General features: G+C 44.4%; 2 protein-coding genes across 3 annotated transcripts in view; one reads left to right on the top strand and one right to left on the bottom strand.

Moving 5' to 3' along the window:
* PDK4 (pyruvate dehydrogenase kinase 4) overlaps positions 1-36,274 on the top strand; it is a 56,000-nt gene extending 19,726 nt beyond the window's left edge. For both annotated transcript variants that reach the window (XM_029588925.1, XM_029588926.1), the window contains 7 exons: positions 517-606; positions 1,931-2,008; positions 6,253-6,329; positions 12,342-12,440; positions 19,199-19,309; positions 27,596-27,709; positions 34,302-36,274. In XM_029588925.1, coding sequence (XP_029444785.1) covers positions 517-606; positions 1,931-2,008; positions 6,253-6,329; positions 12,342-12,440; positions 19,199-19,309; positions 27,596-27,709; positions 34,302-34,430 — 698 coding nt within the window. In that variant the 3' untranslated portion in view covers positions 34,431-36,274. The remainder of the gene's footprint in view (positions 1-516; positions 607-1,930; positions 2,009-6,252; positions 6,330-12,341; positions 12,441-19,198; positions 19,310-27,595; positions 27,710-34,301) is intronic.
* Positions 36,275-81,006: 44,732 nt separating this feature from the next.
* ASB4 (ankyrin repeat and SOCS box containing 4) lies at positions 81,007-128,676 on the bottom strand. The gene is made up of 5 exons (XM_029588924.1): positions 128,378-128,676; positions 108,021-108,320; positions 100,511-101,001; positions 93,368-93,481; positions 81,007-82,005 (listed from the first exon to the last, which is right to left on the bottom strand). Exons 1-5 carry the CDS (start codon positions 128,559-128,561, stop codon positions 81,817-81,819), a joined length of 1,278 nt encoding a protein of 425 aa, XP_029444784.1. The 5' UTR covers positions 128,562-128,676; the 3' UTR covers positions 81,007-81,816.
* Between the last annotated feature and the right edge of the window lie 15,503 nt (positions 128,677-144,179).

Genomic DNA, 144,179 nt, shown 5'->3' with positions numbered 1-144,179 from the left:
TGATTAAAAAAGAAATTTATAATATTGCGAACTCATTTCTGTAACTGTTCTAAAACTGGAATGCTAGTGGTATTTCAGCCTGAATCTTGTCTGCCAATGAGCCCTCTCCCTTCCATCATAGGATGGAATACCAGAGAGCAGAGGTAGGATACCACATTTTCTTTGTGGTATTCCTCCTTGACTACTACTATCTTTCTTGATTTTCTGCTCCAAATATATTTACCGTATAAGTTTACCACATACATATACGGCAAAGAGAAAGAGAGAGGACTTGTATCCTGTAGATCTAAATTAATCTCTGATCAGCATTCAGGGATGTATCTTGACTAAAGTTAAAGTGTACTATTGGCTTATGGTAAAAATATTGTTACTAAAAGTTTTCAGTGAATCTCCTTATTTCATGGCTACCCACTAGCTTAACTGACGTAGCTATGTAATCTACGAAAACTTTTTTGTTTTGTGCATATAAATATATAAATCTGATCTATAATCATATTTTCTGTTTTCTTAAAACAGCTCTTCTGTTTGATGGTAGTACAAATCCAGATCACCCAAAACACATAGGAAGCATTGATCCTTGCTGTGATGTGACAGAGGTGGTACATGGTATGAATTCTCTCCAGCTTTTTAATGTCTCTTTATTTATGGTTACTTCTGGATTCTCGACACGCAGTAACTTTTTTTTATTATGGTCACCACCAGTTTTCCCATTTTCAAAAGCAATTTACCCTTGGTAAAAGGCTGTCTGAAATGTGCCTGCCTGTATGCAGGTAGAAGTATACATGTGGATTGACAGTACAATTTATTTTACCTGCGGGAAAAGTAGGTGGGTTCCGAGGCAGAAGTAGGTCAGGGACGGCAACAAAAGTGCATAAGTTTTTTACATTTTCAGAACTAAGCACTGTATTTTTCAGGGAAAAATTATCTGCAGAAAAAGGAGGTGCAAACCTCTGCAAGTACTTTTTTTTCCTAGGCGATTTTCAAAGGGAAAGTAGCGCATACTTTCCTTTTGAGAACTGCTGCAAAGGCCACAGGTATAAGTACCCATGGTCTTTGCAACAATCCACATAGCTTGAAAAGCTAGGCAAAGATAATTTTTGTGGTTATAAATGAATGTCATGCAATTTACAAACAAAATTCAACAGCCACTGAAATTTGGTGATTCTTAATCCTAAAGAGACCGATATTCAAAAGACCCAGGAACCTAACTTCAAAGTTAGGCATCTAGAATTTGATATTCAAAAGCATTTATTTATATACCGACATTTGAAGAGATATCACACTGGTTTACATTCAGGTACTGTAGGTATTTCTCTATCCCCAGAGGGCTTACAATCTAAGTTTTTGTACCTGAGGCAATGGAGTGACTTGCCCAAGGTCACAAGGAGCGACAGCAGGACTCAAACCCTGGTCTTCTGGTTCATAGTACACTACTCTAACCACTAGGCTATTCCTCTTGGACAACTCAGAAGTTATCTAGCTAAATGAAGATTTGAGCACTTAGCCAGCTAATTTGTAAATTTAGGGCCTTAATAGAGGATGAAGACAGGATGGGGACTGAATTTTAGGAGCTTGGCACCTATGTTAAGTGCCTAAGGTTAGGTCATTCCTATACCTGGCCTAAATTTATGCACCTCAAGTTAAAGTTAAGTGCCTTTATTCAAAGAAATTCTTTTGGTGCATATAGTCTTCAAATATCTTGTGTGCCGATATTTGAATTCTCAACATTCTTTGAATATTGTACTCAAAATATTTGTTCTTGGAGACAATATTATAATTCCCTCAATAAATTATTTCTGTAATATGCTTTAGTATATGCATTATGCCATATGCTTCCCATACATTGTGTTGTGATTCATTTTGCAGCCCTAAAAGCTGTGGTCCTGCCTGTTGTATTATAAGAGAATGTACTTTGTACAATATATTGCAGATGCATTTGAGAGCTCAAAGATGTTGTGTGACCAGTACTACTTGACTTCCCCACACCTGTTAATCAAGCAGACAAATGGTAAGAAAGACAGAGCTGTAGCCAGTAACATCTAAGTTCATTTTCATCATTTTTCCTCCTATAATGCAGCAGTGTAGTAGAGGTAACCATAAAGTATTTTAAAATCTTTCTATATGATATAAAATCCTTTGCTTGGTAATAATGCTAAAAAAAAAGTGGCATGTGCCTTTTTGCAGCAGAGTTTTATAGTTGATATTGTCAGGTTTCTAATCCATGATATGTTGACTGTGCCCTATTGGGTCCTGTAATTAACCGTAATGTAGTCCATATTCAGTAAGCTGGCTAGTGGACAAGTTATCCTGCTAAAGTTAGCCAGATTGCTTGTGTTATATGTATTCAGCAGGATAAACGTCTTGCTGAATATAACCAGTCTAAAGTGATGTAGCCGGATAACAAAAACAAAAATCTAATTGGCTATTTTTGAATATAGCCGGTTAAGTTTTTGTTGTGTGGCCTTGAGTGGTCGGATAACACGCTACTTAACCGGATATATTTAAAAGATATCCAGCTAAGTAGCACTGTCATTACCCTACAAAATAAAGGTACAGACTAGAGGGGAACTAATTTCTCCCTCCCTCAAGCCTTGCCAGGCCATCTCCTACACCCACCCCTCTCTAAAAAAAAATTATTATTTTTTTTTAAAACATGAGTTAGTGCCTGGCATTTATGTGGTCACTGGTTCCTGGTCTCCAGTCCCAATTGTTAAATACGCGGTTCAGTTACCTCCCTGCCATCCCCACACCCAGGGCTGGCGTAAGCACTAGGCGAGCTAGGCCTGGGCCTAGGTCGCCGAAACATTAGGGGGCACGAGCCACGTGGAGCCACGAGCGGTGGCGGCAAAGAGGAAGGAGTCAGGGTCGTGACCGAGGGGCGAGGGAGTGTCGGCACGACTGGGGGGGGGCGCAACTGGGTGCGTGGGGTGTTAGCACGACCAAGGGGGGGGTGTGACTCGGGGGGGGGGGGGTGCAAGGCAGAAGGTGCCTAGAGCGCCTAATCCCCTTGCACTGGCCCTGCCAACACCCTCCATGAAGAATCATGGTTCCTGCCCCCCCCCCCCCCCCCCCGGCCAATATCTATTTTATCTGTGCTGGGAGCAAGGGACCCGCTGCCCTGCTCCCGGCACTTCCAGCAATGCTCTGACAGTGACAACGCTGGAAGCGTAAACTTTAACTTCATTTATCCATCTAAAGGGCTTTTGAATATGGACCTCCATTTGTTTTATTTTCCCCATCTGTTGAGACAGAAATCTCCAATTTAGCATTAACATAGATATCAAACAGATGCTGTTGGGACATAACATTGATAAATGAGTACAATCCTCAGTGATGAAATCAGGCACAAAATCTACAAATAAAGATGTGGGGATCCAGAGCCCCGGGACGCGCGTAAGTCCCGGGGCTTCATAAAAGGGGCGGGGAGGGGGCGTGTCAGGGGGCGGGGTGGGACCGGGGGCGTGGCACCAGCCGGGGGCGTGGTTGAGGCCTCCGGACCAGCCCCTGGGTCGGGTGATGGCGTGCCAGCAGCCCGCTGGCGCGCGCAGATTTACACCTGCTTTCGGCAGGCGTAAATCTGGCAACAAAGGTAGGGGGGGTTTAGATAGGGCCGGGGGGTGGGTTAGGGAGGGGAAGGTGCGGGGGAGAGGAAAGAAAGTTCCCTCCGAGGCCGCTCCGATTTCGGAGCGGCCTTGGAGGGAACAGGCAGCACACGCCGGGCTCGGCGCGCGCAAGTTGCACAAATGTGCACCCCCTTGTGCGCGCCGACCCCGGATTTTATAAGATACGCGCGGCTACGCACGTATCTTATAAAATCCAGCGTACTTTTGTTCGTGCCTGGTGCGCGAACAAAAGTACGCGCTCGCGCAAATTTATAAAATCTATCCCTATGTGAATAAGTCCACTTTGAAAATTATCTCACCAAATCTCCCTGCACACCTGATAAAATATGTGCAGAATGTTTTCTAGAAAATGTACACGCCTACTTTCTGGAAATCCTGATGTTTTCACATAAGTACAAACCCCACTGTCGGCAATGCCTCTGCTCAGTCTGGGCAAACTTACACAAAACATATGATATTGATGTGATATTATCACGAATGCCGGTATAGAAAAAATTAAAATAAATAAAATAAATAAATATGTGCATTACTTTATCCACACTCTGGTCGGTCAGTTTCGTTAAAAGGCCATATGTTGGACCCTGTCTAAAATATAACTGTGTAACCAAAACCCTAACTGAAGTCTTAGGTTTTAAATTACTGAGCCAAGCCTTTGATGCCCCTTCCTCATAGTGATGCCACATACTAAGAGGAAGGGGAGAATAACAATTACTTCAACACCTGTGATTGATAGCAATCAGCCTCGAATTCAGGATATTTTTGGTCGAACTACTTTAACGCCAGGTGCTGAAGTCGCTGGAATTGAAGTTCAGGAGCAGGAACTCAATTCCCTGACTAATGAAATATCTTTGAGCCCTGGAGCTCCCTCAACACCTGAACAGCCAACGGGAAGAGGAGGAGGTGTAATAACACTTGAGGATACCACCCAGAGTTTGGACTTTTTACCAGCGGGGGGTAAGGGGGAGGCAATGGGAACAGAGGTACCACTGCGGACTCGTGAGTCCCCGCTGTCTTTAAGTCCTAATCAGGGGGATAGTACCGTATTGGTTCCTAGGGTTAAAAAGATGGAAAGTGGACAAGGGGAATTGTCAGCTGGTCCCATAGTTTTTGAGCCCAAAAAATTTACAATGGAAGAAATTGGTAGTATGATTCTTGCAATTCAAAAATCCATAAATGATTTGACTAAAATAGTTCAATTAAGTTTAGATAACAATAAAGAACTCCAGGTTAGAACAGAGAAGGTAGAAAATTCAATGATAAATTTAGAACATAAAATTGAAGAGATTGAAAAAGTTCAGGTGAACTTAATAAAGTCAGAAAAATTTCAACTAAATAAAATTGAGCAGATGGAAAATCAAATGAGAAGGGCAAATCTGAGAATTCTCAACTTTCCTAGGACACATCTGTTGTCCCCTAGAGAATTATTTAAGAGTTATCTTCTAAAAATACTGAAGTATTCTGATAATACGCTTCCTGTAATTTCTAGAGTTTATTATATATCTCATATGGTAGGGGGCACAGAATGTCCAGAACAAGGAAATTTAAGTGAAGATACAAACTTGTCTGAACTGTTAGAAAAGTCATCAGATATGGAAATAAAAACTCGGGCTACTTTAATAATACAATGTGCTGATATTTCTCAGAGGGATCTAATATTGAGATTATATTTTAAAAATCAAAATTCTCAATTTCATGGATTTCCAATTAGGATTTTTCCAGATGTATCTTTAAGCACACAGTTGAGGAGAAAAGAATTTCTGACCATGAGAGAGAAAGTAATCCAAAAGGGAGCGAAATATGTTTTACGTTTTCCTTGTAAATGTGTTTTGATTTATCAAAACACGAGATATGTATTTAATCATCCGGATCAGCTGCGAACATACCTCGAGTCCTAAATTCATCAACCTTAGGAGTAGGAGAGAATTAGAAATATAGTAGTTCAAACACAGATTCTTCAAAATGTTAATTTTCAGCTGAAGCTGCTTCCTGTTTGTTTTCTTTTAGACAGGTTCCGTTATTTCTTTCAGTACCAGTCTTAGGATTCATAGATAAGTTTTATGTATAACTCATATTTTCTTTTTTGTATGAATATTGCTTTCTGTTTTGATTTGTGTGTACTTATCTGTGATTATCTTCTGGAAATAATATAAAGTGGAATAAAAATAAAATTAAAAAAAAAAAAAAAAAAAAAGGCCATATGTGAGTATAAAACACTGTTTTACTAGCAGAATTCCCTTTGAAAATTGCCCATTCTTTCTCCAGATAAGAGTACGTATGGGGATTATGCTTTTACCCAGGAAAAGAAGAGGCAGGATTTGGTCAGGGGAGGCAATGATGCACATTGATTTTCAGAGGAAAAGCACGTGCAGCTCTCTGTGGATACTTTTTGCCTGGGGCTTTTACCAGTAGTTTGAACCTACTGGTAAAAGTACTCCCAGACTTTATTGCCCCATATGTGTTTTTTTGCGATCCAGGACTTGGTTCATAGGACCAAGGGATCAGAGCTTCAAGGTCAAGCACACAGCAAAAGGGAGGACTCCTTGAAATAGGCAAAGAAGCGAGTTTGAGGGGTACTTTTTTAGACAATAAATGAAAGTTAACAATGATTTATTAATTTCTTTTCTTTCAGGAAAAGCACCAGGACAGTCCATTCATATCGTCTATGTTCCTTCTCATCTGTATCACATGCTGTTTGAACTTTTTAAGGTACATTTTGCAAACTTCATTTTCTTCTTCAGATTTTTCATATTACTCTTAAAGCTCATTTCTTTGTGACTTGCCCCATTGTTTGGGCTGTAGCTTTTTGTGCTGTGATGCAAGGGATCTGGTTTGGGCTTCTATTCTGCTGGGCCTTGGTGTACTTCAGAGGTAAGGTACTCAAGCTTGGGAAAGCCAAATGCCAATATTATGACACCCTCTGCCAGCCAACAAAAGGTGCTGAGGGTTCGCCCTCTGGGTCACAAGGGTCCGCTGGACAACTGCAGGAACAGGGAAGGGGGTGGCAACTACCGAGAGTGAAAAAAACAGGCCAAAAACTATATCTGTTCAGGTGAGATTTGTTTTGGCCAGAAGTAGTAAGCATTTTCCTGTGGGGGAAAAGGTAACACGCAAGGGGTTAAGGTAGACCTGTGGAAGTCCATGTGGGGATTTGAATTTGAAATCCCCACTTCCATCTCATCCTGCTACACCAGTCCGGTCAGGACAAGTGGGTTATTTCTCTGTCCCAGCAGATGGATAGGGTTGCCAACTTTCAACTATCAAATATCTGAACATTTGGAGATACTATTTAATATCTTTGCTGGTGGAGCTATGCACATGCGACATTGACAATCTTCACATTATAAATGTAGACAATAATTGCAGATAAGGTCCCATCTAGTATTCCCATTTTACTTGCTGCTACAGTGCCATAGACTGCAGTTGATCTTTGACTTTCTCCTCATTTCTTTGCAATTAATGATCCTCTTTCTTGTCCCATGCTTTCTTGAACTCTTAAAGATAGATTTTAAAAAACCTGTGTGCCAAAAGCAGGATATATGTGCAAAAGTTGGGCCGGTGCGTACTGAGCGGATCTTATGTCGCCCATGGATGCTCGAATCTCCTGCTGCGTGCAAAGTGAAAAGTTTCTAAAAAGGGGCTGAGCCGTAGGCAGGGTGAGGGCATGTCGTGACCTGGTCAAAAAATGTGCGTGTAAATACTTATGCTCACAGGTGCACACTGGGGTCCCCTGCCATGTAAATTTTCTTCTGCTATGGAGGACGTGTAAGTAGTAACAAAAAAGAATTTAGGTCAAGCAGCAGGGTTTTAAGGGTCAGGGCTTACGGGAGGAAGGGTGGCTATAAAATTAGGGGGCTTTGCTACTCCTATCCCTAAACTGGGAAACTGGGAACGAACTGGGAAAACTACCTATGGTATTGTTGCGCGCCCCTTGCAAAATTTCCCCAACTTACACAGTAGACGTGGAATTTGCACGCAGATGCACACGTCCATTGAAAATTGTGCGCAGATGTATTCATGTTCAGCCTATTTTATAACATATATACATATACATGTGTATGTTATAAAATGGCTGTGTCCTTTGGCGCAAGTCAGCATACATGCATACATGTGCGCCCACATGGCTGTTTAAAAGTTACTACCTTATTGTTTTTGCCTTTAATGGCTCCCCTGGGAGGTTGCTCCATGCGTCTACCATTCATTCTGTGAAGAAATATTTTACAATGTTACTGTTATGCTCAGGCTTGTGGACCCTTGGCCAACAAGAGGATGGTATACCTTTCGGAGGGTCCATTGGGTCTCTTGTCGGGTGGCGAGGCAGAACAGGAGGCGGGAGCAGCTGAGCCTTGGCACTGGAGGCTGAGACGAATACGGAGGCGGTGAAGAGACGAGATGAGGCGCTGAGTCTTCACCACTGGTGGTCTGCGGTCCCCCCAGGAGGAGCCCGTAGGGACCCGACCGCTGGGACTTAGGTGGACCTAGGGAGGTCAGAGCAATGGTGCAAAGGCCAACTGGAGCTTCGCCCTGGAAGCCCGCGGTCCCCCCAGGAGGAGCCCGTAGGGACCCGGGCCGCTGGGACTTAGGTGGGCCCTTGGAGACGGAGTCTTGAAGGAGTCCTAGGTCGAGTGCCAGAGAGTCGTCGCTCGCCAGTCCGAAGTCATGCACCAGAGAATCACCGTAAGCCAATCCGAAGTCAGGAACCAGAGAATCACCAAGACGTAACAGGAGCAAGCAGCAGAAACTCACCAAGTCAAGGAATGAGCAGAGGAAGCCTCCCTATATACTTCCTCTGCTCTGGATCATTGGACATAGGTGAGTCTGGTTAAAGGGACCAGGTCCCTTTAAATGCAAATGAGTTGACGGTGGCCATCTTGGATCACATGGCGGCGGCCATCTTGAATCTCCCCGGTGCAGGAGAGACGCCGCTGGGGGAAGCAGGACGGCTTCCCCTGCAACGGGCAGCACGGCCCCGAGTCGGAGCCCTCCCCCAGGGCTCTCATGGCGCTATGAGTCAGGTAGGGGGACGCGGTCGTGGGGCGCCACGGCCGCGAAACACAACAGTTACTCTTGAGGCTACCCCTTTGGAGCGTAATATTTTGACCACTAGTTCTTAACGCCAATAAAGATTTGCTTTTACTAATCCAGGAACCACACTACTGTTTACATTTTTTAGCCTTTGATTAAATCATGGACTGAAGTCTAAGCAAGGACACAAAATAAATGTATCCAACTCTGACACCGTGAGGAGTCTTTGGCTTGCCAGAGGAGAGATTTAGTCTGGACTCTGGCTGTTCTCTCAAATTTTAATTGATTACAGACAAAAAACAAGCAGAAACAAACCTGCTTACTTCAGCAGTTTCTAAGAAAAAGCCTCAAAGCAATTCATGGAATACAGTGTTAGTCTTTCCTTAGGCTTCCTTCTCTGCTCTGAGGCCTCCTATTCTGTCTGGGTCTATCTTAATATGGCCCCTTGTAGGGAAATGCTCTGAGAGCAGAGCGGGTTCCTGTGTGTGTGTGTGTGTGTGTGTGTGTGTGTGTGTGGCTTAAGGTGGAATAAGCTAAATGCTTGATACTGGGCTTTTAAGGATGGTCCACCTATATTCCTTTACACCAATGCATACTGAATATAGTGTAGCTACTAAAGCACACACTGCATTGTATAACCGTGGGGAGGCTCAAATGCTAATCTGGAACTAGAGGGCTAAAATCAGGACATTTTCGCCTTTCCTCTTTTTTCAGTACAGTACCTCAAAATTCTGTATAGTCCAGAAAAACTCAGGACAGTTGGCAACCCTACAGATAGAGGCAGGCAACACTGTTTTTCTGTGTGATATCACAGCCACTACTTAGGAGGTGGTGCTAGTAGCAGGAATCCAGTATTTTCTGCCTGCAGCAAATGGCAGGTGTTAGGCGCCCTGGCCCTCAGGGAGTCGGGCGATTCTCCTCACCTGCACGGGCAGGAAGCCCGCTCCAGCATCCTCCACTGCTGCCACGTCCCGGTGCATTTTGCCGCCATTGCAGCTTACTCGCAGTACCCCTGACGCTGCTACGATCCCCAGGCCCCCTAGGCGCATGCGCGCATGGACTCAATTTAAAGGGCCATCGGCGTGAAAGTTCCCCGCAGCCCGGGATGATGACGTCAGACAAGGCAGTATAAATACCCTGCCTTGCCATTTCCTCCTTGCCTCGGCAATAGGTTCAGCTCCTGGTGAGTGCGTGTTGTCTACATCCTGATCCCACGTTCCTGTGATTCTTCTGACTCCTGCTCCGGATCCTGCTGCTCCTCCTGCTCCTGCTCCAGCCCTCATCCTGTTCCAGCTCCTCCTCGTTCCTGCTCCTGTGGATTGATTTCTGGTTCCGACCCTGCTAGTCTCCTGGTTTCTGCTTGTCCGCTGCCTGCCCTGATCTTCAGCCTGGCCTCCATCTCATGTAGCCTGCTGCCTGCAACAACCCTTGGCACGTCCGACCCGTCTACCGCCTGCCGTCTGAGAGATCCACGCCTAAGTCCTGCCGACCCCTGCATCCAAGGGCTCAACCCGTGGGGAACGTGGGCTCATATAGGTGAAGGTCCTGTTGGGTTCTCTCCCTCGGAACCACCTCCCGACGACTAGGACCACCAGGGGCCTCCCCTTGGTGGTGGCGACAACCTCGTCTCGGCTCAAGGATCCACCTTCCATACAGTAGGTCTGGATTGGTGCAGATTCTAGGGTCAGGCCACTGGCTTAGGCCAGCAGTATGAGCCCATCTGTAGCTCCCAGACCCTTTCAGGCCCTGGTTGAACTTGGCGGGGCAACAGCATTGAGAAAAAAATCTCTCCCAGGGGCCCTGGGAAGATTTTTCCCCAAAATTCCCAGTCGAGTGAAGGCCTTTTGTGCCTTCACTCGACTGGGAGTGAAGGCACAAAAGGGCCCCATCGAAACCCCCAGAGGGCATTTGTCCAGTTTCTATCCCCCCAAAATCCTGTTAAGAGGGCATAGCTGGCAATTGAGGCACCTTGACCCTCTTGGGGGGATCCTGAGGATCTTATAGGCACAGAAGATCCTGGAGACACAGGGAGCTCATAGTCTCCAGAGGAGAGGGAGATTCCCCCTGGCTTGGAAGATGATGCGACCAACTGTCTCTCCTGTCGGGATGAAATTGGGCTTTTGATTGATCAGGTAGTTACTTGTCTTAGCCTGGAGTAGTTGAAGCCACAGAAGACTCCGGTGTGAGACTCCATTATTAAAGGTAAATATAAGACTGCTATCACCTTCCCACTGCATCCGGAAATGGAGGAGATGATGTTGGCAGAGTGGGAGTCCCCAGAATCAGACCTGCAGGAGGTCAGCCTCCTGCAGCAACTGTACCCCATTCCATAGACAGCGCTCCAGAAATGTTTTCATGTGCCAGTGGTGGGTGCCTTGGTTTCTGCTGTGATCAGGTGTATCGCTATTCCTGTGGAGTGGGAGGTATCCCTGAAGGAGTGTGGTCCTTAGGTTCGTTCCCTCAGACGCTTGGATGTCAGGAGACTTCTCTTGCATTACTTGGAGATTACTAATGCCTTTTGCAAGTCAGACAAGTTTGTCATTTTGGAGGTTTGTGTAAGGGGGAGGCAGCCTCCCCGCGGGATAAAGGAGATGGTGGCGTTGGCTTATGTGCTGAAGGGAAAGAATCCTCCAGAGTTAGTGCGTGCATTTCACCAGGGTTCAGTCTGCATCCTGGGCGGAGGTGTATGCGTTGGTGCCAGCCGATGTTTGCAGGACGGACACTTGGTCTTCACTACACACCTTTGTGAAGCATTATTGGCTGGACCTACTGGTGCAGGAAGTTACATCGTATGGGGCAAGCGTTCTCCAAGCAGCCCTCTCTTCCTTCTGCCCAGGTAGATGAAGCTTTGGTACTTCCCACTTGTCATGACTGGATTGGTGTAGCAGGACAAGATGGAAGAAGAAATGTCCTTACCTGTTAATTTTCTTTCCATTAGTCTTGCTACACTTGTCCAGGACCCCCGTGGGAAGCGAGACTGTATTATTTCAAAAGGTTTGTGTATTGTCTTAAGGTTGAGAGATTTCACTCTTTTCTTGTTCCTTCTTTCCGTCTGTTTCAGGTTGCATAGAAACATCTTCACAGTTTTTATATTGACATTTAATTGGGGTTTAATTGCTGGGGCTCTGGTCCGAAGCTTTGTCAGAAGGATACTGGATTCCCGCCGCCAGCATCACCTCCTAAGAAGTGGCTATGATGTCACACAGAAAAACTGTGTTATCTACCTCCATCTGCTGGTAGGAGGAAATAACCCACTTGTCGTGACTGGACTGGTGCAGCAGGACTAATGAAAAGGAAATTAACAGGTAAGGAAATTTCTCCACGTTGCTTAACCTGTGTACTTTGCTTCTTAAAAGTATGTGAAGAAAAAAAAATCTCTGTGGCACAAGCTACTGCCAGATTTTCAAAGGAAAACTCTGCAGAAAATTAGCTTGCAGGCCCATGGGGAGGTTGAAAATTGACCTCTAATAGTACTCAAAGTTGCCATCCCTGTTTGATAGATAGCAAGTTTTCCTTGCCATGTACAAATGTGTTCATTCATATACACCCTATTCAACTTGCATATTCAGGGAAACCTCTTATCTTTCAAAATCCACTTATTTTTTTAGCAAACATTTGCAAGCAGTAAAAGTATGAGATACAGATAATTGTTGTTAAATGTTTTTGACGATTCTTTTGTGGTATTTATTTCCTCAGAATTCAATGAGAGCAATAGTTGAAAGTCATGAGAATAGTCCTTCACTCCCTCCAGTTGAAGTAAATGTTGTCTTAGGAAAAGAAGATCTAACAATTAAGGTAATCATTTTTTGTCATTTTCAACAAGTGGAGAATGGAAGAAACTCTTGAAAATAGTGGTCTTTGTTTTCCTACATTAAGCATTGACTTGGGACTGGGCTAAAAACAAAAAAAAACCCCTCCATCTGTGATTGAACCACTCACAGCAAGTATTTGCCCATGGGTATGGCATACCATGTTGCAATCTCTAATCATGCTAAGGAACCCATGACATTGAGAACAATTGAGAAAATCAGCAATTAAGGTTGGATTTTGTCCTTTCTTCTCCAGTTCATTTGGGTTCTTACTGTGATTTGTATCGTCAGTCCAATAAACCTCACCCATGATTGAATGTCAGGATTATTGGGGCGATGGTGGGGGGAGGGTAGGGGGGCATGGAATTATGGTCAATTTTTTGATCCGTCTGTATTTTCAGCTAGTACTAATTGTGAATTGCTGCAGTCGATGGAGTGGCGGTTGATAAATGATTTTAAATAAATAAATAACATGAGCTGTGAAGCCAGGCGTTCCTGTTCATACCCCAGACCAGTCCAGACGCCTAGGTTTTGCCTCCCTGTCAGCAAATGGAGACAGAGAAAAGCTTCACTGACACTGCCATATAACTTAGTGTGCCACCTGTAGTCCTTCAGTATTTCTGTATCTCCAACAGATGGTAGTGGTGTAAAACCTGCAGTCTGGAGAATAAAAAGAAAAAGCAGAAAGAAGTAGATGGGTTTTTTTCCAGTTCCTCCCAGGGATCGTAGATCCTGGTGGGGCCATCCCTCCTGGTTTGAGGTGGACAAACAGGAGGTTTGTGACCCTTCTTTGTAGCTCGGATTCTGTGGGGGTGTAAATCTGGTGGTCCAGGACCCTCATCCTCCATGAGGCAGCATTGAGTCCCATTGACAGCTCTGCATTTGATCAGTCCGGCTGAGCAGAGAAGTATCTCCTTTTAATTTCTGTACCAGTGCTGGGAGAGCATTAAAGTTTTGTTAAAAAAAAAAACATAAAGAGTGTAAGTGTGGCTGCCTCGCTGTTGGTTACATTTGCAGCATTCAGTCACTGAAGATGACAATCGGTGGTGCAGAGCTGTTCACTAGCTACCTTTCTGAGGCTCAGTAAGGTGGTGTTTGAAGCAGCGTGTGGCTCCAGGCTACGTGGTAATGGCACACTACAAGACTTAACATTCTTGTGGAGAATCGCAGTCACGTCTTTCTCAAGCCATCTTGTGCACCATTTGCATTTCTGGAGGGGAAGGCACTTTGGGTGTGCCCAGCACTGCTTCCAAGCCTAAACGAGCCCTGTGGATGTTGGGGTCTAGCGCTGAGGCTTTTCCATCAGTGTGGAAACGGTAGCCATATTGAATTCTTTGGCAATGCCATCGGAGTGGGGATTCACCTACCTCCCCCGAATGCGGGGGAGGTAGTTGAATCCCCACCTCAGTTTTCTCCTGAAGTGCCCTGTACTGGGGAGGGGCAAGAAGGTTCTGGCTCCAAAGATCTCCCTCTGGACCAGAATTCTGATGAGTTGCAAGTGTTTTTTGTGGATTTTGTGCTGCTGATGCATAGGCATATTTAGCTAGGAAGGCAGCAGGGAATATGAACCCTTAGTCCCTATCTTGGTCCACTATTGATCCTCGACTGATAAAAAGACCCATGCAGGCAAAAAGAAAGTGGTCGTTGAGCATTTGACATATTTTGGGTCTCTCTTCTCATACAAGTGGTCCCGAGAGGGTTACTGAACACTCAGAGGACTTTGAAACTGTGACGGAATTTTCCCCAGGAGCAGACTCATTGCCAAATGGGGTGGACCCTGTCAAGGAACCAGAAGAGGTTCCAGTAGCCAAGGGGGATGACCCTAAGGTGGTGTAGAGAAGAGTTCTGGTCCTTGATTCTGCATGTCCTTAAGGAACTTGGAATTAAGATTTCACAAGAGGAGTCCAATCTGGAGAGGGCAGATCCCATGTTGGACAGATTGCAGGGTCCAGTGAAAGCCTTTCCCTTTCATAAGTTGGTGAGGAAGTTGGTAGATCAAGAGCGGGACACTCCTGAGTCCAGTTTAAAGGTTGGCAAAGCTATGGCAAAACTGTATCCGTTGCCGAAAGAAAGTTTGGAGCTTTTGGCACTTCCAAAAGTCCGAAGCTTTGATGTCGGTGGTAACCAAGACCACCATTCTGGTAGCGGGGTCTGCTGCATTAAGACATGTTCATTTGAAAGAAGATTTGTGAAGTCTTGGCATAAGGGCTGCGAACTGCAGTAATTTTATGCAGAGGGCATGCCTGTGCTATGTCCAGCAATTACAAGAGCAGGAGGCTTCGTTGGTGGCTGCAGCAAGTCAGGCTGAGTGATTAGAAGCGGCTTTGGTATATGGGGCAGATGACTTATATGATCTGATTACAACATCTCCCAGGATTATGATGTCTGCGGTGTCAGCCAGGAGGTTTCTGTGTTACGAAACTGGTTGGTGGATGTTTGGTCCAAATCTCAATAGGGTGCCCTCCCATTTAAGGGCAAGCTCTTGTTTGGAGAGAACTTGGAGCAGATAATGAAACAACTGGGAGAATCCAAAGAGCATAACCTACCAGAGGACAGACCAAAGGGCAGAAGTTATTTTCCCACTCGTGCACACTTTCAAAACAATAAGATTTCGCCAGAATATTCTTCGGGGTCCAGAAGCAGAGCTCAGGTAGAGCACAGTCCTGGGGACAGTCATTGTGAGGTGGACAGAAGCCATTCTGAGACAACCCTGGTCCAGGAACTGGAAGTACAAAGTCTTCACAATGAGGTGAGGACGATCCACTCTTTGGTTCCAGCCACTGGAAGGTGTTTAAGGCTTTTTTACAAAGATTGGGCCAAAATTACTACAGATCAGTAGGTCCTAAGTGTGATAAAAGTTGGCTACATTAGAATTTACTCGGCCAATACAAGAGGCTTACTTAGTTTCCCTTTGTGCTCTTCATGCCAAGTGGGTAGTTGTTCAGGACTACCTTGCGGAGTCTGGGGGATATAGAGCAGGTTCCTCTAGAGGAGCAAAGAACAGGAAGGTATTCCATTTATTTCATCGTACCAAAAAAGGAGGGCAAGTTTCAGCAATTTTGGATCCTTAACATCGACATAAGAGCTGGTGCCTTGGACGTTTGTGCATATGCTGCCTCTTCAGAGAGCTCTTCTCTCCCATAGGAATCCGTTATCGGAGGAGTTTCATCTATCCCTTCCGCTCCAGGGGGAAGGCAGAGACAGTCTTTCATGGTGGCTTATTTGTGCCAGTTTGGAGCATGGTGTGGAACTGGAGGTCCCAAATTGGGTGATAGTTACCACCGATGCCAGCCTTTCCGAATGGGGGCAGTATGTCAGGATCAGTCGGCACAGGGCCAGTGGTCAAAAAAAGAGGCTTCATCGTCTATCAATCAGTTAGAGACTAACGTGGTGCATGTCACATTGCTTGCTTTTCTGCCACAGTTACACGACCATCTGGTGCGGGTTCTATCGGACAATGCAACGACAGTGGCTTATTTCAACCGGCAGGAAGGAACCAAGAGTCAGGTGGTAGATCAGGAGGCCCAGGAGTAGGGTCTGTGGGCAGAGCAGCATTTGGAGCAGCTGGCAGCATCTCACATCACTGGGGTGCACTATATTCAGGCAGATTTTCTCAGTCGGCGGAAGCTAGACCCTAGAGAGTGGGAGCTGTCGGAGATGGCCATGCGACTTATTCACAACAAATGGTGACCAAACAGAATGCCAAAGTGTCTCGTTTTTACAGCCATCAGAGAGAACAAAGGGCAAAAGGAATTGATGCTCTGGGTCTACTGTGGCATCAAGGTATTCTTCTTTACGTCTTTCCTCCATGGCCACTGGTGGGCAAGGTGCTACGGCGGATAGAGAAACATAAGAGCAATGTGATTCTGGTGGCTCTGGAGTGGCTACATTGTCTGTGGTTCGCAGATCTGATCAACATGGCCATAGACGGGCCATTAAGGTTCGTCCATCTGTCAAATCTTTTCCAATATTTTCGGATCAGGCGGCTCACTTCTGTATTGTTGCCTGGCTTTTGAAAGGAGATGGCTAAGATGGGGGTGGGGGGAGTATTCAGAAGAAGTTATTACAACCTTATTGCAGGTGGTAATAACCTTATTACCATCCTTAGCGCATGTGAGGATTTGGAGAGTCTTTAGGTACGCGATAGAGCTCCAAGTGATTGAGGATGTTGTCTATCCACTAAGATAAATCTCGAACTATGAGACTTATGAAGTATGTGACCGATGCGTCCGAAGTTAGAAGTGATGACGTGATGGGGGATATGAGATATAATATCCCCTGAAAAATGTGGTCGTGATAGAGATCTTGGTGAATGGGAAATGACGCGGTGATGGTGATTCACACGATTAAGGAAACCCATGTGACCGATGACGTGGTGGAGTCATCAAGATAAGTCGATGTGAAGGAAGACTGTAGACGATTATGGCAAGTTATAGAAAGATAATTTTCCGACTATAAACAATTCCTGTGTGATATTAAAGGGTAGTGGTCTGGAAAATTATTCAAGTTGTTTGACTTGAAAGATGAAGACACTGCGTTACTGTGTTCTAAGAGATACAACCCGACATAAAAGGAGACTGTTGCTCCCGATGATGCAATTTCCGGGTTCGAGGTATAAAAGGATCACTCTGTGCGGTATGCCATTCCAAGAGTGGACGTGGCTCAGACGGGCCTGCGCATGATTAAGAAGAACATGAAAGCCAAGAACATAAGAATGTCAAGATTTGCAACATTCAACATTGGATGGTGTTCTTAGATGCGGATACTGAAGGAAACCCCCTGAGGCAGGACTCTGTCCGAAACACGATCGTGTCGGGAGACTAACCAAGATTGGATTGGATGAGTATCACTTTTCCTCCTGTATCTCTGAATATTGCGCTAGAAGCGAGAAGTAATAAGTGAATGCTCTATTGAGACTTTAAAGTAATAACAATTTTAACGTCTAAAAAAAAAAGATGTTGTAATTAAAGCAAGGTGACCCTATACCATATCAGAGTCTGTGTTAAAATACAGACCCTTGGAGTAAGGGGCCCACATACAGATTTGGCTAAAGAATTATAGTAGTTAAAATTGACCGGTTGCACCATTGATTGGGATTTGTGGATACACACTAAGGTAAACTGGAATACAGTGGGTTTTGGGTAAAGGGTTGTGATTAATCTGTGGTATTCCAGGAATGAAAATTAGCAGGGAAGAACCAATTTTCTATTTAGGCTGTAGTCTCATTACTGCCACTCGAAGACTGTAAGAAAGTTGTTGTAAACCTATATGCTAAGGGTAAGCTATCGGGGTCGCTGGACTGAGGCTGGTTCTTAAATGCTTTTCCTAAGCATTTTCTGATGTCTGGGTCTGCTTTTTCATATTGATAAGGGCAGGATTGCAATTGTCATAATTTTTAGCCATGAGATTTTAAAAACAAGAAGCAGCTTGATAGCTAAGATGATTTACAGTCAGTTGGCAGACAAGTCACTGTGGTTTCCTCTTACTTCACAGTTGATTTCATTTTTCACACCTTTCTGAATTGTTTTGGTTCTTAAAGAAGCACTGTCTCATTGTCATTCTTATATGCGCCTGTCCTTTTTGTCTCTGTTATTCTATATTTGTAAAATTCTTCATAAGTTGCATGTAGGGTTGCAGTTTCTCACGCTCCACTTTTGTTCTGTAAGATTTAGAGGAAGAAAATGCTGTTATGTTATACCCCAAGTAGAACTTTGTGTTCACAATCCATGGGTTTATTGAATGCACCGTCAATGAAAGAGGGTAGGTTATCTCAAACTAAATCATTAGCTTTTTCTTTTGTCACCCCAGCACAGTGGAATGATTTGCCAGTTGAGGTAGGAGGAATGAGGCTGTGAAAGACTTAAGGAAGGGGGGGTCAAAACACATCTTTTTCAAGAAGCATATGGTTTTAATGAGATGTGTAAATTTTATGTAATGTTGATGTAATATATGGATGTAGTTATATATTTGTTGATACTTATGTATTATATATGTACTTATGTGATGCCATGAACCAATATTAAATTTGGAAGTTGCAGGATATAAGTATTTTTAATTAAATAAATAAATAAATATGAAAATATTACAAATGTAATTATTTGTCCTATAAGCACAAAATGCCTTTGGACTACTCTAAATTAGTCTACTTTTATATATTGAAAAAGCTTCAGAGCACCGATATGAAACACCCACTTTTCCCTTTTGGTTGTACTTTCCCCTTTTCTATACAGGGACTCCTTCCGTAACTTCTGATGCCAGTAGTCAGGCTGGGAGAATGGACGCTGAATCAGCGTCCATTTTCCTAACCCCTGCATGTGTGCTGGTTAGGAAAACAGGACGCTGATAAATTTAGCGTCCGTTTTCTTAACCGGCGGACAGCCACCACAGCGGACCTCTTTCCAGCTTGCGCTGTCAATGAGGCGCTAGGAGCGCGCAATCGCCCCTAGCGCCTCCTCGACAACGCGAGCTCTAATTTAAATATTGCATCATGCCCCCAGGAGAGGTGCCTGGGGGCGCGTTATGAAAGCGGGCGCTGAATACACAGCGCCCGCTTTCAGCGTGAGTTTTTTTGCATCGGCCCCATAGTGTGGCATGTAGATCCCATTACAATGTTATGTGCATATCTTCTGTAAATGCCGAATGATTCTGCTCCTGGTAGACGTGTAGATAAGGAACATTTAAAAAATGACTATTTAAAATGTTTCCATGAATAAAATATTCATTTTTTGTCGTATTTTTAATCAGATATCGGACAAAGGAGGAGGTGTCCCATTGAGGAAAATAGAGCGTCTCTTCAGTTACATGTATTCTACAGCACCTACGCCAGTGATGGATAATTCTCGAAATGCCCCTTTGGTAAGCACAGAGAAATCATACCTGAATGACATATAACTGCTGCTCCATGCACGTTATTTCCATGCCTCTGTAAAGGGTAACAACTGCGGCTCTTTGCAGATTACCCCAGTTTACCCCTTTTCTTCATTTACATCCTTTAGTCATTAGGAATCCTCTTTGTTTATCTCACGCCCTTTTGAATTCCAAGACCAATCTTGCCTTCATTTTCTCTTCCGGGAGGGCATTCCATGCATTCACCACCCTTTCTGTGAAGAAATATTTCCTGACATTGTTCCTGAGTTTACCCCCTTGGAGTTTCATATCATGACCTCTGGTTCTACAGCTTTCTTTCCATCGGAAAAGGTTTGATTCTCGTGTATCATTAATTCCTTTTAGGTATTTAAAATTCTGTATCATCTCCTTTCTCTTTTCTATCATCCAGAGTATATATATTTAGCTCCTTCAGTCTAATCTCATAAGTCTTCCTGTACAGACCCCTCACCATTTTGGTTACATTTCTTTGGACTGCTTCCATCCTGTTTCTATCCTTTTATACTATAAGTTCCAACTCTTTTAAGCTCTCTTTTATTAAGTAATATCATAATTATAATATATTTATTATTATTTATTTATTGTATCTTTCCTCTTAAGAACATAAGAAAATGCCATACTGGGTCAGACCAAGGGTCCATCAAGCCCAGCATCCTGTTTCCAACAGTGGCTTTTATGATTACTTTATTGATTTTGAATACTTTGTAACCCGTTATGATGGAAAATTTCTTAATGACGGTATATAAAACCTGATAAATAAATAAATAAAATAAATCCTTTTTTGAGATATGTTTTCCAGAGCTATACTCCAGGCCTCACCAAGGAACTGTACAGGGCCATTACCCCTTCCTTTTTCCTGCAGGTTATCCCTCTATATGTAGCCCAGCATCCCTCTGGTTTTAGCCACCGCCTTGTCACATTGCTTCTCCGCCTTCAGATCATCAGACAATTATCACCCCGAGGTCTCTCTCTCGGTCTTTGCACATCAGTCTTTCGCCCCCTATCACATAACAGCGTCTTTGTATTTCTGCACTCCAAATGCATGAGTCTGCCCTTCTTGGCATTGAATTCCATCTATCAAACCTTTAACCACTGCTCAAGCTTTCTTAGATCATGTCTCATTCTCTCTACCTCTTCAGGTGTATCCATTCTGTTGCAGATCTTAGCATCATTCACAAAAAGACAAACTTTTCCTTCTAACATTTCTGCAATATCGCTTGCAAAAATATTGAACAGAACCAATCCCCTGAACCAGCAACAGTAGATCATAGGCTGATTCAAGGGGCTTCCAAGGTTACTGAAAGATCAGTGCCATAGAATGAAGGTTGACCAGATACCTAGAGCCATCCTCCTTACCTGTGCCACCCCATACATATCTCCTCCACCACAGCCATTCTGCAGCCTTGCCTGTTGGTCAAGGTTGCCAGTTAGTAACTTGTTGGTGGGGAGGGGGGGAGCGTGGGACAGCCACGAGATGCTTCCAACTGCAAAGGTAAGGGAGTGGGAGAGATGTCGTGCCTGTGGAGTACTCAAAGCACGGCAGTATGTGCAAAGTGTACGGCTCCTACCTCACCGGGAACAAAGGAAGTGGCTAATGCCCCAGTGGCATGGAAGAGGATAGAAAACTCGGAGCAAAGGGCAGTGTCATATTGGAAATGTATGGGTGATGATCCCAATGTGGAGAGATTCTCACTGGTGCTGTTGTAGCTGCGGCAGGAACAGCGACCATTTTGGAGCTGTGTGTTGCTTCAGGGACATGGGGGGCCTCCATTTTTGCCTCTGGGGATGTGCAGTTTCCTCCTTCAGTTCCCATAGCTAGCTCTTCTGAGGGGGCTCCAGTCTTCTTTCTCCTCCTGCACATCTGCTTCACAATTTTCACTAGAGTTTATGTTGCTTATGCACCAGGCCCTCTTCACTTCCTCCCCATTCTCTGGGGATTGGAGTCCAGGACCTACGTGGAATGGGACCAGGGAAGAAGTCCTCCCAGACTGACAGTTTGGTAGTTTTTCCCAGAGGGAGGATTTGGGGGACGGTGAGATTTTCATGAGGGAAGATCAAGAATCCTCAGTGATTCGTCTCTTTAGGAAGGAAGAGCTGCTGTTCCTGATTGTTCAAGCCCTGGAAGTCTTGGGCATGGAAGAGGCGAGCAAGGCAACAGGGAATCCTATAATGGTACGCATGAGGAAGCCTATGAGAGCCTTTCCCCTTACATCAGGTGATCAAGGAGTTGGGTCTCTCCAAAGTGAGATTCCCTGGACTCAACCTTAGAATCGGAAAAGCTATGGTGAAGCTTTATGCATTACAGGCAGAACAAAGAGAGAAGCTGAAAGTCCTGCAATTCGATACACTGGTATCCACGGTCACGAGGAAGAACACTATTTCTGCCAAAGGTGCACAGTGCTCAAGAATAATGAGGATCAAAATAGCGAGTCTTGGTTCAGCCCTGCAGGCAGCAACCTGCAGTGGCTATGCTGCCAGCTTATGCCTGCACTGGACTCAGCCACTTCAGGATGGACATCAGGGAGTCTGCAGATCATGAGAAAGTGGTGCATCTAGAAATGGCAACGAATCTTTGTGTCAGGTATGATACCGGTACGATAAGACCTCGTCTTGAGTATCGGTATAGTAAAAGAAGTTAAATAGTAAAAGAAGTTAAATAAATGTTAGCAAGGCAAAGAGACTCAAGAGACTACTATGGTTCACCCGAGAAATGGGAGACAAAAGTAAGAGCAAAAATTGCATTCAGAAAATAGAAAATAGAAAAAAGACACAGAAAGGTAGGAGGATGAGCAGTATTAAGAGGAGAAAAAAATGAAGTCAGGAAGGGGTTCTGAACATACCCAGATCAGTCCAGACAAGTGGGTTTATTCATCCCTACCAGCAGATGGAGGCAGAGGACAAAACTTTGGGCACTGCTACAAATCTGAGAGTGCCACCTGCAGTCCCTCAGTATTTCTCTGCCTCCAGCAGACGGTAGAGGTGTTTACCTGCAGTCTCGACTGATCTGGTGTTTGGAAGATTTCTGCTCCCCGAGGTGCCAGGTTCCCGTTTGAGGGCCATCCCTCCGGTTGAGCCAGGCAAATGGGGGGTTGGATACCCCTGGCAGTTTTTAGCCCGCTACCCCAGGACCACTGATAGCCAGGGGACTGGTTCCCTCAGTGGGTCCCGAAGTCCTCCTCCGCCTGCCCCTTTGGGGCTCTTTTTCTTTCCTGGGTTTTCTTGCTGCTGGGGTTCTTTAAAAAAAAAAAGGGAAAGGTAGGAGGCTCAGCAGCAGCAACAGCTCAGGCTGAGTGCCTAGGCTGTCTGTCAGGTGGCCTGTTTGGCAGGATCGTCGAGGGTCGGCCCTGGAGGATCCGGGCTATGCAGGATGCGGAGGATCGACCTCTGCTGCCTCAGGAGGGTGCCTCCAGCTGGGGGAAAATGCCCCTACTTTTGTGGTTTTTGCAGTAGTCACCCCGCGTGCGTTTCCTATGGCGTCAACGCTTCAGCTTCATGCTGTGGGAACTTTGCAGCGGCGCACCCTCTAGCTTCTGCTCCACGGCGGCTGCATGGTGCGCCCCTCCCCCCTCATGAATCCAGCGCACAGATGTTTTTTCAGGTAGGATGACGGATAGGCCGTTGGAGGTCTGCCGGGCCTGCGGAGTCTGGTCCGCCTATCTCAACCCTTCTCCCTTTGCACGGAGTGTGCAGGGGGTGGGGGAGGGTGCTTCAGCATCTGGGCCAGATCCTGATAGTCCGGAAGGGCCCTCGGGGGACCAGAGGGGCTTCTCGCCTGATTTTGTCCTTTTTCTCCATGAGGTTTTCCTGGCTAGGGAAACCGGGAAGAGGCGTGTTAAGGTCAGTCCTTCAGAACACTAAGAGACTGAGGGGTGACCCATCGAGGGCTGCGGGATTACGGGGGCAGCCTCGGGGTCCCTGTTCAGCACGCCTGGGTTCAGATACCAGGGATTCGGAGGATTTGGATAACCCTCAGGATGAGGGTGGCTTGTCTCCGGTGGGGGACCTGGATGCTGGCCCGGATTGGGGGCATCACCAGGATCTGGATGACCCTAAGGATGATCGGGGGGCCTTTGAGGGGCCCGAAGCTGAGGGCAACAACCTACGCATGGTCTGCCTGTTCAAGAGGGAGGAGTTGAGACCCCTTATCCCCCAGGTGCTGGCAGAATTGGGGGTTAAGCTCTCCTGGAGGAATCGGATAATGAGGGGGTTAATCCATTGTTGGACGGGCTGCGGAAACCCCCCAGCGCCTTCCCCATTTGTAAGTAGATCCAGGAGTGAGACTTCCCAGACTCCAGCTTGAAAGTGGGGAGAGCAATGGCTCTCCCTACAGGATCATTTGGATTCCCTCAAAATCCCGAAGGTGGATGCCGCTGTATCAGCAGTCACCAAGAAAACCACAATTCCGGTCACCGGGGCAGCTGCTCTGAAGGACCTGCAGGATCGGAAGCTGGAAGTACAGCTTAAACGGGCTCCAAGTGGCAGTCTGTGCCAGTCTGATGCAGCGCGCTGTTTTATGTTGGATCCAGAAGCCTCAGGAACAGTCTTCCGCAGGGATGCTGTCGCCACTCTAAGCAGCCTGCCTCGAGGCGGAGGTTGCATATGTGGCCGATGCCTTATATGACTTCATGCGGACTACAGCACGTAGCATGGTTTTGGTGGTGATGCTGAGACGACTGTTGTGGCTGCGCAGTTGGTCGGCGGATCTCTCATCCAAGTTGCAGCTGTGTAACCTTCCCTTTAAGGACAAGCTTTTGTTCGGGTAGGACCTTGATCAACTCATGAAGTCTCTGGGAGAGACCAGGGGCAACAGGCTGCTGGAGGATAAGAAGGTAGCGTGGAAGCCCTTTTCCTCTCAACCCTGTTTTCGAGAGGCAAGACGTTTTCGCCCTGGCAGATCTGCTGGATCTTCCACGTCACAACAGCCCTCAGGGAGACAGCAGTCCTTTCAAGGTCTAGGAAAGTCTTCTAGAGGCAGGTCCGTCCAGGGAGCGGGCGGACTCAAGTCTTCCCAATGAAGTCAGGCAAGTCCACTCCTTGGATTTGGCAATCGGGGACAGACTGTCCCGGTTTTATGAGGAGTGGACCAAGATCACCTCCGACCAGTGGGTGCTAGAGGTCGTCGGGGAAGGCTACGTCTGAGAGAGAGAGAGAACGAACATTGTACACATCTCATCCTCATGCCGAAGGATGTCAAATCTTCACAAGAGTGTACTGCTCTGTTCGTACGTCTCTCACTCTGCATGTCAAAGCGGCCCCCTAACTCCTACACTACTACCTAAACCTCCAGTTACTAGGTGGGCCTGCTATAGAGATATAAATAGCTAACTACTAGAAGGGCCTTATAGCTAGTCTTTCGCTCTCTCGCTTCTGCTCCCCCCAGTGGTTGCAGGTACAAACTGCAATATTTGTGGTATTAGCACTAAGTGCAAAAAAGTTATCGCAGTCTGTGGTAATACCTATGCGAAGCGCTAAGATAGCACACATTCAGGCCGATACAGTACAGTGCGCTCCGGCGGAGCACACTGTTAACCCGCGATTGAACGCGCGTTTTCGACTCGCTAGCTTTTCCCCTTATTCACTAAGGGGTAATAGCGCATCGAAAACGCGCGTCCAAACCCCCCCCCCCCGAACCTAATAGCACCCGCAACATGCAAATGCATGTTGATGGCCCTATTAGGCATTCCTGCGCGATTCAGAAAGCAAAAAAAAAAATTGAAATAGGCTTGCGGGTTGAAAACCGGACGCTCAATTTTGCTGGCATCCAGTTTCCGAACCTGTGGCTGTCAGCGGGCTCGAGAACTGCCGGCAAAATTGAGCGTCGGCTGTCAAACCCGCTGACAGCCGCCGCTCCTGTCCGAAAAGGGGCGCTAGGGACGCGCTAGTGTCCCTAGCGCCTCTTTTTACCACTGGCCCTAATTTAAATAAATTAATTTACTGTATCGTGCGCGAGTGTCCTGTGCGTGCACCGGGAGAGTGGGCGCTCTCCCGCAATTTTTACTGTATCGGCCCATTTGTGATAAATAGGCTATCATCATAAAACACGCCCCTCTTCCTTTCGCATGCGATAGTTTGATGAATCTAGCCCTAAGTTTGAAATTTGCACCGTAAATTTCTATCCACTATCCAGGTATCTGCCAGAAACGTGTCACGGATCAAAAAATCTTTCCTATTCATTGACTGAGCATTAAACAATTTAATCCTCAGGACAGTGGGAGCCGCAGTCAAATCTGTAATTTAAAAAGTCCTGGGATAGGAGACAAAGTCCTATTGTGGATTGATAACTGTTTGAAAGACACGAAACAAAGAGTAAATGGTCAGTTTTCTAAATACAAAAAAGGTCATTAGCGGATTGCCAAATGGCTTTGTTCTGGGATCTGTACTACTCATAAATGATCAAGAAAAGGGAACAGGTGTCCATATTTGCAGATGACACAAAATTATTTCAAAGTTGTTAAAACAGCAGTGGACTGTGAGAAAATGCAGAAGGACTTTGAGACTAGGAGACTGGTCAATGACAGATGAAATTTAGCGTGGACAAATGCAAAGTGATGCACATAGGGAAAAGTAATCCCTAATATAGCTGGATTCTGTATTCGGAGTCCTCCCCAAAAAAAGAGCTTGGAATCCTTGCATACAATCAGTAGAAATCCTCAGCACTGTATGCAGTGGCAATCAAAAAAGCATATAAGATATTAAGAATGATCCAAAAAGGATTGGAGAATAAAATGGAAAATATCATATTGCCTCTGTATCGAGCCATAGTTCAACTGTACCTTGAGTATTGTGTACAGATTCAGGGATGGATTTTGCCACCCCTAGGTACTTCTGATGCTTTCCCTCCACCTCCACCCCAACCCCCACCTCCTGCATTATTGTTTTGAACTATTTTCATGTAATCCGCTTAGCCTGATCCATTGTTATAAGAGGAATAAAAACATTTTAAATAAATAAATAATTTTAGATTGGTTGCTGTATCACCTGATTTCTTAGCAGAGACCTCCCTTTCTGCACATTGATTATTAGAAATTTCTGTATCTTCTGGAAGATACCTTACCACCATCAACTCCCACCCTTTGATTATTGGGGAGGTCTTCCCTACATGTTATGTTCACATTTATGTTCGTGTAATTTCCTCCCTATTTGTTCAGTTTCTGTCCCTTATATTTAGCCAGTTAATTGATTTGTTACTTCTTTCTCTCCACTCAAATTATTACTACAACATTAACCATACTTCCTCCTCAAAATTTCACTCTTTTCATCTATGCCTAATCAACGTAGACTGTAAAATAACGTCATTCTTTTATAATCAATTTGTTGTTCTATATAAGCACCTTGTTGTTCCATGTTCCTTGTAAAAGCATCACCTACTATTATGGTGATGCTCTCTAAGTTTCATGTAAACCAATACGGATATCGGTATATAAAAAAAATGCTAAATAAATAAATAAATGTTGCCTGTGTTACTGTTACCTTATCCTTCTAACTTGCCCTGTAATTGCCCCTCTCTCTGTACCCAAATGTATCTCATATCTTTTCTTGTAATCTGCCTTGTGCTTTCCGTAAAAAAAGGCAGAATATCAAATAGTAACACAGTACATGGCAACAGATAAAAATCCAAATGGTCCATCCAGCCTACACAGCAAGTTGTTTAATAAAATGAATAAATAAATAAAGATGCAGTATGGTTTTCTTATAAATTTGTGTTTAATGGACTGACTGATGTTTTGATTGCCACTGACTAACTTATGGTACAGAATATGGTACATGTTTATGTCTGAGTGCAGAGCACTGTGCTGTCAAAGCTCACTAAGCACTATGTTATATGATACCAACACTTTATTCAATAGCAAGTGAAATTAAATGTTTTTATTTTTTATTTTTGATAAAAACCTCTATGCTGGATTGTTTATAGCTGTGTGCAAGGGAGCTTTGCTTCACCTTATTCTTTCTATAAGTCTTATCTCTGTCATAAGAATAGCCACTAATTAGTAAAAGCTTGTTCTGTGTTTTCATGTTTGAATTTATGCAGCTTTTTTATGCTCTTTTTTTTTTTTTTTCCCACAATTAAGCAATAATAGATGAAGCTGCCTTGGGTCATACCCTCATCATAGAAGACACTCCTCTTTGAACTTTACTTGTAGCAAAAAGAAATCTGTTTTGAGCACTTCTTGCTACTACTCTTGCAAGATGCTTCTGGTATTCTGTTTTGTAGGTATGGAAATGCTTTAACCACTGATTGTATGCTTTTGCTTCTAGGCTGGGTTTGGTTATGGTTTGCCAATTTCACGCCTGTATGCTAAATATTTCCAAGGAGATCTGAAGCTGTATTCAACAGAAGGCTATGGAACAGATGCAGTTGTCTATTTAAAGGTAAAGTGTATTTTGTGATGAAATGTGAATTAAAAATAAGAGTTTAATATTAAAGTTTTAAGTATTAATTGCACTTTTTTTTTCTTAGAGTAGAAGGGAGCAGTGGAGTTATTTTGAAGGTACTAATCTAACTCAAGAAGAAAACTGCTAAACATGCATCTGAACTTTGCAGGATCATCTGCATGCATAAAACATCCATTATTCCTATAGACTGGCTGTTGAGAGGTTGATATTCAGTGCCACTTAGCTGGCTAAACGGGGCTGTCTGAATATTCAGACCCCTCAGCGACCACACCTTAGCCAGTTGTTTATTTGGCCAAACAGCTGGATAAGTGAGAGGCAGGATGAGGTCGCTCCAGGGCACAGCAACTTATCTAAGGGGGTCATTCATCAAATAGCGATGGGCTGTTACTATATACGTTAGGGTGTTATCGCACGTGATAACGCCCTAACGTTTGCAATAACTACCGCAAAGGAGAGGAGTTTGGGTGGGGTTTAGGTAAATTAGGGGCCTGTAGCACTGTGGGCAATAATGTATCTCATGTTATCGCCCTCAGTAGTGCCAGAAAGCTACAGTTATTTCATTGGCACTACAGGGCGATAGTGTGCAGTGTGGCCACAACCGCGGCAGGCGAAAACGCACTGTTGCAATGCGGCCACCTGCTCATTATCACCCCAATCCCTTTTTTTTTCGTGGCTCATCATTCTGTTATAATTATCGTGGAATGATGAATCTAGGGGTAAGTTAGTCAGATAAATACTGACATTCAGTTTTATCCAACTTAGGCCTGGATTCTCTAAGGTCGCAGACCTTAGAGAATCCGGCAGTAACGGGGGGCGAAGTGGGAGGCGGTCCTGCGATAGCCAGCAGCGATCGCACCTCCGCTGTGCGATCGCTGCCAGCTTTCTCGCCGAATAACTACACCATAAAAGGTGTAGTTATTCAGCGCAAAACTGGCAGTGATAAGGAATCTTACCTTTCGCCGCCAGCGATGTGTCCGCAGCGTTGGCCCCGGTGCCACCCCAACTCCTCCTCTTCCGGGGCCGACTCCGCCCCAGCTAGCTATCGCACGCGAAAAGGGACTTTTCGCGTGCGATAGCGTTAGAGAATGACCCCCTTAGTTGGCCAGATAAGTCTAGGACAGCTATTTGGCTTATCCGGCTTATCTAGCTATTTGGCTTATCCAGTTAACTATAAGATAGCCAAGTATATGAGGTGAAGTGACTGTGCCACCAAATATCTCACCCAAATTAGTTGGTTAAGTTTATCCGGTTAACTTGTTCAGTGTAGTAACGACTGAATATTAGCCTCTGAATGAATGCAGGTACTCCTGCAAAGTTCAGATGCATTTTTAGCAGTTTTCTTCCTTGATTAGACTAAAACTTCTCAAAACTTCGCTATGCACGGCTCTTCATGGAACATCACAGTCTTGCGGACTCTGAGCAACACCTGCTTTTTAACTTTGGTAGAAGTGCACACGCATGCAAAGGGAAGGAAGGAATACTGTTGCTGCATTGCCAAAGTTACAAAAACTATCAGAGTCACTTTAATATTATTTGATACAGTCAGCACAAAAGACCTTTGGAGTTTAATTATTTTGAAACATTAAACATTTAAAGTTTTGCTCAGTTTTCATGAAAATGAAACAGAAAGATATATAGTATGTGCATGTTTATTGTACACATGGATCTAAAAGGGGCTTGAATTAGCTTATGTGTGAGACTTGTAAGCAGCAACACCAATCACCAAGGCTTCAACCAAAGCTACAGTCCATTCATTTATCTTTCCTGTACTTTCATAATTTAGTTATCTTAGATGATTTTTTAAAATATTTTTTATCTAAAATGGAAGTACTTCTTTCATTCACTTATCTCAGGCTTGGGTGAGAAAAGACTGGGCATTCTGGCTGCATGCTCCTAAGGTGTTTCCTTAGAAAATATATATATTGATAGGTAAACAATCTGTAGGGGGTTGTGATTGTCCAGGGGCCAGGGAAAGCACATGCATACCTTTTTCCCTATCGATATTTAAATTTCCTGAAAACACTGTTTCCTCTTCATCCAGGCAGGCCAGTCCACACAGGTGGGTTATGCACTTCTACCAGCAGATGGAGTGTTGCTTGATGTGCTTTGCTTTTTCAACCCATTTTCATATCAATACATTAAAATTACAAAACTGGGCCAGATGTGCCAAAGAGCTTTTTTTTCCATTTTGTGTCCATGGGGGCAAAATGCTTAGTCCGTAGGCCGGCGGGGGAAGGTTTTGTGGGTACTGTGCTGCTCCCGTGGCCCTTAGGCCGCTGCCATTTTTTGTCCCACACGCCATCAGTGTGGATGTATGCTGCTGTCATTTTTCCCGCATGTCGTCAAGGCTGGTGAGGGTGTGCGTTTTCACGCGACTCGGCAGGGTTCACGTGGTGCGGCCTTGCTCACGGCAGTGTGCTAAGGCCAGGTGTCAACTGCATGGTGGATAAGCTGTGCATGGAATCTTGTAAAGCCTGTGGGCTTTAGTCAACCCACTTGAATGGCCAATCCCTCTGTACAGCATGTGCTAAGGGAGGGGAGGACTCTTCCAGTAAGCATTCAAAGGCCAGGAAGGCCTCTCGATCCGTGGGTGTCACAGCTGGCTCCAAGGGAGGGTTCTTCTTTGCTTCTTCTCTCATGGATCGCAGTCAGGGGGCCTTGGCCAGCTGGGATTTCTGTGACTCCCGTCCCCCTCTCCTGCAGTGCAGGAGGTTGAAGAGACGCACAAAGAAGGAGTGGATTCAGAGTCCAGTCTCTACTCAAGGGATTGGGGACCTGCAGGTTTCCCCCCCCCCCCCCCCCGAGTTTGTCCTGATGCATTAGGCTTTCCTGACTAGAGAAGGCTCAGGACAGAGGAGATCCAGAGAGAGAAGGTTGGGCCCGACCAAGAGACAGAGACTGGCTTTGGCAGGCGGTTCTGAGTGCGGATGCGGACATCTGGAGTTGCTGGGCGCTGGAGTGGAGGGTGACCCTAGGGATCTAGATGACTCCAATGAGATGCAGGAGAACGCTGCGTTTCCCCAAGGTGCGGATCCGGATGCAGACCCCTATGGGGGCCAGGAACTGGATCCAGACGTGGGCAAGGATGATCCGGACCTCCTAGAAGAACCCGCAACTGACGGGGATGACCTTCGAGTTGTCTGTCTAAGAAGGAGGAGCTTTGCCCTCTCATCCCTCAGGTGTTGGAAGAGTTGGGGGTGAAGCTAACTCAGGAAGAGTCAGATAATGAGGGTGTCAATCTGGTTCTGGATGGGCTGCAGGGTCCACCTAGTGCCTTTTCCATACTTAAGAAGCTTCAGAAGGTGGTTAGCTGGGAATGGGATTCCCCGGGCACAGGTTTAAATGTCGGTAGGCTAAGCTTTATCCCTTGCTGGAAGAGCACTTAGATCGTTTTAAAATCCCTAAGGTGGATGCGGCAGTCTCAGCCGTCACTAAGAAGACTACAATTCTGGTGGTGGGTTCCGCTGAGTATTATGGCACATAGAGACGCATCCAGGTACAGTAGTGTTGGTGGCACCAGAATGGCCGCGGCATCCATGGTTCATGGATCTGGGTGATCTGGCGGTGGATGAACCTCTTCGGCTGGCTCATCTGCCAGGATTATTGCAATAAGGACCCATGTTTTCAGATCAGGAGGATCGTTTTTGTCTCATGGCTTGGCTTTTGAGAGGTGGCGTTTGCACATGAAGGGATATTCAGAACCAGTAATTACTACCCTTTTACAGGCGAGAAGGCCTGCTAATTCCATGGCTTACATCAGAGTATGGAAGGTTTTTGAGACCTGATGTCTGCAACAACAGCTGGATCCTCTGTCAGCGTCCGTTCTGCATATTTTGTTCTTTCTACAGCAGGGCATGTCCAAGGGCTTGGCCTATAGTTCGCTCCATGTCCAAGTTTCTGCCTTGGGTTGTCTTAGGAGCAAGGTGCGAGGTAGGTCTTTGGCATCCCATCCTGATGTCATCCAATTCCTGAAAGGGGTGAAGCATGGAAGGCCTCCGCTTCGGAAGACACGCTCAGATTGGAAACTCAATTTAGTCTTGCGAGGCACCCTTTGAGCCTTTAGGAAGTACTTCTTTGAAGGATCTTACATTGAAGGCGTTTTTTCTGGTCGCGATTTGCTCATCCAGACAGATTTCAGAGCTTCAAGCTCTTTCTTGTCATGATTCCTTTTTGCGTATTACTAACAGTGTCCTTACATATGGTGCCTTCTTTTTTGCCGAAAGTGGTTTCTGTCTTCCATGTGAATTTATTTATTTATTTAAAAACTTTTCTATACTGTCGCTAAGTTATATACCATCGCAACGGTTTACAAATAGGCACATAAAATAAGGTATGTAAATGTCGGTTATCATACATTCTAACAGGTGCCAAATAAGTTTGGTTACAATTTTCACAAATAAAATCAGTATTTGAGTAATGTTGGTCTTGTCCGGGTGTACTATTAAGTTACTTTCCATTATTAGTTTTACTTTTTTTAGTTGTAAGATTGAATAGATTAATATCATGCATTTTATAGTAGTGGTTTTGTGTTCATTCTCTTCTGCGTTTCCCTGTACTTTCTCTATCCTCCAGTCTCTTTAGAAAAGGCTTGTTTAAAGAGCCATGTTTTTAAGTTTTTCTTAAAAGTTTTGAGATCACTCTGTAATCTGATTGCAGGGGGCATTGTGTTCCATAGTATGGGCCCTGCTAATGATAAGGCCCTTTCTCTCACTTGAGTTAGTTTTGCTGACTTTACTGAAGGAACTGTTAGTAGTGCTTTGTTTGCTGAGCGAAGGTTTCTTTGTGGGACGTGTACTCATAAAGCTTTGTTTAGCCAGTCTGCTTCTTTATCATATATTAGTTTATGTATGGTGCATAAGGCCTTGTACTTTATCCTGTATTCGATGGGTAACCAATGAAAGTCTGCTAGAGTTTGTTATATGGTCCCTCCTCTTTTTTCCCGTCAGTATTCTGGCTGCAGTATTTTGAAGTATTTGGAGCGGTCTTATCGATGTGTTTGGGAGTCCTAGTAAAAGTGCATTGCAGTAGTCTGTGCTAGAAAAAACAAGTGTTTGCAATACTGTTCTGAAGTGGGCAGGTGTGAGTAATGGTTTCAATCTTCTGAGGATCATAAGTTTTGCGTAGCTTTCCCTTACTTTTATAGATATGTGTTTCAGGTTGATTTCTGAGTCCATTATTACTCCTAGATTCCTTACTTTTTCAGCTAGCTCAATTGTCTGGTTATTTCTTAGTGTTATCGGGGTTTGAATGATTACAGTATGTTTTCTCTCTAGGTGTAGGAATTCAGTTTTGTCAATGTTAATAATCAGTTCCATTTGGTTTAGTAGTTGTTTTATTATGTCTAGGTACATGTTTGCTAGATTTAGTGTTTTTTCAATTGTGTCGTCTATTGGTAGAATTAATTGAATGTCTTCTGAGTAAATGTAGTGTATGATCCCTAGGCCTGCCAGCAGATGGCATAGGGGCAGCATATATATGTTCAAGAGGGCCAAAGCCTGTCTGCTACCAGACAGTTGATTTGCCAGATTTCCCGTAATGGTCTAGAGATTCGACGAAGGGTAGAGATTTCCATTTTTTGGATGTGCGTCGTACTCTGTTGTGCTATTTGAAGGTAATTAATTCCTTTTTGCACTCGGACTATCTTTTTGTGTTATTTGGTGGAGCTAAGAAGGGAGAGAAAGCTTCTAAAGCTACTTTGACTCGCTGGTTGAAAGGGGCTATTTGTTCGGCCTACATCTGTAAGGGCCGAGCCATTCCGATGGGTCTCAAAACAGCTCAGGCAGCCTTTTGGGCGGAGTGTCAGTTGGTGTCTCCCCAAGAGATCTGTAGAGCCGCTGTATGGTCCTCGCTTCATACTTTCACCAAACACTTGTGATTGGATGTTCAGTCACAAGAGGATACGACCTTCGGTGAAAGTGTGAGAGTGGGCCTTTTGGGTTCCTGTCTGGTGTAGGCTTGCTTTGGTACATCCCACTTGTCTGGACTGATCTGGGTAAGTTCAGGAAAGGCAAATTGGTTCTTACCTGCTAATTTTTGTTTTTGTAATACCACAGATCAGTCCAGAGACCCGCCCCGGAGTTGCAACCAAAAGATTGGTTTTCCTGGTATATTTCACTGTATAGTACATATTTTCTTATCAGTTATTCTTTCGATTTTTGTTGAATCAAATGATTGACTTGCTGTTTGGGTACTGGAGCTATGTTGGTCTCCAGTTCAGGGGTATCCAACCCTGGGGTTTTCAGGTTCACCCTGTTTTGGGGGAATGCTTTCTAATCTTGGCTTGGGTACAGGTCAATACTAAGGGACTGCAGGTGGCACTCTCATTTATGTATCAGTGCCTCAAAGTTTTTGTTCTCTGCCTCCATCTGCTGGTAGGGATGCATAAACCCACTTGTCTGGACTGATCTGTTGTATTACAGGAATGAAAATTAGCAGGTAAGAACCAATTTTCCTTTACCTAGATTAATGGCTGTTGAAAAATTGTCCTCTGTACAGTATGTTTCAAAATGATACGGTAAGATAAAATAAAGGTTATTAATTTTTATTTACTTGCTGATCTTTGCTTCAGGCGTTGTCAAGCGAGTCAGTGGAAAGGCTGCCTGTCTTTAACAAATCTGCCTGGAAGCATTATCAGATGAGTATGGAAGCTGATGACTGGTGTGTCCCAAGCAGTGAACCCAAGAACCTGGCAAGGTAACAGGCAGTGGCAGCACAGCGTGCGGTTCCAAGAAATGTGAAGGGAATCAAACTAAGGACCATTTCCAGAAAGTGTTACTCCGCCAAAAAGAAGATGGCAAACTGTACTGTCCCAGCGTTGGTCAGAAAAAGAAAGGTGGTGTCATGGGAACCATGAAGACCAGATAAATATAGGCTTCAGACAGTGACTGTTAAGCTTACCAAACCTAAGAAGAGAACAGCTATTTCAGTTTTTCAGCATTAAATATATATGCTATTATAAGGAATTACTTAGGGAAAAAACATGTGTGTTCTGCATTTTTGTGATAAATTATGAACAAAGTAATATTTTTACATTGAAAAAATTGTATTCCAATGTATATTTTAATCTGTTTTATACCTAAGAAAACTGTTCAGGAGAAAGAAATTCCACATTACAACAGTACTTAAGATATGCAATCTGGTTTTCTAGGAGTCATGATCCCTAGCACTTATCCAGCAAACACTGAAAGACCAATATTCAGCCAGGCTGAGAGCGGAAAATTAGCCAGATAAACTTATCCATCTAATTTATACTGGATATTCTGCAGCACAGGCATGCCACAGAGTATACCTGGCTATTGAGAAACGAGCTAGATAATTCTGGCTAGTATTGCTTTCCAGAACTCTTAGCTATCCAGCTAAATCAGCCAAATAATGACAAATAACTTAGGATGGGTAACTTAACCTGGAGGCATTGTGGGGATGGTGTTATCTGGCTAAAAACTAAGCCAGATAACCCGGAGATGTTCAATGTGTGGGAATTTGAAATTCCGCTGTTTGTCTAAGTCCTGAACATAACCAGACAAAGGTGCTGAATATTGACCTCTGAGTGTCTGGCTTTATATTAAACAAACAAAAAAAAAAGTTTGCTGGTAAACAAACTTTAAACTGTGGCCCAAGTTTTGCAAGCTGCAGTACTGCTGAAGAAAAAATGGATTCATCCAGTAGCTTTGGTACTGGAGTTAGAAACTGGTTTGCTGGCAGCTTTTCAAACTATCATCAAGCCAGGAAGTCAGCCTTCCTTGGATGGATTCTAAGGATAGTGGATATTTTAATTGGTATCCTATAGCAAACAAAAAAAATAGATCTATACTAGGTTTTGCGACACAAATCCTATTCTAAACAGCAATTAACAGCTCTTTGTTTCCACTGCAGGAAGTGATTTTGATTTAGCCAAATGGAATCTTGCATACTGAGCAAGTTGCAAACAGTAGGATTGGGCGGGTGATCACATGCTACACATTTTAGTGACCACTGTGCAGAATATACTGAGAGAGAGAGTGTATGTTGAGCGAAGGGATCATCAACTGCTGCTCAGACAACATAGTTTAAAAATGTTCCCTGTCTTGGGGGCTAAACTTCTATGAACAATGGCATTAATTAAAATATAGAGTCCATGAGTGAAGAGTGCAGATACTGAAACATTTTTATACTTTCGAGGAAGGGAAAATTATTAACCAAACTTCCCTTGCTTGTAAAAAATCATGCTCATTACTCAAGTTTTCTATGAACTGAATATCCAAAGACAAGTACTAGAAAGACGTTTACTCTCTTGTTTTTACTGTGTATTAAAAGGCCACTTACAGTATGTGGACATGATAAGGGCTGTAATCTGTGGATGTAAAAGGCAATGACAAAAAGAATCAGAAGCATACATGTGATTTGTGTAAGTACAGTATCTCCTATCGCAAAACAAAAGTAGCGACAAAAGATTAATTTGCTGTGTCGGATATGGGTTATCTTTCCGTCACTTAAGCTATTTGTGTAGGAGGGTTTCATATTGGTTTCTTTTTCTTGTAATAAAATAATGCCAGTGCAATGTTAGTTTACTTGGGTTCTGTTTACTAAGCTGTGCTAATTTTTTGCTGTAATCACAAGGTATCAGAAAATTAACATTGTATTTACTGAAATTAGTTACAAAGAGAGGGACATGTTTGGCTCATGTAAAGACGATACTGATTAACATGCATTATCATGAACACTCGCACGACCATTATTTTTAAATGTGATTCCATTGAGCATGCTCAGTGCAGTCTTTGCCTCCTTTCTGAAAACCTTATAAATCTAGCTTTTCTCCCAAACCCTTGTCAATGCTGTGAGAAGAGGGGACAGTGCAGATTTCAGGAGAGGAAAAAAGGTATTCCAGAGAAAAAAAGATTAGTAATGTTTTCTGAGTATTGCTTGGACTGTCTGTCTCTTTTTTTTTTTCCTTTCCATTTTTCTTTTTTTCCTTTCCTTTTTATTTTATGGATATTTGTGACTGAAAGGAGTGTGTAAGTGTTTATTGCTTCTGTCAGTAATAGAGAGGGTATAAGTGAAAAGGGACAGGTGAGGGAGGAATGTAACTGGAGAGAGCAGCAGCAAGAGAGGAGTGTAGAGAGCATGGAAGTGTCAGTGGGAGGAGATTGGTGGGGATAGTATTCAGACCATGGAAAGGGATAGAGAGGGATGACAAGCAGAAAAGACAGCGGGAGGGGCAGTGGACAGAGGTGGAAAAATGGGGTGGGGGAGGGAGAAGGAGCAGCAGGCAGAGAAAGCCTCTGACTTGATTCACATGCAAGTTGCAATGCAGGCAGGATGCAAAGCAGTGAATGACTCCTAGCACTTTTGTGAGAGGAAGATTGAGATGCTCATGGAACAAGAAATCTCTAACTATGATCTTCTCTATGTGCTTCCCTACTTGGACAATTGGCTGGGCAAGAGAATGTCTCAAGGCAGTGTTACAGAATCAATGAGCAAAACCATCCACATGTTGGAGTTGCTAGGATTTGTCATCAACTTCCCCCACTTGAGCTCGTCTTCTCAATTGAAATTTATAAGAGTGCTTCTAGATGCAGCTCAGGCGGGAGCTTTCTTCCCACAGGAGTGGATTATCACATTGTTATCCACAGTGGAGGAGATAAATCAGCACTGGACATGTTGAAATTGCTGGTCCTCATGGCATCAACAGTCCATGTTACTGCCTTGGCATGTGTTCATATGGTAAAATCCCAGTGAACTCTCAGACTGCACTAGGATCAAATCACTCAGGATTTCTGGACAGGTTCTTTATCTTGGTGACTGATTCATGCCAGTCTGGCCAGGAGAATACCCTTTCAAATTCTTCCACTTCAAATTGCCAAATGACATTTGTGTCCAGTCTGGGGTGGGGAGCTGACATGGATAGACTGTGTATCTAGGACCTTTGTCCACTCATGAATAACTTTTATCAGATAAACTTCTTAGAACTAAGAGCAACATGCTATGCTCTAAAAGCTTTCAGGGATCAGTTAGCCAACAAAGTTATCCTAGTCCAGACAGACAACCAAGTAACAATGTTCTGTATTAACAAGCAGGGATTAATGGGATCATACTTCCTCTGTCAGGAGACTGTCAAGACATGGGATTGGGCCATTTCGCAGGGAATGGTAGTTAGAGCCACATTCCTGGTGGGCAAGAAGAATGCCCTGGTGGACAGACTGGAACCCCATGAGTGGTCTCTGGACAGAGGATAGCAAAACCAGATATTCCACAAATGGTGCACACCTGTGGTAGATCCGTTTGTGTTTCTCTAAACAGAAAAGTCCCATTCTTCTGCTCCAGAAGAGGGACTAAAGGAAAATTATCCTCTGATGCATTTGCTCTGAATTGGGGTTAGGGTCTACTATATGCATATCCCCAGAACGTATTGAAAATCAGAAGGAAATATGATTCTCATAGCTCCCTATTGGCTGAGACACATTTGGTTTCAGCTCCTCAAGAGATATCAATCAGGATTTCAGTTAGGTTGGGGAGTTCCCCAACTTTTATCACTCAAGATCAGGGGCCCTGGCCCTCATAGCCTGGATGTTGAGAGAGTAGGTCTACACCCCTTAGATCTTCCTGAGAATATGTCTCATATTCTTCTGGCTTCCAGCAAAACTTCTACAAGGAGCTCCTATGGTCTGTAATAGAGGAGGTTTACCTTGTAGTTTGAGGGGAAAGGCTCTAGATATTGCTTCAGTAAATTCTACATCTCACTGAGGCCTAGATTCATCATTCCGCTATAAATATAGTAGAATGATGAGCCGCGAAGAAAAAAAGAGGTGGGGGCGATAGTGTGCACCCAGCCGCATTGCGGCGGTGTGTTTTCACCCACCGTGGTTGTGGCGCACAGTATCGCCCCCATAGCATCATCGTAAAAGGTGGTGTTATTTCCGGCACTATTGCTGGCAATAATGTCTAAAACATTATCGCCCATAGCAGTACCGGAAAATTTTTTTTTCCAAACCCTGCCCTAACCCCTCCCCTTTCCCTCATTTCAATTTTAACGTTGCGATGCAGTCACTACTGCGTGCATTAGGGCATTATTGCACGCGATACGGCCAAGTCACGTTTTAAAGAATGACCCCCCTGAGTCAGGTCTTAAGACCAATTCAGAGTTCACCTCAAAGCAGTTGACATTTGCCATCATGTAGAAGGTAAACCCATCTCTATACAGTGTTTAGTTGTCTGTTTCATGTGGGACTTGCTTTACTTGAAGCCTCCCATGAAACTGCTTCCTGTGTCTTGGGATTTCAACGTGGTTTTGACCCAGTTGATGAAACCTCCCTTTGAGCCTATATACTCCTGTGAGCTGAAGTACCTGACCTGAAAAGTCATATTTTTGGTGGCATTTACTTTGGCTTGCAGATTCAATGAGCTCCAGGCCCTAATGATTTATCTACCTTATACCATGCTTTTTCACAGTAGGGTGGTTATGCGCACACATCCTAAGTTCCTGCCTGTCCAACTTCCACTTTAACCAGTCATCTGTCTTTCCAGCATTCTTTCCCAGGCCACATGTCCATAAAGGTGAACAAGCGCTACATATTCTGGACTGCAAGAGAGCCTTGGCCTTCTACCTGGAGCTGACTGAAGCTCCGAGAAAGTTCACTCAGCCTGCAATTGCTGTTGCCAAGTGCATCCTTTCAAATTGGCTAGCAGATTGCATTTCCTTATGTCATGTCCAGACAGGCCTGAAGCTGGTGGGTCATGTCAAAGCTCATATTGTTAGAGCCATGGCAGCAGCAGTAGATCACCCAAGATCAACTTCCATGGAAGAGATCTGCAAGGCTATGACATGGAGTTCTCTTCACCACATAGACAGGAACTCCCAATGCGACAGGTTTGGGTAGTTTGTCCTGAGGACAAACTACCCAAACCTGAGGTGTAGAACCCAACTTGAACGCCTCCTCCCAGAGCCTATTTGGTTGTAGACTGCCCCTATTTAAAAAAAAATCAGAAAATTCTGAAATGGCTTGTTGCTGCCAAACAGTTTCTGCCTATTGGCACTGTTGGGAGTCTCCCTTTTTTTCATTCAGGGCAGTCTATAGCTCAAAATTGTGTGAAAATTGCCATTCTGCTTGTCTTTGGGAAAAGCTGAGTTGCTTACCTCTAACCAGTGTTCTCCAAGGATAGCAGGATGTCAGTGCTTACAGAACCCGCCCGCCTCACCTTGGAGTTTGTTTCTTTAAGTCTAAGCTAAATTATGGACTGAGTGGCCCCCACAAGAACATGTGGTGGTATAGCATGCTGCACATGCCCAGAAGGGCATGTTTCAAATTTTGAAATCCAGTTTCCATGCCAGGCTTCATTTGATGATGTCCCTTGTTTGAGGATTGACATTGTGCTGTCTTTGAAGAACACCTGATTACAGGTAAGCAACTCAGCTTTATTGCCTTATGTTTAGTTTTTTTTATTTTCATTATCAACTATTTAGGATTGTGTTCCTAAATCATTGCACCAAGAAATACATCTGGGGAATTTATCCAATTTTCCTGCTGTATCTGGGAACTGGGTGAGCTACCTTCCATCTTTGTTTCTTACCTCTACCCATCTCTTCAACTATCAAGTTTGTGGGCCCCACAAACTTTGTTTGCACTCACAATCTTCCATCTCCATGTGTGCTCTAAAAATATCTTGCCACAAAATCAGAGATACCTATACCTCTATCTGGCCAGAGGGCCTGATTTTGCTGTAGAAAGCTCAGCTGAGTGGTAGTAGGGCCTTATTTTATTTATTTATTTATAAGTTTTTTTTTATACTGTCGTTTGGAACAAGCCGTCACAATGGTTTACAAATTCAATAAAAATAAAATAATCATCTGTAAAATAAAAAAAGTACAATAATAACAATTAATACTTTGTTAAACACTAAAATCCATAGCAATAAAAAGCAAAAAAGCATTAGAAGAATTAAATATCAGCCTTTAACTTCCTAGAAATAGATAGAAATAGTAGATAAAAATATAAAATAACAGACTTATCAGGCCTTTGAGAAACAACTATTTCTTTGGGTGTACCTGATAGTAAAGGCACCCTTGTTTCACACAGCATTAAGATACAAGATCCTTTTGTTGGAGTTGCATTGCCTTGGCTTTCTCTACCTATATAGCTGCTGAGTTTTAGGGACACATAGGAACCTAGTAGCACCAGTGTAAATGCAGGCAGAGGATCTGGTGAGGCCTGCCCAACTGAAGTTCCATGCCACTATAACATGGTGAGGACCTACTAGCTTCTCTGGGAAAAAGCTAGACAGAAGATGAGCCATTTATTTATTGAATCCAAAATTTTACTTAATTTATCTATTTAAAATTTCAACAGTGCACAACCAGTGCTAATGATTAATTTACTGCAATTCTTTTTGATTATGAAACCAAGAAGAGCAACCAACTATTACCATTTCATACTCCTTTTCTTTATGTTCTTAATTTTTTTAACTTTGAAATTTCTCCCTTGATAGGGATGAAAATCTTCCAGCCATCTTTGGACCTGATTTACTAAAGCTTTTCTCCCATTCTGTGTCTATGGAAACAATGCTTAGTAAATGAGGTCATTCTTTAGCAACATTCTTCTGGCTCCACAGCTTTTAGGAGTCCATTACTTCTATGGAAAAGAGTAGGGATGTGAATCGTTTTAGGACGATTAAAATTATCGTCCGATAATTTTAATATCGTCTTAAACCGTTATGGAACACAATACAATAGAGATTCTAACGATTTATCGTTATAAATCGTTAGAATCGTGAGCCGGCACACTAAAACCCCCTAAAACCCACCCCCGACCCTTTAAATTAAATCCCCCACCCTCCCGAACCCCCCCCCAAATGAGTTAAATAACCTGCGGGTCCAGCGGCGGTCCGGAACGGCAGCGGTCCGGAACGGGCTCCTGCTCCTGAATCTTGTTGTCTTCAGCCGGCGCCATTTTCCAAAATGGCGCCGAAAAATGGCGGCGGCCATAGACGAACACGATTGGACGGCAGGAGGTCCTTCCGGACCCCCGCTGGACTTTTGGCAAGTCTCGTGGGGGTCAGGAGGCCCCCCACAAGCTGGCCAAAAGTTCCTGGAGGTCCAGCGGGGGTCAGGGAGCGATTTCCCGCCGCGAATCGTTTTCGTACGGAAAATGGCGCCGGCAGGAGATCGACTGCAGGAGGTCGTTCAGCGAGGGTTCCGGCGCCTCGCTGAACAACCTCCTGCAGTCGATCTCCTGCCGGCGCCATTTTCCGTACGAAAACGATTCGCGGCGGGAAATCGCTCCCTGACCCCCGCTGGATCTCCAGGAACTTTTGGCCAGCTTGTGGGGGGCCTCCTGACCCCCACGAGACTTGCCAAAAGTCCAGCAGGGGTCCGGAAGGACCTCCTGCCGTCCAATCGTGTTCGTCTATGGCCGCCGCCATTTTTCGGCGCCATTTTGGAAAATGGCGCCGGCTGAAGACAACAAGATTCAGGAGCAGGAGCCCGTTCAGGACCGCTGCCGTTCCGGACCGCCGCTGGACCCGCAGGTTATTTAACTCATTTGGGGGGGGTTCGGGAGGGTGGGGGATTTAATTTAAAGGGTCGGGGGTGGGTTTTAGGGGGTTTTAATGTGCCGGTTTTGCGATTTTTAGATTTTTAGATTTTTCACGATTTTTCACGATTTTTCACGATATTTTACCCCCCCAAACGGCAACAATACGATTCCCTCCCCCTCCCAGCCGAAATCGATCGTTAAGACGATCGAGGACACGATTCACATCCCTAGAAAAGAGCAATTCCACAGGTTGAATCCTGCAAACCACTTACATTTGCGCTGACCTCTGGCCTATACCTATCCTGTTGGTAATGGAAATGTTCTGCTTCCTCCCGAAGACGGTGCAGTCTATATGCAACTATTCTACATGCAGTTTTGATTATCCACTGGCCGTGTATATTGCTGTAATTCATGGCTGCTGTTGAGTTACATCATGCAACCAAGATGCCTTTCTATTTTGTCATTAGAAAGACAAACGTGACAGCAGAATTACAGTCCATGGGGTAACATTTGTACCTAAAGCTGAGTGAGTCAGCACACTTAAAAGTGTGGGAAGCACATGTCCTGCTTGTTGCTCCCTTTCCCCTACGCCCTGCTATCAAAGCACATCTCTCATATGCTCCAGCAGTTTGCAGGACCTGTGCAGAGCACAAGTGCTATCCTGCTTTGGGCCACTTCCCTGAAAGGCCAATGCCTGACATTTTTTAGGAATGCAAGACAGCTGAAGGAATCCATTCCTAGAAGCACAAAAAACGCAAGTATCATTATGTAAACAGTATTAAAAAAGACAAACAGCTCAAATCATGGGAGTAATCCTTGCATATTTTGGAGTTTGAGGGGAAGGAACAAAAGAAAGCCATGGCCATTCCTTCCAAGTGAGTTTCTACATTACTGTCTTTGACCTAAATAAATGGCAGCCTTGGGGAGAATTGGGATGTTAATCATCCTTCAGACTTTCTAGTTTACTATTATCTTTTAACAAATAATTCATCCTCATTTCATAGGGGATGCATAGTATGTATCAAAGCTGAAATTGAACAAGGAATCTGTTTCAGGAATCCCGCCCCATAGAGAGTGAATGGCAGAAAAACCTAGTGAACTGAACTCTGGTGTACATCTTTCTATATCTATCCAATCAGAGTTATCCTATCATGAAGAAATGTGGAATATACATGTCCAGAAACTGTCCAGAGAGCCACCTAAGGAGTTATGCATATTGCTCCAGTATGCATTTTGACACTCAGATGTGAAGGACAGAAATATGTAGAGTCTGATAAGGAAAAAGCAAAATTACTTAATAAAAATATTTCTGTTCAGTATTCACTGTGGAAGGGTCAGGTCCAGAACCACAGAAAACAATACAAATAAGATTGGAAGTGAGGTAAACCTCCGTTGATTTTCAGAAAAGGAACTAACTAAACTTAAAGTAGATAAGGTGATGGGGCCGAATGGGGTACAATCAAAAATATTAGAGAAGTTCTGGCAACTCCACTGGCTTACCTTTTCAATGCTTCTTTAGAGTCGGGAGTAATTTTGGAGGACAGGAGACAGACAGATATGGTTCCTATTCATAAAAGTGGAAGTAAGGAGGAGGCTGGGAACTACAGGCCAGTTAGTCTGACTTCTTTGGTGAGCAAATTAATGAAATCACTGCTAAAACAGAGGATAGTGCAGTTTCTGGAATCCAGCAGATTGCAAGTTCCAAGACAGCATGGCTTTACTAGAGGTAGGTCTTGTCAGATGAATTTGATCAATTTCTTTAACTGCGTGATGAGAGTTGGATTAGAGAAGAGCAGTAGATGCATTGTATTTGAATTTCAGTAAGACCTTTGACACAGTTCCACATAGGCGATATAAATAAACTGAGAACCCTTGGTGTGAGCCCTAAAGTGACTGGATTAGAAACTGATTGAGTGAGAAACGACAAAGGGTAAATGGAGTTCAATCTGAGGAGGGGAGCGTTATTAGCGGTGTGCCACAAAGAGTGGTAGTTGGACTGATGTTCATTTGGCAGCTTGCAGGACAGCCCTGCAAGCCACTTCCTTCACTCTGATGCCACCAACTGTTCCCCTCAGCTGGGACGCAGCCAGCAATCAAATGCCACCAAGCACAGCACAGGATGCCACCATGTTGCTGCTACCCTTGTCCCCCTTAGGTGCGTATGCGTCGGATGTCCAGACTCTTAAAGGGCCTGCAGCAGAAAGGCAGCCATGAACCCTCTGATGACGTCACTGATGTTCCCATATATAAGGCTCCTTCTGAGAATCCACAAACGCCTCAGCAATGGGTCTCCTGAAGCACCTTGTGCCTTCAGTGCACGTTGCTTGTGTTCCTGCATTCCAGCCTTGTTCCTACATTGTTCTGGTTTTATTCTAGTGTTTCTGCCTCTTGTCTTGTCTCGCCATGCTCTTATCTCTGCCTTCGTCCTATCTCATCTCTCCTTGTCTCCTCTTGGCTTGATCTCCCAATTCTAACACCTGCTTCGAACCTTAACCATCCTTGATTGCTGCATGGATCTGACCCTAGCCTTGGACCTGACCTAGCCTTGTCTGCTGTCTGTCCCAACCTCTGGCCTGTCTCTGGTATCCATTGTCTGCTGCATGCTCTGACCTTTCACCTGTTTCTGGTAGCTCCGGTCTGCTGCCTGACCACTCCAGGGACCCACCTAAGTCCTGCCAGCTGCTAGAACCCAACCTGCGGGGGAGGTGTCTGGTAAGGCGAGGCTCGATGGAGGCGGTCCAGAGAATGGCGACCAAAAAGGTGTATGGTCTTCATCGAATGACTTATGAGATAAGACTGAAGAATCTAATGTACACCCTGGAGGAAAGGGGGAGCAGAGGTGATATGATACAGACTTTCAAATACTTGAAAGGTTTTAATGATCCAGAGACAACGACAAACCTTTTCCGTTGGAAAAAAAATCAGCAGAACTAGGGGTCACGATTTGAAGCTCCAGGGAGGTAGACTCAGAACCAATGTCAGGAAGTATTTCTTCACGGAGAGGGTGGTGGATGCCTGGAACGCAGGTGGTACAGCATTTCTATCCCTGGGAGGCAACAGTCAAATTGGTCTTGCTCCTAGCTGAGCTCTCAGGCCAGATAGTTCTGCAGACTGAGAGAGGGAGAGAGGGAGAGAGTGTGGAGTTCAGCCTTCCCCTGCTTCCTCATCCTCCGCAGAGTCTTTCTTCTGGCCTGCCAGCTGGCACACACATCAGTCTCAGGAGGAAAGGGAGGGAAAAGGAGCTGCCATGATTGGCTGAGCAGTGGGCAGTCAGCAAGCAGTAGAGGCTCCGGGAGCTGCTGCAGTCATCTGTCAAAGAGCCTTTCCTTGCCTCTGGTGTGGGCGGGCAGTGGCTTGCTACAGAGGCTTGCTTTCTTCCCACAGTTGGGAGACAGTGTAGGCTCCCTGATTTCTCCTTCTCTGCATAGCCTTTTCTTGGGCCTGCCAACTGATGGGTACTTCAGGAACAGGGAAAGGGGAAATTTCTGCTACAATTGACTGAGCAGCAGAGCCTTTGATTTCTTGAGCATATGGCAGGAAGCGGAGCCTCCAGGAGCTGCTGTGATCGTAGCCTTTTCTTTCCTCTGGCAGGGGCAGGCAGCAGAGGCTCTAAGGAGAGGGTGGGGGGAGCTGACACTGCAAAGGCATTCTTTCTTATTACAGATCATTGGACAGTGCAAGATCCCACCTTCCTCTACCTCCATTTTTTGGAATGGGGAGGACAGGAGTGTTGGAGAAGTGCAGCAGCGCCCGCAGGTAGAGGAAGCTGGCTTAATCGCTTGGCACCAACTCAGGACAGGCAACTGAATATATAGGAACCTGATGCCCACGCTTTTTGTTCCCATCCTGCCAGCGACCCATAGCACGTGTGCTGGGGAATACAGTCACCGTTGCAAGTGGAGCATGTGAATGGGAAAAAGATGCCGGTACTTAATATTGATGTATCCCGCCAGAATAAAGCCCTGCCTAGCAGTAAGTTGAGTGTGGAAATGCAGAATTCGGGATAAGGCTTGACTGAATAGCCAGGTTTTGATTATTTTTTGAGAGGACGAGTAACAGGTTTCCTTGCGTAAGTCTTGTGGGATATTGTTCCATAAGTTGGCTGCAAAGCAACAGAAAGCACAAAGCCTTGTGCATGTGCAGGCCTTGCTGTTGCTAGTGAAGAAGTGGATAAAAGGGCCTGTTAGGAGGAGACAAATATGCTGGTGCTGTTTGGTTCAGGCATTTGAATACAATACAAAGTACTTTAAACTTTTTCCTGTTCTCAATGGAGAGTCACTGGAGCTTACACAGGATAAGCTTCACATGGTCACAGGATTTGGTCCCTGCCAAAATTCTCACTGCTGGGTTTTGCAACAGTTAGAGGCGCTTGAGGCTGTGCTATGGAATAATACTGTGATATAGGGAATTGCAATAGTCAGTGTGGCTGGGTAATCAGGGGATAAATGATGATGATCCTTCCTCAGTCTAAAGGCTATGAACACTGCCTCTGCTGCATCTCTAGCCCCAATCAATCCAGAGAGCAAAAGACCTGACCCAGAAATTAAATCCAGGTCCTCAACACTGCCACTACCAGAATCCTGAATTGGATATTAGACCTCCTTTTAGTTGTGTTTCCTTCCTCTTGTTAACATTGTGCCTTGTAATTTAACTGCAGAGAGGAGATTGGATTAAGACCTTAAAGACACCATCACCATCACATAATTGGATGAAGTCACCAACATCACCAACATCATCATCAACATATCCCTTTCATTGTTGTCATTATCATGCCTTCTATATTGAAAACAGAAACTCTGTCTACTCCTGATTTATTCTATCTCTTCTTCATATGGCTAAAAAAATGCAGTATTTTATGATTTAATCACAAGCTCTTTAATTCATTCCAATACTTCAGATGAGACAGTCATTATCACAAGCTCTTTAATTCATTCCAATACTTCAGATGAGACAGTCATTAATCTGATTAGGATGGTTAATCATAATTTGGGCTGTTCCTCATATTTATTTATGGGGTAGATAGCAGCATCTTCCCTAGCTCATCCTTAAATGATTCAGGCTTGTCCATTTTATCTGGGTGAGATAAAAGCCAGGAATTTTCTTGCCAGGATCCAATACTAAGTTGCTTAAAAAATGGTGCGGGCCATCCATTGCTCCTACCATGTGACAGCGGCCGACCAATGGCACCGATAGCTCCTGTCACATGATACAGACAAAGGGCCATCGGTGCCCGAGAGGGGGAGATCGCTCCTGGGACCCCGCTGGACCACCAGGGACTTTAAGTCTTGGGGGGGGGGTTAGGCAAGTCTTGGTGGGGGTCGGGAGAGTAGGGGGTTGCAATTAATTAAATTTGAAGGGTGGGGGAGGGTTTGGGTATTTTTTAATGTGCCCTTTCTCCCCCCAAAATACGATAAGAAAACCACATGAAATTTCGTGGGCTTTCTTATCATTTTGTTGCCCCCCCCCCCCGAAACAAAATGAAATAGGAAATATCGTCTCTATTTCGTTGCAAATGAATGCACATCCCTAATATATATATATATATATATATATATATATATATATATATATATATATATTTATTTATTTATTTATTTGCGTTTTTTCTATACCGGTATTCATGGTTAGAAACCACATCATGCCGGTTTACATGTAACAAGGGGTGAGAACAAAGAACAGAACATAAACAAGTGCAAGGAGATCAAAAAGTTACATTACAACAAGGGTCTTAAACTTGGAGGAGAGATAAGAATAAGAGAGTAGAACTGTAAGGATTACCTTATTTACATTATATACATTATACTGTGAAGTTTCTTGAATAAATTACTATCTCTTATAAAATTGTTATCATTTAGTTAGGATCTGGGAAGGCTTAGTTAGGATCTGGGAAGGCAATATATGTGTGTGTGTGTGTGTGTGTATACATATATACATATGTATATACACACACACACACACATATATATATATATGTGTGTGTATGTGTGTGTGTGTATGTATATATATATATATATATTAGGGATATATATATTAGGGATTTAATAAAAATGTCTTATCATGCACAGTCCTCAGGCTGAGGGAACATGGGATTAGGACATTTTGGGAATTGCATCTTGGTTTGGGGGATTGGGAATGACAATAGCTAAGTGGGTAAGTCTCATCATCATAATGTTGGTGCTTCTATTGGAATGTTCCTTCTCTGGACAATGTTTCCTATCTACAGCCTCCAATGTCATGGCACTGAAGACAGTGTTTGTTCCCACTACACTTGTGCAAGATAAGTTTATTCCTGTTGATGGTGAAGATGAGAGGAATCCATTGGATACTGAGACCAGTATGGCATAATTTAACTTGATTTTGCTATCTAAAAACTGAGGAATTGTGGTGATTAGAGTAACCTAACAGGCTTTAGGCCATGTGTTTTAGATATCATGACAGGCTAACATTTGAGATTGTGCAGTGGCTTATAGGTGTTGCGCGCCCCATCTGTGCCCAGCCCCTGCATTGGCCTGCTCACCTCGCTAGCTCCTCTGCAAGTCATGGGTCGGCCTCCCCAGCAGCAGCCGCGAGCTCTTCCAGGCCTTGGCGTCCCGCAGCGGCAGTCACCGGGCTTTCCACTGCGCACCAGGCCTCACGCTGGAGATCTGCGTCTCCAGTGGCATTGTCCATGCCCCTACATGCACACGCGTGGACCGCCCGGCCTCTTGAGGGCCAGGGGTGGTTCCTAGCTCCACGGCGTGCCCTGATTGAACGTACAATATAAGGAAGTCCCTGCCTGCACTTCCTTGCCTTGGCAATTGGGTCGGCACTGTAAGTATACTAGTTTGCCTCCGCGTTCACAGTCTGGTTCAAGTCTTGTTCAGCGTCCTACTGTTCCAGCATCCTACTGTTCCAGCATCCTACTGTTGCAGTGTCCTACTGTTCCAGCCTTGTCCAGCGTCCTTCTGTTCCAGCGTCTGACTGTCCTGTCTCCCCAGGTAGTACCCTCGGACTGTCTCTCTGGTACTGACCTTGGCCTGCTCTTTGACTATTCTGTTTGCTGCCTGGATCCTGACCTCTGCCTGCCTTGTGACCTCGTCTGACCTCTGGAACCTGACCCCTGCTTCATTGACTACTCCTCGGACTGATCCTTGGATTCTGACCCCGGCTGCCATTGACCTTGTCTCCTGATTCTGGCTTTGTCGCTTGCCTTGTCATCGCCTACGCTGTACTGGCCTTTTTTGCTCCTCCAGACCTACAGCCTAGTGTCCGACCGTCCTCCCTTGCTGTTCGTGGGCACGCCTCTCTACTACCTCTCCGAGAGATCCTGAGAGGCCCACCTAAGTCCAAGCGGCCTGGGTCCCTATGGGTTCCACCAGGGGAGACTGTGGGCTTCCAGTGGTAAAGCTCATCCTAGCCTCTGTCTCCTCCTGTGCTCCGCCCCCTGGGGGCAGGTGCTTCCTGGTCCCTACCAGGGAGCCGTTCTCCACTGCTCCAGGACAAGGGTCCACCTCCAAGTGCAACAATAGGTAAAGGCAGAAATGCTTAAAGCAGAACAAAGTGGATATAAACAAACCAATTAAAATTGGAATTTGTTTACACCAAAGAAGTGTGTAACCTTGCATAATATTGAGAGTTAACTGTTAAGAAATTATTAATCAATGAATGTGATGAAAGTATTCATTTGATTTGCTAAGAAAAAATTGTAACCTTATAGGGAATAAAAGCAAAAGTACTATTAGGTAATATAAGATGAATTCTTATGTGTATCTTAGAATTGCTTCCCTATTTTTATAAGCTTTTCTTTCTGTACACAATAAAGACCAAAAGAGGAAGTAATTACAGATTCTTTCTTGGCTATATTTTTCTTTACATCTAAGCAAAGGCATAAAGCAGGGATTCACGAATAGCCCCCAGTTATGAGGGGTCTATTTCTACATCACATCCTTCCAAACCCCAGGATGAGCCATGTTTCGCTGAAAAAGCTGCATCGTGGGGGTAAGACAAACTATAGAAATAAACAAAATATTCAAAATTATTGAAGAGGACAATTGGGCACAACAACAAAAAAACCAAACATTAAAAAATGTATGATAAACTTACAGCGGCCTGGAAATAATTTCTCTAAACCATCACTGTGCCACTTTTCACATTCCAGTGACCACTGCTGTGGACTTTTTTTTCCTAGCAATTCTCCCAATGAGGTAAGGAACCCAACAATCTTTTGCTGAACTGGGTTAACCACTGGACTGTTCTCTGAGCCTACCCTTGTGGTTAGTGTGTGGCATAATAAGGAAATGGGAAAAGGCAAAAATTGCTACAGCAAAAATGTAGCTCCAAAACTATGTTCTCTCAAGTGGCCACCATCTTGGATCTCCCTGCCATCAGTACTTCTAATTACTTGTCTTCATATCTATCTGTGTGGAAATAAACAACTGCACCAAGTATTGCTTTTCTGAAAGGTTCTGTTTATTTTTGTATTTTAGGCTTTGTGTTGTTGTTTTTAAATAATTTGACTTCCTTTGTTTATAACTCTGACAGGACTTGAGTTGCTATCTTTCCTGGGGCTTAGGGAAAAGAGAAAAGGAGAACAAAGAAAATTATAACTGCTATTTTGTATACTCCCTTTCTTCTTTTCTTTCTGTCAGTCACAGTCACAGAAGAAGGAAATGTTTAACAAACTCTAGTGTATCTCCATTTAGTCTCTCCTTTTTGTTATAACACTCCCAATATTTTTGTTTTTTTGCTCTGCTCCCTAACTTCAGCGACCTCAGAGGCTTCCCAGGGGACCTGGTGCATTATCTAAGGAAAGCCTTGTGAAAGAACTACAATAGGACTTCTTGCTGCTGAAAAAACCTGGCAACTATGCAGGGAGGACAGAGGGGATATAAAGAGGAGGGAGAGAAGGAAGGACGGAGGGGATATAAAGAGGAGGGAGAGAAGGACAGAGGGGATATAAAGAGGAGGGAGAGAAGGACGGAGGGGATATAAAGAGGAGGGAGAGAAGGACAGAGGGGATATAAAGAGGAGGGAGAGAAGGACGGAGGGGATATAAAGAGGAGGGAGAGAAGGAAGGACGGAGGGGATATAAAGAGGAGGGAGAGAAGGGCAGGGGATATAAAGAGGAGGGAGAGAAGGAAGGACAGAGGGGATATAAAAAGGAGGGAGAGAAGGACAGAGGGGATATAAAGAGGAGGGAGAGAAGGACAGAGGGGATATAAAGAGGAGGGAGAGAAGGACAGAGGGGAGCTCCAAAGGAGGGAAGAAGAAGAGGGCAGAGAAGAACCATGGGAAAAGGAGGGGAAAAACAGAGGAGCCATGAGGGAAAAGAGATAGAGAGGGTGACATAAGGGAGGGAGGAGGACAGAGAGGGCATGAGGATGGAAGGGAGGGGGCAGAGGGGAGCCACATAGGAGAGCAGGGAGTCAGAAGAAAAGGAGGGAGGCAAAGGCAGATGGAAGGGAGGAAAGGGGCAGGGGAAGCCACGGGAGAGGGGGGGAAGAAAGACAGAAGGATAGGAAAAGAGAATTATATAAGCAGCCTGGAAATGGGGAGAGAAGAGGGGGTATGAATTCAAGAGGTCATGTGGGAGACTGCTGGAAGTACAGAAGGGTTAAGGGATAGGGGTAGACCGAGGGCTGGGAAGGAGTAAGGGATAGATAGATGGGAAGAGAAAGAAGATTGAAATGGGATGATGGAGGAATAAAAGGGGTGAGAGGTAACAAAAAATGAAATGTGCAAAGTGCTGCTGGATGAAAGGCAGAGAAGAGGAAGCTGGATAGAAGTGGCAGGTCAGAGAAACAAGGTCAGCTAAAGGGAGAACTGGAAAAAGTCATAGGAGGGAATGTAAAAAGGAAAGAAAACGGAGAACTCAGGAGAAGTCAGAAGATAAAAGCAGAGGGGAGAGGACAGTATGATATGGGGAATAAAGGCAAAGGTAAAAATGCTTTTTATTTTTAATTTAAATATCTGATTTTGTGGTTTTGTAAGTTTTTAATTATTTTATATGTATTTTTCAAATTCCAACAATCTAAATATGCATTATACAGTTTCTTCTCAGGGCTAGCATAACCTAGATGCAAGGGGTGTCAAAACTGGCCTCTGCTGCTGCCCTTCCCGCTCACCAGCTTTCCCCCTGCTTCTCAGTCCTACTCCCTTGCTGTGGCAGATTGGCAGCTTCTTTCTCACTGCTGCTCTCTTCTTTTATTACTGCCATGCTGAGCAGCTTTAGATCAGGCTGCAGGCTTCGGTATACTCATAATGCTGCAGCCCCATCTCCTCCCTCCTCCTGGGCACACTTTTAAAGGGAGAAGAAGAAGAGGAAAGACCAGGTGGCAGCATTCGGTCACCTGAAAACCATCCAGTCTACATCTAAGGAGCAGACCAGATTTCTTAGCTGTGGTGGAGTCCCTGGAATAGGAGTGGGTCGGTGTGTGGGGGGGCAGATGGTGCATCAGCAGCAGGGAGAGGGGGGGGGGGGGAGGAGGAGGAAGAGGTTGGGCACTAGTGTCAACAAGGGTGGAGGGATGGGGAGGGCGGCATTGTCAACCGTGATGTCGGCAAGGTGGGTGGGGGCAACACATTTTGAAATCACCCAGGGCAGCCAGGAACCTTGTACCATCCCTGAGCACTTCAGAGAGCTTTATAGATCTAACACTGCCACTCACCACATCTGCTAAGCTAAGAGCTTCAGACCCAGCTGCCCTTATGTGCTGACTCACTTGTTCTGCGAAAAGCGGATCAGTGCGGAGGAGCAGTCAGGGGGCAGGACTGAAGATACTGGTCATAGAGGAAATAGAGATGTACCAGCATTGATCTATAGACAACTAAAAAAAGGGCAACCAAAGCATCTCGCTCAGCTCTTGTGTGATGTGCTGCAGCATGCAAGTTACATCACCATAATTACTATGATCCTGGCAACTGGGTGGCAGCTGGTTCATGACTTGCCACAGCTGTAATCAGGCAGCTGCTAAGATCTGGAAAGAGCCTGAGCAATAAAGAAACTAGGGGGCTAATGGCTGAGGAGGGGCATAGGTTAACTTTTGTTCTCCCTTTAAGCTGTGACATCAGCTGCTTAAAATACAGAAAATTTGAGAGGGAAAGAGAGAGCAACTGCATAGGTGTCCACCAGAGTGCAATCCCAACCCATTGTTTTACCTTTGCAAATAAAACCTCCGCTTATTTTTATAAACAGCCTGTGATTGCATCTTTGCTTATTTTTCATGTACTGTGGCCTTGGTAGGAGTGACAAAGAAGTAAAAAAGAGGGCACAGGATTATTCAGAGAGGTTGTTTCGAATGTCAATGTCCGTCAGAACTCCAAGCCACCCAGTTACTCCCCACAGTCGGTGCACTGTTGATTTTACGGGGGCATTGAGATTACCAAATCACTCCAGGCTATGAGGCACTGCCTGACTCAGTCCTTGCTTAGTCCCATCCTACCTTCTATTGTTATTATTATAATTATTCTCATTTGTATAGCACATACCAGATGCATGAAGTGCTGTACAGAGAGACATAAGAAACAATTCCTGCTCCTTGGAACTTACAATCTAGTTAAGACAGACAGACAGACAAGACACGCAGGCAAAAAAAGATTAGAGGCCTTGAGTTAATAGGGGACCATGACTGGGGAAAAAAATAAACTGGCTGGATTATAGGTGGAATAAATGAGAAAGAGCAATTTTTTTGAGTAAGAGTGCAAGGAATAAGGCTTAGGAGTTTATACAAGAAAGAGCTAGTAGGGGGAAAAGGTGTGATTCTCCATTCTTAACAAGAAGTTTATTTATTTAATTTATTTATTTAAAATAATTTATTTTCCATCTGTATTAGAAACCCATACTAGGTGGATTACAACAGAATATAATTACAATAAAATCACATCACATTGCTACATAAATCAAAATACATAAAATAATGTAAATGGCTAAAATTTTACCAATGACTCATGCTGCTAAAGCTGAAGTTACAGATCTGAAGGTGGACCCTTTGTCCGAGGTAGAGTTGGCGCTACCCGAAAGAGTAAACCCTCTTAGGTCCCTACCGTCGGAAGGCGAGGCCGGATGAAGCAGGAGCCAACAGGTTCTTCACCACTGGAAGCCTGCGGTCCCCCCAGGTGAAGCCCATAGGGACCTGGGCCACTTGGACTTGGGTGGGCCCCTGAATACAGTAGACAGGTCGGAGTACAGTCCAGAGTCGAGGTCAGAAGCCGGTCCAGGGGTCGAAGCCAGAAGGAGGGTCGGAAGCCGGTCCAGGGGTCGAAGCCAGAAGGAGGGTCGGAAGCCGGTCCAGGGGTCGAAGCCAGAAGAATCCATTCAACGAGGAGAGAAGCAGAAGCTGGGACTGGAAGGACGGGAACAGGACAAGGAGAACAGGCAGCGGAGCAGGAACTCGGCGCTCAGGAACACACAGGACCAGAAGCCAAGAAACCAAGGCAAGGTCTGAGGAGCATATCTTGCCTTAAATAGAGGAAACCAGGAGGAGTCCCAGGGAGGGGCTATGACAATTTCCTGTCGTAGCCCCTTTAAATGATTCAGGAAGAGCGTGCTGCTCAAGCAGGCCCGGCAGGGGAAGAGCCACAGACGGGGGAAGGCCAGGCAGAGACGTGGTTGGCTCAGCGGCGGCAGGGATGGCCGCGGGAGGGACCCCAGCGATGGCTGCCACAGTCTTTGCTTACTAGGCCATAAACCAATATATTTTTATTTATTTTATTTAGATGCAAGAAAAACAGAGTATGGGGTGAATGGGTGGATGAGAGAGGGAAGAGGGAAGAGATTAGATCTCCTTTGGGTTATAAATAGGCTGTTGTAACTACCCCCTGCACTTGAGAAGTCACTTTTAAAAAGTTTCGTTTAGGTATTGTGAAATGAAAAATGTGGGAACAAAATGCAAAAATATAATCACAATCAATGTCAGAATCAAGACCACAATTAAAATATTTTCCTTATCAGCAGAGTTTTCTGGCCCAGCTGCATTTACAATGCCCACTGCCCAGGGGAGAAATAGGACAGCAGAGACTTTCCCTTTATTCAGGAAACAGTTCTAATATCCTAAAGGAAATTGGAACTACAATTTTATAGACTTAGGGGCGGATTTTAAAAGGAGCGCGAATAGCCTACTTTTGTTTGCGCTCCAGGCGCAAACAAAAGTACGCTGGATTTTAGTAGATACGCGTGGAGCCGCGCGTATCTGCTAAAAACCTGGATCGGCGCGCGCAAGGCTATGGATTTTGTATAGCCGGCGTGCGCCGAGCCGCGCAGCCTACCCCCGTTCCCTCCAAGGCCGCTCCGAAATCGGAGCGGCCTCGGAGGGAACTTTCCTTTGCCCTCCCCTCACCTTCCCCTCCCTTCCCCTACCTAACCCACCCGCCCGGCCCTGTCTAAACCCCCCCTTACCTTTGTCGGGGGATTTACGCCTCCCAGAGGGAGGCGTAAATCCCCGCGCGCCAGCGGGCCTCTTGCGCGCCGGGCCGCGACCTGGGGGCGGGTACGGAGGGCGCGGCCACGCCCCCGGACCGCCCCGGGCCGTAGCCATGCCCCCGTACCCGCCCCCCAAACGCTGCCGACACGCCCCCGAAACGCCGCGACGACCGGGCCCGCCCCCGACACGCCCCCTCGGAGAACCCCGGGACTTACGTGAGTCCCAGGGCTCTGCGCGCGCCGGTAGGCCTATGTAAAATAGGCTTCCCGGCGCGCAGGACCCTGCTCACCTAAATCTGCCCGGTTTTGGGCGGATTTAGGCAAGCAGGGCTCTGAAAATCTGCCCCTTAGTGGGGTAACACCAAGACTGGATCAGCTTTTCCCTGCTTAACTCATATGCAGTATGACTTTACTCCTCTACCCAGCTTCAACTACTTTTTGTCCCTAAGTGGGAAGGAATATTTCAGTAGAACATTTCTTTTGAGTCTAGTATTTTTTTATATCTTAATATCCCTGATTTTTAACTTTCCCTCTGGCAGATGTGACTCGTGTTGAGAGGTGGGGTTACTAACCCAGCATTCCAGTTTGCAGATGGGAGATAGGGATGTGCAGCCTTGTAAACTTTGGTTAATTTCATTAGTTCGTTTGGTGGGTGCCTCTATTTGTTTCATTAAGTTTGAAACAAACGAAAAAAAATTGTTCATTCGTCTAATTCATTTTTTGCTATACAGTGAAGTCAATGCAAGAAGGCCCCTTTGACATCCAATGTAAAAGAAAAATAGCTGTAGCTGAAACCCGATGTCAGGACCTGGCTGTCGCCAAGGCCCAGACCCATTGCTGGGGTTGGGAGAGGCCAGGGCCTAGATCTAGGCTTGGGTTTGATGCTGAGCATGCTGAGGCCAGGTCCAGGTCTCTGAAGCCCAAACCTAGGCCCAGCATCGGGCCCAGACCTCAGCAACAGGGACCCAATCACTGTCAGACCCTGGTATTTGGCCAGGCTCTGGCCTTGGTGATGGGATTTGGCCTTGCAACCTTTTTTGGCCTTGGGCAAGGGATAGAACTAGACTAAGGCCTGGTCCTGCCACAGGCCTGTTTTTGACTTAAATGTTTTAATTTATATTCATCTGAGGTCTATTTTTCGTTTGTATGAACTGAAAATAGCCTCATTCATTATGTTTTGTACTTTCATGCAAAATGAATGCATAACTTCAATGGGGAAGTGAGAGATAGAAGCTAGAAATCTCAGGAAGATTATAAAGCAAAAAAGTGGGATCAGTGAGGCAGAGTAAAGTAGATGATAGATAGAGCACCAGCATATACCAAATTAAAAAAAGAGGGACAGGACAAGATATTTGGCTGCACATGTAATGGCAGCTGAAGCAGGCTGTTTATTTATTTATTTATTTATTTATTTATTTATAATCTTATATATAGCGACGAACGTTGGGAACATCTCATCCGTTCACAGTAAACAAAAAGCAGCTAACGAGCTTTACAGAAAACAATGAACAATCATTAATAGGTAAACTAGCTATACAGAGAACAAGCAATAATAGGGACTTTGTTTTACAGAGAACTATAAACAATCAATAAAGGGGGAATAAACGAGGTAGGGAAGAAAGGGTTGGTATTTTTACAGTATCTTTACAGTAACTTTACAGTATCTTTACAGAGAACAATCACTCAATAATAGGAACTTTGTTTTGCAGAGAAATATAAGCAATCCATATGGGGAAGAGACATCAGGAAATATAAGCAATCCATATGGGGAAGAGACATCAGGAGATTTCAAAATAAGAAGTGTGTTAGTAAAATAAACACTTGGCCAGCTGGATATTGCAGTCGATGCTTTTGCAAGTGATGTTACTCTTGTTTACTGCAGAACCTATTTTAGGTTCCAATTATTTGAAACAACAGTGACACTAAATGGCAGTGAGGACTACTGCAACTAAGGCATGCAGCATGCTCTATGGATAATATACAATTGTTCATTGTCACTCATAAGCCCCCTAGGGCTGAGAAAATTACACTTTCTTCAGAGCAAAACATGGAAAATGAAAGTAATCATTAATGCCCCACTTTTAGAAAGCAGAAATTGAGCAATACCATAAATGAGTTCCTTATTCTTGTCTTGCTACAGCTGATGCTAAAAAAAAATGAAGTGCATCTAGAGTACTCCAGTAGAACTGTGGAGAATGGCAAATTTGTAGCCAAACAATACAAAATAAAATGAGTCCCCAAAACATAGAAATGTGAGACATGTTCAGTCATAATCAACCATGTCATATTGAAGTCATTTCACATTATTTATTCTCTTTTTGTACTGTGTAATTTCACGTCAATTGGTCAGTCAGTTATACCATCATGTCTTTCTTTGGCTGCCAGGTTGCGCCCAGAACAGTGGAAGTGTACTGTGCTAAGACAATATCTTCCGGTTACAAAGCATAAGAACATAACATAAGAACATAAGAATTACCATACTGGGCCAGACCAAGGGTCCATCAAGTCCAGTATTCTGTTTCCAACAGACCAAGGGTCCATCAAGTCCAGTATTCTGTTTCCAACAGTGGCAAATCCCAAGTCACAAGTACCTGGCAAGTACCCAAACATTAAATAAATCTCAAGCTACTACTTATTATTAATTAATAGCAGTTTATGAATTTTTCTCTAGGAACTTATCCAAACCTTTTTTAAACCCAGTTACACTAACTGCTGTAACCACATCCTCTGGCAATGAATTCCAGAGCTTAACTATGCATTGGGAGAAAAATAATTTTCTTCGATTTGTTTTAAATGAGCTACTTGCTAACTTCATGGAGTGCCCCCTAGTCCTTCTATTATCCAAGAGTGTAAAAAACCAATTTAATTAACTTTTTCAAGTATTTTCATGATTTTGTAACCATCTATCATATCCCCCCTCAGGTGTCTCTTCTCCAAACTGAACAGCCCTAACTTCCTTAGCCTTACCTCATAGGGCAGTCGTTCCATGCCACTTATTATTTTGGTCTCCCTTTTCTGCAGTTTCTCCAGTGCAACTTTATCTTTTTAGAGATGCAGCGACCAAAATTGCACACAGTATTCAAGATGCAGTCTCACCATTGTTGCGACCATCGCTGCCCAACGTCTCCACTCCGCCCTCCTTGCCTCTTTGGCAACTCCCTCCTGGGTTGATGGAAGTTTGGTTGCTGCGGCGTCATCTTGCCAACATCCTCTGGCGTTCCCGGACCGGCTAGACGCTGCCTTCCGCCATGTTCTCCTGAGGCCTAAGGGTGCGCGCGCATCACGGCCCTGACTCAAGTACCAGCAGTGGCGCGAACCTCAGGGGCGTCCCCCTGAGATGACGTCATCATCTTCGGATATTTAAAGGTCTTTCATTTCGCTAACTAATCGAGTTAGCAAAAGGTTTCCTACCTAGCTGCCTCCAGGTATCGTCGCGGATGGGATTCGCTCTCCGCATACCTTGCTACTCTGCCTCTTCGGACTTTACCAGGGGTACCCGCTCCTCGGGGGCCTCGCTCTCTCTTTTTCTTTTCAGGTCGCAGTCTGGAACCAGTACTCACTCCTCGAGGGTCCACGTTCCCAGACCTGCTACTGGATATAACTTCTGCCAGGAAGTCACCGCTGCCTACAATACCAGTGAGTTACCATCTCTCTCTCAGAGCTTTCCCTGGAACCAGGAACTCGCTCCTCGAGGGCCTACTTCATTCTAGCTCCTGGGCTATTCTAAGAGACTACAGTGTGAGTGTTACCATCAAGGTTCTGTTCCTGAACTCTGCATACTCTGCCTACTCACTATCTCAGTTTCTCTACAGCTCAGTTATCCAGGATCGCTGTTCCAGTGCCTGAGGGACTACAGCCCAGCCAGGCTCTTCCAGCTCACTACTGCCACCTCTGGTGGTTCTCAAAAACAGTTTAATAAAAGAACTTGTGTGTGTCTGTCTCCCAAGTCTGAGCCTAACCGGTGGTCCCTCTCTGGATCTTCCCCCGAGGGCGTGGTCAGCTGCCACCGGCCCAAGGATCCACCCACAACTATCACAAATAATAACAATCATGGAGCGATTCAGAAGCATTATGACATCCATCGTTTTATTTACTATTCCCTTCTTAATTATTTCTAACATTCTGTTTGCTTTTTTGATTGCCGCAGCACACTGAGCCGACGATTTCAATGTATTATCCACTATGATGCCTAGATCTCTTTCCTGGGTGGTAGCTCCTAAGATAGAACCTAACATTGTGTAACTATAGCATGGGTTATTTTTCCCTATATGCATCACTTTGCACTTGTCCACATTAAATTTCATCTGCCATTTGGAAGCCCAATCTTCTAGTCTCTCAAGGTCCTCCTGCAATTTTTCACAATCCGCTTGAGATTTAAATGCTCTATATATTTTTGTGTCATTGGAAAATTTGATCACCTCACTCATCATATCTCTTTCCAGATCATTTATAAATATATTAAAAAGCACCAGTCTAAGTACAGATCCCTGAGGCACTCCACTGCTTACCTTTTTTCACTGTGAAAACACAACAGACCATTTAATCCTACTCTCTATTTCCTGTCTTTTAAGCAACTTGCAATCCACAAAAGGACATCGCCTCCTATCCCATAACTTTTTAGTTTTCATAGAAGTTTCTCATGTGGGACTTTGTTGAATGCCTTCTGAAAATCCAAATACACCACGTCTACCGGTTCACCTTTGTCCACATGTTTATTCACTCCTTTAAAAAAATGTAGATTTGTGAGGCAAGACTTTCCTTGGGTAAATCCAAGCTGGCTGTGTCCCATTAAACCATGTCTATCTAAATATTTTGTGATTTTATTCTTTATAACAGTTTCCATGATTTTTCCCGGCACTGAAGTCAGGCTCACCAGTCTATAGTTTCCCGGATCACCTCTGGAGCCCTTTTTATATATTGGAATTACATTGGCCACTTTCCAGTTTTCAGGTACAATGGATGATTTTAATGATAGGTTACCAATTACTACTATTAGGGCTAAAATTTCATTTTTGAGTTCTTCCAGAACCCTGGGATATATGCCATCCAGTCCAGTTTGTCAGTCTGGCCTACTATATCTTCCAGGTTCACAGTGATTTGGATCAGTTCATCTGAATTATTACCCTTGAAAACTGTCTCCAGAATGGATATCTGCCCAACATGTTCCTCAGTACACACCGAAGCAAAGAACTCATTTAGTCTTTCCACAATGGCTTTATCTTCCCTAAGTGCCCCTTTAACTCATCGATCATCTAATGGTCCAACCGATTCCCTCACTTCAGATGTAGTTTAAAAAGTTTTCATTATGAGTTTTTGCCTCTATGGCCAATTTCTTTTCAAATTCTCTTTTAGCCTATCTTATCAATGTTTTATATTTAACTTGCCAATGCTTATGCTTTTTCCTATTTTCTTCAGATGGATCCTTCTTCAAATTCATGAATGACGATCTTTTGGCTAAAATACCCTCTTTCACTTCACCTTTTAACCATACCGGCAATTGTTTGGCCTTCCTTCCATCTTCACCTAGAAAGAAGGGGTTCAGGTGTGGGCATCTCTCCAACATCCTTCTCAGTAAACGCTGAAGCAAAGAATTAATATTTATTTATTTATTTAGAGTTGGTTTTTTTTTATACCAACATTCGTAGGGTAACATCATATCGGTTTCCAGGTAACATCAAGGGTAGCAACATTGCTTTACAAGTAAAAGGGCATAATGGTAACTGGGAACGATAATGAGTATATACAATAATGAATATATAATAAAAGGAGGATAACAATATTGCAAATATAATACAAAAGCAAGAGGAGCAGGGAGCAAAAGGGGTGGAAAAGGGAAGTGGAAAACCAAGAGGGGGGAGAGGAGGGGTGGGAAAGAGGAATAGAGGGCATTAAAATATATGTACATGTTTTCAATAGTTTGGTAAAATAGGTATAAAACTGATCATATTTACGTTAATATAACGAAAGGTTTAAGAAATGTACTAGGATGAAAGTGGAAGCAAGGGAAGAATATTGCAAATCGCTGCATGGGGGAGTGAGCGAAAGAGGGAAGGATCAGGTGAAGACTCGTATGAAAAGCCAGGTTTTAAGCTTTTGTTTGAATTTTTGGGGGCAGAGTTCTTGCCGAATGTCAGCGGGCATGGCATTCCAGGCCTGTAGGTCCTGCTATGGTCTTGTCCTTCCTGACCATTCCTTATCCCCTCATTTCCACTCTTCCCCCTCCCCCCCCCCCCCCCCAAATCATCTAATAAGCCAACTGACTCCCTTGTAGGTTTCTGGTTTTAATATACTTGAAAAGGTGAAATATAATTGTATAAATTCATGCTATTTGGCTGAGAAGAATTATCCATGTTGAACATCACCAAATTGCTCCATGTCTGACTTGTTATTTTACTAAATGTTTTGTTGCAACAGTAAAAGAGGATGTTTGAATCTCATTCAAGAACATGCTGCTATTATTGTAATATATCACATTTGATAATCACAGCAAATGAAGGAGATACCCCAAAATTCTCTTGCTGCAAATATTTTTTGTAACAAGCATAAGAACCTATTCTGGCCACCAACAATCTAGAGGACAGAGTGCCCAGGTTACATATATAGAGATCTACTACTAAGATAAATGGAATTTACAGTCGTCAAAAATAAGAGAAATTATTAGAGCAGCAGCACTGAATAAATTATTCAAAATATAAACTTGCCTGTTTCATAGCTCCATTGCTTTAATTTTGGCTCTATTTGTTTATTTTAAAAGATTTATTTCACAGGTTATCCACCATTCAAGGTAGAGTACATATAAACAAACATGATTAATTCATCACAAAATAAGACATAACTAGACACAATGATAAACATAAAACTAAAGACAACAAGAGAGACAAGAGGAAAAAAATTGACAAATCCCTGCAAAAGCATCTTGAAAGGAAAAAGGCTGTTACGCCCGTTGATCGCAGACAGCTGCGACCGCTGTTGCTCACCTCTTTCTTCACTTCCCTGACTTCGTGGAGTAGACTGGCAGCCTCCGCCAGCTGCCGATGGCCTGCCTACCGCTCCCAGGCCTCCCGGCGTGGCATGGACGCCGCCGACCGCCATCTAGCCGTCGGAATCCCTTAGGCATGCGAGTGCACGGGCCAGTCTTAAGCATGTCATGGCGGGAACCTCGGGATGACCTCCGGATGACGTCATCCCTCCAGAATATTTAAACCAGCTGGTCCTGCCTACTGATGACTTGGCAAAGAGAACCCTTCTTGCCAAATCCCCCTCGCTCTCAGAGGACCTGCATTCCAGTTCCTGCTTCCAGGCGTAAGACGTCTCGGGTACCCACTCCTTGGGGGCCCTCTCCTCGTCTTGGCTATCTGCTCCTTGGAGGGCCTAACACTTGGGACTTCTGCCTCCCCCATTCTCCGGGGCTTCTTTGGAACCATCGCTACTCTTTTCATGAGTTCCCCGCTCTGTGGACTACTTCCTGTTCTACCGAGGACCTCATTGGTGTTCCCCGCTCTGCAGACCGCTATCATCTCTATGGAGGACCTTCACTGGTGTACTCCACTCTGCGGGCCATTACCATTTCTACTAAGGACCTCATCTGCGGATCGCTATCATCTCTACTGAGGACCCTCTCTGGTGTACTCCACTCTGCGGACCATTACCATCTCTACTAAGGAACTCATCAGCGTACCCCACTCTGCGGACCACTACCGACTCTGCTGAGGATATTCTTCGGTGTACCCTACTCCGCGGGCCACTACCATCTCTACTGAAGACCTCATGGCTCTGCGGACCATTACCAACTCTACAGAGGTATCCTCTCTAGGTATCCCCATTCCACCGACCCTGTGTCTCTGGGTCTGTGAGACCTCCTCTCTGGCACCCCCCCACTCCGCGGGTAGTGCCATTCTGTCTCTTTAATAAAGACTGTAGACTGATACTGTATCTGATGTCAGTTGAGACCTCGCCTCCCGACGGTGAGGCTCAAGGGGCTCCTCCCTGTGGGCAGTACCATCTCTCACCTCGGCTCAGGGCGTACATACCAACTAACCCTAACAAAGGCATCCTGAGAGGAATGTCAAAGATTTATACCCCAAGCTAAAATGCCTAAATGGATAGGAAGGCCTTCAAATGTTTTCTAAATGTCTGCATATAGGTTCTGGAATGCAAACTTTTCGGCTTTGTATTCCAAATAGGGACTGCTACTGAGAAGACTCTCTCTCAGGTTTCCATTAAGTAAGCAAGCCTTGGTGAGGGGACTTTGAGCAAACTGCATTGTGCTGATCTTAAAGCACAAGGAGGATTGTAAACATGTAGGATGGCACAGAAGCAGGGCTTAATAACGTATGAATCAGAATTGCAATTTTACATTGGATTCTCCATTGTACAGGAAGCCAATGAAGTGACTAGAGTAGATATAATGGGCCTATTTTCAAAAGGCCCGTTGACGCGCGTAAAGCCCCGGGACGCATGTAAATCCTGGGGCTTGCAAAAAGATACAGGGAGGGGGAGGGACGAGGCAGTCCGAGGGGCAGGGCCTTACTTGAGCCCTAAGTAAGTTGTGCGAGCTGGCTGACTTCCGGCGCGTGATCCCTGGCACAGCAGCAAATGGCCACTGTGCCAGGAGCCTCTGGTCCCGCCCCACCCCTGGACCACCCCGCCCCTTTTTGTAAGCCCCAGGACTTACACGCGTCCCGGGGCTTTACACGTGTCACCGGGCCTTTTGAAAATAGGCCCGGTGAGCGTAACCTTTTGAAAATCCGGTCCAATATGGGCAGCTGAATTCTGTGCTGTTGGTAATGCCCTGAGAATGTTTGCTGAACCCCGATGATAAAGTTACAATAATCCAGAGTTGTAAGGACTAGTGCTTGCAAGTCTACAGGATTCAACAATGGTTTCATCCTATACAATATGTATAATTTGAAAAAGATCCTTTTACTATTGAATTTACTTACTAGACTCAAGCCAAACTCCAAAATTGTGTACTTGTGTTGCAATCGGAATAGTGCTGCCATCAAATTGAAAGAATAATGGAGTGTTATTTAAGGGGAAGTGATTAAGGAGAATCACTTCTGTCTTATCAACATTCAGGTATAAAAGGTTGAATGTCATCCTTCTAGATAGATACCTTACTCTCAGCTCTGAAAGAAGCCTGTAAATTGGTGCCTTTCTTTTTCATCTATATAGATAAAAGGCTGGAGCTCCATATTCAGTGCCACTTAGCTTGATAAGTTCTGACTTATCTGGCTAAGTGACATGTTTTAAGTATTCAGCTAAGTGATGGGAGGGGAATGCGAGTAATTGGGAGCTGAGTTAACTGGGTAAGTTATCCCGCTAACTCTGTTTGCCTCCTGGACCTACCCCAAAGTTACCCAGATAAACTTACCCGGCTAACTTTAAGACAGTGAAATATATTCAGTGGTGTAACTGGGCTGCTATCTGAATATCTAGGATAAGTTAGCCAGATAAATTTAGCCAGCTAACTAGCCGAGCCATACAGCAATTAATGTGGACCTCCTTGTGTCAGTCAGTCATTCGGTCAGTCAAACTGTCATGTCTATCTGTGGCTACCAAGTGGAACAGTGGGAGGTACAGTGTGCAAAGACAATATGCTCTGTCTGCAAAGCATTGTTGCGTGCACGCACACACACATACATAAAAAAAGGCACACACAGGCACCCACATACACAGGCACAAGCAGACACACACAAAGATGCACACGCAGGCGAGCACACATACACATACACAGACAGGAGCGCACACATAGACTGTTATTGACCAGACAACCCTAGCAATGCCAGATACAGTTCACTAACATGCTCTGTCTGCAAGGTCCTGTCTCTAACGCTTCCACACATAGAGATAAGCAGGTATTGGCACACACACAGGTGCACACAAGCACACATAAGCTCACAGGAATGCATACAAGTGCACGCAGGCTCGCACATGCATACACACACACACACACACAAACAGAGGAATATACATAGGCACAGGCACCCTCCCACACACACAATACACATACACACACAGTCACATGCCCACACATTCACAGGCACAGAAGCTTACACACACAGGTACACAAACAACCTGGCTGATATCGAACAGACAACCTGAGCAACGCTGGGTACTGTCCACTAATAGTGAACAGTACCCAGCGTTGCTCTGCAAAGCCCTGTCTCTCATGCTCCCACCACACAGGGACAGGCAGGAATAAGCACACTCACATAGGTGCACACAAGCTCTCAGGAATGCACACAAACTCTCACAAGTGTGACCAGGCTCATACTACTGGCTCACACATGCACACACCACACACACATGAAAACGCATAGGCAGACACACAGACACACACAGGGAGAGAGAGACGCACATAGATATATGCACACACACCCACACCCACACTCACCCATACCCACAGGAACAGGCCCGCACACACACATAGGTGCATGCATAGGCGCTCACATACACATGGAGACACGCACATGCAACTACACAGTACACACAGGCAGAGGCACCCACACCCACAGGTGCAGGCACATATATACTGGCACATGCATATACAGGCTCTTATAGACCAGAATACCTGAGCAACGCCGGGCACTTTTTGCTAGTCATAATATACTGTATTTGGTTCTTATATTTTGTTTAGAATAAAAGCTGTGTATCTGCTTATGACTACACCATATTTTTAAAAATATTTTTCCCTAATCCACTCTTCAACTGATTCTGCTATATCCATATGTGGCCTCTCTAGTCCATAACTAGCCAAGCTAGATAGCTGGGCCAGTTCAGGGGTCAAGCAGATGTTGAAGTGGTCTGTGAGTGCAAACAGGGTCTCAAAGAAATTAGAAGTGAAGCAGAAAGGTGTGAGCCACAAAAGCTAGTCAAGCCAAAAATAAAATATAGAAAGCAGTTCATTAGCCAACTATTTACACAATTGTCAAAAACACAAAAAGGCAGTAGCATGGAAAACATGATCTGGGTTGGTGCTCTAATTTCTGTAGTAGGTGAGAGAAACCCTTCAGCTGTACAATTGCAAATACTTAAAAACAGATACTTTATTTCACATACTTTTGAGGCAGTTTTTCAACCAAATAATTTATGGAGAATCCAGTTTGTAAGTCAATGGACTCATCTTCATCCTCTGGCCTCAAGGTAGGACTGATTCTTCAAGATCTTTTCAATAGACACAGTAAGGAAGAGAAGCCATGGGAAGGGCACAGAGGAAGGAGGAGCGATTCTGGAGACCGGAGCTCTGGAGGTAGGAGAGAGGGGAGAACCGGTTCAGGGGGCTGGAGGGAGGAAGGGGGATCATGGCTCACAGGGGTTGTTCTGCTGCCAATCGGGTCACCAAGAGGAGGGGAACGAGAGATTGCGGCTTAGGGGGTTGGGAGAAAAGGTCCTACTGCTGATCAGGGAGAGAAAGTGTATCATTGCTGATGATGGGGGTGGTGGAGTTTTCTGCCAATTTGGTTGCTTGGGGTGAGAAGGAGGGATATTGTGGCCAACGGAAGAGGGTGTATTCCTAAGGCATTTTGGCTACTAGGGTATAGGGATGTGAATCGTTTTAGGACGATTAAAATTATCGTCCGATAATTTTAATATCGTCTTAAACCGTTATGGAACACAATACAATACAGATTCTAACGATTTATCGTTATAAATCGTTAGAATCGTGAGCCGGCACACTAAAACCCCCTAAAACCCACCCCCGACCCTTTAAATTAAATCCCCCACCCTCCCGAACCCCCCCCAAATAACTTAAATAACCTGCGGGTCCAGCGGCGGTCCGGAACGGCAGCGGTCCGGAACGGGCTCCTGCTCTGAATCTTGTTGTCTTCAGCCGGCGCCATTTTCCAAAATGGCGCCGAAAAATGGCGGCGGCCATAGACGAAAAAGATTGGACGGCAGGAGGTCCTTCCGGACCCCCGCTGGACTTTTGGCAAGTCTCGTGGGGGTCAGGAGGCCCCCCACAAGCTGGCCAAAAGTTCCTGGAGGTCCAGCGGGGGTCAGGGAGCGATTTCCCGCCGCGAATCGTTTTCGTACGGAAAATGGCGCCGGCAGGAGATCGACTGCAGGAGGTCGTTCAGCGAGGGTTCCGGCGCCTCGCTGAACGACCTCCTGCAGTCGATCTCCTGCCGGCGCCATTTTCCGTACGAAAACGATTCGCGGCGGGAAATCGCTCCCTGACCCCCGCTGGACCTCCAGGAACTTTTGGCCAGCTTGTGGGGGGCCTCCTGACCCCCACGAGACTTGCCAAAAGTCCAGCGGGGGTCCGGAAGGACCTCCTGCCGTCCAATCTTTTTCGTCTATGGCCGCCGCCATTTTTCGGCGCCATTTTGGAAAATGGCGCCGGCTGAAGACGACAAGATTCAGAGCAGGAGCCCGTTCCGGACCGCTGCCGTTCCGGACCGCCGCTGGACCCGCAGGTTATTTAAGTTATTTGGGGGGGGTTCGGGAGGGTGGGGGATTTAATTTAAAGGGTCGGGGGTGGGTTTTAGGGTGTTTTAATGTGCCGGTTTTTCGATTTTTCGATTTTTAACGATTTTTCACGATTTTTCACGATATTTTACCCCCCCAAACGGCAACAATACGATTCCCTCCCCCTCCCAGCCGAAATCGATCGTTAAGACGATCGAGGACACGATTCACATCCCTACTAGGGTACATTTTCAGTCAGTCATCAGCAGTGAGATGGCCAGCTAGAGTATAACTGATGATCTACAGAATCCTTAAAGATGTCTTTTCATCTGCAGACTAGCTATATTGAGCAGTTTACTGAAAATGTGCCTCTTAAATGGTCTAAAATCTTTTTCTCTGTCAGCTAATCTACTTACCACCAAATGTTTTTTCATATCTTGAGTAGGTGCCACACACTGCCATAAAGAAAAATGAGACCTCCCAGATCACTGCCAGTACTCTGACAGCCTCTTCCAACCAGCACTGAATCTTTCCTGTAGTTACATCTCCTGCTATTTATACAGTGACTCCCCATGAGGCATCTACCAGCAGAACATTCAGAAGTACTCCATGATCATGGACGAGGTTACAGGACTGTTGAATTCAGAAATTGTGTCCCAGGGAGTGGAAGAAGGGGGACACCAAAGTTACATTCTCTTGTGTAATTATCTGATTTAATTTCTTATAACTTTAAATTCTGTATTTTCAACATAAAAATAAAGAAGTGAATCTTAATTTTGGGGTAGGGAAACCTATTTAACTACTACTGTGCTATATTTATTCTCTTTTTTTTTTTTTGACTTGGTAGTTTCTGTCTGCTGCTTTGTACTTCTAGCTCAGTTGGAACCAGCGCTGGGCTTTGTCACTGGGAGTCTTTGTTTGCAACTACCCAGGTATTTTATATCTCCTCCCAACTTACATTATTTTTTAGCCCAGTCATTGCAGTGATGGGCCAGATACCAGGGCTTTTTCCAAACGCCTACAATCTTGTGTCCTGAATCTAGACACGAGTTACTACCCTTAAGTGGTGACCATGAATGACTTTTCTTTCCCTCCCCTCTCTGAGCTATCTCCAGCCCAGCTGACTTGGGGAAGAGAAGATGCGATACAGGGATTAAACATGGGACCTTATGTGTGACAGTGAACAGCCCTTACCACCCGAGCCACTAGGCCAGCCTACTGCTTTGTGTTACTATAGCACTATGAGACTGCACAGCACTGAACAGTACACATAAGAGACAGTTCCTATTCCCTGGAGTTTACAATCGAGTCAAGACATGCAGACAAGATGTTTCAGCAAATTCTTTTTTGCTTTTAAAATTCTTTTAGTTAGAAAAGCACACAGTAATAAAACTGAATGCAAGGATTCCATAAGGGAGTAATACAATACTTGATCAGAACAATAAATCAATGAAGCATACAAAATAGCAATTCTTGTTAAGCAGACTCAGGCATTCTTAATTAGATATCAGAAATGAATTAAGTACAGTCATTAAGAGCTCTAAAGTTCCACTCATCAACAATAGCAAATCTATAAAGGGAGTAAGAGTATAGACAAACCGTTGCCCTATCTCCAGTTGGGAGCAGTGATAGACAAACCATAGATTTCACCTGCTAATAGTTGATGATGTCATCCCCATGTCCTTACTAGCAAATTTCAGGAAAGAGTCCCATATCTTCAATACATTCTGATAACTCTATTTCACAAAGAAGTACATAAGTTCCATTGAAAAACTTTCAGGACTGTTTGGACCCACATGGTGAAAGATGGCATCTTCGATGATTTCCAGAGTTGGGCTACATTCTTTCTCACAGTAACCAATAAGTCGATCACCAAGGGAATATTACCCTTATGGCAGAAAGTGATTCTTTGGATCGGTAGGCCAAACAAAATCCTTGCCAGGTCATGGAGAAGTGAAATCTCTATAATAGTATAAATATAAGATATTACTTCCTTCCAATATAGTCTGATCAGGGGGCATGTCCACACCATGTGACTCCTGGAACCCACCTCCTCATAGCCTCTCCAGCACTTGTCAGAGTCCCTCAGCTTCATATTATGCAGCTTGACAGGGGTGTGATACCAGTGATTCAGTATTTTATAGCCATTCTCCCTACTAGTCTTGCACAGAGAATTGCCCTGGTAAAGTCTCCATATTATGTGATCCCACTCATCTTTATCAAGATCTTTGACCAGGGATTAACCCAGAGATCCTTGTACCTTTCAATCAGATCAGCCATCTCATCTAGCAGTATCCAAATCATTTTGGAAATTAAACCCCTGTTATATACTTTCCCAAAAAGCAAATTTTCAAATGGTTGCATTCTACCAAAATTTTCCACACCATTTCCTGAAGTAAGGACTGTTATTACCGTTGGTTGCAGATGGCTGCGACAGCGTCTACTCATATCTTGCACCATCCTGCTTCGTGCCCCAGGCCTGCTTGTGATGCGGGCTAGTCTCTGCCGCCGCATTCCCTATGGCTCCTCTTGGAGGTCAAGATGCCACCATCCTCCATGCCGACCCCGGACCTTACTAGGTGTGCGTGAGTGCCACCTGATCCTCTTTTAAAGCCCCTTTTGCGGGAACCTCTTGGGCATCCCGGATTGAAGATGTCATTGCATCAGAGTACTTAAACTCTACCTTCTCCCTCAGCTAGCCAACTTGGCAATGAGTTCCACTACTTCTCTACGAGCTCCTGTCTCTGCCGTTCCTGGTGTGACACAATCGGACTTCTTGGACTCTGGACCCTGCCTGGTACCCACTCCTTGGGGGCCAGTGCACGCACTCTACAGGGACCTGGTCTGGCTTCCCCCGCTCCTCGGGCTAGCCCTGCGCCTTCTAATAAGTCCTATCCTGCTGGCTCCCTGCTCCTCAGGGCTGCCTCTGGGAACACCTTTACCACTTGGGAGTTCTACCTCCATGCTTCCCCGCTCCTCGGGGAAGTGCCTACACTCTTTCCTGTGACTGTCTGTGCTTTCCCGCTCCTCGGGGTAGTGCCTACGTTTACCCTTGGGACTATCAGTGCTTCCCCGTTCCTCGGTGCTGTACCCTTGACTCTGCTACCAGGCCCTACCGTTGCCTCCCGCTTCTCAGGCTGTCCTACGTCATTCGCTGGAGACCTGACTCGGGCTTCCCCGCTCTGCGGGTTGGCCTACATCATCGCACCAAGTACTTCCTTCATTGTGTAACTCCACCCCTCGGGGTTGCTTCTCCAGAATACCTCCTGCATGTCCCGTGTCGCGCTCCCCGCTCCACGGGCCTGCCTAGCGTCATCTCCTCCGGAGGTCTCTGCCCAGGTACTGACTTCCAGCCTGTTCCACAAATGGTGGGAATCCATGCCTGCTGTGTCTCAGCCCCGCTCCTCGGAACCATTCCACAGTCTCTCCCAAGAATTCACTGCTGAGCCAGACCTCGCCTCATGACGGTGTAGACCTGTGGGGCCCCTCCCCACAGGTAGTGACAATGCTCACCTTGGGCCAAGAGCCCGCATACCCACAAACCTTTACAAGGACCATGCAACCTCAGGAACTATGGTACTAGTACAACATCTCCTTTCACTCTATCCTGTAGTTGCTGGAAGAAGCGAAATTTCCCCTCATTAGAAAACTTTCCAGCATATTGTTTGCCATGATTATGCAATCAGGAAAAGTAAATTCTTTTAATATATTTGGGTAGGTATAGGTTTTTCCACAAATGGGTTATTGAGGACAAGCGAGAAGAGACTTGTGTGTAGGACTAATTCAAGAAGGAATGCTCCACAGTCAAGGTCTTTTCCAATTTGTAGGGCATACATAGAACTGACTGAAATTAATATTGCAGGGAAGGTTAGATTTCTCCATCTCAACCAAACGTTTCTCCTCAGGGGCATTCCACAGCATGAGAATACTTTTCAAATGGATGGCCCAAGGCCCATCCATAAGCCTCAAAATCAGGAAGGCCTAGAGCTCTTCTAACATTTTGTCCAATTAAAAACTTATCCCTGATTTTCACCTGCCCTTTTCTCCAAACAAAGTCAAAGTTTCAGAGCTTAAAATCACCTAAGTATGAGGGGGGAAATTTGATCAGGAGCATCTCAAAAAGAAAGAAACCAGGAGATAGAGAAAGGCATCCATTTTCACAGATTCTGTTTGAATGCATTTAGTAGGGGTGAATAATTAAAAGAGAACATTCTGTTTGGTCTATTTGGCATCCTAACTCCCAGGTCTTTCAAGGAGCCCTGGGCCTACTGATAAGAAAATCTAATTCTGATTAAAAAGCACATTTCCTGAGACATTCCCAGATCCACAAGTTCAATTTTTTTTCCAGATTTACTTTATACCTCAATACCTTACTGAATAAGAAAATCTTATGTTCCTTTCCCTCTTTTCTTTCATTGCCCCTAATATCTGGATAATCTCTAACTGTGCAGGCTAGGGGTTCTCAAAAAAGTAAAAAGAGCAAAGGGATTAGAGGGCAGCCCTCTCTACTCCGTCTTTCAAGTCTAAACTGTCTTGACTTAATTCCATTGACTTTTATATGTGCTCTGGGTGTGTTATACAAACAAACTGGCTATCCATTTAAACAGATTCAGACCAAAATACAAAGTGGTGAAAAAAAGGCCATTCTTTGAGGACAAGTAGGATGGCAGTCCTTACACACAAAGAGGCAGATTTTAAAAGCCTACACGCGTAAATCCAAGTGGATTTACGCGCGTAGGAGGGGGTTACATGCGCCGGGCCTATTTTCAGAAGGCCCAGCAGCGCACGTAAAGCCCCAGGATGCACGAAAGTCCCAGGGCTTGAAAAAATGGGCAGTCTGGGGGTGGGGAGGGGGCGGGGCCAGAGGCCTCTCTTCGGCCGCTGAGCCTGGGGATCGCATGCCGGCACTTGGCCTCTGGCAGGCATAATTTCTGTGATAAAGGTACAGGGGTATTTTATTTTCAGGCTGGGGACCGGGACAGGTAGGGGAAGGTGTGTGTGGGGGGGGGGGGGGGGGGGGGGGGGCCGAAGGAAAGTTCCCTCCAAGGCCGCTCCGATTTCAGAGCAGCCTCAGAGGGAATGGGGAAAGCCATCGGGGCTCCCCTAGGACTTGGCGTGCGCAAGGTGCACTAGTGTGCACCCCTTGCGTGCGCTGACCCTGGATTTTATAACATGCGCGTAGTTGCGCACATGTTATAAAATCGGGCGTACATTTGTGCTCGCTGGGTAGCGCGCACAAATGTAGGTGGCGCGCGTAGGTTTTAAAATCTGCCCCAAAGCTGACATCATCAGGTGGAGGCCGGCATGGAAAACTTATGTCAAAGTTTCTAGAACTTTTACTGAGCCACATTGAGCATGCTCACACATGCTATATAGCACGCGTGCATGCGGGGTTCCCTCAGTCTCTTCTTTTCTGCAGAGCCCCACATCTCGCAGTCAGGTGACCCTCAAAATTTTTTAAAAGTTTGCCTGTTGGTTCTTGAGCCCTGGGTGATATTGTAATTCAAAACTGAAACGAGCGATGACCAAAGACCAATGGGCCTGTCTCACATTAAGCTGATGAGCTTGATGTCGATGTTCGAAGTTCTTGTATTCTGTGTATATTGTGACACAGGGTTGAGGCCCTTCGAGAAGATGGCGTCATTCCTCAAAAGCCAGTTTGACAGCCAGGAGCTCTCAATCTCCAATGCTGTGATTGCGTTTGGCCAGAGAGAACTTCTTAGAAAACAAGGAACATGGACGAAGTACCCCTTCTGGAGAGTGTTGGCTGGGGCCAGCCCCTACTCCCAGGGTAGAGGCATTTACCTCTAAACCTGCTATGCTTGACTGAGAAGGTGGTGGAACGCATAGATGTGGTCCGTAAACCTAGGCCCTTTCTCCCCATTTGGGATGCTTACATCCAATCACTACCCCACAGGACACACAGTTTAATACTGAATGATATGTCCACATCCTCTGCACTTTAAACCCCTCTGTATCGCTGCTTCACTCATGCTCAATCCTAAGTAAGGCCTAAGGGGAGGGTGGGGGGAAGGGTGGGGGGAGAGTGGGGAGTTAACCGCTCTACAGTGGGAGGCTGAGAAGAACCCATCAGCATCTCCGTGCGTCTCTTGTATTGAACTGAGCTTGTTCAAGGGAGGGGGAGGAGGATTGTGGGTTTTGGGATTTGTTATGTTCTCAGTGTGCATGTGTTGCCATTATTACCTATGTATGGAACTATTGTTGCTGCAGTGTTTGTCATGTGACATGGTTGGTTTTATGCGAAAACTAATAAAGACACTTAAACATAAAATGAAGGGTCATGTGGAGTCCGGATGACATAGGCAAGGCTTGTCAGGAAAAGTGTTTTTTAACTTCTGGAAAGCCTCAATAGCTTCTGGAGGCCAATCTTTGGTCTTGGCACCCTTGCGAGTAAGAGCAGTAAGGGGGCTGCCACGGAGGAGCAATTTGGAATAAACTGGTGGTAATAATTAGCAAACCCTAAGAATCTTTATAGGGCCTAGAGTCCCACTGGGCAAGGCCAGTCCATGATGGCTTTTACCTTGGCTGGATCCATTTGAAATCTGTCTCATGAGATTATATATATGAGAAAATGAAGTTCCTTTTGTTTGAAGAGACATTTTTCCAGTTTGACGCATAGATTATTCTCTCACAGGCATTGCAAGATGATGCAAACATCTCACTGGTGGGAACTCAGAGTGTGAGAAAAAATCAATATGTCATCCAAGTATGCAACCATGCAGGTGTATAGCAGATCATGAAAGATCTCATTGAACATTTTCTGGAAAACCACCGGGGCATTGCAAAGCCCGAAAGATATGACCAAATACTCATAGTGGCCATCGCGAGTATTAAATGTGGTTTTCCATTCATCACCATCCTTGAATCAGATGAGATTGTATGCATCCCTGAGGTCCAATTTTGTAAATATCTTGGTGCCCTGTAGGTGATCAAAGAGCTCCGCTATTAGAGGTAGTGGATGACAGTCCTTCTTAATAATGGCATTCAGGTTGCGGTAACACAGCCTGAGATATCCTTCTTTCTTCACAGTGAAGAACCACCCAGCCCCTGCTGGGGAAGGTGGTTCTTCACTGAATATAGGCCAACATAACCTGAGTCTCTGGGAGAGAGAGGAGGTAAATTTGGCTCCGTGGAGGTATGACTCCTGAGATAAGCTCAATGCTGAAGTTGTACGTGTGATGAGGAGCAAGAGTTCAGCACTCTTTTTGAGAAGACATCCTGGAAATCCATATACTGAGGGGGAAGGCCCATAAATAAGGAAGCCACTGTCACTGGATGAGGAGGCATCAGCGGGCGAGTTGTAAGGTGGACCAATCAAAGTGTGGTTGATGTTGGAACCAAATGAGACCTAGTATGATGGGATGATTGGTTCTGGAGATCACATGAAAACTGGTCTTCACATGTAAGAGGCTGGTGGGTAAGGCTACCGGCAATGTAGTCTGAATAACTTGACCTGGAAGTGTGTCTCTATAGAGAGGAGATCACCAGAGGAGAAGTGATCTGGACTGTGGGAATTTGGAGTTGGTTGACTAGTTCTTGCAAAATGAAGTTTCTTCTGGAATTGAAGTCTACAAAGGCCTGGATGGAGAAACATGTGTGGCCCAGTTCCAGTGTAACCAAAAAGAGGAGTTGGGGAGCTGGAATGGTAAGACATAGGATCATATACCTGAAAGACCATAAGTGTTTAAGTTTCCTGACCTCTGTGGACATTGAGCCAAGAACTGGCCTCAGTCTGTGCAATAGAGACACAGGAGCTGCTGTCTGCAATGGAGTCTCACTTCTGGAGCCAAGCATCAGCATCCCAACTACATCGGCTCTTCTGGAGGAGGAGAGGATGAAGGTGTGGCAGCCAGGGGTGAGAGCGGATGTTGAAATCTGGGTGCTGGGACACTCCTTCATGCTGGATGGGCTCTCAAGTCCTCTGCTGCAAACAACGATCAATTTTGCCGGTTAGGACAATGAGAGCCTCTAGCAAGGTAGGAAGATCCCGGGCGGCAATCTCATCCTTTATTTTCCCAGAGAGGCTTTCTAAGAAAATGGCAACTAAGCTGTCCTCATGCCAGTTTAGTTCAGAATCTAATGTCCAAAATTCCATCACATATTCAGCTAAGGTTCAGAACCTTGACAGAGGTAGAGCAGATCAGAGGCCATCGCCGCTGCATGACCTGGCTCATTAAAGATGGTGCAAAACTGCTCCATAAACTGTTGCAGGTTGAGGGTCCTCTTGCTCCCAGAGGGGAGAAGCCCAGGCCAATGCTGTTCCATTAAGCAAGAAGAGAATGTACGTGGTTTTTGATCGGTCTTCGGGGAATAATGGAGCCTGGAACTGGAACTGCATTCTGCACTGGTTAAGGAATCCCCCAACATTATTTGGAGTCCCTGGCATATCAGGGTGGAGCTTACATCTGAGAAATTGGCCAACTGGATGCTGAAAAAAGGTAGCAGTATCGGTATGGGTGGAGATGGTGTTGCAGGAGTGGTCTGGGTGACCAAGTGGGTGGTAAGCTAGTCCATCACCACAGCCAGGAGCTCCAAGGCACCTTGTTGATCTTGTATCCTGTGAGCTATGCCAGGGATGGCCTACAGTGACATCAAGTCCACCAGCTGCATGGCCTCAGCACCCTTTTGTGACTGTGGACCCTTGGGCCATGGTGAGATTGGCTCTATCTGCAGGGAGAAACCCTGCAGGTTCTTACCATCAACAGGCAGACCCAGGTGAGGCAGAGACCGGACATGATCTTCACCTACACCAGCCCACGTTCTTCTTGGGTTGAGCCTTTGGGACTTAGGTGGGATCTTTGCAAATGAAAGAAGGGAGGGACCGAAGCAGCTAGGGTCACGAGCAGGTGGAAAGCAGGTGCATCTGAAGTCCAGGCAGAGGTCAAACTGGGTTTCCGCCAAAGGAGAGGGAGAGAGATGAATAGGGCTGAGGCAAGCATGCAAAGGCTGGAATAATCGGGCAACGGAAGATGAAACAGGCTGGAACAAAGACTGAAGACAAGAATGGAATGCTGGGATACAACACTCACTACTAAGGAGTAGCTGGACCTGTTGCTGAGGTAGTGAGGGAGAGACAGAAAGAGCCCTTTATAGAGCTGAGCATATGAGGTCATCAGAAGGCACCGCAGGGCTTTACCTGTCATAGGTCCTTTAAAGCCAGTGGTGTCGGCTGAGCATGCACCTAAAGGGGAGCACATCAGGTTGAGGTTGGTGGTGTCCTGCCGGGTGGTGAGCCAGCAGCATATTGCTGTATCAGGAAGTGGTACCCTGCCATAAGGAGTGCTGGTATCATTTTGCTGCATCTAGAAGCAAGGGGAATGGCCCGGCTGGCGAGGTAAGAGCAGTGTTTTTCGAGAGCAGCCCATGGACCGCCAAACGCAACATGAATTTTGAATCGATTGAAATGGATATGGATTTTTCAGTGGGAGACCTGTTAGAAGTGGTTTGCTGTAGTGTAAGTGGAGGTGCTGAGAGACTGGATATGGGTATTGGCAGTGTGTTTATAAAGGAAGGGATGGATTTTGGTGATTTTATAGAGAAAGAACACATTTTAGCAGTTTTGAATGTGTGCAGAGAAAGAGTGAGAGGAGATGAAGACGATCCCAATGTTGAGGGCTGAGAGGACTGGGAAAATGACAGTGTTATTCTCAGAGATAGAATGAGAGGGAAAGGAGGAAATGGGTTTGGAAGGATTGATAAGAAGTTCTACCTTGGGCATGATACGTTTAAGGTGGTGGTGCGATATCCAGGCTTTGCTGTTAGAGAAGCAGGATGAGACTTGGCACTGGATGAAAGTTCTGGTGCAGAAAGATAGATCTTGGAGTCACTGGCATAAAGATGATATTCAAAGCCATGGGAAGAGTTCAGAGAACCAAGAGAATGTGTGTAAAGAGAGAAGAGGGAACAGAGCAGAGCCCTGAGACACATTGATAATGAGACAATGGTGGAGGAGGAGGATCCATTAGAAAAGGGGTGGCCAACTCTAGTCCTCAAGAACCACAAACAAGTCTGGTTTTCAGAAGATCCACGATGAATATGCATGAGATAAATTTGCACACACTACTTTCAATCTAGGCATATATATTTCATGCATATTCACTGTGGATATCCTAAAAACTAGACCTATTTTTGGCTCTTGATGACTGGAGTTGGCTGTCCCTGTTCTAGAAGATAAATTAAAACTGCAGTGAAATAGCTGAGAGGAGAACCAAGATAAGATACAGTTCTGAAATTCAAGTGATTATAGAGTGTCAATGAGTAAATGAAGATCACTAGTGTTAAAATCAACAGATAGGTCAGGGAGGGCAAAGATCAAGTAAAGGCCCATGGCCTTGGCCATGAAGAGGTTGCTGGAAACTTTGTCAAGGGCTGTCTCCATGAAATAGAAGGTGGAAGCCAAACTGGAGTTACTGCCAAATAGCTTGAGATGAAAGGGACAGAGGAGATGTTGCCCTTTTTATCCCACTGTCTTTAAAATGCTGCATAGTTTACAAAGTGGGAAATCCAGGCTTGTATGTCCTAAAGGAAATTATTGCTCCCTGGATCAGATCCAGTTATATTCTTTACAAAAGAGAGACAGAGCCTGCTTTACTGATTGGACTCTTAATCTGGAAGATCCTAAAACAGCAACTCCAGGACCTGAAACATCAAACAGGTATGTACAATTATACTCTGGTCTGAAGGAGGTGCTTTGTATGCTTACATTTACCAACATACAAGTTATTTATTTCACACTCACCCACCAGATCCTTGAGGCAATGGACAATGAAAATAAAACTTCATACATAATAAATAAGCATAAATATTTAACAACAAACAATAAAATAAAAACAATACAGTAATAATCAAAATACATCTAGAAAAACAAAGTACAGAATAAACAGCAATTTGCATAACCATTAGCAAGAACATAGAATATACATGATGCTGTGATTTATGGAATGAGCATATGGCTCTTTTAGGCAAACAGATCTACCTCAGTCTTGATGTAGTACCTACAGGTATACACAGATCACATTTTTAGAAATGACATAGGATAGATGGCTATTCCATTTTGAGAATATGCATACTTTTTTTAGGATTCAAATTAGGAAATTTTAATTAGATCTAACTGTGCTGGGAAATACACATAATTGCTTTTAAGTCTATGAATGGATCACTGGTTTGTATATCCATGTTTATAATTTGGCATTCTGTTTTATTTTTGTTATATATTTTATATTGATTTTTATGTTTGCTTTGCAGTTTGTCATTGAATGTTATGTATACCAGTTTTTTTGTTGGAAGATGGTTAAAATATGAATAATAAGTAAACAAAAATCTAGAAACAAATCAACAACATCTAAAAGAAGTCATATGTTGAATTAAGACCTGCATGGGGCTCTGATAAGGATCAATATTGATATTTCAATTATTAATTGAATGTATTTAATTGTTGTACCATGCTTTGAATACCTTGGTGATAGGATGTGTCTGAAATAAAATAATAACATTTATTAATTCCACACCTTACATTCTAGTATCGTAAGACATGTTACAACATAATAAATTATATTACAAAATGTTATGCTATCAGTACAAGGCTCCAATTACCTTAGATTCAAAATAAGAGAAATGACTAAATAAGAGGAAATTTTATAAATATTAAACACTAATATCATTTTGGGAATGAAATGAACTTCACAGTGAAAGAGCGTTCCATGAGGACTTCAGTCCTCATGGAACGCTCAAGTACCCATGAGTTTGCTTTAATTGTAGACTAAATAAAGTAGAAATAGCAGACAATTGGCAGTTTTCTTCTCCTTTTAAGTGTATTGGGATACCCATGTATTTTATTAGTAGTACTTTTATTGAATGATTAAAATAAAGCACACACATTTTTTCAACACATTTTCTCATTGGTTGTCTTGGGACTGCTGCCACTTCCTCTTGGCTTTTCTTTGTGGGACATAAGATTGCTGGAACACAGCAATAGTAAGATAAACAGTGACAAACCTCAAGCCTGCTTGTGGCAGATTCAGATCAATGGAAAGGGCAGGGAAGGGAAACTAGAGAATGAGGAAGGTCTCATAGCAACAAAGTAGGTAGGAGCACTCGGGCACCCTGGGGCAAGTAGACTTATCGGTCCATAACTATTACGTTACTAGTTACTATGTTACCTTGTAAGTAAGGAAAGTTATCAAAGCCTCACTTAGTAACATAGTAAAGGACAGCAGATAAAGAACAAAAAAGTCCATCCAGTCTTGCCATCAAAGGTGTTTAGGGTTGACTTAAGAGGCTGGGTGATGTCAGTATGCATTCAGATCCTCCAATAGAAAGCTGTTTGTAGAATGAGAAACTGGGGATAATATGTCATCCATATCTTTTAAAACAGGAACATTTTTATTATGTCCACACTGAAATTAGGAGGTGGAGGATTCACTTAGGGCTAGATTTTGAAAACTCTGCACGTGCTTCCATGCGTGGTTCCCGGCGCGCGCACATGGATGCAGCTATTTTATAACATACGCTTTTGCCCAGTTCCCTCCCAGACCGCTACAATCAAGGAGCGGACTGGGAGGGAACTTTCCTTTATCCCCATCTACCCTTCCTCCCTTTTCCCCTCGCCTCCCCGACCCCTAAACTAACCCTAACTTGTGGTGTTTTTTATGGTTTTTAATCTACATGCTCCTTTGGAGCACAAGTAAGTTACGCGCGCAGGCCGGCTGCCGGAGTGCTCTTCCCCGGGACAGGGCCTAATGTGAATGCTGTCCTGGCCATCCCCCGCCCCCCCTCCTCTCCCCGCCCAGACCATGCCCTGGCCCACCCCTTTCATCTAACCTGGCTCTTTGGCGCGTACCATTTGTTATGCACATGATGGACCCTTTCTAAAATGGGCTCGGCGTGCGCAAGACCTGGCCACCATGTAACACACTCACCCCCCCCACACACACCCCCCACACCCCCGGTTTTAATGCACGCTGGGCTTTTAAAATTAGGGCTTTAGTGTTTTGTGGTGCAGGCGGTTATTTCTAAAAATTGTAGCTTTTGCATTTAGTGCACCTAACTGCAGGAAAAGGTGCCCCAGCCCCTACATGATGATTTCTGTCACTATCACTGCCCCACTTTCATTCTCTACTACATTGTTTTTTTATCACCATCTCCCAGATATCCAGAGCTCAGGTTCAACATCTGAAGAACTCCTAAGTATGCAGTTCTGTCCTTTTCTTTAAAGACAGCATCTAGCCATGCATGCTTTATAAGTAAGAGGACTCAGTTGAAAACTGAGATAGAATCTGTATACCTTGGAGACTGGAAGTCAAGTATTTCCACATATCTACAGCAAATTCTTTCTAACATGAGACATCTAAATGTGAGCAGCACCAACACACACTTAACTAAGGCTCCAGAATAAGGGTACTTGGACAATCAGTGGCTGTTGCAGGGGAATCAAGAAGTTAAGACCATTCTCATTCTGGCTTTGTTCTAAGCAGCATGTTTTAGATTTGTGACCTTTACAAGAGCTTGCACCTCAGTTACACCATTCATGGGAATAAGATCCCCTTCAATCACCTCATCAATCTCCATAGGATGCAGTGGGGCTACCCTCTATAATATCAGAATGCTCCATAATAATTGAAGGCTCCCAAATTACATTCATTGCTGACTCAGAAAGTTCATAGGTATGCCACTGAAAAGATGAGGCTTTCCAGATATGAATACCTGTTGTCCTGGAAGGATATTTACACTGACTGTTTTTCATTGGCTACATCTCAGTAGATTATTCCTTCTGGTTCTAGAAGCAGATATTTTTTTAATTGCAGTGGTAATGAAAGCAAAGGGATGGCTTGATGGCACTTCCTGCACAATGCTCCTCGAACAGCACACCTGGCCAGATGCATAAGTGACCTTGGAGAGTTACTGCAAACCGAGAAGAGGGACTCGTAAAATTTCCAGTGCCTCTGTAATAGAAGAAAGTAAGGTGCAAGTAAGTAAGCAGAAAGTAAAAATGATTCAAAAAATATGTGGCATTAATTACTACTGACTAGAACTGAGCAGATCAGATCAGATTTAATCCTAGCCACCTGAAAAAACAGGGGTGAATGTGAGGATGGGTTTTCCTATCTCCTCATATATGTAGCCCTTTGGCAACCTGAAATATTGGTATGCCCCAGGAACACCCCTGTGAGACAGACTCCAGGTGGTTTGGTCCATGTTGTGATTGATCATCAATCTGATCACAGATCCAGAGCTTTTCTGAGAGAGCTGGAGACAGAGCAGCATATCTTTAAAGATTTCCCAGAGATGGCAGTACGACATCCTATTTTGATGGACTTGGCTCAGTAGAAGGTGCATCTTCTGAAGAACAATAACTCTCTGGAAAATTGTGAGCATGGGGAAGAAAAAAAAATGCAAAATGTTGAAAAGAAGCTTACAAACTTTGTGAAGCAGTGAGATTACCCATAGGAGAAATGGATTAGGTCACTTTGCAATGTAATTATCCTGGGATGTACTGTAATGGGTGATAATTTTCTTTTTGCTGCCATGGGAATCTCATTTTCTGGGAAATAAAGCACTATAAAGTGTGAGTACACTTATTGGAGTTATAATGCCAACAGTAGTGGCCAGACTTTGCTAAGCCTATTTGTGTCTGAAACCAGATATTTCTGAGCTTTGTTGGAAGGGGAGGCAGATTGGAAACAAAATACCTCTTCTTTCCTTCTTATGTGTTGATTATATTACGTTAGATGTGCCACCATTCTGAAAAAGTGTCAGAAGTACACTGTTCCTTGGACCCTCTTATATGCCACTGTTACATGCAGCTAAATTTGGAAGGCAGTACTAGTGTTGCAGTCCAGGAAGCTGCAGACCAGGAGTGAACCCTTGGGCCGAACTACCCCGAGATAGGGCAGGTCGGGAGGCGGAGCCACAGGCAGAGGTCTTCACCCGGGAACCAGGAACCCCCCAGGAGGAGCCCGTAGGGTCCTAGATCCTTGGGGCTTAGGAGCACAGTGTAAGTCTCTATAGCAGCAGATGGCCTGGGCAGAGAGTAAGGTACAGTAGTCCAGTAGACTGGGGCTAGTGGAGTCCAGCAGTACTGGAGCAGAAGGGGCAGATACAGAGTCTTTAGTGTGCTGGGCACTGAGGCAAGCTGTGAGCAGGAATGGAGTCTGTAGCGTGCTGTGAGCTGGAGCAAGCTGTGAGCTGGAACGGAGTCTGTAGCGTGCCGTGAGCTGGAGCAAGCTGTGAGCTGAAGCAAGCTGTGAGCAGGAACGGAGTCTGTAGCGTGCTGTGAGCTGGAGCAAGCTGTGAGCTGGAACGGAGTCTGTAGCGTGCTGTGAGCTGAAGCAAACTGTGAGCTGGAACGGAGTCTGTAGCGTGCTGAGAACTGGAGCGGAGTCTGTAGCGTGCCATGAGCTGGAGCAAGCTGTGAGCTGGAGCAGGCTGTGAGCTGGAGCAAGCTGTGAGCTGGAACAAAGACGAACCCAAGTCAGGCTGGCAGCCGGCTGGATCGGCACCAGGCACGAGCAGGGTCGGTGGCCTGCTGCGAGCAGAGGCGGAGTCAGGAACAGGCTGAGGTCGATGGCAGGCGGCAGACAGAAGCGGAGTCAGGAACAGGCTGAGGTCGATGGCAGGCGGCAGACAGAAGAGTAGTCAGGAACGAGCTGAAGTCGAGTCAGGAACGTGGAACAAGTGAAGCGCAACTTAGAACTACTATCCAGTAGTGACCCTCGTTGCAAGGCAATGAGATGGGAAGCGAACGCCGGTTAAATCGAGCTTGGGGCGTGGCGTCGTTAACCCGGGCGGGGCCCGGCTTCCGGTGGCTGTGCATCCATAGTGCGCGTCCTCACGCGCACGCATGGCGGCAGGGAGGTGAGCCGGCAATGGCGGACGTCCTGAAGGATCAACAGAGCCACGAGAACGTCGTTTCCACCAGCGTAGGTAAGCGCAATGCAGAGCGGGCAGAGGGGAAGCGGTGGAGACCGCAACAACTAGTGGGGTTTGCAAGTGTTTGAACATTATAACAGTTGTTTTCCTAAGACCTGTATGAGTTAACAATTTTTGCCACCTGTGGTCAATTTAAACAACTGTTAAACTAGCTCAAACTGAACCCACACAATCATTCATGTACGGAAACAAAGGCTACATACTGAGGAACCTCACCTTCCAAACCCAGAGTTTTCAGATACATAATTCATAATTTGATTGTAAAGTGAATTGATTTGTATGAACAACTATTTTACACCATCAATTTTGAACTTAAGAAGTCCTGCCACATGCCATGCACTCAAGATTCACCTCTGCTGTTGACTCTCTATATATCCTTTGGGAAATCTCTATTTTGCAGTATAAGTATAAGGGTAGTCAACTACAGTCCTGGAATGCCACAAATAGGTCTGTTTTTCAGGTTATTCATAATGAAAATGCATAGGATATATTTGCATGCATTGCCTCCATTGTATGCAAATATCTCTCAAGCATATTAATTTTGGATATCCTGAAAACCCTACCAGTTTGTGGCACTCTGGGACTGAAATTGCCTGCCTCTGGTGTTTGCTGTATACCGTATAGTAACTTACACATTAGTAATGTAATGGGACAGTCCATGTCTCCCTACAGGTTCTGAAATAATGATACAGCTCAGTAATACTTGAGGCATTTTTGCACACTAACACTTAGCAAAATGGTTGAATTAGCACAAGTTTGAAAGATGTGAGTAGGAGCAGCACCAGTTGTCAAGGCTTCAACTTCAGCTGCAGTTCATTCACACATCTTTCAGAAGCATTCGTAATCCCCGCATCTTAAAAAAAGAAACCTTGTATTGACCTTCTTGCTGATGGTCATCACTTTTCTGTGAGAGTTTTCTGAAATATATTTTAACTAAATTTGGACAGTCTAAAAGCCTACACAAAATTAGCTAAGGCCTAGATTTTCTAAGATGCCGCGTCGTCGTGAATCGCGCGGGTACAGGGGGGCGGGGCAAAGCGGGGGGCAGGCCTGCAAAAGCCAGCAGCAATCGCACCTCTGTGGTGCGATCGCTGCCGGCTTTCGCACCCAATAGCGCCATCATAAAAGGTGGTGCTATTGGGTGCGAAATAGGCAGTGAAAAGGGTTCTTACCTTTTCGCTGTCTGCCATGTCTTCGCGGCATCCGCCCCAGTGCCGCCCCGACTCCTCCTGTTCTGGTCTTGATGCCGCCCCTTTTTAGTGATCGCATTAAGTTTGAGAAGTTTATAGAGGATGGGGACTATGGCAGGATCAGTGGTAATATGTGATTCTTCCTGTCTCTTTGTTTTTTTTAACTTTCTCCCCATACAGCTTCCTAGTTGTTAAAACAACAACAACAACAACAACAACAAAACATTTGTTTGTTGTTAAAGGTGTAACCCCTACTTGGAATACATAAATTAAGATCACATGCTGGGGAATTCCAAATCACTGTACTGGTCAGTGGGGTTCTAAAAAGTGTAGAGCAGATGGCATAGAGGACCGGGCTCAGAGGTTTTTCTACTGGACAGAGAAATATTTTCCCTTTCTGGATGAATCGAAAACCCTCTCAAGTAATTGGCTTCTTCTGACTAGTAACAGTTCACTGGCAACTTCCTCCTCCAGTGAACCTAAACCCTGGAAAAACAGTTCCATCCAAAAATTGATTGGGTGTCTCCAACAGTGCCAAAGTTTATTAAATACATAAATGGGATATCTCAACAAGATCAAATTTCACAGGCTTCCACAGTAAATAGACAGACAGTAACAAAAAAAAACCCCAAACAAACAAAAACAAACAACAAAATCAACAACAGAATTTCCTTAGCAACACAACGGATCTCTCTGCATAGGGAATTTATTTCTGGCAAATCCAATACAGTTTCATCAGTAAAAATTCTGCAGCATGTCTCATTTCTGGCTTGAGTAGATGTGACCACATCACTTCTGTCTTGATGGAATTACATTGGCTTCCATTTGCTTGAAGGATCCAGTATAAGACTGTGCAATTAGTACACAATCTACTCAATTATATTGCTCTGCTAAGGGTTAATTCAATGTTATATTTTTATCAGCCAGATAATGAATTAAGGTCCTCTCAGAGAGGATTGTTAGATGTCCCCTCTATGTGCTGTGTGAGACTGGCCGAGGTTCGAAAGGGGACATTCTCTGTGGCAGGTCCAATTATTTGGAATTCCTTGCCAATTTCATTGAGACTGTTTTCCTGCACCAAGGACTTTAAAAAAATTATTAAAAACATATTTGTTTGAGCAAGCTTTTAGGAGCTAATGCTATAGCGAAGGTTAAGGATGGAATCTGATACACGATAGCGTTTATTTTTTGATGCAGAGGTTATGGATTTGACATGGCATCATTTTACATATTGTTTGTTATGTTTGTATTACGTTTGTTTATGATTGTGAATATTTTATCTTGTAAATCACTTAGGGCTTTGAATGTGCGATATAGAAGAAATTCTAAAGAAATAAATACATAAACTTAAATCTTTGCAGTTGAAATAAAGAGACTTCCAAAAGGCAGACTATTTTCTTTGGTGGTATCCCCATGATTCCTCTTAGGGCTCTTAAAAAAATAAATAAATAAAAAGCTAGACCACAAGCCTTTATTCTCTTTATGGAAAAATGTCATGCCTCCATTGGTTTCCTCACCAGGAAGCAAATATAAATAGCAGTTCAAACTGAGAGCTGAGGGGAAAGGCATAGAAATGGGCACATGCTCTGTTAAGTCTTACCATTTATACCACTAGATGTCACTGCATGATATCATTAAGGCTTAAAGGTACAAACACACTTTCTCCCCTATCCGCTACTGAGGAAACCATAACCCATGGTTTTCTATGGGAAGAAGTTAAGCATGGGCCATTTACTGTAGTCATTAAGGTCCCAGATTTTTGACATGCTACACAAAGATTAATGAATTATGAATGTTTGTGAAAGCTGTACACATGGATGATATCTAGTGTTGAAGCCTTGGTGATTAGCATTACTGCTCACAAGTTTCAGCTCTGAGCTAATTCAACCGTTTTTTCTATATGAGGTGGTTTTCTAAGTGCACCATCAGAGTGAGACCCTGAAAGCCACTGAGTACTGATCTGTAAATGAACCTGAAATTGTTAGTACTGAAGGCTAGTGATATATTAAACTGGGTAGAAAAATTGAGGGATCAGGAAAATATGTCCCCTGTATAGCCCTTTTTCTCTAGCCATGGGTCCATATTACCACCATTCACCCCTCAAAGTCTAAGACTAAGCAGCCAAGAATTAGTGAATTCTGACAGGCAGCTCTTAGCTTCATATACAGAATACTACCATGAATTACCAGGGTTTGGTCTCACATTCTTCTTGTGCAGTAAACCAGATCAGTAATCTGTCTTCTAGAGCAGCAGTTCTCAGTCAGTTGTGTCGCCAAGCGCATGCAGGTGTATCGCCACACTTCCCGGTCCCCCGATGGCCCAGCTGCTCCCCCTGCCCCAGTGAAATAGGAACTCATCCTCCGCCCGGGCTTAAAATGATGATAGCCTGGGCGGAACGCGGCAGGAAAGCCAAGGTCTCTTCATCTCACCCCCTGCGGCCCGGAAGAGGAAGCGGTATGCAGCAACCACACTCGCGAGAAGAAGAGACCATGCTAGTGCGGGCAGCATCGGCCTGAAGAAAAGAAGAGAGGCACAATTTGAAGAATGAGCAGCATGACATGGAGCAAAAGAGTAGCAACATCAGCCCCCATGGCTGATGGGATTCCTTTCTTGAGGCCGTGAGGGCAATAAGTGGAGGAGGCTTCTGCTGCTACTAGTTCGGAGGGGGGAGAGAGAGAGAGAGAGAGAGTTAGTGAGCAAGCAAGCATAAGTGTTTGAGATCCTGTGTCTTTGTGTGTGTGTGTGTGTGAGTTTATGTGTGAAAAAGCATATATGTAAGTGTGTGATTGAAAACCTGTTTGAGTAAGTATGTGTGTGTGATTGAGATCCTTTGTGTGTTAGAGAGATAACATGAATATAAGTGAATGGTTGAGAACCTGTATGGGTAAGTGAGAGATCATGTGTATGCATGATTAAGAGCCTGTTTGTATAAGTAAGAGAGAGAACATGTGTGTCTGTGTGTGATTGAGAGCCAGTGTAGGTGAGAGAGCAAGTGAGTATGTGATTGAGAGCCTGTGTGTGAGAGAAAGAGAGCATGTATGTAAGTGTGTGAATGAGAGCCTGTGTGTAAGTGAGAGAAAAAGAGCATGTATATAAGTGTGTGAATGAGAGTCTATGTGTGTGAGAGAAAGAGACAGCATGTATGTAAGCATGCCATTGAAAGTCTGTGTGTGTATGTGTGAAAAGACAGCATGTGTATAAATATGTGATTAAGAGCCTATATAAGTGAGAGAGAAAAAGCATGTGTATATGTGCATGATTGACAGCCAGTGTGTGAGAGAGAGAGGTTGTGTGTGACAGAGAGAGGAGAAAGTTGCAAGCAACCATCCCTTCTTCTGCTAATTCAAACAATCTCAGGGCACCTGGATATCAAATGTTCCCAGGAATGCAGAGCAAAGCATTTTTTTATCCTTATTATTTTTCATTATTGGGTCTTTGTGTCTGCTATTTTGAAATATTTTATTGGTATCTAGAATTTTTTTATATGAATTTTTAATTATTGGATATTCCATTCATCAGTTGTTTTGAAATAATCTGTTCTTTTTATTATTATGGCTTTACTGCTATTGATTTTATATTTCTTGATTTGTTTCACTTTTTTCGTTGTTACACTGTATACAGTCTCTCTGGCTTGTTGCGGTTTCCAGTTCAGTTTTTGTCTGTATGTTTCTAGTTATTCTTTATGGTCTCTTTATTCTTTATTAAGAGAGGGTCGCACATGTGAGTGAGGTGAGGTATTCTGCTGGCGTGTAATTTGTGTAGGGCTCTATAGCAGCCTGGCTTGGTCCATTTTCCTAATAGGAGGTGTATTGGTGTAATATTTTCAGTGTTGCCTTTTCTTAGGTAAGGTGGTAACTGAGTGCTGGAAATTGGTGCTGTTTGATATGGGAAGTTACTATTTATGCAATTTCTGTTCAGACTCTCTTGTGTCATTCTTAACAATAAAAATAATACTGGGCCTTTCTTTTTTATTTCTGCCATGAATTGTAATGAGCAGAGTGTTGCACATGTGAACATGGTCTGTCAGGAGTGCTACAATGGGAAAAAAGTTGAGAACCAATGATCTAGAGGATATACAGCAGAAGCAGGAAACTTAGTCACATGTATAGCTTTGAGGCAGGTTGGCCTTCTCTGGCTGTTTAAATACCTCACTTGCTGCTACATAACTGTACTACAACATAACTCTTTAACTGAGAGCACAAGCATCAGGGAGACAGGAACTAGTTCCAAATTAAAAGCAGTTATCCCAGTGGACACACATGATATACAATTGTCTAAGTAGAGGGGCAATTTTCAAGCTCTGCATTTTGGGACAAAATCCACAGGTAATCCATACCCCTGGATAGTGCACGTAGCAAGATAATAAGGAATATTCTGTGGGATGTTTATCCCACTGAATAACCAGGACAAGTTAACCAGCTAATATTAATATTAATATGACTTGCTTGGTCTACAAATGTTAAAAGCTGTGAAACTCTCCAAGCTGTAGGGTTTGGTATAGTAAAGTATGAATGGTTTCAAATCATTTGAGTAGTACAATAAGTGTAGCCCCACTGCTCGTGTCTTCACCACCAAAAGGAGGTCATACTGGAGGCTGCTGAGATCTGACAACTCATTACAACTCTGGGGTCCATTCCAAACAGTGGGGAAGCAAAGCTTCAGGATCCTTAAGGTTAGGACTAGTAGTCACACCAAAGAAACATTTTGCAGTGCTTGGAACTAAATCATGTGATGACTAATCCACAAAGCAGATTTTGGTATTGAATTTTTCTTGGGTCATATCATATGATATGAGATCCACAAATGAGATGCTGTCAGTCTCACACTAAGGTCTGAAAACATAAGTATTAATGCCTCTTCTAACATGTCGGTATCTCTCATCAGTGTGTTTGATTTTGTGTGGTGTTGGAATTGCTACAAACAATCCAAAACTTAGAGGCCGATATTCAAAGACATTTATTCAGACAACTTTTGAGTTATCCAGATAAATACCTACTATTGAATATCTCTGGCAATTATCGGTCTAAATTTTGGTCGGATAAGTCATTATTTGGCTAAATTTTACTTAATGTAGGGACATTTTTGAAGGAGCTCTGGAGCAGAGCTGAGATATTGTAGCTGAATAACTTATTCATCTCAATCTGATATTTAGAGTTAGCCAAATAAGTTATTCAGCCTCGTCACGATGTGAGTGAGAGATGGTTTCAAGTTATCTAGGAACATATTCCCAAATAACTTTAACTTATCCAGTGATATTCAAAGCAGTGATTAATGTGAAAAAAACCAAACATCCCCTGAACAGGCCTTGAGGCTTTACCTCCAGCCTCCCTCCTCAGCCAAATAGTCAAATATCTAAGTCGCCTCCCACCAAGACCTCCAGAACAAGCATTTAAGTTGTGGGCCTCTAGGTCTGAAAATCATTCCTCCCCCTCTCCCTCCCCTAAGTTCAAATAAAAAATAATGTAAGGACCGGAGCTTTGTTTTTCCCCTCATACCTTCCTGCCTCACCCACAGCCCCCAAAGCTTTACAGGCAGCCAGGAGCTTGGATCTTGCATCCATTCCCAGTGTGTCCAGCGTTGATCTGACAGCAACACTGGTCACATAAGCAACAAGCATGGCTATCAAAGCAATACTCTGACAACGACGCTGGTCGCCTACATGAACAGCGATGCCGCCAGAACAATTCTTGATGCGAGATACAAGATTTGAGCTCCCAGTTGCTAGTAAACGTTTGGGGGATGGAGGAAAGGTAGGAGGGTAGGAGATGACTTGGCAGGGGTGGGAGGGGGGGAGGAAAAGCAAAGCTGTGGCCCTTTTTATTTAAAGTTCAGGGACAGGGAGAAGAAGGATTTTGGGTCTAGAGGTCTGCAACTTAAAATACTACTTCTGGGATCGGGAGATCTTTGGCTGGGGAGAAAGGGAGTGGGCGGGGACTCAGGTCATGAGGCTCGCTTGGGAGGTGCGGTTTTTCACATTAATCACTGCTTAACCAATGATATTAAAACTATTAGGGGTGTGCATTCGTTTTGAACTTATAGGTAAAACGCAACTTTTTTTTTTTTTTAACTTAAAAAAGTGATGAGGCGAAAACGATCGGATTTCCAACATAGCTATGTTGAATACATTGGAAATCGCGATTGTTGATCCTAAATAAAAATTTAAACCCCTCACCCTCCTTAATCCCCCCCCCCCCAAGACTTACCAAAACTCCCTGGTGGTCTAGCGGGGAGTCAGGACGCCATTTCTGTACTCCTTTGTGAGGAGCACGTGACATCGGCGTCACGTCAGAGTGACGCCGACGTCACGTGATTCCCCACGCGTTTGCTCCGGGACCCTCGTCGGACCCAAAAGGAACTTTTGGCCAGCTTGGGGGGGCCTCCTGACCTCCTGACTCCGACGTGACGCCGACGTCACGTGCTCCTCGCAAAGGAGTACAGAAATGGCGTCCTGACTCCCCGCTAGACCACCAGGGAGTTTTGGTAAGTCTTGGGGGGGGGATTAAGGAGGGTGAGGGGTTTAAATTTTTATTTAGGGAATCGGTGCACGTATGGACATAGACTCAACTTATGGAATTCTCCATATGTCCATATTGACCGAAATTGACCCCCCCTTTCGACTTATGGACTTATGAACATAAACTTTTGGTCTGCACATCCCTAAAAGCTATCCAGGTATACATATCCAAATAACTTTGAACTCTAACCAGCTAGATTTGAATATTGCTGGTTAGGTGGCAAAGTTATCCAGGTAGGTTTACCCAGTTAACTTTATTCAGAGATATTTAATGGTATGTTTATCCCACTGAATATTCTCGATAACTTATCTGGCCAACTCTGTTTAAGTTTGTCATGCAGATGGTGAAGTAGACCTTTATGGTAACAACAGGAGTAGTGTATTTGACTCCATTCTCTTCTGTGGCTGACTGGACAGGGAGGATTCCCATCTACTCCCCTCCATGAACTCTCAGCCCATGCCTTACCCCAGTGCTGGCTAAATAAATGTAGCAACACCAAGTTTCAAACTCCCCAAAATTGTTAATTTTATTTTTCTGGATGAACCAGCCAGCAACCATATACATGGATGTGAGCAGGTTACGATTTAGGTCGCTGAATAAATACACGGGCTTCCAACAGTCAGTATTATACATAATCTATACATAATCTCAATTTACTTAGGAACATAATGGTACATTCCATCTCTCCATTATCTTTTCCGTAACCACTATTTTTCTCTTGGACCATTCTGAAGAAATGATCTACTCACTCATATTTCACAAGCAGTATAACATTCCCAACCTTTTTTAAGTCAGGGATTTCACCATTTAGCATATCCATATCAATATTCACCTCCAGTAGGATCCAAGTGCAATTTCCCATTTACATGATTTTTCTCACTCATCTTACAGTCGTAGACCTTCCCTTCAACTTCTATACCACCTTTCTCCCAATGCAGTTACCCGGGCCACTGCACATCAAGGGACCCTCTTGGGGCACGCCTCTTAACAGACTCACCCCACTCCTTAATCTTCCGGCCTCATTCCCTCGAAGGGGAACAGCCTCAGATTCTTACCACTTTGGTCACTTCCTCAGGAGGGGGCGAAAACCTTGCTTTCTCCTTGGTTATGCCTCTTCTTCACCTCCTGGTAAGTTCATCAGGAGGAGGAAAAACCCACTTCATGCCACTCCATGGCCACAGGCCTCTCCTGTTGAGGGGGAAGAGCCCCACTCCCACTTGGGCGGGTCCCTTGGCCCTGCCAGACTACAGTTTGGTTACTCCAGCTGGTCCCATATCGGAAGTCCCTGTTACCCACCCTTACTCTGATAAGGGTAGGAACTAAAGGGCAAAAACCCGCCAAAAGTTCCTATTTTTATATCTTCCGCTAAACCATGATCACCCAATATAAGAACTCCCAAATCTTTAAGGGAACATAAACAACATTTTCTAAACATCTCACATTATCATAAAATACAATGCTCACATGTCTGAAATGCTAAACTGGTGGGTATTTAGTAGTACTGCATGCAAAAAACATTTAAACATTTTCCCAAACAAGGCAACTATGAATATCCTCTTGTACCGCCATCAGATTCAAAAACAGTGCATCAAATTTGGGAGTCTCCCTACATTGGCTTTTTTGAATATTTGCCTTAAAGACTTAAAAAAAAAAGTAATAAGGTTTATTACCTTTAACACATCAGCAGGTATTGCTGCTGTCCATTTTGATGTTGATTTGATATGTTCATAGGCATTGGCAATCACTTCCACTGCTCTGGGGTAGGAGTGGCACGCTTCTAGTACCTGAAAGGAGTGCGGCAACATATAATTTATGATGATGTGATACAGTTCTCATTTAGACTTCAGCTAGAAAAGATGCAGTCTTGAAGTAGGCTTTTCTTTGTATTTTTGTTATATTCAATCTTTCACTTAAAAGGTAAGTTTAAACCCAGCTATGAGCACGTAAAATAAGAGGTCTGATCCTCAGTCCTTATGACACCAGCATCATTTCTGTGGGTTGAAAAAACAGAATGGTTTGTTTAGATGGAGGACTAGACCTAGCTCAGATTAATTGCTTATTGTGAACAGGGATATTAACAAATCAACCTTTTTTCCTCTGTGACTATCAGATTGCCCCATGCACAAAATTTTCAGTCTTTTCTTTTCCCATTCATTGGTAGATCCAAAACCTCAAATCCAGATTCCTGGGTTTACTTAATCAGCGTTTCACACAATGCCCTTTTGTTCAACATATTCACATCTTTTATTCTTCTGGAATACCAGCAGTCAATCAGCAATGAAAAGCGTAACAGGATGAGTCACAGGATTCCATAGTAGAGATCATAGCAGCAACAAAATAATCACATACTTTGGACTTCCCCTTCCTTAGCACTGTAGTAAGACCATATCTCTTCTCTTAACAGCCCAGCTGCATTAGTCATTATTGAAACATAATCTTAACAGTGCCCAAAAGGATTCACTGAATTCTTCCTCTGTTGGGCATGAGCCTTCATTAGTGATGTGCTGCAATTTGAAATAGGAAATGTCAGTTTCCTATTTTGTTATGCTTCATTTTCAAACTGGAATGAAAGAAAAGTAAATTCAATTTTGTTGTTTTTTCTTTGGTTTCATTTTGAAGAAGCAGCCGTGGATACATTTAAAAAAGAAATACCTCTGGGTCCAGCTCTGGGTTCCTCCCCCCCCCCTGCCCACCAAACCCACTTAAGGAGAGGCCTCTCCCCCCAGGTACCCTGACCTTCCCCCACTGCAGTCCTTACCCCATGGGCAGGTCTTAGGTCTTCCAGGGGCAGGAGAGATGCCCAGTCACTCCTGCCATGCACCTCCGGTTCTTCAAAACGACTGCCGCTTAACCCAAGGCTGGCGCCATCAGGGGGTAGGATAGATTCTGGGTAAGCAGAAGTCCTTTGAAAACTGCCTCCTCTCCCCTACCCCCTCAGTGCAGGGAAACGTATGTACGCTCTCCACATCATGTGTACTTTTCCCTGTGAGGAAAAGGAGTGATGCTGGGGATGGAGCCAGGGCCATGTTGGGGCCATTCCGGCAAAGTGCTCACTGGCAGTTTATTTCTAATTTCCCAGCAGGCTCCGAAGGTACTTTTGAACGTACGCTCCCCAGCAGGGAAGGGACTGTCAAATAGAATCTCCCCGGGGAGGCACAACGTCAGAGCAGAGCTTCATATGCCTAATAAGAACTCAGTCTGATTATATCAGAGGTAAATGCAAACACAAAAGATTCAAATCCAAATTGGTCAGTCTGCCAACCTCCTTCTTTGTTGTACATTTTCTTTCACTATTATCAGAAACCTCTATTATGTTAGTATAGAAGTGGCTAAGAGAAATTTAGAAGTTTCGTTGACAAGTGAAGGACTATGTAACTACAGAGAATTAGAGAAATCACTCCTTTTCTTGGGAAAAGATTATACAGACGCATCTTTACCTTTATCTTTCTCTATTTTTATCAAGATGTCTTAATCACCTAAGAATGTACTAAGCGATGTACAACATAATAAAGCATGCATAATAAATGACAGCAAGAACATGGCTTTTGGTGTGCAACGTACTTGAGCAACTCAATGTTGCATGCAAACCTTCAGCCTGATCTGGCCTCTTACTTTACAATATGTCTGAAACATGTGATTATCATAGCATATATCACCCTGCATGCCCTCTAATGAGTGCTCACTTAATTACATGCATGTTTAGCACATTCAAACTATCGTTTCTATATTTGAATTACCATTTAAAAGTGGAAAAGTTTCCAGCATTAGGGAGCGCACTTATGCTTGCAGGTTCAGCTATACATCATAAGAACATAAGAAAGTGCCATGCTGGGTCAGACCAAGGGTCCATCAAGCCCAGCATCCTGTTTCCAACAGAGGCCAAACCAGGCCACAAGAATCTGGCAATTACCCAAACACTAAGAAGAACCCATGCTACTGATGCAATTAATAGCAGTGGCTATTCCCTAAGTAAACTTGATTAATAGGCATTAATAGACTTCTCCTCCAAGAACTTATCCAAACCTTTTTGAACCCAGCTACACTAACTGCACTAACCACATCCTCTGGCAACAAATTCCAGAGCTTTATTGTGCATTGAGTGAAAAAGAATTTTCTCCGATTAGTCTTAAATGTGCTACTTGCTAACTTCATGGAATGCCCCCTAGTCCTTCTAGTCTGATGATTTCCCAGAACAAACAGAAATTGTATCTTCTTCTTTCTGCCCATGTGGGTCCAGAAGAGGAAGTGATGTTGCATGCTGCCAAAAGGAGCAGGATTAGGCTGCAGTGTCAGCCCATGAGTCCAAAAGGAGGATGAGGTGGAGCAGTATTGGCCTGAGTGACTAGCAGAAAGGAGAAGGAGCAGGAGGCAGAGTAGCATCAAGCAGAAGCAGGAATAGCAGTGTTGGCCATGTGGCTCAAAGAAAGAGGAGTCATTCCATTGGCCACAGAGGCTGAAGGAGGAAGGTGCTATATGCATTGGTGTTTTAGGGACTAGTGTAATATTTGCAGTATTGCCTTTTCATAGGTAGGGTTGTAACTGTTTGAGTTCTGGTATTTTTTGCTGGTTTAGTATGAGAGGTTTACTATATTGTAACCATAATTCAGCTTACTCATGGCTTTCTGAGGACCAAGCCCACACCCAATATGCATCACAATAGGCCTAATGCCAAATGGGTTCCAAGTGTCCTTTTTGCTTATTTTGCAGGGCTTTCTGGTTGGCATCACAGCAGTGCATATAAATATCACATACATGTTGCTGTAAAGTGATCTTTTTACCTCAGAAGACTGCACTTTGAATGTTCTTTTTCATATAAAATCTATTATAAAAGTACAATGTTTAATTGAGTGTGGGGCAGGGGAGTGCACGGCTGTAAGGTTTGCCTAGGGTGCCTAATATCTTGTACCTTGCCTGGGAAGATGTGATGGGGAATGGAATGGGAGAATGGGGCTAGTATCAATAGGGGAACTGGGATCGAGAGAGGTGATGGTATAGAATGGAGGCGGTAGAGTGGAGTAGGAGAAAGGTCAGGAGCATATCAGTAGGCATCACTGGCAGAAAGGGACTGGAATTTGAAAGGAGCAGAGGGCAGGTAGGAGGGAGGTTCTTTGGGGAATGTTTTTGATTTAGAGGGGCTGAGAGAAGTTTGTGGCAAAAGGAGACTTAGTTGGAAGGCGGGCAAATTGGAGGGAGTGTCAACAGTGGGGGCCAGGAGAGGAGTCGCAGTATAGGGTGCAGAATCAGCAGAAGAATTGTGTTAGAGATGGAGTCAGAAAGGGTACAGACTGAAATTGAAAGAGGACTTGGATTAACATAAGAACATAAGAAATGCTATACTGGATCAGACCAGCAAGAAACCTGTGAAGGAATCAATTGGACCACTACATAAACAGGGGGAAAAGGAGATACTCGGGGAGCACAGGGCCAGATCAGAAAAACTAATGGAGTTCTTTGCTTCTGCCTATATTGCAGAAGATATTGGGGAAATATCTACACCAGTAATGATCTTTGAAGGTGATGATTCAAAGGAACTGGAGCAAATAACTATGATACTGAAAGATGTAACAGAGCAAATTAATAAACTAAAGATTGACAAATCACGAGGCCCAGATGGTATTCACCCCAGAGCTCTAAAAATTCAAATATGAAATTGTAGACTTGTTAAAAGTAATCTGTGAGCTATCATTAAATCAGTCATAGTTTGTGACGACTGGAGGGTGGCCAATGTAATACCAGTTTCAAAAAGGGCTCCAGTGGTAATCCAGGAAACTATAGACTAGAGAATCTGGCATTAGTGCCAGGTAAAATAGCATAAGCTTAATGGGGAATAGCCAACACGGATTCAGCAAAAGGATATCTTGCTTTACCAATCTATTTCAATTTAGAAGGGGTAAATAAACCTGTAAATAAGGGTGAGCCAATCGATATAGTATATCTAGATTTTTAGATGGCATTTGATAAAGTTCATCCTGAGAGACACCTTAGGAAATTAAAAAAAATCACAGGAAAGAAAGCAATGCCCTACTGTGGGTTGGTAACTGATTAAAAGACAGGAATCAGAGAGTTGGTCTAAATGGGCTAAGTTTTCCCAAGGGAGAGAGATGAATATCTGAGTGCCCTGGGATCAATATTGGGACTGGTGCTGCTTTAAGAAGGTTTTTTTTTAAGATACTAGCCCTCATACTGCTCCCAGAGAAAAGGGTCAGGGTTAGAAGTCAATAAGCAGAGCGATAGAAACATAGAAACACGTTGGCAGAAAAAGATCACACACCTATCTAGTCTGCCGAGCCACACCAAATGCACACTCTACAATCCCTAGCATTTCCTCAGAGATTCCCTGAGCTTGACCCATGCTTTCTTGAATGTAGATACTGTTCTTGTCCCCATCACCTCCACTGGGAGGCTGTTCCATGCATCCATCCCCTTTTCAGTAAAGAAATATTTCCTTAGTGTCCTCCTCAGTCTCCCTCCTTTCACCCTCATTCCCTGACCCTTGTTCCAAATGATCAGAAAGGTGAAGGTCATTGTCACAACAAGTTAGGCAGGATATAGTGTGTGTGTGTGTGTGGGGGGGGGGGGGGGTGGTAACAGTAAAAAGAGGATATCCGGGAGTGCTCCTGGAAATGGAATTATGGAGTGAGTTTTAGGCCAGGCCCCTAATGGGAAGGGGATAGAGGGTCAGAGTTTGGAGAGGAGTCCGTGCCGAAGGTGTGTACGTTACACTTTGCCAAGTATTTTCAAAGCAACTTGCACGCATAAGTTTGCTTTGAAAATCCTCAGGAGGTCAACATTCAAAAGCCATTCAGACGGCTAACCTAACAGTTATCCATTTAAATGGCATAGCCGGCTATATTCAGCCCTTGTCCTTTTCCTGACTTATCATTGAGCCAGCAGGGCAGAGCAGGGCTGGGGAGGCTGCAAAGGTGGAATCCCGGGGTAAGGGACTCCCACAGGTGCCCCTTATCAGTGGCCTGCACAGGTCCTAGTTGCCAATAGTGATGCCAGGGAAGGTGGGTTTCCTTAGGATGTGCTCTATATTTGATATAATTCTTGTGCTCACGTGAGTGCAGGGGGAGTCGTGAGTGCCATTCCCACAGGAAGGTATTGGTGGAGGAAGAAAGTGCCCCTCCTTGTGCAGGGTTCTGGTGGGGTTTTTCTCTCCAGAGGGAAAGGACGTAAGAGGACGGGGCCCTCTCTCAAACAGAGGAGTGCTCCAGAAGTGGAGAGTTCTTGTCCAAGGAAGGTGGCTGGGGGCTCAAGGAAGAAAGGCATTTTTGGAGATCATGAGCACAAACTCCTGAGAAGTGTTTCTATGAGAATTCTAAGTTTAGGAGGATGACAGAAGAGGAATTTCTTCAGACAAGGAGAATAAGTGAAGAGGTGTGGAGAAAACAGAGGATTGTCCTTTGGGGAGTTCAAAGAGAAACCGCCTGCCAGTTTCTAACTGACAAAAAGGAATCAGCCACAGGCTCTTCTGATGTGGGAGAAGTGACATAAAAGGAAGAAAGAAATGCTGCATCCTACGAGCCAGGAGAGGAGACCTCCTGCCCCAATATAGAGCTTACCTGCCCCAGGTATGCAGCACTGGGAAAATGTGCACAGAAACCAACATATTTTTTCTTTCTGTGTGCTTTGGACTTTATCTTTGGAACTCTAGGTGTAGTAGCCATCGATGTATCATTTCAGACTTTTGTTTACCTGCTCATCTGTGCCAGCAGAGGACTTTATTTTTGAACAATCACTTTGGATTGCAGAAGAGCCCCTGTGAGAGAAATTCCTAAGGGGCTGTGAAGAGTGCAAACTCTTCCCACCTGTGTGGGAGGTGCTGGGTCCAGGCCTGGTCTCCCCCCTTGCCCAAGAGCTTGCCAGGATGGGAGCTACACGAGTTCTTGAACAACAGCAATACCTATGGCTGGGATTCAGGGTACGCACTCATACTGGCTTCTGAAAAGTGCTGCCTTCTGCGGTCCCTGCCAAGGACCTGTGCTGTGATGGCTGGGAGTGGGTTGTAGAGGGGGGTGGATTTAAAAAAAACAAAAAAAAAAACCCCCGAGAAATTGTGAATGATGGACTGTGGTGCAACTGCCCTATTTGAGGGCAGATTCTAATTGAATCAGAAGCCCAAAGGAAAAATGGGAAGTTGCCAGGCCAAAAACATAATAATAATCAGCAAACGAGTTCCTTTTTAATTCTTGTAAGACTAACAATGGATTCATGACTAGCTCTTGAGAATTATTCACCGTTTATAAGGTTAGCGCACTCCAGGACTTTTGAGCACAAGTCCTTCAGGGTTGTAAACAACGGGTCTGTTTGTTTCTGGATTGCCATAATGGATATTTATCAGGTATATCTGCACATACAGTATGTAGTATAAGAATCAGGTTGCTTTTAATATTTTGGTTTTCATGAGAAACATATCTGTTTGTGGCCCTCAGAGACAAGAATTAAAGAGCCCCAATATAATCCCTTTCATTGGGCCTCCAACCTTGCATTCAGTAGACTTTGGCTCAGAAAAAATAATTCCAACTAGCCCTCTTTTTTTTATTCCATCTGTTTTGCACATAAGAGTTTGATGGAGTTTTTTTGGTTCAGTATATGTAAATACTAGGCTGACTCAATCAGTTAGCATTTGTATGTTTTCCCCAGTTTGGCTGCATCTGACATCAAACAAGATTTTGTGTGTGTGTGTGTTTGTGCACTTTTCTCAAAGCAGCTGTGTACACACTTCTCGCCTTGCACTGTAATGTATGGATTCAGTACTTGGTAAGTAGATCTGCTTCTCCTGGTGTATACAAACAGCAGAAATATCTTACCTTGTGAAACTGTAGAGGATATATGCGAGCAGCTCCATGATTTAAAAGTAGTTGGTAGCAGATTTCAGGCTGAGCAGCGGGACGCACAGATGTCACTTTAATAACATATTGGATGGGTGCGCAGCCGTTGACGTCCATAATATTGGCTTCAGCTCCTGCCTGCAGCATCATGTCCAACAGCACGTGGTCGCAGTTCCAGGCAGCCTTGTGGAGTGGCGACTTAAAATCCTCATCGCGAGAGTTAACTTCTGCTTTGTAGTCTAACAACATCCTGCAGATGAGGTGATGGGCAGTGCTGTACTGCTGTTCCTTTAGGTTTAAGGCCCAGTAAGATGCACAAGCAAGTGGGGTCTCCATGTGGGCATTGACACTATCCACCACTGCCCCTTGCCTAACGTAAAGTGCCACGAGCTCAGGTATGGCCATGCGTGCGGCTGTGTGCAGAGGTGTCTCTTCAATCTCATTATTTGTCTGTAAGTTCACGTTTGCACCTGTCAGAAATGAGATTTATGGAAAACAATTGCAAAACCTGCATGAACATACAGACGCTAAATTATCACACCTTTAAACTGGATGGGTGTCTGCCTCCACCCAATGCAAGCATTGTGTTTACCATTTTATGTACAATATGTACATTTTAACATTACAAAGCTCTGCAATAGAGCTTTCACAGAGAAAGAGGTATGGTCTGGAGCACTGGACCATGAAGACTGAATCAGAAGCAATTCAGGGATGAACATTTCAATCTTCCTTCTGCTGCTAACCTTTTGAAACCTTGGGCAAGAAATGTTATCTCTGTCTCAATTCACACAAATATGTGGTAGGATCAGGAAGGGGCCCCTTGGTCCGCTGCAATTATATATTTGGTGGGCTTAGGAAGTGAGCATCTCCGCCTACTCTGATTTTATATTTGGTGGGATCGGGATGGGGAGATCAGTGGCTGCTGTGCTGATCACTTTTTTTTATTAACCCAATATTGAATAAGGCAGCAAAATTATCCGGATAACTTTGCCACTGGCCAACTTACTCAACATTTACCTCCTAGTGTTGCAGTTGGACACTGCTGGCGAGATAGTGGACCCTTGGGCCGGCCTACCTAGGGTGACAGGGCAGGCCGGGGGGCGGAGCCACAAGTAGAAGGTGTTCACCCAGGAACCAGGAACCCCCGGGAGGAGCCCGTAGGGCACCGGATCCCCGGGACTTGGTATTGAGACAGAAAGTCCAGGAATTCAGATAGGCAGACCGGGACCAGAGCAAGCAGGCAGGAAAGGCAGTCCAAGGTACCCGGGAGACAGGGACCGGCTGTACAGGACCGAGGGCCGGCTGAAGGCAGGGCAGCGGGCAGCAGCGGAGTCTGTAGCAAACCGGAGGCTGAAGCAGGTTGTAGGCTGAAGCGGAATCAGTAGCAAACCTGGAGGCTGAAGCAGGCTGTAGGCTGAAGCGGAATCGGTAGCAAACCGGAGGCTGAAGCAGGCTGTAGGCTGAAGCGGAATCAGATACAGGCCGAGGTCAGGGCTGGCTGCAGACTGAAGCGGAGTTGGAGGCAGACCGGAGTCGGAGGCAGGCAGCAGGCAGAAGCGGAGTCAGAGGCAAACCAGAGTTGGAGGCAGGCAGCAGGCTGAAGCGGGGTCAAAGGAAAACCGGAGTCAGAGGCAGGCAGCAGGCTGAAGCGGAAGTCGGAAGCAAACCGGAGTCAGAAGCAGGCAACGTGGAGATCACCAGGAACGCAACTAAGAACAACTATGGAGTTGTGAACCTCGTTGCAAGGCAATGAGAGATAGTTTGAGCGCCGGTTATATCGGGACTTGGGCGTGACGTCACCCGCACGGGCGGGGCCAGGCTTCCGGGGGTTGAGCGCTCAAGACGGGCGTCCTCGCATGCACGCGAGACAGGAGAGAAGCAGGCACGTAATGGCGGACGCCACGTGGAGTGAGAGAAGCCCCCGGGGTCCGGAGCACGGTGATTCCTGAAGCGGAGGTAGGCAGGCTTGGGCCTTAGGCAGAGGGAAGCGGTAGAGACCACAACACCTAGTTTTCAACTGAAAATTCACATAAATTTAGGATCCTAAAATTTAGGGTTCTAAATTTAAGCCTGCTATTCATTTACCTAGATTTAGTCTCCTAAGTTAAGTCCTAAATTTAAGCACCTAGTGAAACTAGGAGCTTAATTTTAGGCACTCAGCCCTAATAGATTTTCAAAAGGGTCAATTAAGGATCCTAACGCACAACGTTAAACACCTAAACTCTTAGAAATTCATCCTCAATAGTTTAAGAGCTTGCAGCTCTTCCACCAAGATCCCATACCATCCCTTAGCCTTCAAACCTTCCAAATGCCAGGAATGTTTCCCTAAATACCTCAATCGTTATCACCTCCTTCAAAAAATATTTCTTTAATTTAGGATGATTAAATGCTATATCACCGTCATTGATAATGATCTGTATAATTTGAATCAATACCCAAAAACTAATAAACAAGTATTTTTATAAAAAATTATTTAGGAAGGACTGGAAAGTTTCATATGCAATTCAATAATCACCATTTGGTAAGGTGCTTAGACCTTTTTTTAATCATCAACTATCCACCTCCAACCTTATTTTTTATATTTTTTAACCATGTCAAGTGCAATAAAAAAACTTGGAATATTACTTCAACCAATATCTCAAACTAATTTCTTCCATGAGACAGTGTAAATCAAGATGAAACATTCAAGCTGTTTTTTTCAAACTGTTTGTTTTTTTTTTTAAATGCTCTGTCCAAAACTAAAGTAACCGACGTTCACTCAATACACCTATGTTACCATCCGCCCAACGGGGCCTCGTTTCAGACCGCTTGGTCTTTCCTCAGGGAATGTTGAACTTCTAAAACGTTGAAGACTTAGCACTAATTTTCACCATCTCAACATTCTACTCCCAACCGAGCTTTATCTGGATGTTCAAAATAGGAGAAGAACCACCCAGCTATTCGACTCATCCTTGAGGAATTCTTTTGTTCATTATCTTCAGGAATGCCTTGTCCTCCATGTAGAGGGCAGGTTTGTCATCGTCCTTCAAAGTTTGGAATATTGCATTTCCCAGACGGTCCTCCCAATTTTTGGTGTAAGAGCTTCTACATAGGTCTGAGGATGATGTCTTGGTCACCTTTTATGAGCAGGTATTTCTCTGATGGAGAAATGGTTCGGGCATGGCTTGAATAAGGAAGTGTGGCCATCCTTCAGTACATTAGTGGAAAAGGTGTTAACACTATCCAATTTACGCATTTTGTCAATACAAATGTTATAAGTTTTAATTGTTTGGGGAGGGGAGGGACAGGAGAATGAAAGGTTGTACGTTTTGTCTAGGGCATCTAATATTTTTGTATCAGCTCTCTGAGGTAGTGTGCTACACACACAGTCTCCCACCATTCACCAACCTCTCACGTCCCCAGGGGGAAGATCCTGGAGAAGGGTGGAAGGCAGGCAATAGGGAATGGAGGAGTCCTATTACTAGACTGAGGGATGGGGTGGCCAATGGTCTCCCCGCCACATTAAACATTTCTCCGATGCCCCCTAATGGGGACATTGAAGACTGAGAATAAAAAAATAACAGGTCCAAAAACTGAGTGATTTCACCCTCCATTGCTTTCCCCCTGCCCTCTTGGTGATTTCACCTGCACCATGCCATGGGAGAGGGTGCACCATTGTATCTCTCACCCCAGGCAGCAGATTGCCTTAAGCCACCCCTGCTTGCTTCTTCTGTTGTTGCTGAACCATCTGCAAGAGGACCCACAGAAACTCTAATAGGGGAACATCAGCAGGGTCCATAGCATGAACAAACTGTCCTGATTTAGGGTGCATGGACCCTTGGGGCTGCTATTGGATTGATGCAGCCTAACCAGCACTCAGCACTGCTTAGGCTCCAAAAGGTAGCAGCTGACTGGCAGGAAGGGGCTGGTCCTGAATAGTCAGCAGGCACCAGCAAGGCAAGGCTGGAACACTGAAGAACAGAATCAGGGACCACAATGGCACAGGATCAAGGATCAGGACCTATTGCTCAGGGACTCACCAAAGGAACTGAGCCTGCTTTTATTTTAGAACAGCAGTGAAGTCATCAGTGTGCACCTCAGGAAGTCCTGGAGGCTGGGTCTATAAACTCGGTGAGTGTTACATGCCCTTATTCTAGGCCATAGGATGTAGACCCGAAACAGGACACCAGGAACCAAGCCAGAATATCGCCGCAGAGGACGTGACACCTAAGGTATAGGACGCTGACAGGGATGTAGTAGCTCGGGGATGATGGCATGTTATAGGGCCATCAGGACTTAAGGAGACAGATGATCATCTAGAAAGGAGCTCAAAACTTCAAGTATAATCATTCCTGAAACTTGTCTATGAAAATTAAATACCTCAAGTGTTGGTTGAGAAGATGATGAAGAAGCAAGTGGTTGAGATAGGCAAATGTGAACACTGCCTTTCCTCTTCTTTCCAATGATAGTCCAAGCACAAGAAAATACTGTGGAGAATTCAACTTGCAATAGTTGAGCCTAGAGGCATGCGGCTTTGGCACACCTCAATGCAGTAACTCAGTTTTATTCTATATTTCTTTCCAAATAATTCCTAAGCAGGGCTAGTCTTCTTAACAAGCAAAGTAAGCAACTGGCTACATGTGGCTAACCAGGCGGGTGCAGCTGTTCTCCCCGTGTTGAAATATGTGTAAGTATATCAGCCTACGAGGTACCCTGTGAGCAGATATGAACAATGCAGTCAGTCAGTATTCTATAGTTCTCTAGTACTAACCCGCATTTTGTTCAGATCTGTTCACAGTGCGTCTGGTAGGCTGATTTACCTACACTTGTTTCTACTCTCACACTTCGGTGTCACACTGTTTTATTTTTAGAAGCAGAGAGGTATTCTGTAAACATTTCATGTGTTCAGACAGTTAATGACATTCTTATATCACGTAAACAACTTTACTGGCCTAGTAAAAAAATACTGTAAGCCAGGAGTTCCCAAACGTTTCAAGAGAAGGGCCACACAGGACATTTCAAATCACCAAGCGTTCCAGGGGAGAGAGACCCTCAGAGTTGTTTGCTGAGAAGAGTTTGAGGAGGAAGAACATATCTGGCCCTTTTGTGATTCGGAAAGCTGGGGAAGGGGGGAGGCAGGGGGCAGGGTTCCCAGGGGTTTAGGGTGTGCCAGATAGTGTCAGTAATCATATTTTTCTACAACTGGCAACCCTGCTTCCACCACCTTTCCCCAATATCTAGCTACCAAGAGAAATAGGGGGCAGGGAGGGTGGATGGTGAATAGTTGGCAGGGATGGTGTGGTTATGTGTTTGTGGTGTGCGCTCTCTCTCTCTCTCACACACACACACACACCTACCTGCCATGCACTCGTGCTCCCTTTCTATGTCCTTTCCCTTTCTCATTCTTTTCCCCCTCCTCTCACTCCCCTCCCTTGCAACATGTCAGGTTCATGGTATCAGCAAACAACCCCTTCTGGAGATCCTAATCCAGGGACAGACACTCAGACTTGGTATATGGGTTTAGAATAATGAGAATTTCTGCCCTCTGCACCTTCAAAGCCTGCATCCTTACGGGATAATGTCCATGCCCTCTCTCCCACAACAACAATGAGATGGCAGTGGGGTTGGGAGCTCCAGGAGCCACCATCCTTAACTGGCATTCCTTGGCCGTCCTGCAGAACCACAGGGGCAGAAAACGTATGGCTGTTCTGCAGCCTCTCTCCCCCGTCTTTGGCCCAGGTGGCTCCACCTGTACAAGCACCACTAACACCAGCAATGCATGACACGGCCAATCAGTGGTGGCTTTGCGCCAGTATGCTCTGCCCACAGCACTCTGATGTGCTGCCACTTCCACTTCCGATTTCAAATATCTGAGCAAAATGCATTCCCGCCATTTCCACTGCAGGCCAGATCAAACTCCTGTCATTGCTTCTGCGGTTGCTGTCAGGGGCCGGAGGAAATTCAGCCAAGGACCACATCTGGCCCTTGGGCCATAGTTTGGGGACCCCTGTTGTAAGCCAATGATCTATATAATAGTAAAGCCTCTTTGTTTTACCAAAAGCAAAGCCATCTCCTGGAAAAGAGAGTAGTGAAATGCAGTAGATCCTGCTGGATGTACAGTTGGGGATTTCTGTCAAGGGAAGGTATCTAGAGACCCCTGTGGGAAAGTTGCAGGTTTTTCCCCCCAGGTTTAAAGAGAAGGGCTAGAGCAGGTCTTTCCTTTAAAAGTGAGGTGTCAGAAGCTAGGGGCTTTTGTAAACCTAAGTCAGATACGTTTTACCCAGTAGAGTGAAGAGGAGGAGAACAGTGTGGGTTTGCATCAGAATGTTTACAGTGTCCAGATGCTGCTATGTTTGCTTGCGGATGGAGCTCAAACTCCTGAATCAGTCTGATTCAGAATCAACGAATAAGCTCCATATCAAAGAGCATTCGTATGGGAAAGGAGTGCAATGCCTTGAGTATTCCAGAGGTGGGCAGAAGATACTATTCCTCTGGACGTATCTGAATGGGCAGGATGCTGTTGTAAATTAATTTTAGAAAGGGGAGAGGTCTTCTCATTTGAGTAGCATGTACTCCATTGCATTGTGAAATATTGTGAGAAACCCTCTTACTACAATTGAGGAGCAGAGGTGTAAGCGTTTAAAAAATGCAGTCAGTTCTTTAAGGCAGTATTTGGAGTGATAAATTCTTTATTTTAGAACTAAGTGTAAACTATCTATCTCTAAGAAAAAGGAAAAGTCATTGAGAGAACATCAAACAAATATGAGGTGTTTCATTTGTAAGATAAAACAGGATTTAAAGAATGTTGTTTCCCACTGGAGGACCTTCCAGAGTATTTTTCCTTCCAAGGACAACACAGTAACATAGTAAGTGACAGCAGATAAAGACCAAAGTGGCCCATCCACCACCTTTCCATGAAAAAATATTTTCTGCGGTTGTTCCTCCAAGGGAGTAGACTTAGGGCCAATGTCAAAATTGTTTTTTCACAGAAAGGGTGATGGATACATGGAATGATAATGTAATTCAAAAGAGCATGGGATAAACACAAATGATCGCTAGTAGCTAGAGGATGGAAATGAAGAAATGGGAAATCTGTGGTAATGTTTGGTGTAACATTTATGCATGGGGGTAACTTGAATGGAGCAACAGTTACCACCCTTAATTGCAAGCATAGGGATAACCTTTATGGAGCAGCAGTTACAACCCTCATCAGAAAGCAAGAGGGTGACCAGTATGGAGCGGCAGTTGCAACCCTCAACAACTTGCTAGGCAGACTGTATGGGCCATATGGGTCTTTATCTGCCATCATTTACTATCTTACTATGTAAAGCTGTTTCTTTTATATTTCCAAAATAATTGTTTCCTAAAGCTGAAGGTTCTGTGATGGACAAATATAATGGAAACCCATCCCTCATGTTTTTAAAGTTGACAGAACCAAATTTATAGAATTTACCTATGTGAAAATACCAGTATATTTCATTTTCATTGACAAAATTACAATTTGACTTACCTCTCCAAATCAACTCTTTAGCACAAGGCACTGATTCCTCTGTTGTACAAAGATGCAAGGGGGCATGACCACTCAAAGTAAAGCAGTTGACTTTAGCTCCACGATTGAGAAGGATCTTAATGCACTCAACATTTGCAACTTCACAAGCTACATGCAGTGGAGTCTTCCCATTGGGCCTACAGTTGATGGTGGCCTTATGATCTAGCAGAACCGATAGACTCTCCACATGTCCAAGCATAACTGATATGTGCAGTCCAGTTGCCCAAGAGCATTTTAACTTGTAGCTAGGTAGCCAGTAACCTGCAGACACAGAATTAAAAAACAAATTAACTTGCATTTCACCTTCCATTTCTTTGCTTAGTTTAAATCGGTACTACTGATTCAATTCACAATATTATATTCAGCTGATTAAGTGTTCTTCCAAAATTGCATGTGATCTTAGAAAAATTGTTAATCATGTTCATTTGCACAAAGTCCAATTCATGTAAATTATCAATTACCACAAAATTGGAGCTGTGGTAAAGTTAATGAGACCATAAATATTCACATAGAAACATAGAAAAATGATGGCAGAAAAAGACCGTATGGCTTATCCAGGCTGCCCATCCATCCAATTAATTTAGCATTATAATTCTCATCACTTCCTTAGAGATCCCCTGAAGTTATCCCATGCTTTCTTGAATTCAGATACTGTTTTTGACTCCACCACTTCCACTGAGAGGCTGTTCCACACATCTGCCACTCTCTCTGTAAAGAAATATTTCCTGAGTCTACCCCCTTTTTACCTCATTTTTATGATCCCTCGTTTCACAGTTAGAGTCTATGTTGACAGTAAATCCATACACAAACATTATGTAGCATTAGGAGCCTTGTAGTGAATGATTAACTGTGCAGTTTTTTTGTTTTTTTTATTCTTGCCTGCTAAATCAAACAGGCTTCTATTGTTTTGATGGAATGTAATTCACCAACCTACATCTCTGTAACATTTGGGGGGGGGTGTTGACTGGGGGGGGGGGGGAATAGCTGACTGTTTACTGTTGATGTTTAGTTCTGAGGAGGGTTAAGGACCACACCCTACTCAGTGTTGTCATACTGTTATTGCAAAACTTTAATAAAACGTTCAAACATAAAATCAAAGTATGTTGTTTAAGCATTAGTACACAGACAGAAGAATGCTAGCTCTCAAAGAAGCAGCAGGTGGTCTGAATGATCCTTCCAGTCTTATCTATATGGAAACTAGGAGAGTTGCATACTAGTGCCCTTACCTCATGTGACAGGTGACAGCAAAACTAACACCATTCTCATAATATGGTAGAGTACCTGGAAAAATTTGTTCTAGTTGTAATGTAGCATGCGGCTAAAATAAATATTTACATTACTTACTTCCCAAGGTCCCAGGAGCAGGCAGAATCAGAAGTTTAAAAAAATGCTACAGTAACTGAAAAGGCAGGTAGATGAGGAACTATGACATGGAAGGAGGACCCAGCAGAATTGCTCAGTTCACTGTAGTGGCAGGATAGACAGTGACTGGAGCTGTGCTGTAAGCAGGTTTAGGGTACAGGGATCTGTCTGCTACAAGACACTACCAGCTGCCCTCCCACCATACTTGCAGTGCTAATTCAGGGAAAAGACAATGTGTATTCTCCTCAGATTTGGCAGGACATAGCATTTAGAAAATAATTCCTAAGTACCAGTTTTCCCTAAAGAAAGTTGTGTATCATGGGTGGTATCAAAACATGCCATAAACCTTAACCTGCTTAATAAGTTAATACTTAGGGCTAACTTACCCTGGGTCCCGACCTCAGGCGATACCTCTATTCACCTCTGAAGCAGGCTCCTTCTGGAAAGTGGAGAATGTGGGCAGGGGAGAGGCTTTCTCCATGGGCTTGGTACTGGCAGAGTGGGCAGGCTGTCCAGGAAGGAGTCTAGCTTCTGTCTCTAGTGCTTGCCAGCTGTCTGGGTTTGTTCTCACCCTTCACCATCTATGACTCAGTGTCACTCTCTACACCTGAGCCACGGTCTCCCCTCTCTGATCACCTGGCCACACCTAGTTTTCTCCCTTCTTGATAGCAGGGAGTGCTGGTCTGCTTTTGGCCTCCCTTTCGCTTTCAGGGATGCTTCGGCACAGGTTTCAGGGTCACTCTCTGAATCTGCTTGTTTTAAGTTTGACTTGTTTGTGGATCCCTGGTTGCTGTATTGATGACTCCTCCCATGGGGAGGGGCCCCATGGGGAAAATACAGCAATAGGCTGACTCTTCAGTAATGGCCACAGAGAGAATAGAAGCTTTATTATACAGCAGTTGGCAAGACCCGAGAAGCGGGCTGCATTCCTCAGCCAGTGGAGTAGGTCTCTGATGATTAGTTCAGTCCAGGTACTGAGTAGTATCAAGTGCAGAGAAGGTCTAACCAGAAGCTGGAAGTGAAGGGTCCGGTAGTGGTCTGTGGAGAGGGGTAGGCCGAGAACCCAGTCATAGATGACGTAGTCAGAGATGATAGATCCGGTAGTGGTCCGCAGAGCGGGGTATGCCGAGAATCTATTCTGTGGTGAGACAAGGCAGAGAGACTGAAGAGAGAAGGTACTCCCGAAGGCTGGCAGATGCTGGAGAGATGGCCTCCATAAAATGGAGATAGAGATGATGCAAGGCCCGGAGCGCTGGAGCCAAGATATCCTCTGTAGATGTAGGTTAACCCAGGAGGAAGGCAGGCGAGTGCAAGGCCCCAGAGAGCAGGTACCTAGGATCCTGATGAGCTGGGAAACCTGGAGAGTAGATAGGAGCGAAGCAAGACCCCCGAGGAGCGGGTGCCTTGAGTGTCCCCAGAGGGTTTGTAGGAGCGAGTACTCAGAGCAGGCGTCTCTGAAGAAAGTCGAAATTAGCTGGAGCGGAATCCTTGCTAACTCGTAGCTGAATTGGAGATCGGAGGCTAAGTACCCAGAGGTAGTAACATCATGCAGTGGGGATGCCCCCGAGGTTTCCGCCATGACAAATTCAAAAGTGACCTTAGTGAATGAATGGTGAATGCAATCACCCATGCCGGTCCGGGGACGCCGGAGAGGTCGGCGGAGCGAGGCGGAGGCAGCCATCTTGCCCAGAGGAGAGGAAAGAGAAAGAAAAGAGGTGAGACAGAAAGGGTGCAGCCGTCTGCGACCGATGGCGCAACACTGCTCTCCGAGTTTTCTCCCAGGGTTTGCATTCAGGGATTGTGCCTTCCTTTTTCTCTTCCTTGCCCTTCGTCTTATACTTTCCAGCTGATAAATATGCATACGCTCATGCATAATCACGTGGTGAGCAGAGGGTCTTTTGCCACATTGCAGGTCTTTTTTCTCCCTCCCCATTACTTTGGGAGGCGTCCTGCTATGTTGCAGATCCTTTTCTCCCTCCAATTCCTTCGGGGGGAAAATTGCCTCATCTGTATGCCAAGCTGTGTGTCAGAGTGTTTTTCTCTGTCTCAGACTGCCTCCCTTCTTCCTTCCAATGGTGGGGGTCTTTATGACCTCTGCACTCTGCTTTGGCCGAATCATGACTCCTGCTTATGCTTTAGTCATATTGTCCTTCTGTCTGGTTTCTTTATTTAAACAGGCCCATACAAACAGGCACATCTGATAAGGTATCCTTCAGTGTATCAGGGCAAGACCTCTTCATTTTCCACAGAGAAAGGTTGTAAAGTTCATCTGGGCACAGTTCTTTCTTCTTTTTTGCTGTGACAGTGCTTTTGGGGCCTGTCAGAATTTGGCCTGTAAATGGCTATTATAATTCATAATTGGTGAATCAGTGGTAAAACATGAGATATCTCCATACAGTGCTGCAGGAAGAGGAGCACTATGGATAGAGGCCAGCTGGAGGAAGAGAGGAGTCAGACTGTGAAGAGAGAACTCCTTCTGGAGGCAGAAAAGAAGAATTATAGCATGAGGCACAGAAGACAGAAGAAGAAGAAAAAACAGAAGCCCATGGAGCACTCCTACTGCTGAAGAAGAGCACAAGGATCCATGTACTAAAGCCAGGAGGTGCATGGAGGAAGAGGAGTTAGATCAGAGTACATAAGAAGAGGTCCCAAAGTCTGAGGGGTATAAGTCACCCAGAAGCTGGGAAGAAGAGAGACAATGTTGAATCCAAGAGCCCCCAGAAAGGCAGCAGAGATGTCCAGAGCTGAGCAGCAACAGCAGGAAGAAGTGACTAAAGCCAGCTGAAAAGACAAGTGGAACACAGAATCACCAGGCGCCATTGGAGCAGAGACACTAAGGCCCGGATTTTAAAAGGCCTATGCACGTAAATCCATGGGATTTACGTGCATAGGTGACCTTATGCACCATGGGCCTATTTTAAAAAGGCCCGGACACATGCGTAAAGCCCCAGGATGTGCATAAATCCCGGGGCCAAAGAAAAGGGATGGGGCAGGGGCGGGGCTCGAGGTCCCCGACACAGCGTAGCTCTAGGCTCATCTTACATGCTGGCCACAGATAATATTTGCATATTGCATTGAATTGGAATTTAAAACATGCTCGCGTGAAGGCCATACCTAGTTTTACCCATTGGTCCACTAGTTTGCCCAGTCCATCATGAGGTCATTCAGATCCCTCTGGTTCTTCATCCTGCACTTCAACCCAGTTGACCTACACCCCTCACCAAGTTGATCTAGGTCTAAACAGAGATTTATGAAGACTTACCCCTCATCAGGAGCAGAAGTAATCATATGTGACTAACAGTCTACTGCATGCTGCAGTGGCTATTTTTAAAATACAGAGTTACGCAAATAACTTGGCCCTGCCCTGGAATGCCCATGCCTTGTCCCCAACTCTGCCCCTTTTCCACCCCCTTTTTTTTTGCTTGAGCACACACAAATATGCACGTAATTTGTGGCTTTTACAATTGGTGTTGCTCACATGCAGCCCAGATACTCACATATATGATCCTTTTAGCGTGAGTAATGATTTTAAAATTGTAGCAATTTTCAAAAGCCCATGTATGCATATAAATTCCATTTTCTTGCATAAATCCTTTTGAAAATTGCCTCCTTAGATTTTTCAAGGCAATAACTTCTCTGTGACCAGAAGATATCTTGAAAAAAAAATGAAAATTAATGGTGGAAGATATCCTTCAGATGGATTCCTCTTCTTGAAAATTCAAAAAAAGTTAAAGGTGAAAAGTCACCAAAATGTATAAAATATACAAGTAAAATTATACCAAATAGAAAAAAAAAAGAGAAAAGTGCTCTGAAACAAGTTTTTTCTAAATTGTGTATATATTTTTTTCAATATTTTTCAAAATATTTTATGTATTTTTTCTTTTCTTACTTTTTGGAAAATTTTTCTCCAGTATACGATATTTTCCATTTTATAAATGTTTAACAAATTAAACACAACAGGTAATGCTTACCATTGTTTCCATGAGAAGGTTTTTTTGTCCAAATTCTCATCAAAACTGTATTATGGTTTGACTTGATCTTTCAAAATCATGTAAACTTTTTGACCTAAGCACTGAAGAAAAGTACTTAAAATAAGCAAGTCTTTTTTTTTTTTTTTTTAGGCCTTCCAGCATCCTTGTTTTACAAAGTAGGCCATCACCTTCATGGACTTACTGTTATGGATTTTTCTAAAATCCATAACAGTTCAAATGTTCCCACTCTATTAAAGACATAGATAAACACCAACTCCCTTTAACACCTGTGAAGTAAACACACATAAACCAGCACAACACAAAAAGACCAAGAAAATGCCCTTTTTTTTTTCTCATCTCTGGAATTTACTGAAATTCTTGCAACAGGAAAGTACAGGAACAGTTCATTTCTGTAGTAATGGAACAGCATCAGGCAAAGTCTGTGGGCTATACCAGGCTGGATCAGGAATGTTCGCAGTAGTTCTTCCTGACTAAATGTTAGTAATTGAGTATCTGTGAGGTCTTCCAACTCTTTCTACAATAATGGCTGTGTGTTTGCAGATGCTCCTTCCCACTATCCAGTGTTAATGTTTCTTGTCAAGAGTGGTGCAGCCTAAGAGATGATCCTCAGAAAATTTGTAAGTCATACCCCTCTCATATTGCCACAAATCCATTCCTCTCTCTTCAGCTCAGTAATGCATATTACAGGCAAAGGCACATAAGGACATTTGTACCCTCAGATTTTGTACACTAGGAGTCTTACCATCCTCTTCTCCCTATACCAGTTGGTGAGTTTTATTTTTTGTCCAGAGAATCCAGGCTCAACCCAGAGACCCCTCACAAGGTCATTTGAGATAAGATGGCAATTAGGTCCAAAGCAGGATACTCCTCTAGCACACCATAATGATTTCTGAGCATCTCAGAGTTGCCTTCTCCATTGTCCACTTCCACTGCTAGGAGTGAATAATTTGCCAGGATCCAGACTGGCAATAAACCATCCTGGTGAAATGCCATGGTGGAGCTCTCTTCCACTAAGGTTCTCAGAGTATGATAAACACAATCTTGTGTATCCCCCAGGCTGGTTGTACCTGGATAGTGGTATCAGAGACCATATCTCAAATACAGTTCAGATGGTAAATCTCCCATAATGTCAAAATGTCTCAAACTACAGGGTTCCTTCCATCAGTAGGGGGAAGATTACTTTCAAGGTCCTATGCATTGCAACACTTAAGCCCCAATCTGAATTCTTCTATACAGCAGTGATGATAACAGCACTAATGAGTTAATCAATCTCTATGTAGTAAGAAAAACCCATGGAATCTTTGGTGGTTTCCAGCAATACTTTTACTGATACGTTGTGAAATGATAAAAATATTATAGCAGTTAGTTCAATATTCAATGTTACAAGTATTCTGAATACATTTGTGACTTCTCAAAACCTTATTTCAAGTTTAAGATGTTAAAGCCAATTGATTCAGTCTTTAACCTGATGTTTCTCCCATCCCATTGGCATAAGGCAAAGTTAATGCTTCCCACTCAATGTTGGTGAAGTATTAAAGGTGAAATCCATTTTTACAAAGTCATTTATCTTCTACCTCCTCCATGATGTTTTCTTCTCTGAACTCTTTAGTGTCCTCCCAGTACCTGAATGGCACCAGTTATTCTTCTCTTCTCACTTCTAACATCAGAATGATACTCCTGTTATTCCTCTTCTCCAAAGTAGAAGATGTTCATGGGCCCTAGTGGGGTCCATCTCAACTTCTTTCTCCCTTCTTTCCTTCTTCTCCTCTGGATGGCTGTAAATCATCCCTCCTCTGGATACTGATGATTCTCAGGTGCCTTTTCAATGAAGGAACTTCTCCCTTTTGTTATTATTTATTTATTTATTTATTTATTTATTTATTTGTAGGGTTTTATATACCGTTATTCGGTAGAGCCATCATAATGGTTTACAAATCTGCAATTCTCATCCAACATATGCAATTATCTTACAATCAAATGGAGTTAACATAGTAGTTGGGAACAGTAGGGTTTTGTGAACAATCAACATATTTTCTTAGTCATTGAATAACAGAATATTAGAACAGGAAAAGCAGAAAGTGACTGAGTCTCTAGTTACTGGGTAGTCAAAACTTAACAAAAGCAGCATCAAAATACAAAAGGGATAGGGAGGGTGGAAAGAAACTCCCATATCCAAACTAAGAGGCTCCAAGGAGGCAGTAAAACTTAAACAACTGAAAAAATCAGGGGACAGCCATGGTATGCTGCCTCTGAAAGGAAAAACAGAAAATCCACATGCCAAAATGGTGGTCTGGCTTTATACTGTATACCAGAGGAACTTACCAAATACTTTCTCCCAAAAGATGGATCTACCTACTCACATTTTCACTATGTTTACTCCCCACACAAATGGTTTATTCTGCCTAACTCCTATTAGGGATCTGATAGGATCTCTACACTTGCATGATCCTCGTCACTGGGACCCCATTCTCAAAATCCTTCCTCAGACAACTGCTGGTACCAGTAGTACCCTGGACCTGCCTGGACCTGCCTATTCCATCCATGAGGGTTGGCTGTCAGTTGAATGGAATGTCTAGTAGATTCCAGAGCTTCCTTATGAAGGTATCATATGTTGCGGCTCCGGTCGCGCACCTCGCGACCGGACCCTTACCTCCTCTTCCCCGCGGGACGCCACCAGAGCCGCCGGAACTGCTGGGCCCGTTCGGGCCTACATCGCGGCGTCACCACGAGGGAGACGCCGGACACTGCTGACCCCGTCCCCTGGACTCGCGCACGCGTGGAGGGTTCCTCTTTTAAAGGGCTTCTGGCGTGAAACTCTGGCCGGCCCCTGAGATGATGTCAGACGCTGAGGGGAATTTAACCCTGGCGTCCAACCCTGGGACTTTGCCTTGCAACGTGGTCGACTCCTGTGAGTAACTAGTTGCCGTTCGTCTGCCTGCCTGACCCTGCTCGTCTGTTCCTGTTCGTCTTCCTGCCTGGTCCTGCTCGTCTGTTCCTGTTCGTCTGCCTGCCTGACCAAGCCCGCCTGTTACTGCCTCCCTGCCTGTCTACCTGCCTGTTTCAGCCGCCTGCCCTGAACCTGGTCTGTTTGCTCGTCTACGCCTCTAGCCGCCTGCCCTGAACCTGTTCTGTTTGCTTATCTATGCCTCTAGCCGCCTGCCCTGAACCTGGTCTGTTTGCTTGTCTACACCTTCAGCCACCTTCCCAGAATCTGGTCTGTCTACCTGTCTACGTCATCTGCCGCCCTCCTAAGTCCCAGCGGCCCGGGTCCCTACAGGCTTCTCCTGGGGGGACCGCGGGCTTCCAGGGCGAAGCCTTCTAAGTCCCAGCGGCCCGGGTCCCTACAGGCTCCTCCTGGGGGGACCGCGGGCTTCCAGGGCGAAGCCTCCATAGGATCTCCTGGAGAGGCTACAGACTTCCAGGGCTAGAGCTACCCTCCTGCAGCGGCGGTATCGCCTGCCGACCTACACCATCTAGCGGGGATCTACGTCAGTACCTTTCCGCTGGTCGGACCAAGGATCCACCTCCTGACTCCCAACATCATATGACTTGTCCCTGGCTTTGTCCTCTAAATGGTGTTCCCCACAGATTAAGGGGACCCACTAGCAGGTTTAAGGGACAGTTTTCATCTCTCCAAGCCTCTCAATGGTAATCCATTGGTTTGTTAAAATAGCTCACTAGGCCCCCATGGGGCCAGTAACACCTCCCACTGTTTCTAATTATTCCTCAATTTGGGGCCTTCTATCCACTACCAGTGCCTCCTTAACCTGTGGCCCAGAAAAACTTTCTAAGGAATGTGGGCCTGTTTCCCTAGTACTTACCTCATTTAATTGCCACTATTGCATTGATTCTGACCTGTGACTTTGCTGCTCCTTCTGAACAGTGTGGGAATTTCTTTTACTTCATCTCAAGGCAATGTACCAGCTGAAGTACCTGGTGCAGTGTCAGATGTATCTGGAAACTCGGCACACAACTTAGATAGTATCACAAAAGCAGAAAGCAGCTGCAGCACTACACAGGTCTCTGGCTCATACAGGGACTCTAAACAATAGGTATGCTGTATTCCCACTGGCCTTAGATCATGGCGCTTGGACCATCCAATAGTCATTCCAGCCTCAATTGAGAACCATATTTGATCACATGACCAGTAAGTCATCCTGTTACAAATGGGGCAAACTAACTCCTTTTGTCTGGCTCATGCCCCTTATGCATAGTTAGGCAGGCCAGCAACAGTGCAAACTATCCTGGAGCAAGGCCTTCCTGAGCTCCCAGCCATGCAGCTGCTGGACTAGCCTTGCTGCCTCTCCACACCCTAGCAGTATGCTTTGCTTCTCCTCACCTACACAAGCTTTTTCCAAAGTGCGGTTTATTTGAACAGATGTAAGCTTAGTGCTGTTGAACTTCCAGATTGGCTGCATCAGCTAGACTGCTAGTGATGTCAAATGTCGAGAGTGTGAAATCTTTCTCAATATATTTATTTATTTTAAATATATATATATACCACAAATCCTAAATTCTAAATGGTTAACAGAAAAACATTCACAATATCCATTATACATAAAATAAAACAAACCACACAGACCAACAAAATACTCTGCTTCATACGTAGAATAGTTATCTACTCATATCACACTAGACCTTCACAATATTGTAACTTAAACAGAAAATGATCTTACATCATGAGGCTTCTCATCCACAAATGCCATTTTGATGGAAACTAATTTTCTTTTTATTATTAGATCATGTACTACTCGGAAAGTCCTGAGAAAACAGAAAAGTCTTTAACATTTTCCTGAATTTCCAAAGGGAAGATTCTTCCTTTAAACTATGGGGTAAGGCATTCCATAATTCAGAGCCCTAGACATAAAAGAGCCTTTCACTGGTTTCATCCAAATGGATAAGAAGAAATTGCCATGCTGGGTCAGACCAAGGGTCCATCAAGCCCAGTATCCTGTTTCCAACAGAGGCCAATCCAGCCCACAAGAACCTGACAAGTACCCAAACACCAAGTAGATCCCATGCTACCAATGCCAGTAATAGCAGAGGTCATTTCCTATATCAAATTGATTAGTAGCAGTTAATGGACTTATCCTCCAAGAACTTATCCAAATCTTTTTTTAAACCAGCTACACTAAATGCACTAACCACATCCTCTGGCAACAAATTCCAGAGCTTACTTGTGCACTGAGTGAAAAAGAATATTCTCCGATTAGTCTTAAATGTACTACTTGCTAAATTCATGGAATGCCCCCTGGTCCTTCTATTATCCGAAAGTGTAAATAAGTGATTCACATCTACTCGTTCAAGACCTCTCATGATTTTAAAGAGCTCTATCATATCCCCCCTCAGCCGTCTCGTCAACAAGCTGAATAGCCCTAACCTCTTCAGCCTTTTCTCATAGGGGAGCTGTTCCATCCCCTTTATCATTTTGGTTGCCCTTCTCTGTACCTTCTCCATTGCAACTATATCTTTTTTGAGATGCGGCGACCAGAATTGTACACAGTATTCAAGGTGTGGTCTCACCATGGAGCGATACAGAGGCATTATGACATTTTACGTTTTATTAACCATTCCCTTCCTAATAATTCCTAACATTTTGTTTGCTTTTTGACTAATGCAGCACGCTGAGATGACGATTTCAAAGTATTATCCACTATGATACCTAGATCTTTTTCCTGGGTGGTAGCTCCTAATATGGAACCTAACATTGTGTAACTACAGCAAGGGTTATTTTTCCCTATATGCAACACCTTGCACTTGTTCACATTAAATTTCATCTTCCATTTGGATGCCCAATATTCCAGTCTCGCAAGGTCCTCCTGTAATGTATTACAATCCACTTGTGATTTAACTACTCTGAATAATTTTGTATCATCCACAAATCTGATAACCTCACTTGTCGTATTCCTTTCCAGATAATTTATAAATATATTGAAAAGCACTGGTCCAAATACAGATCCCTGAGGCACTCCACTGTTAACCCTTTTCCACTGAGAAAATTGACCATTTAATCCTGCTCTCTGTTTCCTGTCTTTTAACCAGTTTGTAATCCACGAAAGGACATCGCCTCCTATCCCATGACTTTTTAGTTTTCGTAGAAGCCTCTCATGAGAGACTTTGTCAAACGCCTTCTGAAAATCCAAATACACTACATGTACCAGTTCACCTTTATCTACATGTTTATTAACCCCTTCAAAAAAATGAAGCAGATTTGTTAGGCAAGACTTCCCTTAGGTAAATCCATGTTGACTGTGTTCCATTAAACCATGTCTTTCTATATGCTCTATGATTTTGACCTTTAGAATAGTTTCCACTATTTTTCCCGGCACTGAAGTCAGGCTCACTGGTCTATAGTTTCCCAAATCACCCCTGGAGCCCTTTTTAAATATTGGGGTTACATTTGCCACCCTCCAGTCTTCAGGTACATTGAATAATTTTAATGATAGGTTACAAATTTTAACTAATAGATCCAAAATTTCATTTTTGAGTTCCTTCAGCACTCTAGGATACATACCATCTGGTCCAGGTAATTTGCTACTCTTTAATTTGTCTGTCTGGCCTACTACATCTTCCAGGTTCACAGTGATTTAGTTCAGTTCGTCTGACTCATCACCCTTGAAAACATCTCCGGAACTGGTAATTCCCCAACATCTTCATTACTAAACACAGAATCAAAGAATTCATTTACTCTTTCTGCAATGGCCTTAACTTCCCTAAGAGCCCCTTTAACCCCTCAGTCATCTAACAGTCCAACTGACTCCCTCACAGATTTCTTGCTTTGGATATATTTTAAAACGTTTTTATTGAGTTTTTGCCTCTACAGCCAACTTCATTTCAAATTCTCTCTTTGCCTGTCTTATCAATGTTTTACACGTAACTTGACAATGCTTATGTTTTATCCTATTTTGTTCAGATGGATCCTTCTTCCAATTTTTGAAGGATGTTTTTTTGGCTAAAATAGCCTCTTTCACCTCACCTGGATTGGTCAGCAGTGTACTATAAAAGAGGGCTTTGCACGAGAAGTGGTGTGGGTTTTGGTTTGGCATTCTGAGTTGAGTTGCAGTTTGGACTGCTCCCCATTTGTCGGACCCCAAAGCCTAGTACAGGGGAGTATTTTGTTGGGTTGGGGTATTTTTTTTGTAAAGATTGGGGGGAAAAAAGGAAGAGTGGTGAAGAGATTCCCCATATTGGGCCTTCAACTTGGAACTTAGGGAAGAGACTTTGCCCTGGTCAGTGCTGCTTACCTCCCCCCACCCCCAGTCTGGAAGGGATTGTCCTCGAGGAATAAAAGAGGAGTTTGGAGAAGAGCTGTTGTTTTTGATTGTGAGTTTTGTTTTTGAGAGCCTGCTCCTGGCTCCTGGCCTGCTTGTCATCCCTGTCTTAGGAGGTCAGGATAAAATGCTGCAATTTCTTCTGCCCAGATAAGGGGGACGGCAGTGACCTGACAAAGAAGAGAGAAGTACTTTTATAGAGAGTTTTCTGTCAGTTGTTTTAGGGAGGAATTCTTTTGCCACCAGTTCCTGCCCACTGAGAAGGGGGAGAGATTTTGAACACTTTTGGGGGTTTTCTTCTACCAGACGTCCAGCTTAGACCATCAGAGAGAGAGAGAGACAAGGAGATCCTAGTCCCCACTAGAGACCCATATTCACTCATGTCTTTCCCTAGTGCCTGCCATCTGAAGGACACTAACTCAGCTAACAGAACTGAAAAGAGGACCTTTGCACTGTTTATTTACATGTGAAGATAAACTGGAGAATTTTTGTTGTGAATTGGACTTTAAGTAATTTTGGTTGCAGCAATTTTTTGTTGAATACCCAACCAGTGTGTCGAGCGTCCGTCTTCAGAGTCAGAGGTGCCCTAAAGCAAGGAAATTGGAATAGTGAGTTCACCCGTGAGGACAACCAAAGAGAGATTGAGAGACAGTGAACCTAGGTCCCCAGAGATTGTTATGATTAGAGCTTGGGTTGAGAATTACAAATAAGATTAGTGATAGGAAGTCAGAATAAGCTCATATGGACATTTTTATTTTTGGCCTACCATATAAGCCTCTTATAATGCAAGAAAATGGGCATTTAATCCACAAGAAATACTAGGCCTAGAGATTTTTCCAGCATTTGGACCTTTTAGAATATTTCATAGCATTTAAAAGTCAGAGCTGTAACAGTCACTTGCAGAGCAAGTGGATCCTGTACAGCAAGACAAATAGAAGCCTTTTGGAACTCGGCAAGTATCGATGAGAATGAGGACATGATTGGAGATGAACCTGAAAGTTGCAGAATAAGAGGTATATTGTATGTATATATATTGTGTATATATATGTATTTTAAGAGAAGAAACAACCAATGAGGAGAGGCCTCATATTCAGAAGATTCTTCCATCCCCTGATCATATGTGATAAACCATTTTGGTCTCTTTTGACCTAAATAACCTGTAACAAATTGCGTGCCCTGACATTTTAGGGGTGTGGATTTATGCTGAGATCCAGCCAATGAGATGAAAGACATGCAATCTTGCTCCTTGATTTGCATAAGACAGAACCATAAAACAGTGAGGCTGGAGCCTGGAAATTTGGCAAACACTCAGCCCCAACCTATCTGGGCAAACACTCAGCCCCAGTCTATTCAGGAAATTGTCAGGCCAATGTATCCAGGCAACGCAAGGCACCAGCCCTAATGCAAACAACTTGGGCAGATGACCAGGCCTTGGGCATATGGCCAGAAAGTTAGATCCAGCCAGAAGTAGATATAAGCAGCCCAGCCACAGTTGTGACCAGAAGGAGACAGACCAAATCATGCTGAGGTGGGCCTAAGACCAGAAGGAGACAGACCAAGGCGATATGGACTCCTGGCTATGTTACAAGAACACTTCAGGGAGTGGTAAGAAAAGGGAGGATACTGGGTAGGTAAAAACACTGGGCCAGATTTTCAAAGGGTTATGTACGTAAATCCTCAGGATGTATGCGTGTAACCGCTCCTGCATGCGCCGAGCCTATTTTGCATAGGCCCGGAGATGCGTGCAAGCCCCAGGACGTGCGAATGTCCCGGAGCTTTGTGAAAGGGGTGGGGCGGGACCGAGGCCTCCGGCACAGCGGCTATGCCAGGGGATTGCGTGTTGGCACTTGGCCGGCGTGCGCAACCTACACCTGCCCGGAGGCAGGTGCAACTTATTAAACAAAAGTTGGGGGGGTTAGATAGGGCTGGGGGGCGGGTTAGGTAGGGGAAGGGAGGGGGAAGGTGGGGGGGGGGGGGGCAGAAGGAAAGTTCCCTCCGAGGCCGTTCCGATTTCGAAGCGGCCTCGGAGGGAACGGGGAAAGCCATCGCGGCTCCCCGAGGGCTCGTCGCACGCAAGGTACACTAGTATGCATCCCCTTGCACGCGCTGACCCCGGATTTTAATAACATGCATGCGGCTGCGCACACATGTTATAAAATCGGGCGTACATTTGTGCACGCCAGGTAGCGCGCACAAATGTATCCCACATGTAGGTTTTAAAATCCAGCCCACTATTTGCATATCATATAGTATGGGGAATTGTAACTTGAACAACTGAACTTTGAAAATCTAAAATTACTTCTACATATTATCAATAAATTGCATTATATACATAATCTCAGAATACTAGAATCTGTGCCAGAGAATGTAAAGGTTCCAGAGAGTGAATGTGTACTACACGGTCCGTAGGTATTCATTACCTATCATTCCATTATCCAATTGGCCTTAAATCACACGGTACATGATTTATATAATAAGAATTCAAACATTCCATCATTAAAAACTTCCTTAACAAAGTTTTATCCTTGTTCCTGCTGGAATGAACTCTGGTTCCCTGAACTGGTGACAAAGGAATTCCAATGGACTGTGTTTTGGTGTGAGAAGGAGAGTTGGGAGTAAAAGTGGTCTTGGGGAAAACCACATGCCCCTACATTCTGACAGGTCCCCAAAGAGGGGTTTACATTTGTATAAATCTTCTGAGAAATTTTGTTGCAAGATTCTGTGTTACTTCACAAAATGTCTATTAAAGAGGGTTTTGAATTGCTGTTACAGAGGTTATACCAGAATTTAAATATATATTTTTTGTATGGTGAGTTGAAAGTGGAAATGTCCTAATTCTACTCCAGAATTCTAAACTCCAGAATGGATCATTATATTTTGCTGTGGACTGTGAGATGCACGAGAATTTGTCCGCCCTTCAACCCTGTCTCGAGAAACTGCATGCAGCACATCAGTCCCATATTTCTTCCTTCTGAAGTATGCAAAGATTCAAACTTGTGTACAAAATAACATTTAATAACTTTAATTTCAAAAACTGCTTGTAAAAAATAAATTAAGAATGTTTTATCTTTCTTTTGTGACAATTCTAACATTAAAATAATAATTAGGATTTTTTTTAGTTCAGCTGCAGTGTGTAGTGGGCAGTGTGTCGTGCACTGGTAAGGTGCATCATAATGGAAAAAAGGTTGAGAGTCACTGCTATTAGAGGATGGATCAGAACAATAAATGAAAGTATCTTCCTCTCTTGGAACCTCCCATTGCTGGAAATTTCCCCATGTTTATTTATTTATTTATTTATTTATTTAAGGCTTTTATATACCGATGTTCCTGTACTAGTACATATCACGTCGGTTTACATAGAACCAAAGTTGGAAATTACATCAAACAAGAGGGTACAGATAACAGGGCTAACTTCGTATGAACTTATAGATAAAGCAGCGAACGACTTAAAATAAAATAAAATTATTATAAATATAAGTATAAATATACAAAATATAAATAAACATAAACATTCAACAAACTTGAATTTGCAACAGACTTGAAAAGCATGAATGCATTATAACATACAGCTTGCGGGGAAATAATGAGATTAAATTATAAGATTAAATGGTTATGGCATCGGACATCTCGCATCATCGTGAATCTGACCCTATGTTGATCTATAGTGAGGCCTAGATGGCCTTATACTTTTATGGGTGCTTCAAAAATTTCAGGCTCCACAGCCTTAAGAAAATTAAACCCCTCCTACACTTCAACGACTTCCGAACCATCCTACAAGCTACCATCCTGACAAAAATTACCTATTGCAACTCAATCCTCCTAGGCCTCCCCGCCTCCCACATCAAACCCCTGCAAATACTTCAAAACGCTACAGCCAGAATACTAACCAACACACATAAAAACGAACACATCACACCAATCCTTAAGGAGTTACACTGGCTCCCAGTTGCATCCCGCATCCTCTACAAAAACTTATCCATTATACATAAATCCATCCACAACAGTAACATTAAGTGGACCAACAACAAAATTTGCCTACATGCCTCTAAGCGCCTTACCAGATCAGTATACAAAGGCACTCTTCACATCCCCCCACATAAGACCTATTGGTTAATATCCACTAAAGTGCATGCATTCTCTATAGCAGGTCCCACTCACTGGAACGCTATGCCACCAGACCTTCGACTTAAAACAAGCACTCAACAATTCAAAAAAAAGCTTAAAACTTGGCTTTTCAAACAAGCCTTCCCGGAATAACAAGATTACCCCATCGCCCCTGCCCATGCTCTCCTTCACCTTTCACCCTTTCCCCCTCCCTCCTTGCCAGTAACCTTAGCTGCCCTCCATACTTGTATAGTCTACCCGCAAAGATATATCTACTTATGTATTAACTGCAATTTTTGAACCCCCCTAAAAATGTTTTCTTCTCCACCCCCTTCTCCTCCAAGTTCTGCCCTCTCCCTTCCTACCCCACGTGTATACTATAACCTCAACTCCATGTTTTGCTTATTTTTACTATCTACTTGATCTTTCCGAAGCTTGTTATATAACTCTGTATATTCTCCAAGTTCTGCCTATCTCCCTGTTTAATGTATTTCCCTGCTGTTACAAGTTGCATGTAAACTGATATGATGTTTCGACGAATACCGGTATATAAAAACCTTAAATAAATAAATAAATAAAAATTTAAAAGTCATAAGTGTATACCTAGGTAACAACTACAATGCCACAACTATGTCTTCAATGAACGTGCAAGCCTTTCAGATATAATCTATCACAGAACTGTACAACCCAGGTTTTGAGGGCTGCAAATAGGCCTGGTTTCCAGGAAATTGATGGGGGATATTCATCTGATACTGTATATCTGCTCAGTTTTTTTTCTTAAGACCTACTTAATTGGCATAGCTTTGGTACCTTTCATTAAAACCCCTCTTGACACAATGACAGTCATCATCAGATCAGTCCTAATAAGGATTGCATGGAAGAGACTTCTTTATTGCCTGTGGTCTTCCTATCCAGGGTGCTCAGTAGTAATTTTCTGAATAAAAAAGTTACCAGTTTCTGTCCAGTGGCAGCCTGCACCTTCCACTGTTTTCCAATCAGGAAAAGAAAGCAAGTTTCAAAAAGTTCTGGGTTGGTGATATGGCATGACCTGACAGAAAATTACCACTGAGGGTGCAAATGGAAAGGAATGGTTAATAAAACAGAAAATGTCATAATGCCTCTATACTGACAGAACTTCCTTCAAATAAGTTGTAAATAAATCAGCAGGTGCCATCAGGGGAACTTGAGGAAAATTAAGAATCCTCAAGTTCAAGGACCTAAGAGAGTTTTCAATATTTTCAATTCTATGCGAAGTAGAAGAAAGGTCTTTGATACTGTTAACCTGCACTTCTTGAACTTTCACCAGAGATGACTCTCCTTCAAATACCTTCCTTTCTAAAGAATTTAATCGAAGCTCTTAAGATTGAAATTGATTATGCAAGTCAGGTCATAGACACTAAAGCTGTAACTGACTTGTTAATAGACATCATTACTCTCCACAAACTTTCCAAAGTTTTAACAGGAAGTTTCGTCAAAGAAGCAAAATCACCTGAGCCCATAAGTGGGCATAACGATGAAACAGCAGGGACTTTGGGACTTTCTTCAGAAGATCCACCAGTCAGAGAAGATTGCAAAGCCGTTCTTTCTGCATTCAACAGCGCTTCCTGAGACTCCTGCATCACTCCCCCCGACCTCCATAGCCAAACCTGCTCCAGATGAGCAGGAGGATGAGAGCAAGAGAACCCAGCTAGACCACCCAATTATCTCATACCCTCTGAGGAGGAGTCATGGAAAATGGTGGCACTGTCAGGATTCGGTGTGCAGCAGCAGTCAGGGCTGAGGGAAATCTCTGCCTCCGACGGGCTCACATCCCCAATTCCAGACAAGCGGGTTTCAGCCACCGGTGCAATAGTAAGTGCAAGCTCCGGAACTGTGGTCTGACAAAGGGTAACCAATAATTCTTCAGGCTTACCCTTTTTAATATTTCCTTTGCGTTTACCCATCAAAAAAACAGTTTTCAGGAAATATATTTCAGTAGAAACGGATCGCTACTGCTTAGGGGCAGCCATCTTGGTTTCTAAGCCTGTTTATGTTTCTAGCCACTGCTATTGCAGGTGTGTGTGCATAGTGGTGCATAATGGTTGTTTTATGCTGGAAAACATGAAGTGCTCAATATGGACTTATAAGGGCTATGAACAAGAGGTTATATGTGGGGCAATGGATGGGTAGAAGTGAGGGCTATTATGTGCAGAGAAGTGTGGCAGCAGAAGCATGAGACAATACTGGACTTGAGAGCAACTGTGTGAGTAAAGTGGATGGAGAATGGAGGGCAAAATAATGAAGGAAGAAAAAAAGGCAGGGGTAGATGCTGGGACTCTAGAGAGGTTCGTTATGGGTCTATGTAGTGTTTGTAGTAGATCAAGGAAAAAAGATATGTGGGGGAAAAGAATGCTGGTTCTACAGTGTAGGATCAAAGTTGGGAGAAATGTGCAGTGTGTATAAAAAGGGAGGAAAAGATAAGACCACAAACCCATCTGTGGTACAGCATTTGCATGCATGCATACATAGACACTAGGAGATTTATGCTAATATTTTATAAACTTTGTGGTGGGAGCTGAACAGTTTATAAAATACCTCATAGTTTTGTTCTGAAAGTACTTCCAATGCAAAAAACGCATACTTTATCTCCCTATTTTATAAACATACATCCATATATTCTAGGTGTATAATATATATAACGTATGCATAATAACTCAAGTAATACATGGAGGCAGGTATTTTAGAAAGTATGCACATATAGGGCTGGATTTTAAAAGGGTTACGCTCACCGGGCCTATTTTAAAAAGGTCCAGCGACGCGCATAAAGCCCGGGACGAGTATAAGTCCCGGGGCTTGCAAACAGAGGTGAAGAGGGGGCAGGTGGGGTGGTCCAGGGGCGGGGCAGGGCGGGGTCAGGCTCCCAGCACAGAGGCCATATTTGCCGCTGTGCCGGGGATTGCGCACCGGCAGTTGGCCGGCGTGCGCAACTTACTTCAGCCTCCAGGATTTCGGACTGGCATGGGAGGGAAAGGGGGAAGGCAGCGCGGCTCAGAGCGGGCTCGGCGCGCGCATGGTGCACAACTGTGTACCCCCTTGTGTGTGCCGACCCTGGATTTTATAACATGCGTGCGCCTGCGCGCGCATGTTATAAAATCACGCGTACATGTGTATATGGCCCACGCGCAAGCTTTTAAAATCTACCCCATACTATTTTGAAAATAATTACTTGCATACAAACTTGCTCCAGTCAATTAGCGGGTATAGAAGTATAGAAATAAGTTCAGTAATGAATATGCATATATCTCTTACAAAATAGCAACTACCACGCGTACTTCTGAACCGCAACCAGAACGTCCCTAGTCCACCCCTTTTTTCTGCCAGTAAAATGTACATACAAAATGAAAAATGTACCCATGCTCTCGACGTTTTATAAAATAGCATATCCATGAGTGCATGCTACTTACATGCATATATCTGCTATTTTTACATGCAAACTCCCTTTGGAAATTTACTCCATAGGGAGAAGGAAAGCTGAGCAAATAATTAAAGTTTTAAAACACACACTAAAGAGTCAAATGTACTTGTCAGGCTTTACAGGAAACGTAGCTACCTTGCTTGTAAGATGCCAAGACCAGGTTCTCATCCTCCACCTCAAACACCGTGTCCACGTCCAATTTTTTCTGAACCAGAATCTCTTGTAGTTTTTCAAAGTCATTTGCTTTCAGTGCTTGAAGGCAGGTTTCTTTCATTAACGTTTCAGCAGTAGCCCGTCTGCAAGGCCTGGCCTCCTCCATACTGAATCTTTCTCTCCTCCTTCCACATTGGTGTTTTTTTTTCGTGTTCTAATTGTGTGTGTTGGTGCTGTAATGTGGAGCTCCACAGAGCTGGCAGCATGGTGAGGCCACAGAGATTCCCAGACTCCCATAAACTGCAAGGTAATTGTATCACCAAGTCATGCTGGTCTGTTCTATTTATACACAACCATCCAAACTTTGACATGCTTGTCTTGTCTGGGGTTGTCTTTAGTTCTGATGAACTGCAGCTATAGCTTATGTTTTATGATCCTTTTTATGACACATAAATATGTTCTTGCAAGTTTTAATATAGTTATGTTTTACAATATTGTATCGTTGCTTGCATATACAAAGCTTAATTACCCTTGACAGTAAAGGCGATTTTGCCCATTTTTGCCTGCTCTACCATCCATAAATAATTAAAGCAATTAGAGACACTGCACACATAAGCTTTTGACATAATAGTGCTATAATTAGCCAAAGCACACGCTAGGACCATCACTGATAGTCTTTCGCCAGCCATTTTATGATGATGCCTTTGTACCCAGCAAGGATCATTGCTCAAGGCAGTGTGACTTACTGTATGATAGCTAAACAAACTCCAAAGGTAGAACTTGCAACAAGCAACTAAACTCGCCAGATGTTTACTTTTGTTGCCTGTTCAAAATAAGTAGAGTGTCAGCACCACTTTTTTGTGGGCTGGTGGCATGGCTCACTTATATTTAGGGGGAAGTGATCAGAAATATAGATTCTGTGGGAAATTGTGGTTATATAGTGGGGTTTGGTTTTTCTTGAAAACCTTTGCTCTAAGAGTTGGAATTTATTTTTATTTATTTTATTTATTTAAAATGCCTATATTCCGCTGGTTTCTAAATATACTAATTTGTCAAAAGCGGATTATGGAATCATATCCATAATAAAATCAATATACTGAAACATGGACTATGGCAGGTCACGTGCATATGTAACCCTTGCTGGGGAGAGGGGGGATGTTAAGTCCCAAGAACACACAAACATTAATTATTTGGGGCTGATCCAGCTAGCACGTCTCCCATAATCTTACTCTGTCCAAAAGGTGGAATCCTTTTTGTGAGGGGAAGCTCTCGTTTATGGCCCACGCAGTGGTGTCTCTCTCTCTCTCTCACTGTGGTATTAGATGCTGGGACAAAGCAGGCTGAACAAGGCACTGGCTGTTAAATTAAAGTTTATCGATTCTTTAAAAATTAACTTAAAAGTCCATTTTTTTTAATAAAGGTGAAATTACTGCTGACTGATTTACAAAGATGTTTTTCTCTTCTGGGTAAGTGTCCTTTATCTCAGGTATCTGGGTAATGCTTCCCATGGTGATTTTAATGGGCACAAAGCTTTCCCAGTGGGCCAAATGTGAATCCGATTGAAGGGGTCCCCTCAAACATGGAAAGTCCCACCTGAGTCTAGTTCATTCACGATTGCCCAACATGTCCTAGTCCCATAGAGTGCAGAGCCAATTGGGGAAACTGCAAGATCTTAGTCCTTCTCCTCAATGTTGGTACTGGTGACTTCTCTTGCAGGAAAAGTCTTTAGAACATAGGAACCAGGCTATCTCAGCCCTGGAACCCTGTGGGGAGTCAAAAAAAACCTCCCCATAAAACAATATCTGAATAGTTGCTCTCTGAAAATCTCTTGGTGACTGCTTCTTCACTCTCACTGGTGTTTGCCCTATCAAGGGAGTAGATTAGGGCTCACAGGTCTTTAGCCCTTGTTCTTTGTGTCCAGGGGGAAGCCTTCTCCAAAGGGTGCAAAGTTTAAGCAGCCGTCCCTTCTGAAAAAAAATCAGGATAAAACTTGGACATCAAAAATCTCACACAGAAGGACATCACTGTTGGCTTGCTTCATCTAGGGTGTAGAGTAGGCTCGCAGGTCTTCAGGCCTCTGGGTTGAGAGCCCTTTTGCCCCAAAGGAAATCCAGCAAAACTCTATCTCACTGCAACTAAATTTAAGACAACCCTCTGGCAGGGGGTGCACAGAGAGGAACCTCTTCAAAAATAAAGCTCATGATAAGGCTGGGAGGCCTCATTAGAGAATGGAAAAACTGCCTCCTCACTGCTCTGATGCCAACTCTAAATGACTCCACTGAACACTAAAATGGCTGCACTAAATAGGAACAGGCAACCAACCAGAGCCCTCCAGGCTGAAAGGGGCTGAAAAGGATGGAAGGATCATACATGTAAAAGTTGTAAGCAGGGACCTAGGGCCATCTAGTGGCTGTCCCAATGGAGCACCACATATACAAACATTGCATCAATCAATCATATGCCTCCAAATATAATGTGTTTATCCCTCTCCTAAATTCCTTTACCTCCTGCACTTCACGTAGCTGAACTGGTAACCTGCTCCATTTCACAGGTGAAACAAAGGAAATGCTCCTGTATGTGTGCAGATGAGCCTACTTCTTATGGAAGAAGGCTCACATAATATAGTAGCAGCCTCAGAGCTCAAGGAACTTCTCAGTGTGTAACCAGATGATTTGTTCTTTAGTGCATAATCTTCCTCAGTGTGCAACAACTTATGAAGACCAAAAGGCGAAACCGGGTTCACCATTTAACTGGCAGCCAATGCAGATACTGTAATGTGGAAGAAACATGATCATATTTTATAAACCCAATAACATCCGGGCTGCAGCATTCTGCACTAGCTGCAAAACTCTGATCAACTTGTCTGGCAAACCTATATGAAACAACCCTAAAGGTAAAATTGACCACAAGGATCGCAATATTTTTAACTTATAAAAGTTGATTCATGACAGCTGACTAATATGGGGCTTCATAGACAGAGAGGAATCTAAAATTACTCTGAGACTACGCACCTCAACAAGAACTGGCAATTGTTTGCCATCAATCTGAAGATTAGAATTAACCACAGTTGAAGGTTTATTACCTACACATAAGAGCTTTGTCTTCTCAACATTTAATAATAATAAACCATTGCCTATCATCCATGTCTTAATAAAATCTACACAAGCACTAAAAGCCCTTACTGGTAGTTTACCTGAGCTTTCACATGGTAAATATATCTGCACATCGTCTGCATATATAAAAAACCAAATACACATCACTTGTAATGCAAAACCCGAAGGTGATAAATATATAGGGGTAGATTTTGAAAGAAGTGCACGCGCGTCCATGAGCACATGCTTCCCGGCGCGCACAGATGGATGCGGCGATTTAATAAAATGCGCGCGCCGGCCCACACATGTTATAAAATACATAAGCCACGTGCACATATGCGCCGGATTTTATAATCCACGTGCATATGTGTGGGCGATGCGCACAAGGGGGGGGGGGAGGATTTATGCAAACGTCGCGCAGCAACACATCCCGGGTTTCCCCAGTTCCCTCCCAGTCCGCTGTTCCGACCCACCAGCCCACCCCTTGCAGGAAGGCCTGCACTTATGCATGTACTGGCCTTTACGCGCGTGGCTGGGCCTTTTGGAAAATAGGCTTGGTGAATGCAAGGCCCGGCCATGCACTTAACGGTGCACTGCCTATTTAAAATCTACCCGATATTAAATAGTGCAGAAGATAATGACGGGCCCTGTGAAAACCCATCATTTATTGATCTCCATCTAGAACAACTGGAACTCATTTGCACCCTGTACTGTCTTGCCTCTAAGAAGGACCAAAACCAACTTAACACCCCTCCAGAGATCCCGCTTTTTATTAGGCCCAAAACTGAAAGCTGCCCGTTAAAGTAACTTAACCAGATATGACTTATCTGGCCAACGGGGTTATTTACTAAAGGCTTATCGCACGCGATACGGCCGTATCGCGTGCGATAAGCCTCTATCGCACGTGAAAAAGTGCTTTTCGCGTGCGATAGCATGCTAATTCGAGTCGGGGTGGCGAGGGGAGGAGTCGGGGTGGTGAGGGGGCAGACTCGGAAGTGTCTTCGCTGGCGGCAATAAGGTTAGTAACGTTATCGTCGCCAGTAGGGCACCGAATAGCACCACCTTTCACGGTGGAGCTATTCGGTGCAAAAGCTGGCAGCGAAGACACCACGGTGGTGCGAAGGCTGCTGGCTTTCGCAGGCCCGCCCCCCCGTTTTCGCTGGATTCATCATTCAGCGATGAATGATGAATCCAGGCCTAAGCCTTGCCGCTGCATATCCCTTCTATGTCGCTTAATATCTGCATACAAGCCACTACTTAACTGGATAAGTTATATCTGGTTAAGTTAAACCTGCTCAGTGGCAGTTATAACTTACCCATATAACTTATCTGGACAAGGTTAAATGTCACTACTTAGCCAGTTAAGGTATCTGCTAAATAGTGCTGCCCAGATCCGCCCACTATCAAACTGGCTAAGAGAGAGCCTGCTAAGTCCTACTTATCCAGCTATCAAGTGCTGAACGCGCTTTTAGTATTGAGCCCATCATGTCTGAGTCAAATGCAGAAAATACATTTTATTTATTTATTTAAGGGTTTTTATATACCGTGGCTCGTTAGCAAACATCACCTCGGTTTACAATGAACATAAATTAGCAACAAGCTTTACAATCCAACATAATTAAATAGTGATACATCGCTGATAACATTGAAATTATAATATAATTAAAATAAACTAAATTAAACTAGATTGGCAGGGGCGTAAAGAGCTGGAGTATCAAATTAATGGTACATTATTAACAGTACAGATCTTACAAGGTCAGAATTAGATGATAGATAAATAACAATATGAATAATATTGCAAGTAAATAGGTCGCCAAAGTGTGTTTAGTGTTATTAAACAAGAGATAGAATTATATAAATGTCATATTATATATTTTCAACTGAAGGGACAGGATCACAGATTGTAGGCTTGTTTAAACAGCCATTCCTGTTTTTTTCTCTCTCCAAACTACATATTAGAGCAGTGGTTCTCAACCGGTGTGTCGCGACACACCAGTGTGTCTCCAAGAACACGCAGGTTTGTCGCCACACTTCCCGGTCCCCCGCTGACCCAGCTGCTCCCCGGTCCTCCTCCGCCCGGGCAGAACATGGCAGAACAGGTGGAGTCAGCGGCACCAGCATGGTCTCTTCTTTCCGCCCCCTTCCCCCCCCCCCCCCATGGCCTGGAAGAGGAAGTGGTGAGCAGCGGGTGCGTGCGCGGGAAGAAGAGATCATGCTAGTGTAGTCAGCGTCGGCCCGAAGAACAGAAGAGAGGCGCGGACTGAGGAATGAGCAGCGCGGCTCAGAAAAATGAAGAAGAATGTCCACCCCCGTGGCCGATGGGACTCCTTGCTCCGCGCGAGGGCTGAAAATGAAGGAGGTTAGGGTTGGGAGGAGGCTGCTGCTGCCGCTAGTTCCAGGGAGGGAGGGAGAGTGAATGAGCAAGCAAGCATGTGTGTTTGAAATCCTGTGTGTATGTGTGTGAGTGAGATAGCATGTATGTGAATGATTGAGAGCCTGTATATGTGAAAGAGAGTATGTCTGTGATTGAGAGCCTGCCTGTGAGAGAGAGAGCATGAATGTAAGTTTACGATTGGGAACCTGTATGTGTAAATTTGTGATTGAAAACCTGTTTGTGTGAAAGAGTATATGCGTGTGATTGAGATCCTTTGTGTGTGAGAGATCATGTGTATGTATGATTAAGAGCCTGTGTGTATAAGTAAGAGAGAGTGCATGTGTGTGATTGAGAGCTGGTTTAGGTGAGGGAGCATGTGAGTATGTGATTGAGAGCCTGTGTGTAAATGAGAGAGCATGTTTGTGTTACGATCGTGGACCCTTGGGCCGGTCAGAAAAGGAGATGGAGCGCTGTGGAGTCCCACATCAAACGTCCCGACCGGGAGGCGGCTCGACGGACTTGAGGAAGGCTTGGATACTGGGACAAGGTGGAGCCCTATGCGACCAAGGACTCGGCAATGGGATGGAGGGTGGACGACGTTGGGCCCTGTAGACTGAGGAACCTTCACCCTGAAGACCGGTACTCCCCCGAGAGGAGCTCCTAGGAGTCCCGCCGCTGGGACTTTTGGAGATTCACCCTGGAAGCTGGAGCCCCCCCCAGGAGGAGCCCGTAGGGGCCCGGCCGCTGGGACTTAGGAGAATCTTCGGGGCCGACGAACACAGGAACCAAGGAACAACGAATGTCCAAGACGGGGTCCAAGAACAAAGCCAAGTCAAGAAGCCAGGAGAAGAGACAAGAGGCGGAGTCGTGGACGGAGCCGGGTCAGAGCCAGAAGTCAGACGTAGTAGCCGGAACCAAGGGGAGAGCCGAAAAGCAGAGTCGTGGACGGAAACGGGTCAGAACCAGAAGTCAGATGATGAAGCCAGAGCCAAGGGAGAAGACGAAGGACGAGTCAGGAGTCAAGCCGGGTCGTAGGTGAAGAGCAAGCCAGGAACGCAGCAACTAGAAGTCAGGGAACCTGATGAACCTCGTTGTAAGGCAAGGGAAGGCTCCAACTGCAGGGCTTAAATAGCCCTGCAGCGTCTGACGTCATCTGCAGGGAATTAGTGCTTTCCCGCGCTGGCCCCTTTAAATCGGGAGACCTAACGCGCGTGCGCGCGGCTAGGGGGCGAGGCCAACCACGGGAGGACGCCGGCTGCTCCTCCGGAGCGGGAGAGCGGCGTCAGAGGCCTGTGCAGGCCCAACGGAGGTGGAGGCGGACCGGACTCGGCATGGGGGTGAGTGGCAGTCCCGGGGCCGACCCGGGATCGCAACAGTTTGTAAGCATGTGAATGAGAGTCTGTGTGTGAGAGAAAAAGACAGCATGTATGTGTGTGATTGAAAGCCTGTGTGTAAGCGTGAAAAGATAGACAGCATGTGTGTAAATGTGTAATTAAGAGCCTATATAAGTGAGAAAAAAAGCATGTGTATATGTGAGTGACTGAGAACATGTGTGTATAGGTGTGTAATTGAGAGCGCTGGTATGTGACAGAGAGGGGAGAAAGTTCCAAGCAAACCACCCCACCTCCTGCTAATTCAAAACAATCTCAGGACACCTGTCTATCAAAGGTTCCCAGGTATGCAGAGGAAAAAAAACAATTGTATCCTTATTTTTCATTACTTGGTCTTTGTGTCTGCTATTTTGAAATATTTTATTGGTATCTAGAATTTTTTATATGAGTTTTTAATTATTTGATATTCCATTCATCAGCTGTTTTGAAATAATCAGTTCTTTTTGTTAGTATGGGTTTACTGCTACTGATTTTATATTTCTTGATTTGTTTTATAAGAATGGGTGACGTTTCTTTTTTCCTTTATTACACTGCATACAGAGGCTCTGGCTTGTTGCGGTTTCCAATTCAGTTTTTGTCTGCATACTTCTAGTTATGCATTTTGGTCTCTTTATTCTTTGTTAGGTGAGGGTCAGCACATGTGATTCAGGTGAGGTTTTCTGCTGGCGTGTAGTTTCTGTGTAGGGCTCTATAGCAGCCTGACTTGGTCCGTTTTCCTAATAGGAGATGTATTGGTGTCTTAAGGCCTGGTGTAATATTTTCAGTGTTGCCTTTTCTTAGATAAGGTGGCTACTGTTAAATGCTGGAAATTGGTGCTGTTTTGGTGTGGGATGTTTACTATTTATGCAATTTCTGTTCAGACAGAATACGTATCTTTTCCTTGTCATTTTAAACAATAAAAATAATTACCGGACCTTTACTTTTTATTTCCTCCGTGAATTGTAATGAGCAGTGTGTCACACATGTGAGCGTGGCCTGTCAGGTGCCACGATGGGAAAAGGTTGAGAACCACTGTATTAGAGTATCCATTAAAGAAAGAAACAAAACTTCCGTGTTATAGCCTTTTCACAAATCATATTGGTTTTCATGCAGGGCTGTCATAGAACTTAAATACTCCTCAAGCTGGTTAAGGAAACACCTTTCCAAAATCTTAGTGAGTGTAAGCGAATTAGACACTGGGCAATAATTTAATATATCACCCAGCAATTTATTTTCATCTTTCACTATAGGTCTTAATGTTGTATTCTTTAATTGTGTGGTACTCCTCCTTCTTCCAATAACTTATTCATAAATAAGTGTGTAATATTATATAAGGATACTTTTGTTGCTTTAATATTTAGAAAAGCTCAATCTAAAACATTAAGATTTAGACATATAAGACTTTGTTGTGCCATGTATATTTTGCTCTTATGTTTGTTTTTAGCCATGTATATTTTGCTCTTATGTTTAAATGTTATTCAAAAAGTTATACAATATGTTACTCAAAAAAGTTCTTTGTTATATGTAATTGCCCACAAGCAAGCTTATTCAACTGTTCTCTGTAAACCGATTTGATTTACATATAATGTAAGAAGATCGGTATATAAAAACCATAAATAAAATAAATAAATAAACAATATATACGAACGGACAAGGATCTAAGCAAGAAGACGTTTTTTCTCAATCTGTGAACCATTTACTAATCTCAAATTCTGTCCAACTATTATTTCTGAACTCCATACTCAAACCATGACACGAATCTAGGATCTTATCGCAACATTCCTTGTATTTTAACAATCTTATTTTCAAAATAATCTACAAAAGAGTCGCAATCTCGCAACATCTGTGCAAATGATGATGGCTTTTCTATTTTCTTTACATAAAATACCTGTTTAACTTTCTGATGAGTCCTGTAATCTTGCAAAAGATTCTTATAAGAAAGTCTATTTGAATTTGTTGCACTGCGGATGGAAGAGAGCACCAGGGGGCACTCTCCAGCATGGGATGAGAGATGTGCGCCTTTGCGGTGAAACTTCCTTACCCTGAGCCTCGACTGGACCTCACGCTTCCTTGAGACCACTAACGCAATGGTGGTCTCTGAATGGTCCTCTGACCATTCCAAGCCCTTTCGGACTGCCGCTAAGGAAGCGGCAGGAAGCAGCAGGCCGGACAGAGGTCAAAGCAGACGAAGACATCAGACGTGGCAGGGCAGACGAAGACATCAGGCAGCGCCTACACACCCCAGCCAGAGTGGTCGTGGACCACTGGGCCACTACGCACCCTACCAGCCCAAGCGGACTGGTTGTGGACCATGAGGGATGGGTCAGGCGGAGCTGAAGACATCTGGAACAGGTGGACATCTGGACATCATGGACAGACGGAAACTGGACATCATGGACAGGCGGACAACTGGACAACATGGAACATCAAGGAGACATCAGGATAAGGCTGCAACGGAGACATCAGACTACTGAAGACATCACAAAGACATGAGACCAGGAATGTAGAACATCAAAGAAATCAGGAACAAGGAATAGTGTCCCAAGACAAGGATGCCAGGCAGGAGCTGGAGATGGAGATCCTCAGGAGACTAGCTCCAGGAAGGAAATTGCTCCTTGCGAAGACGAGGAAGGAATGAACTAAAGAGCCTTTTGTAGGCTGAAGCAGGAAACACTCTGGGAGGAGTCAGGAAGGAACCACACCTGCACCAGCCCTTTAAGAGAGATGTGGCATCGCCCCTTAGGAGGAAGTAGTACAGGACCCTGGACAGTGGCCCTGCTGGACAGGAAGATGGACTGAAGAGGAACCAAGCCTCAGGACAGGCCCCGATGTTGGAGGCAGCTCCCTGCCGCAGAGGGTGGAGCAGGGATGGCTCCAGCTGCCAGGCAAGTCCGGGGATGCAGGCCCTCTCCCCATAGAGGGCCCGAGGTAAGTTGGTGGCCTCCAGGCCACATGGGAACGCTGTTGGCAGCCTCCTGAATGCTTGAGCTACACCCGAACAGCTCCTTGCCGTCGGGTAGTGCAGGGAAGTGGTCAGCGATCCCCTGAGCACAGGGGATGCTCAGCTGTGGCTCCTGCCGCATGAGAAGCTTGTCGGAGGCCTCCAGCCATGGGAGAGAGCCCCGGCACGGCTCCTGCCGTGCTGGCATGATGGCGGCCTCCTGCTGCTGCAGGAAAGCCTGGCACGGCTCCTGCCGTGCTGGCAAGACAACATCGGGGGTCGGACCGGGCTGGCCGAAGAAGGATGAGAGCCTGCTCACAGCCCTGCCGCAAGCAGGACTGCAACAGAATTACTCTTGTTCTTATGCCAAACCCTTTCTGTTCTACAAAGCAACTGCTGATGCTCAATTAGCTCAAGGTTGAACCATCTGGCACATTTATTTCTGTCCCACGACCATACTTCCCAAACTGGTGCTAAATTATCATAAATTTTAGCTAATTCTTTATCCCGTGTCCAGCATTTTTTCACATGTCATCATATCCCAGGTATGTTCACTAGCTACCATTACCCATTTTCTTGAAACTGAACCACTTTCATTAATGGGCGTTTTTGGCATCTAATTCTATGAGCATCCTGTCTCCTGACTTAGGACAGTTTAATGTAAATCACACAAGGCAGAGATCTGACCAAAGCACATCCTCAACTGCATCGACTTTTATCCCCCAACACTTTTTTCACATGTTGCCAAGAGCAAAAGCATTGAACATGAATTGGCTATGTCGCCATTATTAATAATATAAAGCAACCAGTCATAGCTCAAATTAAAGATAATTATATGTTCATCAATGTTATATAGCATAGGGCGCAACTGCTAAAAACAATCTGTTAAGTTGCTGTATGAAAAAATAAATAATGTTTTCACTTTGTTTCAGTTACTGATGCGTGAGAAGCCATGGAAGCAAGTATGCTAGAGAAAGAGTTCCATGAATGGATTTCAGCTATTTACTATATGTGATATGTCAAATGGAATTAAGTGAAGATTTAGTTAAAAAAAAAAAATTCTCCTAGAAGGAAGTGACATCAGTGCTGGGATGGTTGCCTGAGTCTGTGGCTCCTCTCCTGAATCTGCCTAAATCCCCATCTATTGCATGCCTCGCTTATCCTGGGGTGAGTCAGATCGCTTGGGAGCTTAGAATTGATAGCTAGGATGGCCATGCAGAAGAAGCACGTAGATTTAAAGCAGTTCTTCTTCACAGCCACTGCAGCTTCAGGCACAATCAGGCCAGAAGGAGAAATGGCGGTGGACCACGAGGAGGCAGATGAGATGGAGACAGGACATGACGGTGATGCCTTGTTGGTGGTCGGCATCACAACACACGCTGAATTTCAGCATTGGTTCTGCAAACTTCACAGTGATATGGCCAATATTAAGCGGGAAATTGGAGATATGATATGGTACTGAATTTGCATCTGATGTACTATGAGTACACAATTTTGTTGTATATGAACACTTCATGATACCTGTTCAGTAATCTTTAAATTAAAAAAAAACCCTCCTAATTTACAAAATCATGCTCTCAACATGCCAGTCAGAGGCTCTGCACAGAAAAGTTGTATAAATCGAATCCACCTTTCTATGCCTTTTTAGATCATTTTCCACGTGAAATAGCCCAACGCAGTGGTTCTCAAAGCAGTCCGTGAGATACACCCAGCCAGTCTGGTTTACAGGATAGCCACAATGAATATGCATGAGATAGATCTGCATGCACTGCCTCTATTGTATGCAAATCTATCTGATGCATATTCATTGCAGCTTTCTTGAAAACCAGACTGGTTGGGTATGTCCTGAGGATTAAGTTGAGAACCACTGGCCTAACACATCTGCATTACAGCATCCATGATGCTTTATTACCCCGGTCAGATATGCAGCTAAGCACACAGGGGATGTTCCAGCCATGATGACAGCTCAAACTAGGGACTGGACAAAATCCTTGCCTACACTTCAATATTTTATATTTATATTGATTGTATTTATTGTTTTTACTGTTACTCGCCTTGAGCACATATTTGTATGGCGAACAAGACACATAATTAATGAAGTGAAATAAAATCACTTAAGGCCACCTCCCATAAGCAGCCTAACTCAATGGAAAAAAACAGACACGTAAACACAAAATAGAAATTTATCATGTCTGGTGAAGAAAATCATCTATATTTACAAGAAAGTAACAATACATGCCATATCAGGGAACTGGCATACGCATGTTGGAGTAAAAACAAATAAAAATTATAAAGAGTCTAATTTGCATTGCATACATTGCCTTGGCAGCAGCAGCAGCAGCAGTAGTAGCAGTATTCCCTTCACAAACGCATGACTACTTTATGCCATGCCATCCTTCTGAAGATAGGATGCTGTGACAGCACAAAACTGCGCCTGGCAGAGCAGCCTAGTGTGGTCTCCACCTTAATTTATACGTGGGTGCTGTAATGTATGTTAATGTGCCTGCCACCTTCAGAAAAGTCGTTACTGAGCATTCTCGGATTGTTCTCTTGCTAACAGGAGGGGATTTGTTTCCCAAGGTGTCCACAATACAAAAAGCCGTATGAAGGAAGATTTCTGAAATAACCGGTTGCTGTTTTCACCTGAGACTAGCAGCTTATGTTACACGGGTGACGAGTTACAACCAGCTAATTCCTGTAAGTCCTGGACAATGGCTGCTTATGGGAACAGGAAAGGAACCGATGCTGCTCGGAAGGACTGGGCGCAGCATGCTGAGAGCCTTTCCCAGTATTTTGTTGCTAATGACACTGATGTTGAGAATAAAGCTGCCACTTTGCTGAGTGTTCGTGGAGCATAGACATACGGATTGATTAGAAGCACCAGAAAAAAAAAAGTAAAAAAACCCAATGCTAAATCCTTCGCAGACTTGGTCAGTGTCGTTTCTAGTCACCACAACCTTGTGCCATCTGAAATTATGCAGCAATTTTGATTTAACAGCTCCTCTCCACCTCTGGGAATGTTCAGTATCCATCTGCATGGCAGAACTGCGTCATTTGAATTTGGAAACACCTTGAATGCTGTGTTGAGGGACTGTTTAGTACGTCGGGCATGAACGATGAGAAGATCCAAGGGCATTCACTGGCCACATCCAAGTTAGACTCTAAGAAAACTCTGGACATTGCAGAAGGGAAATGATTCAACATTCTTTAGATCTGTAGGGGATCTCTAACCACCCTAGTAACAGTGACAGGGCATAAACTGTCCAAAACCACGCTGGATACCCTGAGTACCAGAAGGCACCGTTCAATCAGTGTACCTTTTGGTTCTCAATGACATAGATTACTGTCATGTGACAGATTCTATGTCCATACCTGGGAATTTCTTGAGTTGTGGTAACTCTGAGATTGCTGTTGATTAACGAGATGGGGGAGGGGGAATAATGCTATCAACTTTCTCTGTTTCACCTCCTCCCTGCAAATTTACTCCCTCTCCTTCTGTGACCCCAGCAATCTTCCCCCTTCTCCCTCCCTGATTCAGCATGCCAGCCAGCTTTTGAAAATGATTTGAGGTGTGGAACTCAAAACAAATTACAGTGCTCCCAGCAAAAACAAAACAAAACAGAATAAACAACACATTGGATTGTGAGTTTGACTGACCAGCCTATATTTAAATGTCCAGAGAGGAGCAGATAATGTGGACATTAGGGATGTACATTCGTTTGTGATGAAATAGGAATAGATATTTCCTATTTTGTCACGTTTTGGGGGGGGGGGGGCAACGAAACGATAAGAAACCCAAAAAATTTCATGTGATTTTCTTATCATTTTTTTGGGGGGGAGAAAGGGCACATTAAAAAAAAAACAAAACAACCCAAACCCACCCCTACCCTTCAAATTTAATTAATTGCAACCACCCACCCTCCAAACTCCCCAAGACGTGTCCAACTTCCCCCCCCCCCAGGACTCACCGAATGTCCCTGGTGGTCCAGCGGGGTCCCGGGAGCGATCTCCCCCTCTCGGGCCGTCGGCTGCCAGTAATCAAAATGGTGCTGATGGCCCTTTGCCCTTACCATGTGACAGGGGCTATCAATGCCATTGGTTGGCCCCTGTCACATGGCAGGAGCAATGGCTGGCCCGTGCCATTTTTAAAGATTTTTCTCCCTCCTGCTCCATTCTGCCCAGCCCATCCAAAGCACAGTCTCTTCTCCCACTCTCACCTATTACCACTACTCTCCCTCAACTCCATTTTCCTCTCATTCTCCTAATCTCCTCTCCCCATCTTTTCTTCCCTTTTTGCACTTAATTTTCCCAGTACTTAATGGGCATACTTTGAATTTTATATGTAGGGAAAGGGATTTAATATTCCTCATCCATCTCCTCTCCCTACACTCCCTACAAACCAAATAAGCCTGATACTTCACTTTCAATGCATATCCAGCATAGCTCTCTGCTTCAACGGTAGGGGAGAAGAAAAACTGATACTTCACGCATAGCTCTCTGCTTCAACGGCAGGGGAGAAGAAAAACTGATACTTCACGCATATCCAGCATAGCTCTCTGCTTCAACGGCAGGGGAGAAGAAAAACTGATACTTCACGCATATCCAGCATAGCTCTCTGCTTCAACGGCAGGGGAGAAGAAAAAGGATTTGCACTCACAAAGCGGGGAGTAGCTGGCTTGTTACGGCGGTTACTACCCCAAACCAAATAAGCCTGATACTTCACTTTCAATGCATATCCTGCTTCAACCGCAGGGGAGAAGAAAAACTGATACTTCACGCATATCCAGCATAGCTCTCTGCTTCAACGGCAGGGGAGAAGAAAAACTGATACTACACGCATATCCAGCATAGCTCCCTACTTCAACGGCAGGGGAGAAGAAAAACAACCAATAAGGGCTGAATAACACAGTCTGGGTAAAACAAATAAACATGGGTGTAGCTTGCTTATTGCGGCGGTTACTACCCCTACTACCCCTAACTAATCAAGCTTGATATTTCACTTGGTTGCAGCTCCATCACTGCTCTCTACATTAATGGTGGGGGTGGAAGAGAAATAGAACCAAAGAGCTAAGAGAAACAGATAAGTATGAGAAAAAAATGTGAAGCTTGCTGGGCAGACTGGATGGGCCGTTTGGTCTTCTTCTGCCGTCATTTCTATGTTTCTATGTTTCTATGTTTCTATCTCCTTAGCTTGATCTGCTCCCCTTTCCCCACTGACCTCTCCTTCTGTGTTCCCCTCACGGTTCCTCTTCCCATCTCTCCACTCCCCAGCAGGTTCCCTCCTCAGCCAGCTGCCCTCCTCTGCATGCTTGGTTCACCCATCCATTCACTGATTCCCACCCCTCATCAGCAGGTTAGGCTTCCCTTCATTGACAGGCTCAGCTCACCTCTCAAGCTGTGATTCCTCCTCCTCCCCAAGCTTAGCTCACTTCCCTGCTCTGCATTTGCTGAAGCCAGGCACTTTTCCTTTTCCTGGAACTGCACCTGCCTCCCCACCTCCAGCAGCATTTCTCCTGGCACTCACAGATTCCAGGCCAGAGCCAGCTCTAAGCATGCAAAGTCCAGACAAGGAACCCTCTACCACCTGCGTGTCCTGAGCCCTAGCAGCTCTGCAGCCAGTACCTCCCCAGCTCTGGGGCCACAGCCCCATGCAGTGCTCCCTGCCCTCTACTTGGAAACCCCAGAGATAACTGCTGTCTCCTGTGGGATATAACAGGGGAATATTTTATTTATTTTTGTGAATAACGTAGAGGATGTTCATTTCCAGTCTCCCTTAATTCAAGCCCTGACCACAGCCCCTCTCAGTACTGGAACTGCCAATTTTTAAGAGAGATTTTGAGGTTATGATATTGCAATCCAGACAACCTCTTCGCCCTTCCATTAAAATACCTTATTTACCCTGGTGACTGCAGGGCTGGAAGAAAAGGGCAGATACTAATTGGCACCCACCCTTGACCTGCCCAGCCAGTACACAAATCTTCACGAAACTTTGAATAAACAATTTTCC

This window comes from Rhinatrema bivittatum, chromosome 2, assembly GCF_901001135.1.
Source record: "Rhinatrema bivittatum chromosome 2, aRhiBiv1.1, whole genome shotgun sequence".
Classification (NCBI taxonomy): domain Eukaryota; kingdom Metazoa; phylum Chordata; class Amphibia; order Gymnophiona; family Rhinatrematidae; genus Rhinatrema; species Rhinatrema bivittatum.
This window is presented reverse-complemented; position numbering and strand designations above follow the sequence as displayed.

What these genes read in the sequence shown, in the direction of transcription:
- ASB4 (XM_029588924.1), bottom strand. Translation starts at nt 128,561, where the DNA reads ATGGAGGAGGCCAGGCCTTGCAGACGGGCTACTGCTGAAACGTTAATG. An exon ending in CTTGGCATCTTACAAGCAAG is followed by an intron (nt 108,321 to 128,377) that starts GTAGCTACGTTT and finishes CTGTGTCTGCAG; the next exon opens with GTTACTGGCTACCTAGCTAC. An exon ending in TACCTGCTGATGTGTTAAAG is followed by an intron (nt 82,006 to 93,367) that starts GTAATAAACCTT and finishes CTTCTATTACAG; the next exon opens with AGGCACTGGAAATTTTACGA.